General features: G+C 43.7%; 4 protein-coding genes across 7 annotated transcripts; 3 read left to right on the top strand and 1 right to left on the bottom strand.

The window, feature by feature from the left end:
* Positions 1–10,552: 10,552 nt before the first annotated feature.
* LOC115197076 (nuclear receptor subfamily 1 group D member 1) lies at positions 10,553–20,601 on the bottom strand. The gene is made up of 7 exons (XM_029758260.1): positions 20,134–20,601; positions 16,241–16,519; positions 15,865–16,098; positions 15,089–15,744; positions 14,782–14,967; positions 14,437–14,647; positions 10,553–11,552 (listed from the first exon to the last, which is right to left on the bottom strand). Exons 1-7 carry the CDS (start codon positions 20,192–20,194, stop codon positions 11,356–11,358), a joined length of 1,824 nt encoding a protein of 607 aa, XP_029614120.1. The 5' UTR covers positions 20,195–20,601; the 3' UTR covers positions 10,553–11,355.
* A 16,105-nt stretch (positions 20,602–36,706) lies between these two features.
* Positions 36,707–41,346, top strand: LOC115197104 (male-specific lethal 1-like 1). Its single transcript, XM_029758293.1, has 9 exons — positions 36,707–36,802; positions 37,601–38,426; positions 38,828–39,033; positions 39,219–39,484; positions 39,688–39,752; positions 39,852–39,919; positions 40,090–40,214; positions 40,468–40,540; positions 40,658–41,346. The coding sequence occupies exons 2-9, from the start codon at positions 37,749–37,751 to the stop codon at positions 40,746–40,748; spliced, it is 1,572 nt and encodes a 523-aa protein (XP_029614153.1). The 5' UTR covers positions 36,707–36,802; positions 37,601–37,748; the 3' UTR covers positions 40,749–41,346.
* Positions 41,347–41,715: 369 nt separating this feature from the next.
* Positions 41,716–56,957, top strand: LOC115197083 (protein CASC3). 3 transcript variants are annotated; one of them, XM_029758269.1, is made up of 13 exons: positions 41,717–41,934; positions 45,203–45,227; positions 45,342–45,397; positions 46,336–46,533; positions 46,633–46,778; positions 47,829–48,002; positions 48,430–49,322; positions 49,918–49,979; positions 50,098–50,206; positions 51,677–51,793; positions 53,302–53,504; positions 53,725–53,865; positions 54,613–56,957. In XM_029758269.1, exons 1-13 carry the CDS (start codon positions 41,749–41,751, stop codon positions 54,649–54,651), a joined length of 2,349 nt encoding a protein of 782 aa, XP_029614129.1. In that variant the 5' UTR covers positions 41,717–41,748; the 3' UTR covers positions 54,652–56,957. The 3 variants fall into 3 exon arrangements, with proteins under 3 accessions (XP_029614146.1, XP_029614129.1, XP_029614137.1); XM_029758277.1 differs by having other exon boundaries at positions 41,749–41,934; positions 53,725–53,914; XM_029758286.1 differs by lacking the exons at positions 53,725–53,865; positions 54,613–56,957 and adding an exon at positions 52,315–52,399 and having other exon boundaries at positions 41,716–41,934; positions 53,302–53,389.
* Positions 56,958–71,012: 14,055 nt separating this feature from the next.
* On the top strand, positions 71,013–102,216 carry LOC115197113 (rap guanine nucleotide exchange factor-like 1). 2 transcript variants are annotated; one of them, XM_029758305.1, is made up of 15 exons: positions 71,013–72,367; positions 84,844–84,922; positions 87,963–88,113; positions 88,832–88,929; positions 90,731–90,846; positions 91,124–91,291; positions 91,665–91,762; positions 91,984–92,106; positions 92,260–92,438; positions 92,622–92,712; positions 92,972–93,022; positions 93,247–93,334; positions 97,430–97,494; positions 97,655–97,709; positions 100,566–102,216. In XM_029758305.1, exons 1-15 carry the CDS (start codon positions 71,986–71,988, stop codon positions 100,688–100,690), a joined length of 1,869 nt encoding a protein of 622 aa, XP_029614165.1. In that variant the 5' UTR covers positions 71,013–71,985; the 3' UTR covers positions 100,691–102,216. The 2 variants fall into 2 exon arrangements, with proteins under 2 accessions (XP_029614165.1, XP_029614176.1); XM_029758316.1 differs by having other exon boundaries at positions 71,017–72,367; positions 90,734–90,846.
* The last annotated feature ends 11,126 nt before the right edge of the window (positions 102,217–113,342 follow it).

A 113,342-nucleotide genomic window follows, 5' to 3' on the forward strand; every position in this document is an offset into this window, starting at 1 on the left:
TAAAATTAAACCGTCTAGTATTCAGCGAAATAACAATACACAATGTCAAATACAGATAGCCTAGTCAAATAATTAACATCCAATCACATTAACCGTTACTCTCTCGCGGGAATTCCACTAACGGGCCGTATGTAGCTTAACGTAGCTGCTGCTCATTCCGTTTGCTCGAATATTGATAAATGGTTAAAGTAGTAAGGCCCGCGTCCATAGACACATGTCAGCTCTACTGGTAGTACTGCTACTAGTACTGCTACTACCAGCAGTACTACACCTGTACCTGTCGATGACACAGGTTGTTCTGCTTCCACGAGCACATCCAATGCTAGAATCAGTAATTCTACATTTGTTGTTAGCCTAGCTAGCATGGACACTGACAGTTGTGAATCTGATGCAGCCGAAGAGCTACTGCCCCCTTACCCGGGAAAGCACCGAACAACAGACAGGGACGTTGGACCATCGAAGAGCCGCAAATATGAGAACTACATTGATTTGGGGTTCACTTATATTTGGAGTAGTGCCTTTCCTGAACCACAGTGTGTTATGTGTGCAAAAGTACTATCTCACTACTCTATGAAACCTTCACTGTTGACATTTAGAAACAAAACATGCCAATTTGAAAAATCGGCCACGGGAGTTTTTTGAGCGAGAATTAAGACATCTTTCGAGTAGTAAGACATGTATAAAAGCAACAGATACCACTAATAAGAAGGGGCTAGAAGTGTCTCATGTGGTGAGCTACCGAGTGACTAGGACAGGCAAGTCCCATACTATTGTGGAGGACTTCATTCTTCCTGCTGCCGCGGATATGGCTGGGACAATGCTGGGGGAAAAGGTTAAAAAAAAAACTATACAGATAATGCCTTCATCAAACACTGTTTCGCGATGCATCAGTGACATGGCAGGAGATGTTTTGAAACAATTTCTGCTTTGCCTACTAGCCAGTGAATTCTATGCTGGACGAGTCGACAGACGTGGCGGGCCTGGCACAGCTCCTGGTATATGTTCACTATGTTTATGGGGGGTCAATTAAGGAAGACATCCTCTTCTGGAAACCAGGACAACAGGAGAGGATATTTTTTAAGTACTGGACAGCTTTGTGACATCAAATGGACTTTGGTGGTCAAGATGTGTTGGTATCTGTACTGATGGCGCAAAAGCCATGACAGGGAGACATAGTGGAATGGTAACGTGTGTGCAAGCAGTTGCTCCCGACTACACTTGGGTACACTGCAGCATCCATCGAGAGGCTCTTGCTGCCAAAGGAATGCCTGACAGCTTGAAAGAAGTTTTAGACACTACAGTGAAAATGGTTAACTTTGTTAAAGCAAGGCCCCTGAACTCGTGTGTTTTCTGCACTATGCAATGATATGGGCAGCGACCATGTAACGCTTTTACAACATACAGAAGAAGTGCGCTGGTTATCAAGGGGCAAAGTATTGACACATTTTAAAAAATTGAGAGACGAGCTTAAAGTTTTCTTTATGGACCATAATTTTCCCTTGTCTGACCGCTTGCATGATGACGAGTTTTACACACGACTGGCCTATCTGGGTGATGTTTTTTCTCGCCTGAATGATCTGAATCTAGGATTACCGGGACTATCCGCAACTATATTCAATGTGCGGGACACAATTGAGGCTATGGGTAACCCTTGTGTTGTCTTAAGGGTCAAAATGACTCGCCACTATGTTCACCAGCAGAGAACCCCCTAAATTATATTTTTTCAACTTGACTTTTCCTAGTGACCACAACATTAGAAAAAGTGAAACATCGCCTTTGTTCATATTTCCGTGAAAGCTGTTCACCACCAGGGTACAAAGATTGTCTTAGGGTCATTTTTGACCCGGCAGTTATAAAATCATTTACACACACACACACACACAATGAGAAATTGAGATTATTTGTTACACTTATTGAACTCAGACAAAATTTAAACTTTCTTGTGCATGTGCATCATCTCCCCTCCATGACCCCACACATGACTCAAGTTCACAGACAAAATAAAAACGATTTCGGACAAAATAAACATTTCTTGAAAGCGTTGTTTACTAATGGGGAATGCAGTCAGAGGCTGTAAAGGTGCTGCAGATTATATTTCTCTCTTTGCTGAAGCCATGAGTGTGCGTTTCAGTGCCCAACAGGTCGTAGATCTGATTTTTTGTCTTCAGATGTCCAGGATGAGCAAGAGAACAATGATTTAGAAGAGGTGTTATCTGAAGAAGATGGGGAAGAATGCAACCCAAAACATGATGCACCATCTTCAGATGAAGAAATCCGCCAAGCTGAAAGAGACATTTTTGTCAAAGAACAGCAAAATAATATGGTCCTAGTCTCCATTTAACAACCAGGGCAGGATGGCAGCACAAAATGTCCTAAGGATGACCCCAGGGCCCACAAGACATGCAGTTGCCCATGCCCAGGACATCGCCTCAACATTCTACAGTGGGGGGGAAAAGTATTTGATTCCATGCTGATTTTGTACGTTTGCCCACTTACAAAGAAATGATCAGTCTATAATTTTAATAGTAGGTTTATTTGAACGGTGAGAGACAGAATAACAACAATAAAATCCAGAAAATGCATGTCAAAAATGTTATAAAATGATTAGCATTTTAATGAGGGAAATAAGTATTTGACCCCCTCTCAATCAGAAAGATTTCTGTCTCCCAGGTGTCTTTTATACAGGTAACGAGCTGAGATTAGGAGCACACTCTTAAAGGGAGTGCTCCTAACCGGAGTACTCCTAACCGACTGAGACTCTCCAATACAACCCAACATTGCAGAGTTATGTGCATCCTTTCAAGCATACCCTTCTCATTAACCTGTGGTGGGTTATTCTCAATTTTCGATGAGCAAATAAAGTTTTATATGTCAGATGGCTAAATAAAGAGCAAAATTGTTGATTATTATATTATTTGTGCCCTGGCTCTTAAGAGCTCTTTGTCACTTCCCACGAGCCGCGTTGTGACAAAAACTCACTCATTCTTATGTTTAATAAATGTATCGTATAGTGTGTGTGTGGCAGGCTTACCATGATGGCAAAAAACAACATTTGAGAGTGCGCTGACCCTGGTGCTAGAGGGGGTACGCAGCTGGAGGTTGAATGTTTGAAGGGGTACGGGACTTTAAAACATTTGGGAACCACTGCTAATCAATCCGAATCATTTATGACCAAAACATATCGTTCCTGTATCATATCAGAGCCCATGTATCTAGATGCGTATCTAGATACATGGGCTCTCGAATTTACTAGGGAGCTGCACATCCCTAGTAAATATCTCATGACTCTAATGTTGCTCTGTTTTGTCTTCTAGATATATCTGTTGTCTTGTCTATGTATTGTTGTAACGATATTACCACTCGCATGTAAATAAATAAACATTTTCGGTGAACTTTTGTTCATTTGTTTTTCTTAATATTTAGACTTAAAGAAAAGGTGCAATCTACTCTCTATAATCGTAAAAATAAATCAACCATGTTGTGATGAAGAGTGCATCTTTTATTTCTTTATCAAAGTTTATGCTCTTTTAGTCATCAGCACCCCTGTAAGATATCTTGTTTTGTGTCTTTTTTCAGAATTTCACCACTAGAGTGTAGTAACTATGTACCCTGCATAGATCCTGTGTCTGGGCCTCTGTGAATTATGTTGCTCCCTGTAGGCTGGATAGATAATCTATGGGTTGACAGATCGAGCCTGTCTAAGATGGGTCTTCAATGGCTTCCACAAGCAATGTGTTCAATTTCTTTCCACCTGCCTTTGTAACTTAACATATAAGCTGTTTACAAAACTTGCACTCATATTCTTCAAAAGACAGGCCCTTTGTCGGAGCAACTTGGCACTTGAGAGCCTGCTCTCCTTCTCACTTTTCATACTATCACAGTTACCCTCCCTGCTTCATGCTTCGCTCCTCACAAGTGGTGTAAAAATACTTAAGTCGTTTTTTGATGTACTTTACTATTTATCTTTTTCGTCAACTTTTCTTCACCACATTCCTAATGCAAATATTGTACTTTTTGCTCCATACATTTTCCCTGACACCCAAAAGTACTTGTTACATTTTGAATGCTTAGCAGGACAGGAAAATGGTTCAATTCACACACTTATCAAGAGAACATCCCTGGTCATCACTACTGCCTCTGATCTGGTGGACTCACTAAGCACAAATGCTTAATTTGTAAATTATGTCTGTGCTGAAGATAGCCCCTGGCTATCTGTAAATTAAAAAAAACAAGAAAAGGGTGCCGTCTGCCTTGCTTAATATAAGGAATTTGAAATTATTTATACATTTAAGTCATTTTCTATTAAGGTATCTTTACTTTTACTCAAGTATGACAATTGGGTACTTTTTCCAACACTGATCCTCACCAGCTGCATTTCAATTTGCTCCCTGGGATGCAGCAGGCGGGGCCAATGTCGGAGCTGTGAAAAGTTGGTTATGCGGACCGTTTGATCCACTTCTGATCCATGAGGCAGCAGCTTCTGCAGCTATTAGGTTACATTCTCCTCGCTTTGCAGTTGAGGGATAGGATGGTTTGATAATCCTCTTCATAGATCAGATTCCACTCCACTGTGGACACAAGTGAAAGGGATCTTGTTTTTCTGTCTTCAATGTGATACAGTAGTCTCATCAAACAGCATCAGTCCTACTTTGTTTTTGTCCCCTGTAATACCTGTTTCTAATGACTGGGAGCTCCCTAGCTTTCTCTAGGGCAGTTTTACACAGACAATTACTTGTTGTTTATGTTATAGTGCATTCGGAAAGTATTCAGACCACTTGACTTTTTCCACATTTTGTTACGTTACAGCCTTATTCTAAATTGGATAAACAAAAACATCAATCTATACACACAATACCCAATAATGACAAAGCAAATACAGATATCTAGTGCGCACCTTATTTACATAGGTAGTCAGACCATTTGCTATGAGACTCAAAATTAAACTCAGGTACAGTTGAAGTCAGAAGTTTACATGCATGCACCTTAGCCAAATACATTTAAACTCAGTTTTTCACAATTCCTGACATTTAATCAAAGTAAAAATTCCCTGCCTTAGGTCAGTTAGGACCACCACTTTTATTTTAAGAATGTGAAATGTCAGAATAATAGTCGAGAGAATGATTTATTTCAGCTTTATTTCTTTCATCACATTCCCAGTGGGTCATAAGTTTACATACACTCAATTAGTATTTGGTAGCAATGCCTTTAAATTGTTTAACTTGGGTCAAACGTTTCAGGTAGCCTTCCACAAGTTTCCCACAATAAGTTGCGTGAATTTTGGCCCATTCCTCCTGACAGAGCTGGTGTAACTGAGTCAGGTTTGTAGGCCTCCTTGCTCGCACACGCCTTTTCAGTTATGCCTACACATTTTCTATAGGATTGATGTCAGGGCTTTGTGATGGCCACTCCAATATCTTGACTTTGCTGTCCTTAAGCCATTTTTCCACAACTTTGGAAGTATGCTTGGGGTCATTGTCCATTTGGAAGACCCATTTGCGACAAAGCTTTAACTTCCTGACTGATGTCTTGAGATGTTGCTTCAATATATCCACATAATTTTCCATCCTCATGATGCCATCTATTTTGTGAAGTGCACCAGTCCCTCCTGCAGCAAAGCAGGATGCTTCACGGTTGGGATGCTTCACCCCCATGCTTCACGGTTGGGATGGTGTTCTTCGGGTTGCAAGCCTCCCCCTTTTTCCTCCAAACATAATGATGGTCATTATGGCCGAACAGTTCTATTTTTGTTTCATCAGACCAGAGGACATTTCTCCAAAAACTACGATATTTGTCCCCATGTGCAGTTGCAAACCGTAGTCTGGCTTTTATTTGGCGGTTTTAGAGCAGTGGCTTCTTCCTTGCTGAGCAGCCTTTCAGGTTATGTCGATATAGGACTCGTTTTATTGTGGATATAGATACTTTTGTACTTGTTTCCTCCAGCATCTTCACAAGGTCCTTTGCTGTTGTTTTGGGATTGATTTGCACTTTTCGCACGTTCATCTCTAGGAGACAGAACGCGTCTCCTACCTGAGCGGTATGATGGCTGCGTGGTCATATGGTGTTTATACACTGCTCAAAAAAATAAAGGGAACACTATAATAACACATCCTAGATCTGAATTAATGAAATAATCTTATTAAATACTTTTTTCTTTACATAGTTGAATGTGCTGACAACAAAATCACACAAAAATAATCAATGGAAATCCAATTTATCAACCCATGTAGGTCTGGATTTGGAGTCACACTCAAAATTAAAGTGGAAAACCACACTACAGGCTGATCCAACTTTGATGCAATGTCCTTAAAACAAGTCAAAATGAGGCTCAGTAGTGTGTGTGGCCTCCACGTGCCTGTATGACCTCCCTACAACGCCTGGGCATGCTCCTGATGAGGTGGCGGATGGTCTCCTGAGGGATCTCCTCCCAGACCTGGACTAAAGCATCCGCCAACTCCTGGACAGTCTGTGGTGCAACGTGGCTTTGGTGGATGGAGCGAGACATGATGTCCCAGATGTGCTCAATTGGATTCAGGTCTGGGGAACGGGTGGGCCAGTCCATAGCATCAATGCCTTCCTCTTGCAGGAACTGCTGACACACTCCAGCCACATGAGGTCTAGCATTGTCTTGCATTAGGAGGAACCCAGGGCCAACCGCACCAGCATATGGTCTCACAAGGGGTCTGAGGATCTCATCTCGGTACCTAATGGCAGTCAGGCTACCTCTGGCGAGCACATGGAGGGCTGTGCGGCCCCCCAAAGAAATGCCACCCCACACCATGACTGACCCACCGCCAAACCGGTCATGCTGGAGGATGTTGCAGGCAGCAGAACGTTCTCCACTGCATCTCCAGACTCTGTCATGTCTGTCACATGTGCTCAGTGTGAACCTGCTTTCATCTGTTAAGAGAACTTGCCAATCTTGCTGTTCTCTGGCAAATGCCAAACGTCCTGCACGGTGTTGGGCTGTAAGCACAACCCCCACCTGTGGACGTCGGGCCCTCATACCACCCTCATGGAGTCTGTTTTTGACCATTTGAGCAGACACATGCACATTTGTGGCCTGCTGGAGGTAATTTTGCAGGGCTCTGGCAGTGCTCCTCCTGCTCCTCCTTGCACAAAGGCGGAGGTAGCGGTCCTGCTGCTGGGTTGTTGCCCTCCTACGGCCTCCTCCACGTCTCCTGATGTACTGGCCTGTCTCCTGGTAGCGCCTCCATGCTCTGGACACTACGCTGACAGACACAGCAAATCTTCTTGCCACAGCTCGCATTGATGTGCCATCCTGGATGAGCTGCACTACCTGAGCCACTTGTGTGGGTTGTAGACTCCGTCTCATGCTACCACTAGAGTGAAAGCACCGCCAGCATTCAAAAGTGACCAAAACATCAGCCAGGAAGCATAGGAACCGAGAAGTGGTCTGTGGTCACCACCTGCAGAACCACTCCTTTATTGGGGGTGTCTTGCTAATTGCCTATAATTTCCACCTGTTGTCTATTCCATTTGCACAACAGCATGTGAAATGTATTGTCAATCAGTGTTGCTTCCTAAGTGGATTTCACAGAAGTGTAATTGACTTGGAGTTACATTGTGTTGTTTCAGTGTTCCCTTTATTTCTTTGAGCAGTGTACTTGCGTACTATTGTTTGTACAGATGAATGTAGTACCTTCAGGCGTTTGGAAATTGCTCCCAGGGATGAACCAGACTTGTGGAGGTCTACAATTTTGGTTAATTTCTTGGCTTATTTCTTTAGATTTTCCCATGATGTCAAGCAAAGAGGCACTGAGTTTGAAGGTAGGTCTTGAAATACGTCCACAGGTACACCTCCAATTGACTCAAATTATGTCAATTAGCCTATCAGAAGCTTCTAAAGCCATGACATAATTTTCTGGAGCTGTTTAAAGGCACAGTCAACTTAGTGTATGTAAACTTCTGACCCACTGGAATTGTGATACACTGAATTGTAAGTGAAATAATCTGTCTGTAAACAATTGTTGGAAAAACGACTTATGTCATGCACAAAGTAGATGTCCTAACCGACTTGCCAAAACTATAGTTTGTTAACAAGAAATTTGTGGAGTGGTTGAAAAACAAGTTTTAATGACTACAACCTCAATGTATGTAAACTTCTGACTTCAACTGTACTTCCTGTTTCCATTGATCATCCTTGATGTTTCTACAACTTGATTGGAGTACACCTGTGTTAAATTCAGTTGATCTGACATGATTTGGAAAGTCACACACCTGTCTATATAAAGTCACACAGTTGACAGTATATGTCAGAGCAAAAACTAAGCCATGAGGTCGAAGGAATTGTCCGTAGAGCTCTGAGACAGGATTGTGTCGAGGCACAGATCTGGGGAAGGGTACCAAAACGTTTCTGCAGCATTGTAGGTCCCCAAAAACACAGTGGCCTCCATCATTCTTAAATGGAAGAAATTTGGAACCACATACTCTTCCTAGACCTGGCCACCCGGCGAAACTGAGCAAATGGTGGAGAAGGTCCTTGGTCAGGTAGGTGACCAAGAACCCGATGGTCACTCTGACAGAGCTTCAGAGTTCCTCTGTGAAGATGGGAGAGCCTTCCAGAAGGACAACCATCTCTGCAGCACTCCACCAATCAGGCCTTTATTGTAGAGTGGCCAGATTTAAGCCACTCCTCAGTAAAAGGCACATGACAGCCTGCTTGGAGTTAGCCAAAAAAGGCACCTAAAGGACTGTCAGACCATGAGAAAAAATGCTCTGCTCTGATGAAACCAAGATTGAACTCTTTGCCAAGCGTCACGTCTGGAGAAAACATGGCACCATCCCTACAGTGAAGAATGGTGGTGGGAGCATCATGCTGTGGGGATATTTTTCAGCGGCAGGGACTGGGATACTAGTCAGGATCGAGGGAAAGATGAACGGAGCAAAGTACAGAGAGATCCTTGATGAAAACATTCTCCAGAGTGCTCAGGACCTCAGATTGGAGCGAAGGTTAGTTCACCTTACAACAGGACAACGACACTAAGCCCTCAACCAAGACAACGCAGGAGTGGCTTTGGGACAAGTCTCTGAATGTCCTTGAGTGACCCAGCCGGAGCCCGGACTTGAACCCGATCCAACATCTCTGGAGAGACCTGAAAATAGCTGTGCAGCGACGCTCCCCATCCAACCTGACAGAGCTTCAGAGGATCTTCAGAGACGAATGGGAGATACTCCCTAAATACAGGTGTGCCAAGGTTGTAGCGTCATACCCAAGAAGACTTGAGGCTGTAATCGCTGCCAAAGGTGCTTCAACAAAGTACTGAGTAAAGGGTCTGAATACTTATGTAAATGTGATATTTCAGTTTTGGGGGTTTTACACATTTGCAAAAAATCTCTAAAAACCTGTTTTTGCTTTGTCATTATGGGGTATTGTGTGTAGATCGATGAAGAAATAAAACTATTTAATCTATTTTTGAATAAGGCTGTCACAAAAATGTGGAAAAAGTCAAGGGGTCTGACTACCTTCCAAATGCACAAATGCATACAGTAAATTACAAATTGCTCTCATTAATGAAGAACCCTGCATCCATGGAAGTGTTCCTACCCATACATATGTATTACATAATACAGTTTCTAACCTACAATTTGTTTCCAGGACTGTAGTTCATTGACTTTTGCAAACCAAATCATCGTCTTACTTTTTAATTAAAAAAAAAAAGTTTTTCATCCGAGTACTCGTGACGGGTGCCGAAACAAAACAGAAACATGCAGAATATTTTGAGTGTTTTTATTTATGGGTAAGATTTATACCTGTGTGTTCTATGAAAGTAGATTACATTTTGGTTTTCTGAAGAGAACATGCTTTTTGGCCCTACACTGTCACTCAGAGCTGACACTCACATGGTCAGTTTATAAAAAAAATATATATATAATTTAACTAAGCAAGTCAGTTAAGAACAAATTCCTATTTACAATGACGGCCTACCCCGGCGACGCTGGGCCAATTGTGCCCTGCCCTATGGAACTCCCAATCACGGCCGGATATGATACAGCCTGGATTTGAACCAGGGACTGTAGTGACACCTCTTGCTCTGAGAAGCAGTGCCTTAGACCGCTGCGCCACTCAACTGAAGATACCCCACTATCCTTCAATACCTTCAAATAATATTTTTGCAGGAATCTCCTTGCGAATGATTTTGCCGAAGATTGTCTCTCTGAGCTACAGCAATAATCTGTTACTATTGAAGGGGCTATTATTACTGTCAGCATGTTCTTTCAAATAAGTTCATTTCATGGTCAACGTGGACTCAGTTACTCAAACTATAAATGGATTCCATAATTAATGAACTTTCATACATTGTTTTTCATACGCATAAGACCTAATCCAAGAAAATGTGCAGCCTTGGTCATTGGTCAGTATGAACTGTTATTCCCACTTTAGTGTTGTCAGCATCCTAAGTGAGTGTTGTGACATGTGGCTGACTGATACATAGCACAGCCCTCTAAATGCTCGGTGATGTCTCTCCAACCCAGTCCCAGACAGAAGTAGAATAACAAGATTGGTACTACAGAAAAAGATCACACAAAGGAATTCAAGTAAGTATTTTTTTATATGTAATTCCTTCATTCCATAAAATTTTTGGAAATACAAGTCTGGATATTGTTTTTCATACGCATACACTCAAATTGAATTTTATACATTTGTACCCACACATTTATAACTTTGCACCTTAAAGCATTTCATCTTAACAAAAAAATATATATTATACACATTTTTCAAACATTTCAAGTAGGCCTATTGATGTTTGTAGCTAGATATTTACAAATTTGTACAAACTCAGTTTGCAGTATGAATAAAGTATACAACACTGCATATATTTTACTAATTATTTACAGTCATGATAAAACAGAGCAGATGGTTTTAATATGCATCTAGCAGCCTCTTGGAAGGAACCAGGCCTAGCTGGACATGTGGGGTAGAAACGCCCCATGCTGCTTTTGGTTCACCTCAACCGACAAGTGGTCTCTGGCCCCCTCAGACCGGCTGGTGTAGAGGGGGCACTTGTTCTGGGCAGTTTTGAGCTGCGACCACCCCAACCTCCACCCCAAATAATTTATGTAGAGGGCTTTGTTTCCCTCCTCTCCATGGGTCTTTTGGCCTTACCCCTATCAGTTGTCAGTCACTGTCTCTTGGCCATGTTATTGGCTGAAGCACACATCAGTCAACTCGAAGGTGGGCGGGTGTCCCCGAAGGGGGCAAGCGAGCAGGCGAAATCAGATCCCCTGTCACCTCCCCAACTTGTCCCACCCCTTAGCCACCCAACCACCACTGTCTGTGAGGTGGAGATGGGTGACGAGTCCAGACGGGTTTTCTTGTCATCAGCGGTGACATACTTATGCGTCGATGCGGAAGGACAGCAGCTTCTCTGAGTGCATGTTGTTGAGTGTGCGCAGGTCGGGCATCTTGAGCAGCAGCTTGGTGAAGCGGGAGGCGTCACAGGGGTTGCTCTTGCTGACCAAGGCACGCAGCGCTCTGATCAGAGACTCCTGAAGCAGCTCCACTGAGTTTAGGTTCTCGATGCCTGAGCGATCTGAAAGAGGACAGAGAAGAAAGCGAGCACCGTTAGACTACTTTACACTTTAGTACAGACCATTAATATGCCATAATAGTGAGTGATTTTTTAAGTTTCAAGTGTCATCGTCAATGTTCCCCGTCATTTTTTCCGGCACTAAGCAAATTTCAGTTCTGCTGAGCGCAAACTTGAACATTGTGGAAATTCTGTGCAACTTCCAGCGAGTATTTACTGTGAACACTGAGGCTGTACCCACTTTAAGTAACAGTTTCAGACAGTGGTCAAGCAGTCTACTGTGACTATTTGATCATAATGTAGGCCTACCAGATTGGCCTACCATCAAAAACAATGGAAAAATGCTTTCCATAACATTTTAACATGGAAATGGCTGTTCTATAGGGAGGAGATCAGAGAACTGGCAGTGTGGTGCCAGGACAACAACCTCTCCCTCAATGTGAGCAAGACAAAGGAGCTGATCGTGGACTACAGGAAAAGGCAGGCCGAACATCAACAGGGCTGTAGTGGAGCGGATCGAGAGTTTCAAGTTCCTTGGTGTCCACATCACCAACAAACTATCATGGTCCAAACATACCAAGACAGTCGTGAAAAGGGCACAACAAAACCTTTTCCCTCTCAGGAGACTGAAACGATTTGGCATGTGTCCCCAGATCCTCAAAAGGTTCTACAGCTGCACCATTGAAAGCATCCTGACCGGTTGCATCACCGCCTGGTATGGCAACTGCTCGGTATCTGACCGTAAGGCGCTACAGAGGATAGTGTAAACGGCCCAGTACATCACTGGGGCCAAGCTTCCTGCCATCCAGGACCTATATAATAGGCAGTGTCAGAGGAAAGCCCATAAAATTGTCAGAGACTCCAGTCACCCTAGTTATAGACTGTTTTCTCTGCTACCAGCAGTACCAGAGTGCCACGTCTAGGCCCAAAAGGCTCCTCAACAGCTTCTACCCCCAAGCCATAAGACTGCTGAACAATTAATAACATCGTCCATGGACAATTTACTTTGAACCCCCCCTTTGTACACTGCTGCTACTCGCTGTTTATTATCTATGCATAGGCACTTCACCCCCACCTACATGTACAAATTACCTCAACTAACCTGTAACCCCGCACACTGACTCGGTACCGGTGCCCCCTGTATTTCGCCTCGTTATTGTTATTCTTATTGTGTCACTTTTTATTATTACTTTTTATTTTAGTTTACTTGGTAAATATTTTCTTAACTCTTCTTGAACTGCACTGTTGGTTAAGGGCTTGTAAGTAAGCATTTCACGGTAAAGTCAAATTAAATCAAATTTATTTGTCACATACACATGGTTAGCAGATGTTAATGCAAGTGTAGCGAAATGCTTTTGCTTCTAGTTCCGACCATGCAGTAATATCTAACAAGTAATATAACCTAACAATTTCACAATAACTACCTTATACACACAAGTGTAAAGGAATGAATACGAATATGTACATAAAAATATATAAATGAGTGATGGCCGAACGGCATAGGCAAGATGCAGTAGATGTTATAGAGTACAGTATATACATATGAGATGAGTAATGTAGGGTATGAAAACATATAAAGTGGCATTGTTTAAAGTGGCTAGTGATACATTACATCAAGATGCCAAGATGCAGTAGATGGTGTAGAGTACAGTATATACATATGAGATGAGTAATGTAGGTTATGAAAACATTATATGAAGTGGCATTGTTTAAAGTGGCTAGTGATACATTACATCAAGAGGCAAGATGCAGTAGATGGTATAGCGAACAGTATATACATATGAGAGGAGTAATGTAGGGTATGAGAACATTATATAAAGTGGCATTGTTTAAAGTGGCTAGTGATACATTTAATTACATCAAGATGGCAAGATGCAGTAGATGGTATAGCGCACAGTATATACATATGAGTTGAGTAATGTAGGGTATGTAAACATTATATAAAGTGGCTAGTGATAAATTGATTACATCAATTTTTCCATTATTAAAGTGGCTGGAGTTGAGTCAGTATGTTGGCAGCAGCCACTCAATGTTAGTGATGGCTGTTTAACAGTCTGACGGCCTTGAGATAGAAGCTGTTTTTCAGTCTCTCAGTCCCCGCTTTGATGCACCTGTACTGACCTCGCCTTCTGGATGATAGCGGGGTGAACAGGCAGCGGCTCGGGTGGTTGTTGTCCTTGATGATCTTTTTGGCCTTCCTGTGACATCGGGTGGTGTAGGTGTCCTGGAGGGCAGGTAGTTTGCACCCGGTGATGAGTTGTGCAGACCTCACTACCCTCTGGAGAGCCTTCCGGTTATGGGCGGAGCAGCTGCCGTACCAGGCGGTGATACAGCCCGACAGGATGCTCTCGATTGTGCATCTGTAAAAGTTTGTGAGTGCTTTTGGTGACAAGCCGAACTTCTTCAGCCTCCTGAGGTTGAAGAGGCGCTGCTGCGCCTTCTTCACCAGGCAGTCTGTGTGGGTGGACCATTTCAGTTTGTCCGTGATGTGTACGCCGAGGAACTTAAAACTCTCCACCCTCTCCACTACTGTCCCGTCAATGTAGATAGGGGGCTACACTTGTTGTATTCGGTGCATGTGACAAATAAACTTTGGTTTGATTTGATTTGATATTGCGTTAATTCGATCACAATACCCACAGTAAATGGAAACGTTGATAGTGTTAACTAACGGGGAAAACTCCAGAAAGTTGAGTGAAGTTCAATCTCGTGCTTCTCTGCGCGGGCTGTTATTTCTTCTGCAGGGCAGTCCCGGTGGAGCTGCGCACCTGCGTGCAGCTTAGAGTGAACATTGGTCATGGTGATTTACTGGCAGGAGAAGTACAGTACTTTCGGTCTTACTGCTTAGATAGGTTGTTAAAGTAATAAGGCTTCTCGTTGTTCTTACCTGCAGACACTAGCACTACAGCAGTGAAGAGACCCAGCTCCTCGGCCGTGAGCTCCAGGGAGTTGAGTTTCTCGCTGAATTCAAACATGGTGTCTAGCAGGCCTCCCATACCCATGCCCTTCAGGGCCTCCAGGCTGTAGGTGGCACCAGAGATGAAGGTGACAGTCTGCTCCTTCATGTTGAAGAGGGAGGCAAAGCGCACCATTAAGACCTGTAAGACAGAAGAATGGGAAAAGTAAGTGAGTGGTGAGTCATTGTATCTTCTCAAGCTGTGAGTATTTTTGTTAATCCCTGTGTGAAGTTTCTTTGCATATCTGTGTTTGCACACATTTCACGGATGCCTACCTCAAAGGTGCCGGCCTTGAGCAGGGTGACTTGGTCATTCTCAGAGAGTGCACTGAACCCTGGAATGTGCTTGGCGAACTCCACCACCTCACGCACAGCCGGCGTGAAGCTGAGCGAGAAGTCCTCCCAGATCTCCTGGGGGGTCTTGTTGGGTTCGTCTTGGGTGCACATGTTCATTGGACATGCCTGGAGGAGCGAGGAGAACCGTAATCAGCATTTTCCTATATGCTATGACTACCTGCCACTATTATTGACAATCTTTGACATCAAGATCTTTTCTATGTTGCCACTCTGTTCAGTGACTCACCAGCACAATGTCCTTGTGGTTTTTCCATGGGAAGTTCTGCCCCTGGGGAACGCTGCTGGTCTCAATGCCTTGGTGGCTCCCGAACAGGTTGGTGTTGTGGAACTGCTTGCCATTGTTCTGGTGATGTCTGTCAGACATGGCCTGGAAGCCATGGTGCTGGAGGGCCACGTTGTTGTTGTGGTGGTAGATTGTGTTGAGGCCGTTCTGATGGTAGCCAGCAGGGCAGTAGTTGGAGCCCCAGTTGTCCACCTCTCCGTTATGTTGTCTCGTGGACTCGCCCAGCTTGTCGTGGGCGTAGACGAAGGTCTCACGGTGCGCCCGGGCAATGGCCGTTATGGTGCAGTCCACCCCAGGGCTGGGGCACAGGGGTGGAGAGCTGGCCAACAATGGCGGGCTTTGGGTGGATGGTGAGGGCAGAAGGGAAGCAGGAGCTTGTGCTGGAGGACAAGGGGAAGGGGCAAAAGGCAGGGCCTGAGGCTGGGGTGCCACAGTCAGACCCGGGCAGGGAGAGGAGGAAGTGGGAGAAGGGGGAGAATTGTGGGTCAGGCTGGCCAGCTGGAACTCGTTTTGCATGTTGTTCATGTTGTTCATGGCGCTCTGCATCTCTGCGAGCATGCGCTGCTTCTCACGCTTAGGTATTCTGCCAAAGCGAACAGCTGGGGAGAGAGAAAGAGATACGTGGAGTCAACAGTCTTAACAGGGATGAGAGTGTAACAGATCTATTAGACCTTATGTGGCTATATGTGTCATGTTTTAGCCTGTGAAGCTGTACTTACCATCGCGGGACATGCCCACGGACAGACACTTTTTGAAGCGGCATTGCTGGCAGCGGTTGCGGTTAATCCTCATGATGGTGCAGGTCTCGTTCTTCAGGCACTTTTTGTACTGGATGTTCTGCTGGATACTGCGTCGGAAGAATCCCTTGCAGCCCTCACAGGCATGGACACCATAGTGGAAGCCTGAGGCGACGTCTCCACACACTTTACACAGCAGCACCATCCCATTCAGTTCTTTTGCAAACATAAAGAGTAGAACCGACAATGAGTCCAAATTCCAAAAACACTTAAAGCTGCAGTTCCAGCAGTGACAGATAGGTGTGCACAATTTGGATTCATATAAAGGATTGGGGTTCTGGTAATGGGGTCTACTCACTGGTAAGGCTTGCCACGGACTTGCTGGTGGAGCAGCGAGAGATGCTGTTGTCATTACGACCCCTAGGCCTTGGGGACCCTCCGGAACCGGAAGAGGAGTTGCCATCATCACCATTGGAGGAGCTGGAGCTGCCGCTGCCGGAGTAGGCATTGGAGAAGCTCTGGGAACCATTGGGGGAGGGAGGGAAGGAGGCTCCGAAGGAGTTCTCGCTGTACATAGACACCGGGCTGGTGTGATTCGGTGAGCAGCCACTGGAGCCAATGTAGGAGATTACGCCCCCTGGTGGACAAAATAAAAAGCGAGAGGACAACTTGTTAGAATGGATGCATGGTTTAAAAACAGTGAGATCATTTGATTTGTCACATTTGGTGCTTTGTTCTTTGACTCTCTAACCACTGGACATCAGTCAACTGACAGTGAGGGCTGATGGAAACTAAAACAGAGGAGGTAAAGAAGAAGAGGCTTAGAGAGAGGACGCCCACTGGTTAGGATTGATATTGCGCCCATTCATGTTCACTGACAAAAAAACGAGGGGGCAGCTGCAACTTTGTATCATTCTGTACATTCCAAATGTTCCCTTAGCTACCCTGGACAGTTATGCAAGGAAACTGTGGCAATGTTAGGATAACCATAGCAACAGAGTGGCTGGGGAGAGTCCAAGAAGACAAGTGACTGGAAAAGAACATTGCTTTCCAGGAAATGTTAGCAGGAATGGCTGCCCTGACTGGCTTTCCGTTTATTTTTCTAATTCAGAGGTCACCACTCTTATCAAAACAGAAGCCCTGACTACAGAGTACATTTATAGGAAGCCATAAGCAAGATTGTCCTGTGTGGGTTGTGCCACGTGAGCAAGCATCACCTACAGAACATTATTTACATTATGGAAGAAGCTATTGCAGCATGGAAAATGAGCACGTTCTTTTTGGATGCTGCCCAATAGCACAGGCAGTGCTATTGCTGTTGTGCAGTCTCATTGGCCAGACATAGCCACCCACACGAGTGGATTTAGATACTCTTGCGCTCTCTCTCTCTCTCTTTGTTGGAACTTTCCTGACAACTTTCACTTGCCCTACTTCCCTTTCTCTACAACTCTCCCTTTTCACTCTCCTTGAAACTCCCTGTTCTTCTCTCTCCACACCCCCTCCCCTCTGTACTCTATCTTGCTCATAGTCTGTTTCTCGTCTCCCTCTCTCACTTTCATTCTCTTTCTCCCTCCCGCTTGTTCTAATCCAGCTGTCTCGGTTTCTCCCACTGTGAAGGCTAATTCTCACAAGTTCCGTCCAAGGATCACGTTTCGCCACAGCTGGCCACCCACACACCAACTCGTGCCCGGTCGCCGGGGGGTGCCACGCACAAGGCTACCGGGAATGGCTAATCGCTTTTTAAATGCCAAATGGTGTGCCCTGCCTTTTGCCACTTACAGCGTCCCTGCCGAAACCCGAACCTACAAAGCATATGCCCAAGACTTTCTGCACTTCCTGTTGACTCCAATTAACCTGTGCTCTAATACCAGATCAACAGTATTGTGTTGTTGTTAGGAGATAATGTGTTGTTAGGAGATAATGTGTTGTTGTGAGGAGATGATGTGTTGTTGTGAGTCGATAATGTGTTGTTTTAAGGAGTCTTTGATACCTTTGCAATACATTTTATTGGTGTTGTTGAGGCTTCAATTGATGATGTCCTTGAAAACCGTCTTTATGATTTAATTTCCCTGCATTGATGGCAAGCTGCCCACCTACTGTATGTTTGGGTGGGGCCTATTGAAGGATGGGATCATTGTTTTGTGCTTAACAAAACCAAACTCCATACTTCTGTTCTGTGAGCCTGGCACAGGATGAATTCCAATTTCCTGAGTGAGAGAATGTTTGTCTGTCCTGTTCTTTTCTTTTTGAGACATTCCAATCTCAGAATCCAGCCAGCCAGGCAGCCCTGGAGGAGAAACTTAATTCACTGTGGAAAGGAACATAAGGTCTTAAAGGGTGACTGTGTCAGGTGTCACCACAACACGTGTACTTCCTTGTCCTGCATGTTTCTATAGTATTAAGGCTCCTCCCTCTCTCTCCGCCTCATGTTTTCACTCCCTTTTGCTCTGTCTTCCACCTCCTGTCTTTCTATCTCTAAAAAATGTATTACCCACAATAACCAATCAGTGAGTGAAAAATAAGATTGCTTTTGTATCAAAATCAATTACCTGCCATTTAAACCATTTGTACAGTCAATGTGAAATGAATAAAACACATCAATAGATATAACACATCAATAGATATAGCTATGAATATTTAGTGAGTATTATATTAGTCTTAGTGAGTAATATTTAGTCTTAGTGAGTAAACATACATTCAGAGTGAAGTATTTGAAAGAAATATAATAATACATCGAAAGCTATGCATGGGAGAGCCATAGAAGGAAAACAAGCTGGGCTGTATACTTGTGTTGCTCGAGGAGCAGCACTAGAGCAGGCTGCCTGGAGTACATTCTAGTCACGCCCTTACACAACGTGCGCGCTTCCAACTTCAGGTTATTCAACGAGACTGGCAACCTAAAAAAAGAAAAAGACTGGCAACCTGACTGGCTGTGCAATACACGCCCATAGAACACACCAACTGTTTCTAGGACAGCCTCACGTTCCCTCCCGTTTAGCGCTATCCATGGTACCCAATAGACAGCCAATTCCCACAAGATACTCTCATGGAATTTACAATATACTTGCTGAATATAACCGAAAAGCTTGGTATCTACCTATGTTTCCACTTTGCTATGTTGTAGCTGTACAATATCATTTTATGTATTGAAAATGCATTTACTCTGAACCTATATTCAAATGAATGAACCAGTAAATGCTGTATTAGACCTACTATCGCCTTGCCCTAATAATAATATAATAAAGGTAAGCCCAATATTTTGGACATTTTAGATATCGAAGGGGAATATCCCAATCACCCTGCAAGTGTTTGGTTATGCCTGTGTAATTATGTCAGAAACAACACATTATGATGCCTTACATAAATGTTCATGTCCCACTTTTCAATATAACACGTGACTGAATGATGTCCGGATCGAATCGCAATAATTACACCCGCCAGCTATCCAATAGCAGTGCACACATGGCATCCAAGACTGCGTCACCCATGGGACTCTGAAGAGCAATTATGTAATGAGCTTGCTCTCTATACCAATGGAGATTGGTGGAGAACAGTGAATGAAAACAAAACGCACATGGCTAGCTTGGCGGGCCATGTGAATTGGGCAAAAACATGCGCGGATGTCTGCACCAAAGGGATGTCTGTCCACCTGACATGACCTACTTCTCCCCGAACTATTTTAGAGCACTGTGTCTTAACCCATGATGTTCTACCTACCACATGTACACCATTAAACAATGTATAGTATTTTAAATACTTCTTGATACAACATTTCTTCATTTTACTTTTACTGAGGCCAGTAATTCGACCTTGACAATGACGGTTATGTCGAACGGTTGGGGTAAAATCTATAGACTACAGTAATGACAACACACAGTCATCAGTGAATTCAAAATACACACTGTATGAGGAATAGGCCTACTTCAAGTCTCGTCAGTCATGCACTGAGGTTTGGCATGAGGAGAACTGTACAGAGACCCATTGAACTTTACCCCATCTAGTGCATCACAAGGATGATTCCATCAGCCACGTAAATCCCATACAAAAGTGTCTCTACTTAATCGACAGGTGTACAGCAATACAATACAACTCACCATTGATTTACGCATTGCGGACTGATAAACAACAAACTGCAAAGAGCTTCAACAGACTGCCCATAAGCCAGGTAGCCAAAACAATGCGTAAAACACATTTTAGCCCCAAATACGGTATCCATTACACACGCACAACAAAATGATCCTGAATATTTACCTGTATTGTTGTTATTTGTGTCCATTGCTGTTGTTGCCATCCTGAGCTCCAAAACATTCATATAGATATCGGTGAAAATAGAAAACAGTTTAGGAAAGGATAATTTCCCTTCTGGCGAGGTTCTTGGCAAAAAGCAGGTCCTCTATTCTCTGTTATAACGATGTCATTATGTAACTATAATAAAAGCTCTGTTTGAGTTCGAATACTCATTAAAATACTTAGAACCAGGGTTAATAAACTATACCAAAGGATGCATCTGCTATCGAGCAAGTTCCCGCGTAATGTGAATCACTTCTCTGTAAGCACTGCCAGTGAAAAAAATTACGAAAAGCGTCTATGCTGTCACAGGCTCTATCGGTGTAGGTCTGAACCGCAGTTTCCAAGTCGGCCTGGTTTTGCTCAGTCTCCCTCATCCCTAGGAAAGGAACAAGGACGCACTGCATGCATGGCCGCACGGGGCTGAAAACGGGACCATGTGACCCCAGGGGAGTGCCTCGTGCCCCAGTGACACACTTTTGTCTCCGAACACATTAGCTTTTTTTTTTACTGCGCACATGGAGACGGTAACTCCGCCTACGAAAACGCCTACGAAAAACGTGGGAAAATAATATTTTAACGCTGCCATTTTAACTTTCGGGGATAGGACAATATTTAAATATCACCAAATTGCCCAACGCCATGGCACATGTTCCATCCATCATTCAAATTATGTCTAATTTGGGTTTAATTGGACTTGCCATTATATACTGGCTCACAAAGGGCTCCCCTTTGTCATGTCTGGTTGGAATGTGGATGTGACCACAGAAATTCACTTGATACATTGAAAAGATTAGTGCGACCTGTTGTGAAGTGAGGAACATGCCATTTCAAACATCTTAATATCATCAATAACGAGGATTAGCTTTAATTCCGTTTTTCTGGCAGTATTGCAAGCGATGTGAATGGGGTGATGGGGGTATAGAATACAAAAATAAAACTGTCCAAGAACTCTCCAGAATGAATGCAGATAAGTATCATAATACCTTATTTATTACCATTTTATTACCAGTGTTTTTGTAATAGGAAAACTCTGCAGGATCAAAAGGAACATGATATGCCTGCATATCATGCGAACCATTTCTGCCAGACTGTTTACAGCGCCCCACTCTATTCTACGCTGTGCACATTGTCCTCACACCTCCACATTGTGCTGCTGTGGGTACATGTAAAGATCACCTAGCCCCATTCTGCGACTACCCCTGAAAATCGAATCTATTTCCCATTATACGCAGCTAGCACATTTGGATCATTGGAAGTTGTGGGAACGTACGTTTGTGGTTTCCCATTCGTTCTGGGAACGAAACCATAAGTTTGGAATGTTTAGTAACTATTCTGTGAACTGAAGTGAAAATTTTGCCTATTATGGGAACGTTTATTGTTAGGTTGCAGGGAGGTTCTGAGAACGTTTTGCTCTGGTTTCTTGAAAGTTTTTCTGGGAGGTTTTATTAACAGTCTGAGAATGGAAATTATAGAGGTTATTTAGAGAGGTTAACTTGGCTTTCGTAGACCTTAGAAAGGCAGGGTAGGATAGATATAGGTCTGTATCCATTTGGGTCTAGAGCGTCTCCTCATTTGAAGAGGGGGATGACCACGGCAGCTTTCCAATCTTTGGGGATCTCAGACGATACAAAAGAGAGGTTGAACAGGCTAGTAATAGGGGTTGTAACAATTTTGGCGGATAATTTTAGAAGGAGAGGGTCCAGATTGTCTAGCCCGGCTGATTTGTAGGGGTCCAGATTTTGCAGCTCTATCAGAACATCAGCTATCTGGATTTGGGTGAAGGAGAAATGGGGGAGTCTTGGGCAAGTTTCTGTGGGGGGTGCAGGGCTGTTGATCGGGGTAGGGGTAGCCAGGTGAAAAGCATGGCCAGCTGTAGAAAAATGGTTATTGAAATCTCTATTATCGTGGATTTATCGGTGGTAACAGTGTTTCCTAGCCTCAGTGCAGTGGGCAGCTGGGAGGAGGTGCTCTTATTCTCCATGGACTTTACAGTGTCCCAGATTTTTTTGGAGTTTGTGCTACAGGATGCAAATTTCTGTTTGAAAAAGCTAGCCGTTGCTTTCCTAACTGCCTGTGTATATCGGTTCCTAACTTCCCTGAAAAGTTGCATATCGCGGGGGCTATTCGATGCTAATGCAGAAAGCCACAGGATGTTTTTGTGTTGGACAAGGGCAGTCAGGTCTGGAGTGAACCAAGGGCTATATCTGTTCCTGGTACTACATTTTTTGAATGGGGCATGCTTATTTAAGATGGTGAGGAAAGCACTTTTAAAGAATTACCAGGCATCCTCTACTGACGGAATGAGGGCAATATCCTTCCAGGATACCCGGGCCAGGTCGATTAGAAAGGCCTGCTTGCTGAAGTGTTTTAGGGAGCGTTTAACAGTGATGAGGGGTGATCGTTTGACCGCAGACCCATTACGGACGCAGGAAATGAGGCAGTGATCGCTGAGATCCTGGTTGAAAACAGCAGAGGTGTATTTGGAGGGCAAGTTGGTTAGGATGATATCTATGAGGGTGCCCGTGTTTACGGATTTGGGGTTGTACCTGGTTGGTTCATTGATAATTTCTGTAAGATTGACGGCATCAAGCTTAGATTGTAGGATGGCCGGGGTGTATAGCATGTCCCAGTTTAGGTCACCTAACAGCACGAGCTCTGAAGATAGATGGGGGGAAATCAATTCACATATGGTGTCCAGGGCACAGCTGGGGGCAGAAGGTGATCGATAGCATGCGGCAACGGTGAGAGACTTGTTTCTGGAAAGGTGGATTTTTAAAAGTAGAAGCTCAAATTGTTTGGGCACAGACCTGGATAGTAAGACAGAACTCTGCAGGCTATCTCTGCAGTAGATTGCAACTCCGCCCCCTTTGGCAGTTCTATCTTGTCGGAAAATGTTATAGTTAGGGATGGAAATTTCAGGGTTTTTGGTGGTCTTCCTAAGCCAGGATTCAGACACGGCTAGGTCATCCGGGTTGGCAGAGTGTGCTGAAGCAGTGAATAAAAGAAACTTAGGGAGGAGGCTTCTAATGTTAACATGCATGAAACCAAGGCTTTTACGGTTACAGAAGTCAACAAATGAGAGCGCCTGGGGAATGGGAGTGGAGCTAGGCACTGCAGGGCCTGGATTAACCTCTACGTCACCAGAGGGACAGAGGAGGAGTAGGATAAGGGTATGGCTAAAGGCTATAAGAACTGGTTGTCTAGTACGTTCGCAACAGAGAGTAAAAGGAGCAGGTTTCTGGGCACGGTAGAATAGATTCAAGGCATAATATACAGACAAAGGTATGGTAGGATGTGAATACAGTGGAGGTAAACCTATGCATTGAGTGACGATGAGAGAGATATTGTCTCTTGAAACATAATTTAAACCAGGTGAGGTCACCGCATGTGTGGGAGGTGGAACTAAAGGGTTAGCTAAGGCGTATTGAGCAGCGCTAGAGGCTCTACAGTGAAATAAGGCAATAATCACTAACCAAAACAGCAATGGACAAGGCCTATTGACATTAGGGTAGAGGCATGCGTAGCCGAGTGATCATAGGGGTCCAGTGAGTAGCTCGGCGGGCTGGAGACACAGTGATTCAGACAGCTAGCGGGCCGGGGATAGCAAGCTAGCAGAAGGGCCTTAGAGGGATGATGCGACGGAAGAAGTCTGTTGTGGCCCCCTCGTGCTGTTACGTCGGCAGACCAGTCGTGATGGATCGGCAGGGCTCCGTGTGGTAAAAGGGTCCAGGCCAATTGGCAAAATATGTATAGTGGCCAAAGAATTTGTCTAATGGGCCTCTTCAGCTAACAACGGCGGCCTACCCCGGCCAAACCCTAACCCGGATGACGCTGTGCCAATTGTGCGCCACCCAATCATGGCCGGTTGTGATACAGCCTGGAATTGAACCAGGGTCTGTAGTGACACCTCTAGCACTGAGATGCAGTGCCTTAGACCGCTGCGCTAATCAAGAGCCCCCTACGCTGCACCAATGCCCCCAGTTCAGTAAGCGAGGTCCATACCGAAATGGTTTGTCGAGATTGGTGTGGAAGAAGCTGACTAGCCTGTACAGAGCCCTGACCTCAACCCCATCAAACACCTTTGGGATGAATTGGAACGCCGACTGAAAGCCAGCCCTAATCGTCCAACATCAGTGCCCGACCTCACTAATGCTCTTGTGGCTGAATGGAAGCAAGTCCCCAGAGCAATGTTCCAACATGTAGGCTGAATTTAAGGATAGAGTAATTCATTTTTATATGTTGGGCTTAGGTTATATGTTTGCTAAAGAAGTTCCATGATATGCTGTAGGCTAAATGCAAACATTAAAGTGAGAGTGTGAAATATGAAATACTTGTTGCATTCACTGAATTGTTGTCGAAGTAGGCTACTATTTCTACATTTTGTGTCAGGCCCGGTCTGTACTAAATCTTATTGAGAGAGATTACCTACATTTTGAAATAGTCCCTGAATAGTTGTTTGCATTTTTACATTGTTACAGAAGTAAGAATCATTGTCAATCAAATAGCCTACTTTGTGTGGGTTTTGTAATACTTTCTGAATATTGTCCTCTGGTCACATTTTGGATCTATTTTTTTATTTATATGTAAATAATATTTAAGTAGAATATATACTGAACAAAAATATAAACACAACATGCAACAATTTCAAAGATTTTACTGAGTTACAGTTCATAGAAGTAAATCAGTCAACTGAAATAAATTCATTAGGACCTAATCTATGGATTTAACATGACTGGGCAGGGGTGCACTGGGGAGCCAGGTCCAGCCAATCGGAATGAGTTTTTCCCCATAAAAGGGCGTTATTACAAACAGAAATACTCCTCAGCACCCCACTCCTCAGACAATCCCACAGGTGTAGAGGTCCTAGGCTGGCGTGGTTACACGTGGTCTGCGGTTGTGAGGCCGGTTGGATGTACTGCCAAATTCTCTAAAATGACATTACTTATGGTAGAGAAATTAACATTCAATTCTCTGGTAACAGCTCTGGTGGACATTCCTGCAGTCAGCATGCCAATTGCACACTCCCTCAAAATTGTAGACATCTGTGGCATTGTGTTGTGTGACAAAACTGCACATTATAGAGTGGCCTTTTATTGTCCCCAGCACAAGGAGCACCTGTGTAATGATCATACCGTTTAATCAGCTTCTTGATATGCCACACCTGTCAACTGGATGGCTTATCTTAGCAAAGGAGAAATGCTCACTAACAGGAATGTAAACAAATTTGTGCACAGCATTTGAGAGAAATACGTTTCTTGTGCATATGGAAAATGTATTGGATATTTCATTTCAGCTCATGAAACATGAGACCAACACTTTACATGTTGCGTTTATATTTTAGTTCAGTATAATTATACTTGCTACATTTTGAGTGAGTAATTTAGTCAAATATTTTACAATTGAAAGGTTTTTTTGTGTTGAGTGTTAGTTGTTTTTTGATAGAGAGTGTCTTTACACAATGGAAAACAAAATGAGTGTTATTCCTATCAACATGAATGTGGTGTCATATTAAAGAAGAGGTTGTGCTCTTTAAAAGTAAGTTAAGTTGATGTTGTCATTTGTTCTTTGTTTTTGAGCTATGTCTGTCTGCTTGAAATGTGTGAGAAAATTACCTTTATCTTGAAAATTCTCAGTAATCTAGAGCAGCATTCTAGAATTCTATTGCAGTCTAAAGAGTTAAACTTTTCACACAATATTTCAATAAGACTTTTAATAACACATCTATCTTGTTTTGGGTCAACTTTTTTTAGACTCCAAGCACAGACATGGAAAAATATTTGACTTTAAATAGAACCATAAAGAAACCTGGAGGAAACGTTATGCTGAAGTACTGAAATTTCCACAGAAGAATGTTGTTTATTAATGTTGTCTGGACTATTTGAGAACATTCCCAATGTCAAGCCATGTTGAAACTTTTAGAAAAGTTTTGTTAAAGTTATGAAATACCAATCTTTTTTTTTTCATCTTCCTTGAATGTGCTGAGAATGTGCCAAAGCTAAGCAACTATCCTGCACCATTCCCAGAAAGTTGCGGGAAGGTAATAACCATAGGACAACCACGCTCTCACCCAGCTCTAAAAAACACATGGTTCTCAGAACGTTATGTGCTTGCTGGGGACTGTTCTAGAATCTTGAACAAAGGCTGTTACCACCTGCAGAAGCTAGGCTACCTCCACGCATCTAGTAAATGCACTCCACGTGATAGAAGTATTTAAAACCCAAAATGAGGAGGCCTATGCTACCCGCTTTGCTGCTGCTGCTGCATATAGCGCGGGAGAGAAAGTAAGCCGAAAGCGGTTATCATTCCTTTTCAAAGCTAGAATGCATAATTGAAACCATAACAAAGGGTCACCCCCCTGTGTTTTGGTAAAAAGCTGAGCCATGGGCCTGAACAAATGTAACCACTCTCAAATTCATAGACAGAGCTATGGATGCAAGGACATACCAAAATCAGGCCTATAGATTTAACAAATTTTTTGGGGGGTTAAATTTTTACAATTCTTACATTTAAAGCAAGCTTGTATTGTGAGTACGATATTTGAACTAAGTTCATGAGGCATTTATAAGTTACATTCCTCAAGAAATAATGATATAATTAATTTATAAGTACAAAAATGGATGTAGCAACTATATAAGGATTCCAGCTTTAACTACGCTGTACAAGTGTCCGAGAGCTGGGATAAAAATGTAAAAATACAATACAAATATAGGACAAAACACACATCACAACAAGAGAGACACCATAACACTACATAAAGAGAGACCTAAGACAACAACATAGCATGGCAGCAACACATGACAACAACATGGTAGCAATACAACATGGCAGCAGCCCAACATGGCAGAGGCACTAAACATGGTACAAACATTATTGGGCACAGACAACAGCACAAAGGGCAAGAAGGTAGAGACAACAATAAATCACCCGAAGCAGCCACAACTGTCAGTAAGAGTGTCCATGATTGAGTCTTTGAATGAAGAGATGGAGATGAAACTGTCCAGTTTGAAGGCACAGATCACTGTCAGAGAGGAAAGGGCTGTTGAGTAAATAAACAGAACCTATTCTATCCTATTATTTGCCGTATGTGTTTATAATATACAGCCAACCATTTCAGACTGTTCCATAAGCTACAATAGCTGCATCCATGTTTGTACCATGTTTTGTGCTGCTACCATGTTGTGTTGCTACCATGTTGTTGTTATGTTGTGTTGTTATGTTGTGTTGCTACCATGCCATGTTGTCATGTGTTCCTGCCTTGCTATTTTGTTGTCTTTAGGTCTCTCTTTATGTAGTGTTGTGTTGTCCCCACAGGAGGCCTTTTGGTAGGCCGTCGTTGTAACTAAGAATCTGTTCTTAACTGACTTGCCTAGTTAAATAAAGGTTAAATAAAAAATGTATCCAATAGTGTGCGTGGGAACATCATTAGGCTATTAATAATTGGTCAGGCTTATTGAAGCATTCAAAACGGACATTTGGAACAATATTATAGGAGCTATCTTTGCTCACTGTGTACCGTGCAGATGTAACCGATGTGAAATGGCTAGTTAGTTAGCGGTGGTGCGTGCTAATAACGTTTCAATCGGTGACGTCGCTCGCTCTGAGACTGCTTTTGTGGCGCGATGGGTAACGATGCTTCGTGGGTGACTGTTGTTGATGTGTGCAAGGGTCCCTGGTTCGAGCCCGGGTTGGGGCGAAGAGAGGGACGGAACCTACACTGTAACATTGGTGCCGTGACCCGGATCATTGGTTGCTGCGGAAAAGGAGGTCAAAAGGGGGGTGAGTGTAACCGATGTGAAATGGCTAGTTAGTTAGCGGTGGTGCGCGCTAATAGCGTTTCATTCGGTGACGTCACTCGCTCTGAGACCTGAAGTGGTTGTTCCCCTTGCGTTGCAAGGGCCGCGGCTTTTGTGGCGCGATGGGTAACGATGCTTCGTGGGTGACTGTTGTTGATGTGTGCAAGGGTCCTTGGTTCGAGCCCGGGTTGGGGCGAAGAGAGGGATGGAACCTACACTGTAACACAGACAATTAGATAAATCACTTGAGATATGCTACGGTATTGTCTTTACGGGCAACTGGGTTTTCTTGGTTGGCCAGCCTATTATTCGAGTCACAAGCAAGTCTCGAGTCACAAGGTCCTAGTCTCAGTCGATTCCCAAGTAAAACGGGTCGGGTCTCGAGTCAAATCGAAGTTGTGCATTCTAAGAGCAAGTCAAGTCACACTTTTTTTCAAGTCAAGTATTTTTTTTTCTATTTATTGAGGCTACCAGACAGCCCTTTTCATTATTTTGGCTACAACACATTTAAATTATGTAATTGTAAAATATGGACTTTGTAGCAGTTCTAAGGGCGTTAAATCAGCAGAAGACAAGGCAGGTTGAAATGCTAGGGAGTGTAGATTTCAAATCAAATCAAAGTTTATTTGTCACGTGCGCCGAATACAACAGGTGTAGACCTTACAGTGAAATGCTTACTTACAGGCTCAAATCAATAGTGCAAGAAAGGTATTAGGTGAACAATAGGTAGGTAAAGAAATAAAACAACAGTAAAAAGACAGGCTATATACAGTAGCGTGGCTATAAATGTAGCGAGGCCACATACAGACACCGGTTAGTCATGCTAATTGAGGTAGTATGTACATGTAGATATGGTTAAAGTGACTATGCATATATGATAAACAGAGAGTAGCAGTAGCATAAAAGAGGGGTTGGCGGGTGGTGTGTGGGACACAATGCAGATAGCCCGGTTAGCCAATGTGCGGGAGCACTGGTTGGTCGGCCCAATTGAGGTAACATGTACATGAATGTATAGTTAAAGTGACTATGCATATATGATAAACAGAGAGTAGCAGCAGCGTAAAAAGAGGGGTTGGGGGGGGGCACACAATGCAAATAGTCCGGGTAGCCATTTGATTACCTGTTCAGGAGTCTTATGGCTTGGGGGTAAAAACTGTTGAGAAGCCTTTTTGTCCTAGACTTGGCACTCCGGTACCGCTTGCTATGCGGTAGTAGAGAGAACAGTCTATGACTGGGGTGGCTGGGGTCTTTGACAATTTTTGGGGCCTTCCTCTGACACTGCCTGGTGTAGAGGTCCTGGATGGCAGGCAGCTTAGCCCCAGTGATGTACTGGGCCGTACGCACTACCCTCTGTAGTGCCTTGCGGTCAGAGGCCAAGCAATTGCCGTACCAGGCAGTGATGCAACCAGTCAGGAAGCTCTTGATGTTGCAGCTGTAGAACATTTTGAGGATCTCAGGACCCATGCCAAATCTTTTTAGTTTCCTGAGGGGAATAGACTTTGTCGTGCCCTCTTCACGACGATTTATTTACAGGTCTTGGTGATCCCATGTTCAAAGCACCATATCATACAAAATAAACACTGGCAATACCCCAAAATAAATATCCTCTGTATCAGGCAAAACAGGGACACAGGTAGACACAGGTAGAGGGCAAGACTGCACAGCCTCCCCTTGAGAAACCACATCGAATCTGTCAAACAGGTAGCCTACATACAATGCATTCGGAAAGTATTCAGATCCCTTCCCTTTTTCCACATTTTGTTACATTACAGCCTTACTCTAAAATCGATTTTTAAAAAAATACTCATCAATCTACACACAATACCCCATAATGACAAAGTGAAAACAGTTTTTTTTATATTTTAGAAAATAAATAAAATAAAGAAATACCTTTTTTCCGTAAAAATTCAGACCCTTTACTATGAAACTGGAAATTGAGCTCAGGTGCATCCTGTTTCCATTGATCATCCTTGAGTTGTTTGTACAACCTGATTGGAGTCCACCTGTGGTAGATTCAATTGATTGGACATGATTTGGAAAGGCACACACCTATCTATATAAGGTCCCACAGTTGAGCAAAAACCAAGCCATGAGGTCGAAGTAATTGTCCGTAGAGCTCTGAGACAGGATTGTGTCGAGGCACAGCTCTGTGGAAGGGTCCCAAAACATTTCTGCAGCATTGAAGGTCCCCAAGAACACAGTGGAGTCCATCATTCTTAAATGGAAGAAGTTTGGAACAACCAAGACTCTTCCTAGAGCTGGCCGCCAGGCCAAACTGAGCAATCGGGGGAGAAGGGCCTTGGTGAGGGAGGTGACCAAGAACTGAGCAATCGGGGGAGAAGGGCCTTGGTGAGGGAGGTGACCAAGAACTTGATGGTCACTCTGACAGAGCTTCAGAGTTCCTCTGTGGAGACAGGAGAACCTTCCAGAAGGACAACTATCTCTGCAGCACTCCACCAATCAGGCCTTTATGGTAGAGTGGCCAGACCAAAGCCACTCCTCTGTAAAAGGCACATGACAGCCCACTTGGAGTTTGCCAAAAGGCACTTAAGGACTCTCAGATCATGAGAAACATGATTCTCTGGTCTGATGAAACCAAGATTGAACTCTTTGGCCAGAATGCCAAGCATCACGTCTGGAGGAAACCTGGCACCATCCCTACAGTGAAGCATGGTGGTGGCAGCATTATGCTGTGGGGATGTTTTTCAGCTGCAGGGACTGGGAGACTAGTCAGGATAAAGGGAAAGTACAAAGAGATCCTTGATGAAAACCTGCTCCAGAGCACTCAGGACCTCAGACTGGGGGCGAATGTTCACCTTCCAACCGGACAACGATCCTAAGCACACGGCTAAGACAACGCAGGAGTGGATTCGGGACAAGTCTCTGAATGTCTTTGAGTGGCCCAGTCAGAGCCCGGTCTTGAACCCGTTCAAACATCTCTGGAGAGACCTGAAAATAGCTGTGCCGTGAAGCTCCCCATCTAACCTGAAAGAACTTGAGAGGATCTGCAGTGAAGAATGGGAGAAACTCCCCAAATACAGGTGTGCCAAGCTTGTAGTGTCATACCCAAGAAGACTTGAGACTGTAATCGCTGCCAAAGGTGCTTCAACAAAGTACTGAGTAAAGGTTCTGAATAACGATGTAAATGTGCTATTTCAGTTGTTTATTTTTTATAATTTTGGTAAAATTTTAAAAACCTGTTTTTACTTTGTCATTATGAGGTATTGTGTGTAGATTGATGAGGGGAAAAAACAATTTTATCCATTTTAGAACAAGTCTGTAAAGTAACAAAATGTGGAAAAAGTCAACGGGTCTGAATACTTTCTGAATGCACTGTATAGGCACTTAGCCCCTCCCAGGACCACACAATTACCCAATTGGCAAATACAACCAATAAACTGGTTCTACAATGTAAAATGCATATTCCACATCCATTGTAACATTAGTCAGACTTATGATTATTAATGATATTTCATCACCATTCATACATGGAACAATCATTTGATCTTATTCAACTTACTGACTCCAAAGCATGGCGTGCAGGCAACGTAGCCTATTTCTATGTGCACGTGCTACTATTACGTACAACCAGAATGACAAAGAAGTAGGACACAGTCACGGAATTCTGACGTAGCCTGTGAAATATGAGCAAAGGAAACCATACATTGAATTTAAATAAACTGAACTTCTACCTCATGAGTCAATGATGTGTACAATAATGTGCACATGTGCACAATAAACATTGCGCCCACTCCCAGAGGTTAAGTAATTGTTTGATTTGATTTGATGGTAGGCTAAATGTAAATGTATGATATCAAACATGAAACGTGTTGCAATTTAAAGTTACTGGGATGGAATGATGAAACGCTAGCAGTTATTGTAGGATTAGATGAAATATAGATTTACCACATGTGCATTTATTTTACTTGTGAAAGCAACCACAAACATTTAAACAAGCGCTCTCTCTCTCCACTGGCAGGAGTTTGGCAAGTGCAAGTGGAGAGACGCCTATGGTGCGTCTTCCACACAGTAATAATTTTAACAAAAAATTCTAAATGTATCAAATGATCAATTTAAAGCAATTTTGACATACCAAAATACCAGTAGGCCGATGCTAGTAATTGTTGCTTGATGCCCAATCGCTGGTGAGTTTGCAAAGTAAACGGATAATATTCTTGATTCCAAACTATTTCTGAAGCTGCATATTGTATTTATTATGGCAATTCTCTCTCCCTACAATTTGACGTTTGTGCTGGACCTGATCCTATGGCTGTACCAATCAGCAATCTGTTCGCTAGCTCACCTGTCCTGTGTTGATTGACAAAGATGATGCTGCGGCTTCTGTCTCTGGCTGTGTGGAGAGTAATCTATGGACTTTGTGCAACAAAATTAGTGACAAAATGTTACTAAACCTATCCAAATAATTTCAAGTCTGAAGTCAAAGTCAAGTCCCGAATCTTGAGGCTCCATATCAAGTCTCAAGTTATTTTATTTTCTATCCAGTCTCAAGTCATCAAATTTGATCCCCTTGGAGACTGTATATCAGACCCATGATTAAGCCCTACAGAAGTATTGCCAGTACATTATGATTCATTATAAACTGGGTGGTTCGATCCCGGGAATGCTGATTGGCTGACAGCTGGGGTATATCAGACCTTATACCACAGGCATGACCAAACATTTATTTTTACTGCTCTAATTACTTTGGTAACCATTTTATAATAGCAATAAGGCACGGCTAAGGGCTGTGTCCAGGCACACCCCCTCGTGCCTTATTGCTTAATTATACAACGGGTGGGTCTAATCCTGAATGCTGATTGGTTAAAACCGCATTCCAACTGTTGTCTATTCCACAAATTACCACCTGCTAAATCTATTAAGTTAAAATGCCCATTTACTCTGTTCCATCTGACTGCGCAATCCACTGTCTCATCAGCCCAGCCAGGCAATTTATTAATTTGATCTCCACTATAAAAAGCATCTAGCCATTTCTTTTAGACTAGCATTTAGTTTTCAACAGAGGAAATTTGTATAAACCTTGCCGTCTGTCTCTCTGACATTTGCAACATTGTTTCAATGTTCAAATTCTATCTCCAGCTGTCCCCATAGTAGACAGAGAGGCAAGCAGCATTTCTCAGCCAGTCTAAATCATGAATCAGCTGGCATACTTTTTATGGATATACAGTTGAAGCGGAAGTTTACATAAACTTAGGTTGGGGTCATTAAAACTCGTTTTCAACCACTCCACATTTCATGTTAACAAACTATAGTTTTGGCAAGTCGGTTAGGACATCTACTTTGTGCATGACACAAGTAATTTTTCCAACAATTGTTGACAGACAGATTATTTCACTTATAATTCACTTATGATTCAATTCCAGTGGGTCAGAAGTTTACATACACTAAGTTGACTGTGCCTTTAAACAGCTTGGAAAATTCCAGAAAATTATGTCATGGCTTTAGAAGCTTCTGATAGGCTAATTGACATAATTTGAGTCAATTGGAGGTGTACCTGTGGATGTATTTCAAGGCCTACCTTCAAACTCAGTGTCTCTTTGCTTGACATCATGGAAAAATCTAAAGAAATCAGCCAAGACCTCAGAAAAAAAATGTAGACCTCCACAAGTCTGGTTCATCCTTGGGAGCAATTTCCAAATGCCTGAAGGTACCACGTTCATCTTTACAAACAATAGTACGCAAGTATAAACACCATTGGACCACGCAGCCGTAATACCGCTCAGGAAGGAGACGCGTTCTGTCTCCTAGAGACGAACGTACTTTGGTGCAAAAAGTACAAATCAATCCCAGAACAACAGCAAAGGACCTTGTGAAGATGCTGGAGGAAACAGGTACAAAAGTATCTATATCCATAGTAAAACGAGTCCTTTATCAACATAACCTGAAAGGCCGCTCAGCAAGGAAGAAGCCACTGCTCCAAAACTGCCATAAAAAAAGCCAGACTACGCATGGGGACAAAGATCGTACTTTTTGGAGAAATGTCCTCTGGTCTGATGAAACAAAAATAGAACTGTTTGGCCATAATGACCATCGTTATGTTATGAGGAAAAAGGGGGAGGCTTGCAAGCCGAAGAACACCATCCCAACCGTGAAGCACGGGGGTGGCAGTATCATGTTATGGGGGTGCTTTGCTGCAGGAGGGACTGGTGCACTTCACAAAATAGATGGCATCATGAGGATGGAAAATTATGTGGATAAATTGAAGCAACATCTCAAGACATCAGTCAGGAAGTTAACGCTTGGTCGCAAATGGTTCTTCCAAATGGACAATGACCCCAAGCATACTTCCAATGTTGTGTCAAAATGGCTTAAGGACAACAAAGTCAAGGTATTGGAGTGGCCGTCACAAAGCCCTGACATCAATCCTATAGAAAATGTGTAGGCAGAACTGAAAAAGCCTGTGCGAGCAAGGAGGCCTCATTATTTTAATATGTTGGTAATATGATTGAGAGGGGGTCAAATACTTATTTCCCTCATTAAATGCAAATCATTTTATAACATTTTTGACATGTGTTTCCTGGATTTTTCTCATACTGTTCAAATAAACTATAGACTGATCATTTCTTTGTCAGTGGGCAAACGTACAAAATCAGCAGGGGATCAAATACTTTTTTCCCTCACTGTGTATATATATATATATATATATATATATATATATATAATGTGCATATATATAGTCGACTACAATTGGCCAACAGGACTATCATTTATCTCATAGCCTATGTAAAATTAGAAAAAGCCTAATCTAGTTTTGAATTGCCTAAACATTTCATCATCTAAACCGCCACTTTGTATATTGTTGAACTCGAATCCTTTAAAAGTTTCAGTGAAGACGTGACTGAAGTAAAAGTAGGTCACATCGCGAGTCTTGCCGCCTCCCAACCTACTGTTCGCGTGACTCACCGACAGTAAATGGGTGGGCTCAACCATACTGCAGACATTGGGCAACTGTATAGTCAAATGGTGCAAATGTTATGCCTCTCTTCTCTGGTATATCATTAAGCAATAAGGCACGAGTGGTTGTGGTATATGGCCAATATAACACGGCTATGGACTGTTCTTATGCACGACGCATCCCGGAGTGGCCAAGGTGCCTTATTGCTATTTTTAACTGGTTACCAACATAATTAGAGTAGTAAAAATACATGTTTTGTCATACCCATGGTAGTGGTATATGGTCTGGGTGGTACCACGACTGTCAGCCAATCAGCATTCAGGGCTCGAACCACCCAGTTTATAATCAAGCATGTCTCATACTCAAAATACTAAGTAATTAGTCCAGCTCGTAGTGTTTTATGATCATATCCAATGTATTCTTATTTTTCTCTCAAAATAATAGGTACATGTTGTATAGGCCTACGGCGTTTGGACATCAATTTTATTTAAAAATTCACAATACCCTTAGGCAAAATTATTATTAATTTATTCCAATAAAATAACAACATTGTAAGCTATGCCATAATGCACAGTGCATAGAGGAAACCTCTCACACTATCCTCAATTGGATCAGCATCTATATGACATGCAGAAGAAAACATTAAAACCTGGCAGAGCTCATTACCATTATTGAGAAGAATTCCAATAATAATAAAATAACTTAGACTATTTAACTGCCACTCCGTTTTATTATAGTATTTGTAAAACAAATATATATAATCCTTAGGTGCATATTTTGTCGCAGGGTCCCTGTGCGCCATGTGAGCGCTGTAGCACAGTGGACGGCTCTGCCAGCCCGGGAGCGTGAGAGGAGTGTCGACACTAATAAACACTGCAGCGGCTATGCATGGTCACCGGGCCTGTCCACGTGACAGGGGTGCTGTTACGACCAGGCATGGGGGCCGATCCTCTGCTATTTTCGTGGAGAAAATACCACTTTAGAGTGTAGCATCACTCAGTCATAGGCTACATCAATGTAAACACGTATCAGAGGAGAGGTTAGAGAGACATGTGAGGGAAGAAGCGCAATATAATCTTGGGTTTTTATATCTCCATATTATTAGCCTAGGCTATAGCCTATTCGAAAAAAACGAACTAGCGCGAGGCATAACTTTTTTTTATGTTTCTTTGTATTCAAATGTTATTGTTTAAATATTATAGTAGGCTATTGCTTTTTTACGGTTGAAGTTGGCCTGTCCATGCATGCTTATGAAAAACAGTTTACTAAAAACAGGTGTTGCAACTGAATGTTACTTTACAAACAATGATGGGTGGGACTGACACCCGTTTCAGTTAGGAAAGTATGCCCTCTAGTGGTAAAAGAGCGGCATTGATCCACAGTGACACCAACGTAGCAGCCTGTGGTCTCTAGTGTTGAGAGATATTAACTCGTTTATAAGAAAAGTAGTAACATGTAATGGTGTATCTTCAACGAATCTTCAATCAACATAACTCCCTTACAAGATAGGGAATTTGGGAGCCCAGAATTGTCCTCTCCCCAAATGGAGAAGAGCCCAACCTAATATCAAGCAAGCAGATGAAATGCCATAACGCTTTATCCATTACACAGTACTTAAAAAAAAAAAATGCTGGTGACTGAGCCAGTTGCCAATTGGTTGCACCTAATCCGATTGTGAATAGAGAAATAACAATTTCATCATGGTTGCATGATTGTACAAAAAAATATTAACTACAACAAATAGTAACAATCATTAAAATTAGGTAGGAATATGCATTTGTCTTGCCATTTTTATCCTTCAGAAATCCTTTGAGCTCAAGTGCAACCGCTCGCTAATTGACCAATCAGAGGCGAGCGTACGGGGAACGCATGCGCAATATCATTATTTTAAAACGACCTGAGAAGGTGGGCATCAAGGCGAAAGGTGAGTTCCAATGAGTACAGAGAATAGCAAATAGACAGGTGGCCTTTAGTCATAAGGGTAAAGCACAATATGTTATAACGTTCAAGAGAAAAACGTTACTTTGTAAAGCGTTTAAAGTTAAAATGGCGTCAAATGAGACCGGGTTGGTTGAAGGCAAAGTGGCTGTCATTGTTTTGCTCTTTCTTGTGGACCTAAAATGGAGGACTTGGCTAACGTAGCTAGCCATCTAAGCGACTGCAGCTCATCTGTAACGTTAGTTATTATAGGACTGTTTCCCTTGTCACCAAGCAATTGCCAGTCGCTGCATAATGTATTCTCCAATCACCCGTTTTCTTTCAAACACCGGCTAGGTCAGTTATACACATCATTAGGTAACGTTAGCCGACTAAACTCAACTATTTAATGATTGTATTAGGGTAACGTTAGTTAACTACCTCGTCTGCTAGGCATACACGTGTTGTTGAGATGCAAGTCAACTAATCTCCCTGGGTAACTCGATTTTTGTTATTGTGTCAGTTTGTTGGTTCATGTGTCAATATCATACAGATTATTCATGGACGTATAGAAATGTGTGAGGGGAAATTGTAGCTACCAGAGATTGAGAACACTAACGTCACTAGCTAAGTGGCTTTCTGGTTGGGCTATATCTGCTGTAAGAGAAGGTGCTGTGGCCAACTTGGTAAAAGGTGGCTGATTCCTGTCTGTTTCAACATTTGATTTTAGTTAGTTTATACCTGATAACCTTGTGTCTATGTTGAATTAACTGTGACCATCTGACATCCCTCCCTTGTATTTCAGGCTTGCATGGACATCTAGACAGCCCACTGCTGAGGAGAAACGGCATCCACGGTGTGAGATCAAGCTCTTTGTGCCACCAACGCCCCTGTCAGGAGGACATTGGTGGGCGTTGGTTGGCAAGGATTCTGGTTGTAGGTTTGCCACAACAATGACATCCACTGTGTTCACAAGTGGAGGATATAAGCTGGATACAGTAGGGAAGATTGATTTGGTCAAAGCTCCAGTGGGAGGAACACCTGATTCCTTCAGCGGCCTGAGGAGGGAGCCAAGTGAATATGTCATCGGAGTCCCAAATGTGCTGGGCAGTATCCACAACAGCAGCGGCCAGCAGCTTCAGGGGAAAGCAAAGGTGGTGCCAGGACAGGGACAGGTTACCTGCAGGCCTGGATCTGGACAGAACCTTGGGCTTGGGTCAGGGCAAGAGGAGAACTGGGTGAGCTTTGGAGCCCAAACTCCCCAGGGCAAACCGATGGGGGGCGAAGGCACCACACCAGTCAAGAGCAAGACACTACTAGGACAGACAAACAGCAATATGGGCAAGACGGACCTTGGCGTGCACAACACTATCAAACAGCCCCGGGACGATGTAGTGGGTGGCAGGGAGGTCAGAGGGACTGCTACGGCAGCAGTCATGGGGGCACAGTCATCAGAACACAGCCCAGACTGCAAAAGAGGGAATATTAGGAAAGGGCCTGGTCACTCCCCTACACAGACCAGCTGCATACGCCAGATCCTCCTCCTCCAACTGGAACTAATTGAACAACAGCAACAGCAGCTCCAGTCCAAGAGTAAGGAGATAGATGACCTCAAAGCTGAGAAAGAAATGGTATGCTAGCAAACACTCCAAACACAAATGTATAACATTTCAATTGTCAAAACTGGTCAGCATATCTTGTGAAAAATAGAATTTTCCAGAATAACCAGCAGCAGGTATTTTCCCTCCAACCTAGGCCAGCTCCACAATGCCACCAGTGGTATTGTGATGTAATAGCAGTGCAGCACTATTATGACATCATTGTTTCTATGAAGTGTGATGTAATTGAAGTCAACTAAATCAGCCTCAAACACATTCATTATCTTTTTGTTGTACTCTTATGGACTGTACATCTCACAAGTGTTGAAGAGAATAGGCTGTCCTTCAAGACAAACTATTTAAATGCCAAATCATAAGGGGGTATAAACCTCACTTTAGCCCCATTGACGTGGTGTGTTTTTTCACTACTGCAGCTCATGGCGCGGATCGAGCGCATGGCGCGCCGTCTGCAGCTAGGTAAGAAGGATGGGTGTGACCAGCGCCCCACCCACATCCCTAGCCGGCAACAAGTCCAGGCAGCAATGCCAGGGACACCAGAGGGGCAGGGGCTGTCTAAGGGCCGCAGCAGCCATACCCCCCGAACGCTGAATTTTGGCAGAGGAGGCAAGGGCCACAAACGGTAGGGCTCCACATTCAGGTAGAGGTAGCAATGTTTTTTATGATTTTTTTTTAGACTCCATGTTTTGACATACTTCCTAGATGCATACATGGATATATATATATATATATATGTACTGTAGATGCATTTAAAACCCCTTATTGTCCCTCACGCAATTCCTCTAAAGGTTATGTTCTTGCCAATAGGCGTTTCCTCTTCCAGGACCCCAGGGCAGCCAAACGACGTGCCCAAGCCAAGGCTTCCCAGTCTCCACACAACGATGCACTTCTCCCCAAAGAGGAGCCACTGGACGGAGGAGAGTTTTTAGATGGGTCTCCTGGAACCAGCTCGGCTGCCACTGAGGAACTGGACTACCTGTCCACCACAGACATGTACCTGTGTCGCTGGCATGTGCCTCCCCCGTCACCAACTTCGCGAGAGCCTTCACCCAAGAAGGAGGAGCCTGTGGCCAGTGAGTGTTACAAATTATTATGAAATGGTTGTATTGGAACCAGCGCATAGAACAGCGCATAAGAAGGCTGAGACTTGGGCCTAAGTATGTTGGAATAGGCCACATTATTGATTTTTGTTGCTGTATCTTTTGGAAAATGTGTGCTAAACAGGATTTGTAACATTCCATGGGTGGTGGAATGACCTTCTCCCTCTTGTACACAGTTCCCTCATGGAAGGAAAACCTTATGGAGCCCCTAGGAGAGGAGGAGGCATCTGATATCCCTGAGGTGGCTACTTGTCTTGCGCTGTGTGAAGCCCTAGGCTGGTGGAAGCCCAGATTGGACCCCTGGTCAGGAGGTCTAAAGTCAAACTGCTTTCTCTTACAGAATCTGGATGACAATGTCTTCCTGAAGCGCCACTCGAAGCATGAACTGGATGAAAAGAGAAGGAAGAGGTAAGGGAGGGCTGTAGTTTTCTGCTTTGTTTGCGTGTCTGACCAACTCTTGCTATGAGTCGGTCTGTTTCTCTGGCATACCTCTTCTGCCTTTCTCCTTATTTTTGTGTGTCCCTTATTTTGACCTTCTGTCGCTGGGTTCTTCACTCTCCTTCATTCACCTCCCATAGATGGGACATCCAGCGGATCCGTGAGCAGCGGATGTTCCAGCGACTGCAACAGCGCATGAACAAGAGGAAGGGTATCCAAGAGAGTGAGCCAGAAGTGTTCTCCTTCTACCCAGAAGCTGAGGATGGTAAGTCCACCTATACACTGAATTGTTAGATACTACTGCACTGTTGGAGCTAGGAATACAAGCATTTCGCTACACCCGCAATAACATCTGGGAAATATGTGTATGTGATCAATTACATTTTATTTTATTTTTAGATATTGCCAAAAAGAAACTATCCCATAAGGAATGTTTGTTGAGATGAAATGTAGTCAGTAGAATACTGAGCAGGGTCTTGTACTCATTGCTTATGAAAGTGTTCTTTTTCTCTCCTCAGTGGAGTACCTCATGATCACCCCCCACCTTCCAGTGGTGGTGTTTGGCCGACCTCTGCCAAAGCTGTCAAGACAGTGAGTTGAGTCATACGCATTGGTTCTTGAATAACACCAAGCTAAACATCACTTGAATACAATCAGAGTGCTTGCTTCTCAACCTAAACCCCTGCGTTTCTCTATTAACCCTTGAAGGAGCTTTGACCTGCCCTGGCTGGACGAGCGGAGCCGCTGTCGAGTAGAGGTGCCCAAAAAGCAGACCCCCCACCGGACCTGTCGTAAATAAATCTGTCCTTTCCACCTGAGTCCAAGAGAGGAGACACCGGCTGGATTGGTGCCAGGCAGGACTCCTCTGTGTGAACGTCTGCCTTGTTATTTGGGAAAGGAACACACACAGGAGGTGGGGGAATTGCATGCCGCAATCCCCTAAAATCAAAGGATGCACTGTGCCACAGTTTGGACATGGTTGCTGGACTGCAGAACAGATCCTATAGTAGGGCTGGTTTGGAAGGAGATTGAGGGTGGTGTGGACTATCCAGGAAGAGCAGAGATGTTTGTCTCCTCTAGATTCCCACTGGGTTCATTTGAGGACAGTTTTCCTCTTTGCAACTTCACCCCAAAAATTCCCAAGCTAAAGTTTTACAAACTGTTGACGTTGTCATTCACATGCCTCATATTTGAACTGTGCCGAATGGCTCTGACTCCCATCTGTATGTGATTGCTGTTGCATCCTATAGAAATATCTCCTGTTGGAGATAAAAGGGGAAAAAAACATTGGACATTAGGAGAGTGAAATGGTTTGAAAGCGCTTCAGCAGCACTTATGGTTTATGTTTCAAACAAGATGTTGTAATTAAAAAAAAAAAAAATGCTTTATGAACATGACTTGGTTTCTTTTGAATTGTGTCTGTGCCTGATTTGAAAAGTGCAGGATATAAAATGACCTTGAAAGCACTGGAACATAATGGGAATTGGGGAAGAATTAGGTATGAGTGAAAGTGAATCTTTATCACTATCAATAGTCTCTGGTTAATAATTCATATTCATTCAACTCTGAGGAGATTTCAGGAGATTTATAATTTTGTTCACAGATGTCATCATACTGACTTAATCATTTCAAAACTATTCAACAACCAATTAACGAGACTTGCTAATTGAAAAGATAACTTGGCAGAAAGATTGAAATGCCTTGATAAAAAAGATCGAGTAGGCTAGAGCGGAATTGCGTAACAAACATTCACCCACAATTCCTGGCATTCTTCCGGTTTCCTTTATCTGATTCCTAAGATGGCGGATCGGCGACGTCGAAGGAGGCGCGCATCCCAGGACAGCGAGGAGGACGATGAATCTGGTTCGGGATCAGAAAGTGGAAAGTCCCTTTCGCCAACGACAAAGCCCCGAGTACGGGACCCTGAACCAGTAGAGCCACCAGCTGTTCGTGTGGTGCCGAAAAACGATGCTGAATCTGAGTGTGTGAGTCTTACTCTGAGACGGGAAACCGATCAATTAATAGGACTTGATTAGTTGGATAACTAGCTAACTCGGCTAACGTTAGCTTGCTCACTACTAATTCATGGCTGAGTCAACAAGTCAGCCGGCTATGGGAATTGAACGGTGTCGGGCGGATAGTTGTCCAGTGCTTAGGCCAAGTCATATCCCCATGTTTTGAGTTTGCCACGTCCAGCTGATGTTTCTCATAAATCAACAAACTAGCTCATGTTCGGCCCGGAACCGCCTGCAGCGCCAAATCGTAAACTAACGTTAGTCAACACAGTTCGTTTGAGATGGCTAACTTTGTTTTGTAATTTTAGCTTAGAATGTTTACCACGATGGTAACGCGTTACCTAATGGTTATCTATAGGGAAGCGTTTAATTTAGCTAATTAACGTTACTGTACTATCAGTGTTTGTAGTTAAGCTTATAAGTTAGTTAACGTTGGCGTACGTTAGCTGTCAGTAACTTGGCAACTGCTGTACTAGCTAGTAGTAGCTATGCTAATGTTAAATCCAAAGGGAGCTTTGATATTGAGTTATTTCACCATTGACTGTGAAAATGTGACAATTAACGTCGTTAACTAGTTACGATATTTGCCTCCACCAATCACGCCTCATCTAAAGTCATTTTCTTGACCAGTAATCAGTAAAGATCTTGTTTTGAATGGCCACCACTACGCCAAAGCTTGTTGTTATTTATCGAAATCCCTAGTGATGTGAGGAATCCATGTTTGGCACAATGAATGGTTGTTTGATTTGATTTTACTTGGACAGTGCACATTAATCAACGTTTTAGTAAAAGCGCAGGTTTTAGTCAGCCAGCTAATTTTCAACCTCAGTCCCAGGGCAGGTTATTAAAAACAATTACAACAACAATAAAGACAATCAATGAGCAGTGAGCACTTGCAGAGCAACATAGGACAAGCAGCACGCAGACTGAGCAATAGCACAAAAAGCAACAAAATACATAAAAGCAGCAGTGTTTCCACACCTCACAAGCTATAACATGGAAAGGGGCAATATACAACTAAGGTTTATGTTCACAAGTCTGATTGGCCTTTAGCCATGTTTTCATGTTTTGTTGAGGTGCGATAGGTAGTGCAGTTGTGTGTCTGGTGGCAGTGTGTTCCAGACATGGGAAGCTCTCACAGAGAAAGCAGGTTGATTTAAATGTGCTGTTCCTTAAGGGAACTAAAGTCACCTCGTGGCAGACCTTGTGGATCCACTGCCATGGGTTTGGGTTTTCTGTTTAACAAAAGTACTAAGTGGAGCGCAGCCAGACCATTTAAGATCTTGAATACAAGACATGCGTCGGTGTGTTGCACACGATTTTCCCAACTCAGGAGCTCATGCTTTCTGAGGATGTAACAGTGATGATGGCTATTGGGCTTCCTATCAAGCACTTTGAGAGCCTGTTTGTAGAAAGACTGAATAGGTTTTAATGTTGTACAGCAAGCTTGGGCCCAACTAATCAAGTAGTATGTTAAGATGTGTATCATAGATTTGACTTAGTTTTTGCTACCTCCGAGTCAAACAATTTCGTATAAATCGGAAATTAGCTAGGTTGAATTTGTTTTTTTGAGGTACCTTTTTCACCTGCTCTTTACGAGAGGTTGGACTCAAGTATGATGCCATGGTACTTAAAATCGGATACCACCTGACGTAGACATCTGGCTCAGTATCATCAGTTGCCCTCTTTGAAGAACATGCAGACTGTTTTATATATTTTTTTACTTTGAGATGCAAACATGAGCCACTTTGTAACCAGGACCGTTACAGTAGTGAGTTCTTGTGCAGCTTGTTTGCTCTTTGCGTGCACCTATATCACTATAATTCACATACATTTGAACTTCAGACCCAGTACAGACAGAAGACAGGCTGAACAGTACTGATCCTTGTGGCACGCCCACATCATAGCTGAGAGTGGGCGATAGCTCACTGCTCACTCTGACACACTGGGTTCTGCCTTTTCAAAAGTATGAGCTCATCCATCTCAAGGCATCAGGGGAGAAGTTAAAACTTGGGACAGTTGTGATGAGAACCTCATGGTTAACAGTATCAAAATCTTTCCTTAGGTCTAGAAATACAGCCCCAACAACACCCCCTTTGTCCATCTTGGACTTCACATTTTCCAGAAGAAAGCAGTTGGCCCTTTTCTGTGGCGTGTTTTGCTCTGAAGTCAAACTGCATGGAGTGTAATGTGAAGGGGCTGTTGTTGTGGTTGGCAATCAGTTGCTCTGCTACACACTTGTCAGCAACCTTCGACACCACAGGTAGTTTACTAATGGGCCTGTTACTCACTTCAGCAGGGTCACCTGATTTAAAGATGGACGTTATTATGGCCAACTTCCAGACCCTTGGAAACACCCCATGACCAATAGATGTGTTGGTGACCTTAGTAATGGGGCCAATGAGCGACTCAAACTTTTTTTTAAATCAACGTAATTGGTGAAGCAAAGGGAAATTCTAAATTGATCTGGGAGAATCTAAAAAAGTTAACAGGGAAAGACCATAATAACACTGCAAAAAAACGAGACATCTATGTGAATGACAGTCTAACACAGGATGCATTAGAATTAGCAACAGCCTTCAACTTCTACTTTGTTGAGTGTCAAGGTACTGACACAGAACCCCTCCTGGTTTCTTGGGCTCAGCGCTAGTGAAGGACACTCAACCTGTCTTCATCATAAGGGAGGTTTCTGAATCGGAGGTGAACAAGGTGATTAGCTCACTAAAGAACTAAAGCCAAAGATGTGTTTGGGCTGGGCTCTACCTTCCACAAAAACTACAAGAAGCCTTGGCCTGTGATTTCTTTCATCACCTTATTTCTCAACATGGTAAACCTATGTCTGTCATGCTCTCGATCTTTCATTAGTTTCCAAATTTCTCCATCTAGCCAAGGAAGAGTGCTCTTTTGGCCAGGTTTGGATTAGATTTTGTTTAGAAGCCATTTATTGTAGTCAGTCTGGATTGTGGATAGACAAACCTGTCAGCTTCCACATCTGTATATGATGAGATCATTCCAGCTAATTCCCTTAATTTCCTTTTCAAAATAATTTGATTTACTCTGAATGGCCTGGTCATTAAGAGGGTACATTCAAAGTGACACAGATGCCCCCCCCCCCCCCCCCCCCCCCCCTTGCTAAGAGTTGGTATCATGATTGCCAAGTGGTGTGTAGGCTACATACTGTTGCTATTCGTTGTCAGTTCATTCACATTGTTTGACTAGTGTTATCCTTTCTTAACAGGAAAGTGAAGATGGTGTAGGAGAAGGTGAGTAAGTGTTGGTTGATGCAATCCAATGGCCTATGTAGAATGATGCACACATCTGAGGCATTTCCCACTTTGATCACACCGCAGTTAAACAGTTGATGTTTGTTTTTGCAGCTGTCCTTTCTGACTATGAAAGCGCAGATCCTGAGGAGAATGGCTCCCATTCAGAGGTAAGTTGCCACTGCTGAACAGAGTTATGCTGTAGGGTAAAATTTTAATGTAATTTTGTTTTTTTATTTGCATGGCCACTTGGGCAACATAGTATATGACTAACCAGGTTGTTTGAATTTCAGTAATGCAGGCTTCATGAGCCTACCACAAGGTTCCTCATTCTCCCAACAGAATAGCCCAACAAATAGATTGGAAAGATCATGATGTATCTGACTTCCAAAGTATTTGTGAAAATTGTTTTGTGTATCACCATGAAGCGAGAGTCCCTCCAGGATTTTTCTATTCTGCGACTCCATTTTTGTTGTTGCTAAATCAACAATTTCCGGTATATTATGTGAGGGCTTGCAAATTTGACCAATCCTGCACTATTACCTCATAAAACAGTCAAATGATCAAATACAACTGACCGATCACCACACAAAAAAAGAGGGCTCACAATTTCAAACCCACTGCACATTTACTGCATAATATTGTTCAATTAAGCACACATCACAAGCTTTTTCCCACGTCAGCGCATTTTTGTAAGAAATTGGACAAAATCATTGCATATTGCAATGCAAAATGTCGGAATTGCCGCAGCGAAATCCTGGAGGGACTGAAGAGATGAGCAGGTTTCAACCATTGATAAAGGTACCGGTATTTCAGAACACAGACCTTCTGCATTGTAGCAGCCCCTATTTGCAGGATACAGACAAATAAAATAAAAACATTTGCAATTGATGTACTCGTGCACTGCAATGTCCATGATGGTACTGAAATCCTCTTAATGAGGTCTTAACTGTGGTTCTGATGTGAAGTTTAATTTGTCCACTATGCATGGACGGTTTCGACTGCAATAAGTAGGACTCTAAGGATATTTGCATTGTGATCTCTGACAGTATCTTGATAATGATACACATGGAGCAAACTACCTCAAGTCTTGTATTTTCTCTCTCAGGGAGGTGAGGAGGAGGAAGAGGTCCCTCCACCGGCTGCTGGGCCCAAACCCACTCCTGCTTCCGACACCCCTGCTGCGGAGGGGGAGCTGCAGGAAGGAGGGGGAAAGGATGAGGAGGGTGAGAAAGGTACGAGGAAGGAAGTGAAGTGTGAAGACAAAGGCAACCTGGCAGGGGAGCGTCAAAGCGGGGATGGACAGGTAAGATGGGTAATTGAAAAGGAAACGGAGTTGAGGAATCACATACAAATATAGGCCTCTTGGTCAATCATTTTGAGTAATTCTACTCTCTGTGACTAGGAAAGCACAGAAGACTCTGAGAATAAAGGTGCTAAACCAGGCCAGAAGCTGGATGATGACCTGGATCGTAATAACCCAGCCTATATCCCCCGTAAGGGAATGTTCTTTGAACATGACGTCAGAGGAAATGCACAGGAGGAGGAACGGTAAGGGGGGAACGTTTACCCTTTTATCCACTAAATGTTTTTTGTTCAACTGGAACTAGCCAATCGTGACCAACAACCGCACAGAAAGGAGGAATAACTCGTAATAATCAGGGATGCAAACTAGTCGCCTTTTGGTGAATTTCGTCGTTTTGAATCCACAATGGGCGACCTACGTGATTCGTATAGATCCGATGAGAAAAGTTCGGGGATAGGGGCGGAGGCTTTGGATCACTACTGGCTGTAAGCGAACGAGTCATGGGCGTTTGGGGCTATACTGGCTGTATCCAAGGCTCAGCCTATCGTTCCCAAAACAGAATGCAGCACGCAACTGAAGAGAGAAGAGAATCAATTTGCTAGTTACAGCATCAGCGCGCGCTCTGGAAAGACAGCAGAGAGTGGAAAGGCAGCTTGCCAGTTACAGCAGCACGTCCCCTGAATGATAACGAAGAGGTAGGTGAGAAGCCTGACCACTGAGAAGGGGATGAAGCATACTTCATGAGCTGTAACCCGGCGCAATTTCACTTAAGTGACATTAATTTTTGCACACGTAGCCTTGTGCACCTGATTGATGTCATCTATAGTGGCCACTATAATAGGGCAAACAGAATGCCTGTTTGTCATGCGTTCTACTTTAAGTAATTTTTTCCCCCCAAGTGAAATATTTAGATGTGTGGTCACAAGCATTCTATTATAAAGGCTGTCATGGCTAACTGCAATATTAGTGTTTGTTTCTCAAGACTTGAGTGTCATTTGCTGTAAAGTCTAGGCAACCAATAACATTGGATTGCTTTCTTTACATTTTGTTAGCTGAGAGTCGGGTTCACATGAACCACTTTTTTATTTTACACACAGACTGATCATGTTGATCATATTCTTTTGTTTTTTAATTAGTTAAAACCTGCATTTCCCCTTAGCAGGGATTTTTAGCATGTTTCAGTGCAACAACAAAAAAGTGTCACCTTTTTTGGGCCCTTCCCTGAGTAATAGACGGATGTTGTTTCATTGGTAAACCTGTTTATTGATATGTGTGGCTTCTTTCCTGTCCTCCAGGCCTAAGGGTCGTAACAGGAAGCTGTGGAAGGATGAGGGTCGCTGGGAACACGATAGGTTCAGGGAGGAGGAGCAGGCGCCCAAGTCACGTGAGGAGCTGGTTGCAATCTATGGCTATGACATCCGCAACGGAGGTGTCTCCAATGAGAGGTCCTATAGACAGCGCAAGCCCAGGTACTACTAACCCCTCAACTCTATTAACCCAGTGTTCAAATCCCCATGCCCCTGAAAGCCTGTAACACTAACCACCAGTACTGTCTATCGTGCCAATTTATATTAACAGGCACAATGTCATCCCCTTACAATGTCATCTCACAAAAAAAACCACAGTGGTCAACTACAGGGGTGGCAATAATTTTGGCATGAGGGTCACGTTGAGGTAAAAAAAAAAAATGTTAGTGAAGAGCTATTTGCAGGACAGAAAAGGGAAAATTATTTGAAAATATATAGGTCCCCGTTTATAATTTCTACATACTCTCGTTTTAGATGTTAATTTATTTTTTATATAATCAAAACATAATCTGGCCCACGTACCATAGTTTGCCCATTGCTGGTCTACTTGCAGCTTGTCCTCACACTAGCCACCTCTCCCCCCCTGCAGACACAGCACCTCTCCAGTCCGGGACAAGCGCTGGCAGGACGGAGACTGGGAGAGGCCCGTCCATACCTCCTGGCAGCAAGGAGGGAACCCCAACAGCCGTAGCGCCCCCCCAGCCGTGGCCCTGCAGCAGTCTGGTCCTCCCCCCTCAGCAGCCCCCAACACCCAGCGCAACAACAACCCCCCCAGGCCCTCCTCCCACCCCCCACCCCGGGGCTTCCAGGGCAACCGCCCTCCCCAGGCCCAGCACAGGAATGACAGAAACCAGGAGTCCCAACGGCCAGGCCCCAAGGCCCACCCCGCCGAGCCCCTCCAGACCCGGAGTTTACCGCCCATGGACGGGGAACGAGGCCCCAGGGGCCGGGGGAACAGAGGGGCCCATACGGAGCGCAGCCCTTCGGTAGTGGTGGAAGAGGTCCATAGCGAGGAGGATGACGAGCGCAACACAACTACTGTGACAACGTCACAGTCCGTGTACTACAATCGCCACTACAGTGGCAAGGGAGATCGAGAAAGGGACTCTGCGCCACCGCCACGACGACAGGAGCAGCAGCGAGGGGGATCTGCTCCTCCGGCAGACAACCCGGTTACCCGCGATGCCTCCCCGGCTCCAGAGCGCCCCGTGGAGAAGAAGTCGTATTCCCTAGCCAGGAGAACTCGCACCCGGGCCACTGAGCTGGGCAAGCAGGCCTCTCTTGAGGAGCCTGCCTCCACCGTGTCTTCCTCGGCCCTGAAGAGTGAGCCGTGGCAGGGCCCCGGTCAGAGTCAGGGGGATGCTGGGGACAGCAGCCAGGGGACAGTACTCACAGGGTTGGACCAGGACCTGGCCAGACTCAGCCTGGCCGGACAGAACTGGCCCCAGAACCCATCTTCGTATCTCCGCGCTGAGATGAGGGGTGAGCCTTCTCTTTTGTTCTCTCCTTTCTCGCTCGCTCTACCCCTCTTTTTTTTCTTATTGAGTTATGTAGTGACACACACCCTCTGAGCTCCAGCAGCACTGTTACAAGCAGCTCAGTCACCACTGCACCAGCAGCCCAGGTGAAGCTCAGCAGCAGCTCCCTGGTGCAGCACCGGGTTGGTCGGTCAGTCGCTGACCGTTCAGTGTGGCTGGTTGACATAATGAGGCCATTGCAGTCAGTGTGGAGCAATGTGGGCAGACAGTAGTGTGGGAATTGAAGTGTGTCTCTCTCTCTCTCTCTCTTTCTCTCTTTCTCTCTCAAGCCTTGCACGTACTCTGGAGCCTGGGAGGTTTTTATCATGCAATACACTGGAAATAAAATGTACTTTTGGCACCCAAGGTTTTGAAGTGCCTCAAGTACACATTTTGTCAGGACAGAAACCTTAGTTAGAACTACACGTTGGTAGCTGTTTGACATGAAGCTTATGAGATGTAACGTGTTCCTCACTGTGACTAACTAAACAGCAGCAGTTGATCAGTTAGTTGGATTTGTTTTGCTTGCGTGTCGTCAACCCTCCTTCGTCTCGTTGCAGGCATCCCTAACTCTATGCACATGGGTGGAGCACCTCCACAATACAGTAACATAGAAGAGCTGGTGAGTAGGCCTGCTTGTGTTGATTATGTACAAAGATGAGTTTCTGTCGTTTTTATGTTTTTTTACCTGACATTTTGAGTGGTTCGGTTAGCTCTCGTCCCCTTTCTCTCCATCTCAGGGAGCTGGTAACCGGGCAAAGCGGTACTCGTCCCAGCGCCAGAGGCCAAGCCCGGAGCCCGCTCCTCCTATGCACATAGGGGTCATGGAGGGCCACTACTACGAGCCCAGTGAGTCCGTGCCCCACACACACTACCACCAGAAACACACACTAGCCGGTGTCTTTGTCCATAGGCCAAAGAATCAGTAGTAAACTACAACATGTTTTAGCTGCATTTAAAAAGCTGTCTTAAAATGTTTAAACTGTTTTGAGAGGTTAGTTAGAATGTAGGGTACACGGATGTCTGTGGAGCTGTCATAAACACGTAGCTTATTTTGTTATAGTTTAACACATGACTACATGATTGCCACGTCAGATACTTTTGTATATATAGTGTATGTGGACACCTCTTCAAGTTAGTGGATTTGGCTTGTACAGCCACTCCCGTTGCTGACCGGTGTATTACGTCGAGCACACAGCCATGCAATCTCCATAGACAAACATTGTCAGTAGAATGGCCTTACTGAAGAGCTCAGGTACTTTCAACGTGGCACCATCATACGATGCCACCTTTCCAACAAGTCAGTTCGTCAAATTTCTGCCCTGCTAGAGCTTCCCCGGTCAACTGTAAGTGCTGCTGTTGTGATGCGGAAACGTCTAGGAGCAACAACGGCTCAGGCGTGACGCCGTAGGCCACACAAGAATGGGACCGCCGAGTGCTGAAGCGGGTAAAAATTGTCAGTCCTCGGTTGCATCACTCACTACCGAGTTCCAAACTGCCTCTGGAAGCAACGTCAGCACAAGGACTGTTCGTCGGGAGCTTCATGAAAGATCTAAGATCACCATGTGCAATGCAAAGCATCGCCTGGAGTAGCGTAAAGCTCGCCGCCATTGGACCAGTGGAACGCATTGTCTGGAGTAATGTCCAACAGGTGAATCTCGGTTTGGCGGATGCCAGAAGAAAGTTACCTGCCCCAATGCATGGTGCCAACTGTAAAGTTTGGTGGAGGATGAATAATGGTCTGGGGCTGTTTTTCATGATTTAGGCTAGGTCCCTTAGTTCCAGTGAAGGGATAACTTAATGCTACAGCATACAATGACATTCTAGGCTATTCTGTGCTTCCAACTTTGCTGCAATAGTTTGGGGAAGGCCCTTTCCTGTTTCAGCATGACAGTGCCCCCGTGCACAAAGCGAGGTCCATACAGAAATGTTTTTTTCGAGGTCGGTGTGGAAGACCTTGACTTGCCTGCACAGAGCCTTGACCTCAATCCCATCGAACACCTTTGCAATGAATTGGAACGCCGACTGCGAGCCAGGCCTAATCGCCCAACGTCATTGCCCGACTTCACTAATGCTCTTGTGGCTGAATGGAAGCAAGTCCATGCGGCAATGTTCCAACATCCAGTGGTAAGCCTTCCCAGGAGAGTGAAGGCTGTCATAGCAGCAAAGGGGGACCAACTCCATATTAATGCCTATGATTTACGAATGTTTGACAAGCAGGTGTCCATAGTTTTGGTTTGGTCGTGGAGTTGTAGAATAATATATCTGACTGTAGAGCGCAAAGGTGAGTGTAAAATGCTATATTGTCTCTTCCTGCAGTGTCTTACCAAGGACCAATCTATGCCCACGGCGACAGCCCCGCCCCCCTCCCACCCCAGGGCATGCTGGTCCAGCCTGAGATGCACCTCCCCCACCCAGGCCATCCAGGACACCCAGGTTAGTGTCTGTCACCTTGTTGCCAGGGGACCCAGGGAAACCGTGGTGTGGGTAGCAGTTACCCTCAACTAAGAGGATAGCTATGAACTCGGCCTGGAGTCTTCTCTGGCAAAACAAAGTCAATGACAAGCTTTCTTGAACATCGCTTACCTCTGCATAATCACCATGCGAGTGAAGACATGTTCAATTAACTCGGTAATAGTATTGCTTAAATTCTCTTAACTCTCAAATGAATTGTTATTCTTACTGGATTAATGAAGAAAAATAACTTTGGTGCTTCTCAACAAGTGTTTCACGTCATAAAAAGTTGACTCAAGTGCCTCCAGACTAGGGATGTGAAAAATGTACAATTTGTCTTTAACCATATATATATATATATATATATATATATATATATATATATATATATATATATATATATATATATATATATATATATATATTTTTTTTACGATAAGAAAAAAATCATAAAATGACATGTGAATTCACAATGCAGATATGGTTATTCATATGACCGCTAGGGGGAAATGGCGCTCAATCGACCCCAGTCATGGCTGCCAGACGGCGCTCACCTTACTGCTGTCCCCCACCCACTCAGCAATGATGGTAGGCTCTCTCCTGTGTGCGTCTTCATGCTCGGTGGTCAGCACATGGGATTTAATGTCCCGCTTCTCATCAATGTGATGGCTCGTGGCAATGATGGATGACCGCGTGCTCAGACTTCCAACAATCTGTTATTAATGCCACGTGTGGTGTTTTTGAGAGCTCACGCTTTACTTGCAGAGCAATCATTGTACAATTTCTCCTTCCGGGCCTTCACGGTTTTTCTTGTAGTCTGGTTCTAGATATAGCATCAGGGTATTGAAGCCGACATCCTCTACCATTGACAATGGCTGCATATTAACTGCAATCGTTTCTGTAATCAGCGCTGTTATTTTCTCCATCCCTTATCACACTTCTTTTCTTGTGAAGATCCTGTGTCTTTTGTTGGGGTCCTGTGCTGCTGCCAGCAATGTTTCGGGTCTCACGGTGCCTCCCTTTCACATGGTTGAGCATTGTACCTGTACAAAGTTTGCATTTAACTACCTAATTTAACCTCTTCAGTATTGCCATACAGGACTCCGCTGCTGTCGCTTCCCTGTCTCACTGACATTTTCCCAACTGTTAGCAATGATGACGTGCGACGCGCTTTATATTCGTGGCAAATAATTTAGAAATATTCATATCTCCTAACGTTACAGCATTGTTGCGTTAGGTATGTTTATTTCTTTCCCTTTTATGATGCCCGGGGATCTTTTTTACTGGTAGTTGTGTGATAACTAACTGCACTGTTTTTAATTGTGGGGGGGAATAATGTTTTTCGGTTAAGGTTTTTTTTCTCCAAAATTACAATCCAAATTTCATTTTAACGGCCACACTTCTACTCCTGACCAGAAATGCTGGTATGGTGTTGGCTACTGTATGGGTCTGTCTGGTCACACCCATGAACCCCTCCTGTCTCCCCTCAGGTCTACACCCCCACCAGTCGAGCGGCCCCATGCCCAACCCGGCAATCTACGCTGCTCCCCCTGTCTCCATGTCCCCTGGACAGCCCCCTCCACAGCAGCTGTTGGCCCCGCCCTTCTACCCTCCGCCAGGTGTCATGACCTTTGGGAACACCAACTACCCCTACCCGGCAGGAGCCACCCTGCCCCCCATGTACAACCCTCCGGTGAGACCTCTGCCCTCGCTACCATATCTGCATGTTAAATGTTGCTATATATTCTACCCAGTGCAACATTACTGTTGCAATGTTCTGTCAGCTCTGCAAATTCTGTGCAGATTTATAAGGGGTATTCGACTCCACCTTTTAACATTTTAGGAATGTGTAGCACATACTACAAAAATACTGGTATTTAAACTCATGCATAAACCGTGTAACCTCCCCTCAGGCCCAGTCACAGGTGTACGGCCAGTCGCAGGTGTACGGTGGGGTGACGTACTACGACCCGATGCAGCAGCAAGCCCAGCCCAAACCCTCGCCTCCCCGGCGCTCCTCCCAGCCCGTCACCGTCAAACCTCCCCCACCAGAGGTAGGGTACGGCCCGGAGTGAGCCCCAAACCCCAGCGACCCAACAACCGGCAAGTCTTCACTCTCTCACCCACTCGCCCAATCAAACACCAAGACTTAGACCGGCCTCAGTTCTAACTGGATGAGCCGGTGTGAGTAGGACAAAATGGAAGGTTATGTTTTTTTTAAATGTTGGTAATGTTGAAAGTCTGTTTTGTAGAGTTGGGTGGGTGAGGCGTACAGAATAGGTCTATCAGAGTGTAGCTGAAGGTCAAACCATACCATAGCCATAAAGGTGCCTGTGTTCCTCCTTTTATTTATTTTAGCTCCAGTTCAAACGTAGGCTACATGTCTAAATCAAATGGTGTTTTTGCCTTGGACACGTGTGAAGTCAGGCCAGTGGCTCTGAGTCGGAGTAAAGCAGCTGAATGTGTGTTCAGATCTCTGCTCTCCAGTTCGTTCTGACAGACGAGCTCCTCTTATCCCCTAGAGCTCCTCCTAAAAGCCCCAGGCAATAACACTGCCTTCAAACTGATGTCTCTTTTTGAAATGTGAGTGGACACACACTCTGCAGAGGTAACCTGCAAACAAACGAATGCCCAACACCTAGCTCTGTGAAAATCTCAAGACTTTTCTAATGAGCTCAATTGTATTGCTGAACCATGCGTACATGTCTCTCTCGCCTCCCTCTTCCTGCCTAATCCAAAGCTTGCGCGACAGAACAGTTGTGCTGACTTGTCCCGTTTTTGCTATTTTCCCGTCTCTCCAGGACCGGAGTGGGAAGCCCAGTCAGGAGGTCAGATCCTAGCACGACGTTCCGAACGACTACGCCAGTCGGAAGAGAGCGAGGGACAGGGAGACTGGGTCTGCGATAGAGGACCAGCACCACGTGTGGAGCGATGATGATGAATAGAGTTTTTATCTGCTTTGTGTTCAGGTGCACCATTGGTCGGTCGCCCACAATGCTGAAGGGTTTTTGCTGTTTTGGTTCACCTACCAGTGTTTTGCCTCTGAGTGGAGTGCTGTCTTAAAACCCCTATAAAACGTAACCATATAAAACTGTTAAAGAAAGCCCTTGGTAACAACTCCTCTTTAAACATTACTTGACACCAATGATGACATTCGTAGAAATGTGTTCCTTCTAACAATCTGTCGTTAAACTGTAGGTATATTCATGCAAAAAATGTGTTGTAAGTTCGAGCAAATGTTTAGGACTGGGTAAAATGTATTATGGCGAGTTATAACTGGGATAGGTAGTCATTTTATGTGGGCTAGCTAGAGCTGTGTTCATCCCACCCACCAGACAGATTCTACTCCAGTGTTTCCGGGATCGTACTCCATTTCTTTTAGCTAACATTTACACTCCCCTACGTATTTATTTGGACAGTGACGCAAAACTTTAAATGTCTCTACTCCAGCATTTTGGATTTGAGATCAATGTTTCATACGAGGCGGCAGTACAGAATGTCGCCTTTTGTTTAATGTTAAGGTTCTTTTAATAAATATATTTTTTCCTTTTTAGAAATGAAAGCACTGTATCTTGTCCAAACATTTTGAAGATGTCATAAAGATTTGGACAAATTCTCTTGTAGTCCAAAGTTTCTGAACACTATATTAATTTGGATGCTACCATGATTACAGATAATCATTAATGAATCTTGAATTATTATTATTACCAAGTACTACACTTGAATACTTAAATATACAAAGTGAATTTGTCCAAACACTTGACACCTTCAAATGGGGGGACTAGATGCATAATGTGCTTTCATTTTTAAATGTTATAACAGATTTGTATGAAAATTCCTTCACATGAAAGGTGACATTCTTTAGTCATCATATGAAATATTTGAATCTCATCAAAATGCCGGAGTAGAGACAAATAATACAATTTTGCTTCACTGTCCAAATAAATACGTGGAGGAGTGTCTCATTTCATCTCACAGCGGCATCGTAGGTCTTAGTTTTTATTTGATGGTTTCAAGTCTTGTTAACGCACTTTTTAGATGAAGAATAAATCCTATACACAGATGGTGCTAACCTATAGCTAGTACCCTAGAATTCCAACAACTTGTTCTTTTCCATTTCTCTTGATACCTTCCACATTGTACTGTTTTTTTTAACCGTATTACTGTATTACCAGAGAACCATTTAACCTTGCCTGAAACTGATGTACTTGACAGTGCTACTGCTTGGTGATAGCTTTCTAATGTAAGTGTATATAGATAAATGTATATTAAAGCCTGTGGTTTAAATTCGTATAAATACAACCACCTTGTTATCAAATGAATACTGTCACAATGAACAAAAGTCTGCAGGGACGTCCAGTCTGTTTTCTGTATACATGGTTATGGATGGGTAACATTTTTCAAAAAAGGCTCTCAGGCTTTGAAATTTAAATGGTTGTTTGGAAGTTTCCTTTTTATTTCCTCAGAATCCTTTTGTAAAAGTGGAGTGACTGGTGTGACCACTCTGCCACTAAACTGGATCTGATTTGTCTGTTTGCAGAACATACTGCTGATCCAAAATGTTTTTTTTTTTTTCCTAAAGAAAATTCCTTTAACAGCTGCGTTTACACAGGCAGCCCAATTCTGAGCGCTTTCCACTAATTGGTCTTTTGACCAATCGCATCAGATATTTTTCAGATCTGATTGGTCAAAAGACTTTTGAAGAAGAGAAGTCTAAAAGCAGCATAACAAACCTACCATACATGCATGTTATACATACATAGATATGATTGTCAAAATAATTCAGTTGGTGCTGGTGGCTGCAAGCTGTTATAGTAAGTCTGCCTGGAAAAGGGCAAGTTATTGGTGTATCTTTAAATTGGCTTTTTCTTTTCTTAAACTACTGAATCAGTATAAACTGAATTGAGTTGTATTAAAAGTTATTTGTTTAGAAATGGCTGGGAAGAATGTTACTTTAAATGTTTTATTTTCTCTGCCTTAATAAATTGGTTTGAAATGTTTAATTTTAAAGAAAGGTTAAATTCAAAAATTGACTAGACCTGCCAACACTGAGGGCTTGTTTCATAGATATTTGAATATATAAAAATGTTTCTTTGTGGAGCAAATTTTGTTTAGACAGAGGAATATTAAACAAAGTATAGGAAAACGATGATTGTCGTGTGGTTGATTTGAAGTTAATTCAACGGCTACCACTGGATGGCGACATTGTGCCTTCAGACTGACTGCATGGTACTACGTCTCTCATATAGGCCGATTAAACATTTTAATCATTCACAAAACTACCGTATATATTTAAATTTGTCATTTATCAGACTCTCATCCAGAGGTACTTATAGTATCGAGTGTGTACATTTTCATACTGGTCCCCTGTGGGAATCAAACCCAGAACCTTGGCGTTGCACTCACCATGCTCTACCAACAGCCACACGGGACTACCTATCTACGAATTGATGTCCACAATTCTACAAGTCAGAATACTCAATGATGCAATTTGCCCTTTTCAGTTGACCCTCAAATTAACATGACTTGAGTCCAGCCATCACATGAAAATTGAATTTGTTGCATTTCACTGTTTGAATTATAATGGGGCCATTGATGGATGTTAAAATGGCCCATTTATAATGACTGGGGCCTGGACTGAGACTGAAAGATCTCTTGCTGTGGAGCTACAGAGATGAGTGACGGCTTGATGGCAAGAGACATTAACGGGTCAATTTTGATTCTTCGAGTGGAAAATATGGTTTGTGTTTCAAAAACGAGGTGAACACAATTGATTCACATCTGAATAAGAGGACAAGGCATGCTGTGTTTGTGAAGTTAACTATAGCCCTTGTTTGGTTAGCTACATTGTACAGGATAAGCTACAAAGGAAATGCACTTGCCTGCCATCTCTTTGCCACGGCCCCTCTGTCTCTATACCAATCTGGTGCTGACCTTACCAATAGGATGGAATCTCACTTTCTGCCATGTCGTAGCAAATTACAATGTTTCTGTCATGACATCTTCTGGCGAATGTAGGTATACAGAGTACACTTTGAGAATATCCACAGCGGCATTATCTACTCTCTTCATACAAGCGTTGATGAGACTAATGTATCCATTTAAATGTATTTGTAGCGCTTTCCACAGTCATTTGTCACAGACTACCATTTATTACAAAAGCCAGGTGTAAACTCTCGCAGAGCATACTGAAGGTGACATTTGGCATTGAAATGAAACACTCGTGGAAGAAACATTGAGAGGAACCAGACCATATGAAAGATTTCAAGTAAAGCTGAGAGTTAGGCAGCCTACTGGTCTGGTGTAAGAGCAGTTTGGGTGGGAGGAGCTGAGGGAAGCCTAGGGGTACTCACGCTTCTACATCAATAATTGTGTATGAATGAGGTCAAAACTCTGAATATTGCACAGCCAGGGGGCTAAAAGCTGAACTAATTCACACTCCCTAGACCGCTGTGGAGGTTTACTTTGATCTTGGTCCATGGTATAATATATATATTTTAGCTGAAAGTTTGAGTTAAGCCACTGTTAAAATTCAACCATTCTTTCTTTGAAGGTTAGGATTGTGGAGACATTATGACCAAACATTTTTTTTATTGGTAGCCTACCATAACTAATAGGTCTATTTGGGCTACATTCCACCAAAAAAAGGGGTGGTTTGCTTCTTTTGTTCAGTGAACTTTGCTATCGATACACTCATCGATACACTCACAAATATATTGGAGGTAAATTAGAGAGAGGTGAGACTCTCACCTCATTGTTCCAGACTCTCATCACTTTCCATACAGCATTTTCACCATCAACAGTGATGGGGAGTAGTGAACTACATGTAGTTCAACTAGTAATTTAACTACATTTGCAGTAGCTTTGTGGTTCAAATCAATTCAAATCTAGGTAGGTGTTTTCAGTAGTTAATTAGTATTTTGCCGTGTAGAGGTGTAGCTAACTATTGGAACTTCCCATTACTTTTTTGCAAGAAGAAAAGAAAATATATGTGAAATAGGCAAGAATTTCCTTTCATTTTCAGACCTGACAAATTTTTACTTGAAAAAGTTTTTGTTTTTAATAGGCACATTCTGTTAACACCTGACTCCAGAGTGATCAGTTATTCCAATTTTTAGTCTATGACATTTCAGATTTCGATATATTTTTTATTCACAAAGTAGTTTCAAAGAATAACTTTAGTTGGCAGCAGCTAATGGGGCTCCTGATAAACACTAAATACTAAAACTATATTTTTCTTAAGGGAAGTTTTAGTGTAGCTTAACTTCTTTCAGTGTGAAGTAATTAGTAGCTTGGTAAACTATATTTTCAGAGTAGCTTCCCCAACACGGACCACCAATCACCCTCCTTGTGAATATTGATGTGCCTACAGTCAGAAAGAGAGAATTCAGCAGACAGTAACGGTAGAATCAAAGTGATTCTTTCTCTAACACCCAGCCATATTATGAGTCACACAGAAACCTTGTATCGCAGATACTGGACTCTGTTTCAGGTATTCATTCATTAAGGATGTAAGCCTACAGTTTGTACTACTCATCCCCTGCTTTAATAACCATGTTATAAGTGGCCTAATATATTCAGTACATTTGGAACGAAGTCGCTCGGCATTTACATTACAATGCTGTCTCTTTTCCACACCTATGCTGTCCAATAGCATGCTCTGTCTCATGCTTTTTAATGCAGATGACGAGCGACTCATTTCATCGCATGTTGTTCATGGAGGCAGCTGCCATGTGAGGTTTTGGATTGACAGTTCTAAACTGTTGCTTGTGTTCTGGCCCGGGAGGGATCACAGCCATGTTTCTTATGTAAACAGGCTCATGTGAAAAAAAATGAACTGTGCTTGCCATTGATGTTTTGTGCATTTTAATTAGCTTTCCGAAATTGCTTCACGACACCTCCCACACAATCAACGAAGCTGGCCAACATTTTCTCACAAACCCATTTTCAAAAAAATTTCTCCCACTCTTTAATGCAGACCTTCTTCTTCTGCTGGTTGTTACTATGGTATCATGCTCTAATCCTATTCTCTCCCTAACTGTCAATCTTGTTTTCTTCCTGAAACCCCATTCTTTACCCCCCTCTCTTCCCCATTCCCCTCAAACCTCTTACCCCTCACCACTCTCTTCCCCCTACCCCACAAAACCGCTTCCCCCTCACCCCATACTTTCCCTTATTGCCTCAGTATCCACCCCAGCCCCCTTCCTTCCTCTCCTGTCCCTGATGAATGTGTTACATATGGATTCCCCACTCTCCCCTTCGCCTCTCTCCCTCTTTTGTGTCCGGCCCTCTCAACTTGTGTGGGCAGAGTTGAAGTGAATGGCTCTGTTTCGGTTGTATTGTTGTCGGGCTCCTTTGGCCTCCATATGCACCACCACCACCAGACTGGCTTTCGGATGTAGCGTGGCATTATATGTATATATTCTTATTCCATTCCATTACTTAGATTTGTGTGTATTAGGTAGTTGTTGTGGAATTGTTAGATTATATGTTAGATATTGCTGCACTGTCGGAACTAGAAGCACAAGCATTTCGCTACACTCGCAATAACATCTGCTAACCATGTGTATGTGACCAATACGATTTGATTTGATGTGCCTGCTGGGGTTTCACGGATGTGCATACTATGCATGAAACGTGTGTGTGTGTGTGCTGAGGGGAGCAGGAAAGTATTCTATGTCCCCCTCAATACCTGCCAACTCCACTAACATGCAGTGGCACACACGTATTCTTAATTGCCCATCTTTGACAGTCCTGTGTATTTAACGCAGGGTCCCCGGTCCTTGTTTTTGTTCAGCATCGCGGTGCGCGTCGCAGAGCTGGGGCCCGTCCTCCCGCCCCATTGTAACTGTTACAGGCCAAACAAAGCACCCTGCCACCACGACGCAACCCCCTAACCCCCCATCCATGTCTGTGTATGTGTGTGTGTGTGTGTGTGTGTGTGTGTGTGACACGTCATTAAACTCAGGCATGATTCATGGCAGCCTCAGTTGCTCTGTAGTGCTCATCCATAGACAAATGATCTGTCTGTAAGGCTCCGGCTGATGAGTGACGGTCAGGGCAGCACATCACATAAGGCCCAGATACTGCTCTGCTCCCTCACTCCTACATAGACGCATGAAAATGACTCCGGCTATCACACTGTAGTGTACAGGGCCTGCACTCTCTCTCTGGGTCTCTCTCAGTCTGCTACTCTGACTGTCTCTTCTATCTAAATCTGTCTGTCTGTCTCTCTTTCTCTCCCTCCCTGTTTTGTTCTGTTGCGACTCCTCTCACCCCGTCTGGACTCCTGCGCTGGGCGGGGACGGGTCACACACTGGTGTCACCCTGGCTCTAGTGACAGGGTTTTTCTGTTTGACACTTAGGCTGCCATGAATGATTGTGCAAGGGAGTGCAAAGTGTGAGGGTGCTCCTCTCCTCTCTTTCTATCTTCTTTGTTTACCCCTTTCCCAACACAGAAATATTTAAAAAACAAGTCAACTAAGTTTTTACATCTTTCATGAAGCCTTACGGCTGTGTTTAGGTAGGTAGACCATTTGATGACCCTTCTTGAACATCTAAGTCCCGTTTCAGCCAATGTAAGGATGATCTGAAGTTCAGTGTTGTGACACTGAACAGGCCTCAAGATGACTCGCCGACTGCCAATAGCAGTAACCCTATGGCTTGTGAGTATACAGATGTAGGATATTAATTTGATCCCTCTTTTGTTGCTGAGAATTTGCAGGAAATGCAGGAAATGCAAACTTGAACTGTATTCGAGGTTTAAAAAGGCTTCAAAAGTTTGTAATTTCCACTTTAAAATGTCAGACTTCATTTGCCCTGATGAAAAATGTATCAACACTTACAAAAATTTGCCATGAATTATAATTCATATAATAATTAACATTTCCTGTTGCAAGATTATTTTCCTGCTGTAGAAAACTGGCTCAAATTAAGATCCTACACTACCATTTTTGGTTCCAGGTAGAACTCTTTTGGGTTCCATGTAGAACCCTCTGTGTAAAGGGTACTATATGGAACTCAAAAGGGATCTAACTGGAACCAAAAAGGTTCCACTATAGGGACAGCCGAAGAACCCTTTAAGATTCTAGATGAGAATATTTGTATTTATTTAACCTTTATTTAACTAGGCAAGTCAGTTAAGAACAAATTCTTATTTACAACGACGACCTAGGAACAGCGGGTTAACTGCCTTGTTCAGGGGCAGAACAACAGATTTTTACCTTGTCAGCTCGGGGATTTGATCTAGCAACCTTTCGGTTACTGGCTCAACGCGCTAACCACTAGGTTACCTGCTGAAAGATGAGTAATAATGAGAGATGAGTAATACCTCTTGTTAGGCTACTTGAGCAGTATGTGTGAGTTTATTCACTGTTGAAGGACTCTGATTTGGAACTGTCTGAACTGACTCATCTTAGCCGGGCTGAAATCAGGAGATGCAATTCAAAACAGCAGAGCCATAACGATGACACATTCTGTCTGTTCTTGCGACCGAGACAGAACATTTAGCAGGACTCAACTAAATATGCAGCATCAGATAGACGTCTGGAGTGCATGTGTGGGTGGATGTGAAGGGACGGAGGAAAGGGTGGGGTGGGTGTTGAGAATGAGAAGTGAAAGCTCCATATATCAGAGGTGCTTGAAGCGGGGAGTCTGCCTGTTTGAGGAGTTAAGGATAATCTTTTTAGGAGTGGAACAGCCCCAGAGGGCAGACAGCCTCCCTCCTCCCAGATACCCAGAGGAGAGCCAGTGGAGTGTTGGAGGCTCTGATAGAGAGCCAGCTGATCTCCATCCTCAGACACACTCAGGTGACCGGCCTCATTTATCTCTCAGCGGGGCGTGGCTCCCTCCTGGCTTTGTTTGTGTGTGTAGCCCCTGGAGCCCTGAGGGAGCGTGTGTGTGTGTGTGTGTGTATTTCATTGGGGGTAGGGGTCAAAAAAGAGGACGGGGGGGTTGTCCAGATGAGCCATCGCAGATGTGCACCTCCCTCCCTCCGACTATGTCCGTCCATCAGTAGAGCAGAGAGTGGAGTGGAGCGAGTGCTTTAGGCACCCTGGGTCATTTGTCATCTTGGTGGATGACACATTGTAGAGGAGAGGCACAGCACCGCTGAGAATCACATTCAACACAGTCACTGACTGATAGGATTACGCAATCGCCACGGCAACGTCTGTCCCGCTGTTGTTCAGCCACGGTGAATATCAATTCAATATTTTTTCATGTTTTTTTTTTTACTCCTAGAGCTGTCCTAAGGTACAGAGCAAGTGTGCCACTGTAACCTTATGGATTCTAAGCTGATTCCAGTCATTCATAACAAAACAGAATGATATCAATCTTGATCCAATTGAACACAAGTGATATTTTGCTCAGTTTGCTTTTAAATATATTTTTTTTGACCACACAAAACAGACCATCCACACCAAAGGACATTAGGTGGAACTAAAAACCTATAGCTCTGGTAACTGTGTGTCAATAAAAGTCTATATGTGACACCGTGACCTTGCTGACCTCAGCTCCATATAAAACCATTCGCCATTGGAAGGCCAGTGCTCCCATAATAGCTAATCATACTAGAACCTCCATGTGACATTTTCCACCAGTGTGTGGTAAGTGCAAATGAAGGGTTATGACCAGTAACCTCATGGTTGACCCCCGCTCCCTTCCTTCTCCTCTCCCTCCCAGCCTGTTCATTCACCTTTTAGCACCTCTGTGCTTCCCTTAAAAGACATTTGATTGCATAAGCCAGAGTGGAGAAACTGGTTTCCTCCATAGTATGGTGGAAAGCACAAGTGCTAATTTTGGAAGTGCAGGGGATTCCTCAGTGGGAATACCCAGTGCCCACACAGACCAGGCAGTTACAGAGAAAGCAGAAGTGGAGAAGGAGGACGGAGAGAAGGAGCAGAACACCAGGGCCGAGGGGACGGTACCGTAACACGAGAACCATATCCTCATTCAGTAACACGGCAGTCCTTGTGACTCAAGGCAATGCTTGCAATCACTACTACGCAACATAGCTCTGCGTCATAGTTTTGTGGTCAAACCATGTTACCATAGTTACCGAAGGGAGTTATTGTTTGGTGTGAATTATTTTTAATTCAGGGCATTTCTAGAAATAGAGCAGTAAGAAAATGTGTTAAGAAAAGCCACAAAAAAAAGCCACAAAGCCTGAAAGAGGACACGGTCCATCCTTCTCTTTCAAATTAAAGGCTGGACTAGACGTTGAATTGACGTCTGTGCCCAGTGGGCTAATTTCCAACTTGACCCTCCAGAAACTTTGCTGCTGTCAAAAGTCCACTGACTTAGCTAGCAGGTGCAGCTCAAATTGTTATCTGATACCTCAGGAGTGCTTGAAAGAGATATGGCTGCAGTGGATAGTGAGAAAGTTAAAGACACAAATATCATAACAACCCCCCCCCCTAAAATAAATGCGAACCTCCCCTGTTATTGTAATGGTGAGAGTTTAGCATGTCTTGTGGGTATGATATTTGTGCGTCTGTAACTTTCTCACTCAACATTAGTCACGATTCATTGAGGATAATCCAGAATCATGGTAGCATCCACATTAATGTAGAAGTGTTTAGAAACATATTCTATTCTTATGTACAGTTAAAGTGACTCCAAAATCACAATATATTACTTACCATTCATTTCTACTGGGCATAAAGTCATCTGAAACACAAACAAAACAAACAGCAAATGCATCCAACAAATTTGTAAGGACCATTAGCCTGATGTAGTCATTGCGTGCTATGAATATGGGACCAAATACTTAACTTTTTACTACTTTAATACACATATGTGAATTTGTCCCAATACTTTTGGTCCCCTAAAATGGGGGGGGACTATGTACAGAAACTGCTGTAATTTCTAAACAGTTCACCTGATATGGATGAAAATACCCACAAATCAAAGCAGACAGTCTGCATTCTAACCATAGTCATTGTATCATTTCACATCCAAAGTGCTGGAGTACAGAGCTAAAACAACAAAAAAATGTGTCACTGTCCCATTACTTTTGGAGCTCACTGTATATCAAAGTGTTGGAAGTGCAGGGGATTCCTTAGTGGGAATACCCAGTGCCCACACAGACCAGGCAGTTACAGAGAAAGCAGAAGGAGGATGGAGAGAAGAAACAGAAAGCCAGGGCTGAGGGGATGTGGAAGTCACAGGAGGTTGGTGGCACCTGAAATGGGGAGGACGGGTTCATGGTAATGACTAGCGCGAAACAGATGGAATGGTATCAAATACATCAAACACATAGTTTCCATGTGTTTGACGCCATTCCATTCGCTCCGTTCCAGCCATTATTATGAGCCGTCCTCCCCTCAGCAGCCTCCGTGGTGGAAGTACAGTACAGTATCGTGATAACCGTATCCTCATTTAGTAATGACCTTGTGACTGAGGGCAATGCTTGCAATCACTAATACGCAACATAGCTCTGCATCATAGTTTTGTGGTCAAACCTAATTTCCATAGTTACTGACGGGAGTTGTTGTTTGGTGTAAATAGCTTTTCATTCAGGGCATTTCTGGAAATAGAGCAGTAAGAAAATGTATGTGTTATTAAGAAAAGCCTAAAAAAATACTTTAGAGGAACAAAGCCTTAAAGAGGACACAGACCATCTTGCTCTTTTAAATAAAAGACTGGAATTTCAGGATCGAATGCAAAATTCCAAGCTCAGTCAATTCAACGTCTATTCCACGATGGTTCAATGTAATTTCATTGAAATGATGTGGAAACAACGTTGATTCAACCAGTATGTGACCAGTGGAGAGAGAAGAGAGAGCGAGAGTCTGTGTGCGTGTGCGTGTGCGTGTGTGTGTGTGAGTGACTGAGTGAGTGAGTGAGTGAGTGAGGGACTCCACTCCTGTGTCAGTGATGTGGGGCAGAGGGGTTTCCCTGAGATAAGTCACTCACTACACACGTTCCCCATCGACATCCCTCCCCATCGACATCCCTACAGCTCCGGGCCAGACGTTGCTGAGCTTGGCATATTGCCAGCTGTGACGGAAGGCTGTGGTCTCTGTGTGTAAGCGCTCCTGTCACTCACAGACAGGCGCTAGGGAGCTAGTGCCTTGTGTCAATAGAGACAGATAGCGTGGATGAGCTAAAGGAACCAGTGACAAGGATGAGGTCATTCCTCCAGGAGATCAGACAATCAGAACTATTGTCTCAGGGGGCTTGCAAATCCATGCACGATCCCACAGCTAAAAACTCAACTACGTTGTGGTTGGTTGTGTGCGAGGTAGGCTTCACTACTACTGTCAGGCACTGTCTTGTTTGACATTTTATAGAGGGCCACACTGCATGCCGTTCACTACAAAGAAACTCCCTGATAGCAGTTATTAAGATATTTCGACACTGCCTCAATGTCCAGGCAATAGCCTGAATGAGTCAGTACGCAGTAGGTTGAGAGAGAAAAGATGCCCCCAAGTGCATGTTATTGAGAAGAGAAGCCATGCTTTTCAATATCCCCAGGCATGAGCTCTCTTACTCTGACATGTGTTGTATGGCACCTGTGCGCTCGCTGTTTGGAAAGACCTCTTTGCATAGGCACGGTGCCGGATCAGTCAGCCGTGGGTGGCCGGAATCGGATCCCGTATTTACTCTGAAACAAAGAATTGAGTACGCGGCAGCTCAGAGCGAGTATACAGTTTCCTCCTGCAGTCCAGTTGATCAACAGGATGGTGATGAAACCATACGCGACACCTGATGAGGATCCATTTCATCGTGAGTGCCTCGGCTGCTGTTTTCTGTTCAGACCTCACGCTCTGTTGTTATATCATCATAGCTCCACTCATTGGCCTCGTTAAGTTATGTCTTTCTTTGAAGTTCTTTAAGCCTTTTAGAGACCTTGTTTATTTTACATTTAATAAAAAGGTCTGCCCCAAACTGGCATTTTTTATCAACATTTCTTATACAAACATGACTTAATAACTTAAATTTGTTCCATCGAATAGGATACCACAATCAATATCACTCAATTGGTGATTCCAAAAATACATCCTGAATGATTTTCAATCACCAGCCACAAGTACTGGAGTAATGAAGTCACTACTACTATTCAAATGGCCGTAGCTGGTTTAAACAGAGCAAATTAAATTTGAATGAAACTTAACTAAGAAAGGCCTTCTCTGAAATAAGGTCAAATACATTGTGCTTAGATGAATAATTAATCAATCCCTGAGTTATGTCTTTAATGAACTACTAAATCTAATAAGTGAATGGGGATTTTAATAATTGATTAATTGGCTTCCATCCAACCCCTAACTTCTTCACGAATAGTCAGTTAGCCCATGCTCTTTCTTTGATGCTTCAGCCTTTGCAATATGAATTTATTCAATTCTTTAACATAACAGATATGTCCTTCACCATATTTGTTACCATGTCCATTGAACCTCACTGAACTGAAAAATGACAACCCAGTAATCCACACAGCATTATATTAGGTGCCTGCCTTGGAACCATGTGTTCTTCTGTTATTGTCACTGGTTGTGACTGCCACCTGTCCATGTAGACAGCACCCATCCACCCACAATTAACAATGGGCCATTTGAGCAAATAGAGCAAGACGACACCACAACTGACATATAGAACTGTCTTGTTCTACAACTGACTTATAGAACTGTCTTATAGAACTGTCTTGTTCTACAACTGTCTTATAGAACTGTCTTGTTCTACAACTGACTTATAGAACTGTCTTGTTCTACAACTGACTTATAGAACTGTCTTGTTCTACAACTGACTTATAGAACTGTCTTGTTCTACAACTGACATATAGAACTGTCTTGTTCTACAACTGACATTTAGAACTGTCTTGTTCTACAACTGACATATAGAACTGTCTTGTTTAACAACTGACATATAGAACTGTCTTGTTCTTGACCGGTGTGTATAAAGGGTTAACTTGCCACACACGTGTGTTTTCAGCAGGGCTTTAGCCTTTTGGGGACCCTAGGCGAGATTTGGTTTGAAGGCCCCCCTCACCTCGTGGGCAAAACATTTTAGTGGCCCCTCTCTTGACGGCAGAGATAAAAAATGTACTGCAATTCTACACATTTTGCCATGGGGCGGAGTTAAATGTTGCAATTTCATGCAATTCTACTCATTTTGCCATGTGTGGAGAAAGTTTTTCAGTTTAAAAGCTAATTTCGTGAATATAATTTTGTGATATTTTTGGTGCTTTTTTCACAAGTATGTGGTGAATTTTCAAAACTAAGTACAAACTCTATCTTATGTTCAGAATTTTTGATTGTGCCTTCATTGGGGTTTCACACATCGTTCATACGAAATCAAAGTTGTCAGTGAAATACCATGAGAACATTTAGTGTAGTGACCAATACATCCAGTAGTGATTTTAGCAAGTAAACCTTGGTGGGGCAAACCCTCAAAAAACGTTTTAGATGCATGCCAGCAAAGCCACAACACAACACAAAACAATACATTAATTGCATTATAATGATGACAAACAATGCCCACAAACTGTTAAAAACATAGCTGATATGGCTGACTTGCTTAAACAAATGTGGTTTCTACTGACAATTGAGATGTACAAACTATGGCATAAGGGGACGATGACCGGATAAGAAGCAATCCGTAATTTTGATTAAGACATTAATGAGCGAGCTAGGACGGACGTAGTCAATATAACTATTTGTTCAGCACTGTTGAAATGTACAGCGACAGAATTCAGAACATGGGCCGTTCTTACAGTATTCTCCCTGTACACCAAGTCAGAACCATAGGATAAATAAAGGGGGAATATAAGCAGACAATGAAAGCTCTTACAATATTTGATGATTACATTTCTCTAAAACAGGCACCACCAAGTCAGAACAGTAGGCTAAGTTATGAAGGCGAAAGGGACCAAATGATTAGGGTGAGGCACATGGGCTACTAACGGCTTACTACACAACATACACTTAGTATTACTTTGTTAGCTACAGTATAGATATCTCCCTGCCATATTACATAATTTATGCAGCAGCATACAATACTTTTTTGGAGTCACCTTGTTGTGCTGTGCTCACTTGAAAAGGAAGGTGGCGCGGAGGTCCTTCGTGGGCAAATTTTGTCATCAAACTTTGTCATCAAAGTCTGGCATTCTCAGGATGTATGCTGCTTTCAAGACAACTGGGAACTAGGGGGAAAAAAAGTTAGTCACTGATTCCTTCCAAACCACTCATTGCTGAATTAGCGATTTCCAACTAGTTGTGTAATGTTTATGTCCAATAGCAGATGAGCACCGATATGTTTTATCTATACTTTCTCTTCATATGACAAGGATTGGGGCGGCAGCATAGCCTAGTGGTTAGAGCGTTGGACTAGTAACTGAAAGGTTGCAAGTTCAAATCCCCGAGCTGACAAGGTACAAATCTGTCGTTCTGCCTCTGAACAAGGCCGTAAACCCACTGTTCCTAGGCCGTCATTGAAAATAAGAATTTGTTCTTAACTGACTTGCCTAATTAAATAAAGGTTAAAAAAATAATAAATTGAAAGGATTTGCCAGTAGATTGTCAACTTGATTGATGATGCTTGCTAGCTAAGATTTTGAAAGTATGACGTTGACATGATCAGTCCGATCAAAGCTACAGTAGATATGTGATTTGACGTAATTTTATCTGTGGCCAATGACTTTGAGCCTTCTTGGATGGACACTTCTAATGTAACTCTATGGCAGCACCCAAGGGGCTTGATATTTCTAGCTCTCCCCGTAGATTTTGCGGTGATGTATTGTCCACATGAGTGACAGAACACTGAACCAATCACGGCGCAACTAGAGAACGTTACCAACCCCTACGCTCCGTATTTTCTGCTTGCTGCCCCACCAACACAGAAAGCACTGAGCTAGACTGAAACACCTGCATTTTGGAGCTGCCTTCCTCAAGAAAACAAAAAAGAGACCATGCTTGTCTGTGGCTTTATTAACTCAATGCTTTTTAAAATTATTTGTATTTTTTTTTACATTGTTTGCAAACTGATATGTGACATGTATTAATGCAAAAATAACAGCAATCTTTGTTTTTTGCTGAACAGGTGGGGCTATTTAGTCTCCATTTCATAATTTTAACAACCATTTAATCCAATAGCAAAAATACAGGGCAAATATACACTGAGTGAACAAAACATTAGGAACATATTCCTAATATCGAGTTGCACCCCCTTTTGTTCTCAGAACAGCCTCGATTTGTCAGGGCATGGACTCTACAAAGGTGTCGAAAGCGTTCCACAGGGACGCTGGCCCAAGTTGACTCCAATGCTTCCCACAGTGGTGTCAAGTTGACTGGAAGTCCTTTGGGTGGTGGACCATTCTTGATACACACAGGAAACTGTTGAGCGTGAAAATCTCAGCAACGTTGCAGTTCTTGACACACTCAAATGTGTGTGCCTAGCACCTACTACCATATCCGTTCAAAGGCACTTAAATCCTTTGTCTTGTCCATTCACCCTCTGAGTGGCACACATACACAATCCATGCCTCAATTGACAAGGATTTTTTTTTTTTTAAAGATCCTTCTGTAACCCATCTCCTTCCCTTTGTCTACACTAGTTAAAGTGGATTTAACAGGTGACATCAATAAGGGATCATAGCTTTCAACCAGATTCACCTGGTTAGTCTATGTCATGGAAAGAGCAGGTGTTGCTAATGATTTATGCACTCAGTGTAATTTTCCATACAGTATTTGACTAACTTGACATACACCATAAAAAAAATTTTTTTATCCAATGGCAGGTTGTGAGCATGTTGAGAAATATGTCAATCTTAGTTTCATTGTCCTTATACAGTACATAGGACAAATCATCAGAAATAGAAGTATTGTAAAGTAGTTGGCTATTGTCAAAATGTAGCACGGTGTTGTATGCCATTTCTGCTCCATGCGACATTGTACAAGATCACCGTTTCTATGTGACTTGTCAACGGATACCGTTTCACCAGTCTCTCTGCTTGAAACGTACCCCCAGTGCCTGGTTGGTAATTGGGCCATGATTACTACAAGTTTAGATAGCTGCGTGAACTAACTTATCAATCAAAAAAGGCTTAGCTGACATGGGCTAATTGAGTGATTGTCAGTGAATGACATAACTAGAGGAAAACTGCTGATGCACAACCACAGTTCGAAATTGCACCTTGTGTATTCTACTATTCTAACGCTAAACAGTAAGTTAAGACCCCAACTGAGTTCCCCCTTCAAAAAAATGTAAGCGTTTGTTTTTGTTGGTTGGGGCCCCCTAGCGGCCGGGGGCACTAGACAACCACCTTTATCATTTATGCCTAGGGCCGGCCCTGGTTTTCAGTGGGAGTGAGCAGCTGCCATTCAGCAGGCACTGAGGAGTACTGACTGCAACAAACGCGCAACTGTATATGACGGAAGGGAGGGAGGGAGTGAGTGAGCGTGTTAATATAGCAGCGGTCCCATAACAGCACATTCACACTCTTCGAGTGTGTGTGTTTGTCCACACAGAGCTCGAACCACTGCATTCAATAAGCATTCAAACGGAGAAGGGGAGAGGGAAACGCTGGTACTTATCTGAACAAGCTCCCACACATGCTGAGGGGCCAAGGCCATTCCCACTGGCGATATTACTGCAGTAGATTGCTTTGACGCCAGCAGCAAGACATACCCCATGCGGCAGAGACGCGTCGCATTTGTCGCTGGTAAAAAGCTACTGGGGCGCCTATTTACCAACCCCCGCGATTATCCTTATATTTTGTTTCGGTTTATCGCACTGTGCTCTGCTGAGAGTATGTGTATTCGGCACCTTGCGTTCGTCAACCAGTGTATTTTGGCCGCTGCTTGAAACTGACAAACATTGTTCCTTGACGCGCCCGAAACGTCTGTAGAGGAGACGCCAGGGAGCGGTTGTTGTGGAGCAGGTTTGGATATTTAGCGATAAATGCCACTCAGCCAGAACGTGCAGTCGTCTGTGAGCACGCTGTCGCCGACGTCGATAGACTGCTGCTTCGCAAATCGGATTTTTTACACTGATCTTTTAAAATCATGATTTGACAAATGGGTTAATTATTTCCATGTAAGAGCCTACTACGAAGACAGGTCAATAGAAGTACGCATGGATGCTTGTATAATGTAGTCACACAACGATAGTTCCTGCAGAGGTATTCAGTTAATATCAATCACCATCGAAAAAAAGCATTTTTGCGGTATTGCATCAAAATGCCGGCGGGAATGAAGCCCCTGGAAAAGTTTTTGAAGAAACAGACAACGGCGCTCACTCGAGCTGGTGGCTTTGGGGAGAAGGCGACTGGCACTGGCGCTTCTCGGCGGCGAGCCAGCCTGTCTCGGGTGGTTCCGTTTTTCAGGGAGACTTCTCCAGAGAGCGGTCCGGCCAGGGAGGTGTTCAGCCCGGACGCTGAGGAAGCACCGTGCTGGCCCTCGGCCACTGCGGACATTAGGAGCCCGTCACTGTCTAGCGATGAGCAAAGCTCCGAGGCGAGTCTGGACACGAGCTGGACCCCGCTGCCTGCGGACACACCGGACAACCTGGCGCTGGCGCTCCTGGACAGTGTGGCGGGCAAACGATATGGCAACTGCACAGGTAAATGGACCTCGTCAATCAACCGCATTTATACTACACAATGAATCCACCTATTAGCCCGTCAATCATCACACTCAGTGGTTTGACTAATTCCTCAACTGTTTCACACCAAATCATGGTGTCCTTGCGTTTCACTTTTGCAAATTAGCCAAGCAATTCACTTGTCAAAGGAGTGTAGTCTATCCAGGAACCCAAAACTACCATTTGGTCCTTGATTGGGCTATATCCTAGTCTATAGGCCTACATAGGCTATTGAAAATAACTAACTAAGCTTTTGCTTAATTTCTCCTTTTGCTCATAACAATAACAGAAACCCCAAATAATCAGTCAGTGATCCATTCCAGGCTGTAGAATTAGGGATTCGGCGGTGGTTGGTGCCGAAGGGTTCCTTCCCATCATTGCCTTGTTATAGTATCTGATTCAACGGTTACATAAGAACGGCTGTCCTCGTTAAGAAAAAATGAAAGTCTGTTGTTAAAAGGGATGGTCCAGATGTTTCTCACGCCTCAGAAAAGAAGACCTCGCAAATAGAATCATATTTACGTGTTAATGGCACTTAAACCCAAAACGAAACTCTCCCAAAATCTAATGTCGGGTTCAGTTTATTCAACATAACATTTTGACCGAGCTCATTTGCATTTGCCCATTACAGTAGCAGCATGTCTTTCATATGGAAACTGGCTGCTTCATGATCGGTCATGGAGGATCGCGCTAGTCTTCGCACATTGGCTGCTGAGCTTCTGCGCTTATTTATTTATTTCTAAAAAGGAGGTCATGATTCTCATCCTAAAATCCAATGTTTCTGTTGGCAGCTAAAGAGCAGACGATACAATGGGTTTAATAATGTTTTATTCTGGATTGGGCCAACATTATTATCCTAAAGGGTTTGATCCAAAATGATTTTGTATCACAAGGGTTTGTGAGGAGATGAGGATGCAGAATTCAAATAATATTATGTTGAACATTTTGTAAACTAATCCAGAAGACACCATTGCACATTTTAAAGAAGAGTAATATCCGCACCCTACATATTGGTAGCCTTTCTCTCCATATTGCCTGTGAGTATAACAAATAGGAATTAGTATCATTAGCGTCAAAGATACAACCAGAGTGGCTATGCATCTGGTGTGTGTGTGTGTGTGTGTGTGTGTGTGTGTGTGTGTGTGTGTGTGTGTATGTATGTGTATGTGTGTGTGTCATAGATCTATTGACTCTGCCCTTTAGACTCTCCAAATTGAAATTTGGCGGTTGTGACCAATTTTTAAATTAAACCCAGACAGGGTTAGGGAGTAACTGATTAATCAGTTACATGTAATCTGATTACGAAAAATGAACTGTAATCAGTTACGTTGCCAGCAAAAATATGAATCAAATTACAGATACTTTTGTAAAACTAGATGATTACTTATTTGATTACTTTGAAATTCAGAAAGCATATTTGCGGGGAAAAAACATTCCATTCAATTTAGCTTTGAAAAAGGGTTTAAGTTTGTTCCACCTGTCGATTCTGACTCCGTTATCGGTAATTAATCTCTCCTCATTTGTCTTTCAAGCTTCCACCTGGGTTTAAATCTTCCTGATATCCAATAAGGAGGGGACTTGTTGGGCGTCTCAAATAGAACCAAGTTCTACTTTAGCCAATGTGGCCAGTGAGGTTGGCATGTAATGCCTCTAAAGGGAAAAGTAATCTTAAACTGAATCAGATTATGTTGCTGAGTTTCGGTAATCCAAAAATTAGGCTACTGATCACAATTTTGGACAGGTAACGGATTACAACTAGAAAGCAACCTACGCAACGCTGAGCCCAGATATGAGTACGCTGTTATATAGCAGCCGTAAACATATGTATGTGATGGGAGCTGGTGATGGGTTCTTGGAATGGTGCCAGAGAAGATTCCCAAGCAGTTGTTGTTGAAGGCAAGTAGGTTAGTGGTTATGATGTGACGTATGCCTATCCTGTGGGGGATGGTTGGTGGGTGGTACGCTGCATTAGATGACACCCCCGCTGTCAATGTCTACCTTTGAGTGAAGCCTCCAGTATGTCCATTTTTACTATGCAGCTTTGCCATTGCCATACCTCATTGTGAGATATTGTTTTTCTTCTTCTCCACTGCTTATCTCAACAAGTCCTGCAGTAACAGGATTTAACAGAGTTTTCCAAGGTGGATTGCCAAGGCTTCCTGTGTAACATGCAGATTTTGATCCCAGCCAATCCTCGAATTCTGCTCGATTTATCTGTTGTATTGACGCATGATGTGGGTTTCGCACACTGTAACACTAGTTGCCGGGTCTCTCTGGAAAATCCAATAGATTTATGAAGTACGACTGTGATGTGCTGTTCAGGCATTATTACGGGCAACAATGAACCGCTCAATAGAATATGATCAGGAAATGTCTCAGAATGAACACCTGCAATTAACTGTGTGGAGGACTCTTATTGAGACCCACTGTTTAGTGATAATTCACATCAGTTCCTGGTGCTCTGTTGCAGGAGGAATCTGCTCTACCTATGTTATTTTAGTGCATAAGGGTTCAATGCACCTCCAGCAAATTCTCACAGAACTACTCTGCTTGTGGGCAACCATCCCCCGTTATGCATTGTAAAGCCAGTGTACCTCCTGTCCGATGACCCCTTGACCTCGCTGACCTGCTCCCCGGGTCATCCTGTGTGTTTCTGTCAATCTGACTGAGCATGCTCAAATTCCTCTCTCTTGCTCTTGTTTTTTGTTGTTGTCAATTTCCCCCTACTGTATTCTACAGGAAAAGGCATATCTCCACTGCATCGTTCATAAGAAGAGAGATGCAGCATAGTATTGCTAGGGATTGAATTGGCTTTGTATAGCAGCCAATGGTCATGTTTGAGACAGCAGGTGTGATTCCAGAATGCATATCTGATTCCGAATGAATCAAAATGGGAGATTTTATTGATAAATGGGTTAAAGTTAAACCTTATCTATGTATGCTTTTGAGTTTGACAAATACATATACAGAGAACTTGGTTGTCGTACGTCTGAAAGAGGGTTCATGAGAGTTCATCTGGTCCATTCCAAAAGGCCACTATTTTGTTTGACTTTCATTTTTTTTCTCAGACTCATTTTTCTCTTTGACTTAATTCACTCCAGCGAGCTGCGTTGGTGTTATAAACACTCAGGGAACTACAACCCAGATCGCTTTTAAATATGTTTCATCTCCTTTAACCTGTTTCTTGGAGGGCCGAGCTCACTGCTGTTTGGATGGGGATGTTCTAGAATATGTCGAAAATCTGAAAAAGCGTGGCTAATCCAGGATTAGTTAACAACAGCGGACCAGATTGAGCGGACCTGCCCACCCTTACATGTGGAGCAGAAATGAATCTTTGGATTATGGATCTAGGTTGGATCTTGATCCTGGTTTATAGTCTAAATGTTTCGAATTAGGATGTGTGTCTGTTGGATGCAAATGTGTTTATGGTGAAACAATGTCAACAAGGTCCACAATGACCCAAACACTGTATGCTCCCCAACCCCTTGCACCTTATGACTACCTGTCTCGCACACTCCTATCTGACTCTCTACCTGACAGACTTGACTAAACCACACCCTATAACATTATACCACAGTGCTCTCACAGAGATACTATGCACCAGGCTGTCCATGTCAGCAGTCCCAGATCAGTGTAGGGTGAGTGGTGCTCCAAACACCATAAACCCTCTGAGTCACTGCCCTCTGCTTGCGTGTGTGTGTGTGTGTGTGAGAGGGAGAGAGACCGAGCCGCAGGTAAAGGACAGATTAAAAGCATTTTGACAGCCCCTATCTAAAAAGTCCCGTCCTTTTCAAGGTCAACGGCCCTGCTCTTGTGTAACCCTGTTTTTACCTTGTGGTTTCATTTCTCGTCCAATGACACTATTGGTTCGAGGAACAGGCGTGTCGAGGCAAGGGTTAGGCAATTTTTAGGTGTGTACAGTCTCCGAGTTACAGTGGAAGTCGAGATCAAAACAGTCTGTTAATGAAGCCACGTCTAACTCGTGATACGTGTTTCAACTTGGGAAACCACGCGTCTACAGTCCATTCCCACTATTGTCTGACGAAAACAGATGGATAGACTATCCTCGTAATAACAAAGCGGTATACTAGAGTATTGCATGTAAAAGCACGAAACTAAACAAGCATGTCTTCCCTGTGGCTCAGTTTGTAGAGCATGGTGTTTGCAACGCCAGCATGGTGTGTGCAACGCCAGGGTTGTGGGTTCGATTCCCACGGGGGGCCAGTACAAAAAAAAAAATGCATGAAATGTATGCATTCACTACTGTAAGTCGCTCTGGATAAGAGTGTCTGCTAAATGACTTAAATGTAAGTAGAAGAGATTTAGACCAGTCACCCATGGGTACAATAATGGGTTAAAATAGCTATGGTCGATACAGACGAGGGTGTCAGGGCACTGGAGACGCTGCAGCAGTTGCTTACAGTACATTACATTACATGGTTGTTTTGTGTTGCAGAATGACAAGGACTTGGGGGGGGGGGTTTGACGTTGGCTTTGAAACGCGTCCAATGCAGAGGGAACATGTCTTGTATCAAGCTCCACATCAGTTATTCACAAAGCCAAGTGGGATGTTTAAACTAGACTTTGACTTCGCTTGATGCTCTCATTGCTTTACATTCCACATCCAGAGATGCACTCCTCAGGCAGTTGTTCTGAGACTCTGAGGCACGCAGCTGCAAAGTCTTGTGGAACGAAAGGGAGCAGAGGAAAAGGGACAAAGTGCAGAGAGAAAATGTGATTGCATTGGGCTGTGTGGGAGGGTTTCTGATGATTCTTTTATGGAAAGAAAGAGGGATTAAAAGAGAAGTGGCTGCCTAGTGCCCACTCCTTTTGGATGCTTTTACATAAGGAAAGGAGGGATGACTGACCCCCCCCCCTCCTCCTCCTTCCTCTCTACATGCCTGCACTCTCCTCTCCTCTTTAGCCCACGCACCTGGACCACTCTGAGGAGAGGAGAGCACGATGGGGCCCTCCAGGGCTGATTGACTTGCCTTACTTACTGTGTGTGTGTGTGTGTGAATCTTTGTAGGTTTTTTTTGCGTGTGCGTGTGCACTTTGATGCATGTGTTTTAGATTTCTGTACTTTTTTAGCTTGGATGGATGTGTGCATTTATGTGCTTGCATAAGTGTGTACTTGGATGTGTGTGAGAGAGCGGGTTGGAGCTTGTCTATCTGGTGTGCCGGCGTGGAAAAGAGGCTCTCCAGCACAGCACCTGTTCACATGGCAACCAGCACTCGCAGGGAAGCAAGAGAAGGAGGAGGAGGAGTGGGAGGAAGATAAACAGAGGGAATGCAGGAAGGAAGGAGTTGAGTGTTTGAGAACATGAGATTTGGGAGAGAGGGAATAGAGCTTTCTTAAACTATGTGGACAGTGTGCCAGCCAGTGGGAGGAAGAAGGGGACAGAGCGATCGAGCAAAAGACGCTTGATAACCGGCTTCTGTATCATAAGGATGTTCTCATCGAATCATCACTTCTTTATCTACTAGCCTATCCAGGTGGGCTGATGACAAGTAGATCAGTGCAGTGGCTTCTTTCTCTGTTGGCAGTTTGGGTACTAACGAGTGTTGACCATCCAGAGGGAGTCGGGTTGCAGCAGCCTAGCCAGCCGGGTAGTGACTATGACTTACCCTGGTGAACTGCTACGCCACTTGACATCCTTTGATCTGACAGCAGCAGTGGTTATTTTCTCTGCTGTACGATTTGCCACATTAGGCACACACGCTCGCACACAGATGGCCCCGAGCACGCTAGGAGAAACGCCGCTAGCCAGCGGCAGTAATAACAACCCTTCGTCCTCCGTCCCTCCCCCTGTAACGGTAAATAATGACCCAGGAACGGGCCTAATCGCAGGGGATGGTAGACCAATCAACTTAACAGGCTTTGGAATCTGATTTGGGAACAGTTGTATTAGAGAATTGACTAGCATGGAAACTGTCAGGTTACATTTAAGGGACACACACTCAATCCAGGGCCAAGAAGCATACTCTCTCCAGAATGGTCCCCAGCATAAGGGCCAGAGGAAGATGTACATACTACATGTTGATAAACTGAGAGGATTTGGAGAAGGCATGAAGCCACTATGGCAGGTGCATTGTTACTTTAGAGTATCCTCTGACCACACAGTGTGTAGAGCAAAATGTTAGTAGTTCAAACTTTCCAACAAAAGCACTGTGCGGTCGATTTTCTTTCTTTCAGCACCTCGAGGAAACATCAGTGACGAGGAAAGGTGAAAGGCATGTGTTTGCAGTAGCCATCTCCTGAGTTTGGCTGTTAGACGGGCTCAAACAGAGACCCATCAATCCCAACCTTCAGTTCCAACATGGTCTTTAAATGTGTGAATAGCAGACAAAAGGTCACAGCAGCTGCGTTGAAGGGCAAAGACGTGCGCTAAGAAACTAAACTGAGGAAAAACGTCTTAGCCTTTTTCTTTCTTGGTGTAGTCTATTGATTTAAGGGTGTTTCCCATGGCAGCCATGTGTTTGTACATGTGCACTTATTTTATAGCTCTGTCACAGGGGCGTGTACTAGAGAGAGACGCCATGTGGGCGTATCGCTTAGACATCTGGGGCGTGATCCCTAGTGTTGCTTAGTGGGAGTGTCTTGGGAAAATAACAATGTGCATGAAGTGTCCTATTACAGTGGACCTATAATAAACAGTAGAGCAGTGTTTCCAAATCTCTCTATATATATACTATATATATATATTAGTACCAGTCAAAAGTTTGGACACCCACTCATTTCCAGGGTTTTTCTTTTATTTTTACAATTTTCTACATTGTAGAATAATAGTGAAGAATTCAAAACTATGAAATAACACACATGGAATCATGTAGTAACCAAAAAAGGGTTCAACAAATCAAAATATATTTGAGATTCTTCAAAGTTTGCCTTGATGAAATCTTTGCACACTCTTGGCATTCTCTCAACCAGCTTCATGAGGAATGCTTTTCCAACAGTCTTGAAGGAGTTCCCACATATGCTGAGCACTTGTTGGCTGCTTTTCCTTCACTCTGCGGTCCAACTCATCCCATACCATCTCTATTGGGTTGAGGTTGGGTGATTGTGGAGGCCAGGTCATCTGATGCAGCACTTCATCACTCTCCTTCTTGGTCAAATAGCCCTTACACAGCCTGGAGGTGTGTTGGGTCATTGTCCTGTTGAAAAACAACTGATAGTCCCACTAAGCGCAAACCAGATGGGATGGCATATTGCTGCAGAATGATGTGGTAGCCATGCCTGATTCACACAGTCTCCTCTGAACAGTTGATGTTGAGATGTGTCTGTTACTTGAACTCTGTGAAGCATTTATTTGGGCTGCAATTTCTGAGGCTGGTAACGCTAATTAACTTATCCTCTGCAGCAGAGGTAACTCTGGGTCTTCCTTTCCTGTGGTGTTCCTCATGAGAGTCAGTTTCATCATAGCGCTTGATGGTTTTTGCGACTGCACTTGAAGAAACTTTCAAAGTTCACAAGCATTTCGCTACACCCGCAATAACATTGCTAAACACGTGTATGTGACCAATAAAATGTTATTCAACATTTTCTGGATTGACTGACCTTCATGTCTTAAAGTAATGATGGACTGTTGTTTCTTTTTATTTATTTGAACTGTTCTTTTCATAATATGGACTTGGTCTTTTACCAAATAGGGCATTCTGTATACCATCCCTACCTTGTAACAACACAACTGATTGGCTCAAATGCATTAGAAGGAAAGAAATTCCACAAATTTACTTTTACCAAGGCACACCTGTTAATTGAAATGCATTCCAGGTGACTACTTCATGAAGCTGGTTGAGAGAATGCCAAGTGTGCAAAGCTGTCATCAAGGCAACTTTGAAGAATCTAAAATATAATTGTGTATTTCTTAAAACACTTTTTTGGTTACTACATGATCCAATATGTGTTAATTCATGGTTTTGATGTCTTCACTGTTATTCTACAATGTAGACAATTGTAAAAAAAACAACACTGGAATGAGTATGTGGGTCCAAACTTTTGACTGGTACTTCATGTATGTGTCTGATACGTTCCCACAAGTGTGGATAATGCTATGTGACTGGCACAGGCATTTCCTCAAGTTGGATGCCCTTGGATGCATATTTGAGCCTTTCTTCAAGCCCACTGGAGCGAGTGGCCAGACGAGTCTCTCCACTGCCCAAAAATTGAGGGTTGTGGTTGGGGAGGGAATGCCTCAGAGTAGCTCCTGGGTGCAGTTTGAATTAGGTTAACCAGAGAAGAGTGCTGCCGCTCACTATGAACAGCAGGGAACCGATGCTGCGTGTCTGTGTTTGTTTGTCACCATTTGCTTTAGGGTTACTTACCAAATCCAGATTGTCCATGCATATCTGTTTTGTGTGTGTGTTTTCAATTTTTCCTCTGCCATTTCAACGCAGGATTGTGTATGTGTGCGCATGTGTTTTTTTATATTTGCCCTGGTGTTCATTTGCATGTCAATGGCTGTTTGTTTGGAGGTGGAGAATGAGAATTGGCGTGGGGAAGATGGGCAGAGGGCTGGAGATGCACCAGATAAGTGGAACAAGCGCCAACAGGCAGATGCAGAGAGTACACATACAAACTCGCCCACACACACACGCTCTACCTCTCCATCTGAACGCTTCTTGCTGAAACCCAAACACTTAAGAGAGAGCTGAGGGTGTGTGTGCGCATAGTAAGGTAGAGTACAATCAAAAAGAGGTCACCATAGAAACGGGATAAGCATCACAGTTTTATATAACTGCATACCAGACTAGTTCAGTTAGTAGCTAGGGATGGGCTGAAATCTGCTTTTGTCTCTCCAATATTAAATCAAATGTATTTATAAAGCCCTTTTTTACAACAGCAGATGTCACAAAGTGCTATACAGAAACCCAGCCTGAAACCCCAAACGGCAAGCAATGCAGATGTAGAAGCACGGTGGCTATGAAAAACTCTCTAGAAAGGCAGGAACATAGGAAGAAACCTAGAGAGGAACCAGGCTCCGAGGGGTGGCCAGTCCTCTTCTGGCTGTGCCGGGTGGAGATGATAAGAGTACATGGCCATTAAGGACCAGCAGGGTCACAGTGGTTGTAGAGGGTGCAACAGGTCAGCACCTCCGGAGTAAATATCTTGTTTTTGAATCAGTACCACTGGTTCAGATCCAAACCACATGTACAGCTGCTGGTTTGTGAGCGGTCTCCAGACCTCGTGTTATGATTCTAAAACTACTCCCCCTTTGGTATGAGGTGGTCCACAGCTGTGACTTGAACCACAATCTCCTTCCATCTCTCCATCCTGCCATTTTCCACCCCTGAAGGGAGTGTGCACTCCTCCCCTCCCAGCCGTTGTGCTTCCTGCAGGGCCAGAGAGAAAGGGGGATAGGGTGTACTTCAAGGCATGCATGGCCTTCACCCCCCTCCCCCCACCACCTCCCACTACCTCCCACCACAGCCCTCTTTCCGTTTGGATGCATTGTGGGGGCATTGCATGGAGGGAGTTGGGGGGGCATTGCATGGAGGGAGTTGGGGGGGCATTGCATGGAGGGAGTTTTCTTTTTCTCTTTCTGTTTATGCACAGGTGTTTGAATGAGAGAGTCTGTCATCTGTAAATTAGTTGAGTTTATATGTACGCGCATGCATGTGTGGTGTCCATTTTGAAATAATCTACCTCTGCATGAATGCGCAAGCATGCACGTTTATGTGTGCATGTATAACGTGTGCGTGGGGGTGCACATGTTTGAGATTCTGGGCGTGTGTGTTTTGCGTCTGTGTTTATGTGGGAGTTGGATTTGTGCTCCTCTCCCACTCCTGTCATGTGGAGCAGTGTGCTCAATTCTAATCTCAGCCAGAGATTTTTCTGCACTTTAAGCTTCAGCAAAATGCGTGGTGGGAGGAGAGAAGGCGAGTGCGCAGGCTTTGGCGAGAGGGGAAACCGTCTATCCACCCTGTTACGTGCGCCGATTCCATCTTCAGCACATGCTATTTTTCTCTCTGCCGTGGAAGTTGGACACACCGTGTTAAAGAGTTTGACAGAGGAGCAGGGAGATTATCAGTGGCCATCTCTCTCTGTTACCACTGTGTGGATCCAAGAGCCTGTCAAAATGGGTCTTCCCCCTCATCTAGAACATGAATGAACTGAACAGACATCACCAACGAAACAGTGGCAACCTGCCCGAGAGCCCAGCAGCCATGTTGGATGAGTCAAACATGAGTTCTCTTACATTCAGATCTATGCTGGCCTCTTACTATGAGACTTCAGAGTGTAAGCGCCACATGAAACAAACAAGGAATGTGTCCTCTCTATGCTATTTGTTTCTATGGTCTCATCTGCCATACTGCACTTCATAGCTAGCTCTGTAGCGCCCTGCTGTTCCTTTGCAGGTATGGAGTTGAAAGGATGTGCTTATTTTCCTCTGGTCACATACACAGCTCCAGGGGAATAATGATGGGGAAGATGATTGAGACCTACGTCCCTTCACCCCTCTTCCTCACTCACCCACTCACTTCTCTTATTCTCTCTTTCTCGTGCACACTCCTCTCTTTCCTCTGGTTCTCTCTCCTTTGCATCCCATTTGTTTCTCCTCCGCCACCCACGTTCGCACTCTCTCTCGCGCTCTCTCTTTCTTCTCCTCTCTCTCTTTGCTTTGCCTGTCTGTTCCGACTTTCATATTGTTCTGTTTGCTTCCTCTGCTCATCTTTTTGCTGCTCTTCCACTCCCTCTCCCTCCCTCTCTCTCTTTCTGGGCTCAGTCTCACTGCAGCCACTCAACGTGGCATCTCCCAGGCAACTGTGGGGAAACCAGTACTGCCAAGAGGTCGACAAATACGTGGACTCACTCGCTGCAGCACGCAAAGACTACAGACACACAAACTAGCACTTATGAACACACACACACACGCGCGCACACACACAGACACACACGCTAGCATGCACAGTCGAACACACAATACATCATTAAATGTCATCCACACTTGGACACCGACACCATATATTACATTCATTGGAAGAGCATAATTTCCATATGTAGTGGATACTTTAGGCAGTGAGTGGATCAGAAGCCTCTATTACAATCAAGCGCGATGCATAGACTCTAGAAATAGAATCACATGCAGAGAATTGCTTCTGAAATGATTCATTATATCCAATGTCACACAGTATTTGTCTTTCGTTCCTGTTGAAATATGAAGGATTCGGTTAGAATTGCCAGGAGGAAGAGCGGTCTGAACAGGTCTTAATCTAGTAGTGATCGAACAGGGACAGCCTACACCTCCATGCTTTCTACGCTTTATGAATTCAGAGCAGGTATTGCCATTCCACTGTCCCAGCCCCGCTCCAACGTGTGCCAAATTCTGTCACAGGCGCACACACATACACCCTCAGAGGTCAGTGGGTTCCGTTTGTGGCTGTCTCAGTCTGGGATCGAGCATGGGGGGCGGTTTGATTAGCACGGCTAGTGAGTGCTCTCTTAATGATGTACTCTGGGTAATGGAATTTGAGGCGCCACTCTTTTCTGTCGCAGCTTCTAGTAATTTTCATAAAAACCTTTTTTCCCCCTTTTTATTTTTTTAACATATCCCGAACAGAGACATCTGCAGGCCTACATTGTCAACATCCTCACACCCCTAGTGTGTGTGTGTGTGTGTGTGTGTGTGTGTGTGTGTGTGTGTGTGTGTGTGGTGTCTTGTTGATGATCAGTGTGTTAATACCTGTCTGTAAAATACAACACTTTTATCCCATATGTCTGACCCTGTGAGGTTAGGTATCCACTAGCCTGCTTATCCCCATAACACCAGCAGTAAACTAGGGAAAGTCTATCCTGTCACAATCGCATGTCACCGGTAACAATCCCTCCACACTCCGTCTACCGCTGGTCCAAAATAACAACTTCCCCTAACCAGAGAGGAAATGGGCCTCCACTTTCCAATTTCATCCGCCTCATTTGTTGTCATTTGAAATAGTAATAACACAGCACGAGTCATTGAAATCTCATCTGATTTAGTGGGATTGGGGCGACTTTAACCGCAGTCCAGTCGGTCCGCGACTCCTAGTCGGGGTTTATAAATAGAGGCCACCACATTGCCTCCCCTCTGGTGTAGCGCTATAGACTGCAGACTGAATTGGAGCACAGAGGACCAGGTGACGGTTTCACTGAGACAGGATTTATCTTAGCCCAGTGGCAGAAGCCCCCGCGCTGCGCCGGGGCCAGGGATTTAACAGCAGACAAAGGTGACGTTAAGGGATTTCAGACACCCGTTTTTATCTCTGACAAAATAATCAAATTAGAGCTTTTGAGGCATGACCGGTTAAACAAGTACAGTGGAGCTACAGCTGCAACGGCTGTGAAAGCACAGCCATGCATAATTAACATGCTTTTCTCTCTCTCCCACTCTCTTCCTCTTCCAATATTCCCTCTTCATAATCCCTTTCTCTCGCTCTCTTTTCCTGCCTATTTTCTTCTCTCTCTCTCGTTTCCACAGAAACACTCCTGGATGACTTCATGTTGACACACCCCATTTTCCTGGCATCAGACAGGTTCCAGCAGGTTCTACTCCAGCAGTATCCTTTACCTTCCCTTTCCTTCCTGGCCTAGCCTGGGAGCCCCAATGTGTAAACACACACACACACACACACACACCTGCGCACCCTTCCCAGACATCCCCAGGAAGAACTGGGATGCAGGAAGACTCGGGCCGAGCACCCCCCATCTGCCACGCGAGGGTGGCCCACTTCTGGTTTCCTGTCCGAGTGCTCGTTAGCGCCAAGATAATGCTGTTTTGTTCAACGCCGCTACTTCGCTAGGCTAATATAAACAATGGCACTGAACTAGCCTTGACACCTATTTGGACATGGACAACATGTTTTTGTGCTTTAGAAAGGGTCCTTTTTGTCATTTGAAGCGACATGTTAAGTAGCCTAGCATACGATATTCACTGTGTTAAAAGCAAGGGCTGTTTTTCATGGAACATGCAGTGTTCAAATAAAATCTCTTGCAAATTAGCCGATTTAAAAAAAAAAAAAAAAAAAAAAAAAAAAAAAAAATAATAATAATTAAAATCATTCTTTATGAATATTGATATTTCTACAGTATCAAAGCAATATTAGGCTACTCAGTCAGGCCGACGCTCAATTTGAGTAAGATTATCCAGTGCTGTTGCTCGTAACTTGGCAGGAGCACTCGACCAAAGGCTTAAGAACCGAAAACTCCTTAGTAACAACAACTCCACTGGCTCCCGTCTGCACCAAGCCAAGGAACAGTGTTTCTGTTTTGGCACCACCACAGGGGGTTCAGTAAAGTTGAGCAACATTCCCCGACACAGAGCTGGGATTTGGGTCGCAGTAGTAGTGCATTCATTGGCAATGAGCCACACTGCTACTTAACGTCTGCCTAGTGGCTAACTCCGTTTTCCATATTATTACACTACAGTGGACCAATAGATATGATATTAGCCTTCCCTGTGGCTCAGTTGGTAGAGCATGGTGTTTGCAACGCCAGCATGGTGTGTGCAACGCCAGGGTTGTGGGTTCGACTCCCACGGGGGGCCAGTACAAAAAAAAAAAAAAAAAAAAAAATGTATGCATTCACTACTGTAAGTCGCTCTGGATAAGAGCGTCTGCTAAATGACTAAAATGTAAATGTAATGTTCGGCTTCTGCCTATCTACAATGAACATATTTAGAGCAATGATATTATCCTGCCTATTTCTGGCTTTAGAATCTTCCTTTCCCCCCATTACAATAGGTTGCTTTTTTTGAAGGGTGTATGTACTGTAAGTGAAGACATTCATCTTTAGTGATGAGACGGTATGTATTCCACCAGATATTATGTGTCTGTGCGTTTGTGAGTCTGTGTGTAAGGGATAGTGTCGGTCTGTGCGTTTTGTTAAGAGTGTGGACAGACACTACACCCCCCTTTTATCCCAGAACCCCCGTTCAGTGTGTCTGACCTACATTCCCTCACTGAAGACCCTGGCTGTGTGTGTTTTAGAGGCCTGAGCGGCCCTCCAGACGACAATGGGCGTCTCGACGGATACTGCAACACAAAGGCATTCTGGGAAAGACCGTCCGCATGCCTCGCTGCCCTTATTGCAGCTTGTCTGGGCCCTAGTGGGACGCCCCAGTGTGTGTGGGGAGTATGGAGAGGGGTGTTCTTACAAATGATCAATGATCCAGCCTGTTCTCCACTGTACCTCTTAACCCTCTCCTCCTCCCTCCCGCTGTCTCTCTCTCTTCTCTTCTCTTCTCTCCATCCACACCTCTCCCTCAGTCTCCCTGGCCCTAATCAGATCTTTTTTTGTGGAAACGTGTTTGGCTTCCTTCTGGAAATGAAAACAAAAGCTACCTCCAATTCCATTAGGAAAACTGAGAATTCTTCCCTTTACTTCACTCTCCCTGAGCAACTCTTCCCAGCCCCTTCACACACACTCTAAAGACACATACACACTACACTTGTAGTGGCTGAGCGATCAAAGCCCAGAACCCCGGCTATGTTGAAGAGCCCAGTGGGGACCCCTTGCCACTGTGGGGGCTGGGGCCAAACTCCCACACCAGCAATAGAACACAACCCAATTGAACAGAACCGAGAGAATTAGAAACTGGAGTGCAATATAAACCCAGCAGCTGGCCTTAGGGTTAGGTTGCTGTTTCTGGAGCTGGGAGAATTAGGTGAACAGGGGATCATAGATATAGAATTACTAGATCTGGACTGTCATCCATGGCATTGGTAAATACTGTTCAGTGTGTGAGTTTGTAGGTCACAGGCCTGTGGTGGACTTGGATTGTGGTCTGAAATAGAGGAGGGTGTCAGGGATAGTCCCCCTTCAGTTTAGCCATGAACTCAGATGGGTAGTCCCCTTTTTATATTTAGAATAGGATGTCAGGTGTCCCCGTGTGTGTGTGTGTGTGCGCATGCGTGCGCACGTATGACTACTCTTTGGTGGTGAGTCCAACACAGACGCATGATGGCGTACCTCAATCCAAATATCACACTAATTCTGGTGGAAAGACTGTGCTGCACTGTGCAGAGCTCTTCAAACTCTTTACTGCTTTATTTGCTAAGATGCTCTCCTCCTCCTGTTGTGCTGGGAGCTGGAGGAAAGAGGAGAGAGTGTGTGTGTGTGGGCAATGATGGGTGTGTCAGAGCCTTCACCACACGGCTCTCTGCTCTGCTCTGGCTAAGCTGTAATTACTAGTTGCTTGTTTGACTCTGAACACTGCACTGAAATACTGTGTTTTTCCATCTGCGTGTCAGGTGACCATGGTTCTCCAGCTGTTGTGTTTCAGCGAGCTGAGTTGCCTTTCTACAGGATGTTTCTGAGTGTCTGCATGTGTCTGTGTGAGTGGTCATTTTAATGTGTGCCTTCTGTTAGTGTGGTGTGTGTGAAGGTATTCACAACCGATGTTGTGCAACTATGATGTAATTACAAAGAGTATCATCGGTGCTAGTATGACAAATCATTTTGGTGTGTATAGTAAACAAGTACTAGAAAATAGCTTTCTCCAAATGATTCTTCCACGGTCAATATCAATCTCCTAATGACAGCCATCAGTAGATGTTCTCTGTCTGTCTCTGTGGCGTTTCTCCTTGACTCTTGGTTCAGATTTGGTGTTGAGGGGAAGGCAGGGGAGGGCTGGCCCAGCTGGGACGGGGCAGAGAGGAAGCAGGCTGTGCTGAGTGTTGCCTTCCGCTACCTGGACACCTACAGAGAACTGCTGCAGGAAGAGGGCGAGAGGTCCAACAGCTTCCCCAAGGTACTGGTCCAGCACACACATGGAACATGTATGTATGTATGTATGTATGTGTGTTTACACACACACACACACACACACACACACACACACACACACACACACACACACACACACACACGAGTGTGCACAGATGCACCACCCACACACACAATAGCCATCCTGCAGGACGATGGTGTGAGATCTAACGATTTGTAAGTGTTAAACACACACTTTACAAGCGCACACACCTGCTCTTCCATCCAAGCAGCCTGGCATCAAGGCCGTGTGCTGTGGTGTTCTCTCTGGGTGGGAGCTGTGTGGAGTGTTGATTCTGGCAGCAGCCTGTTAGGGCCGCCCAGGTTGTCATAGTGACGGAACTGACTCAGCTGAGCACACCTTGGGAAGTGAGGCTTTTGGGCGCTTCTACCTTTTCCTTCTATATTCACATTAAAAACACATCTCTGTCAGTTTCTTTCACACAGACCCCTTGGCCTCTACCACCGCTCTGTTCTGTCTCCACTGTCGTCTACCTATCTCTCTAGTGTTCTGTCTCGCTTTATTTCTCTCCCTCTCCGTCTCTCCTTTCTTTCTGGAATACTGCAGATGCAGTCTGTCTAGCAGCACATCTTGTGACGAACTGCAACTGCCCACACAGTGCTGGTAGACACAAACGAGCACACACAGACAGAGGCACAAAGTGCACTCCCTCTCTGAATGTAATTTCTCTCCTCTGCTTCAGGAGCTATATCTATGTGCAGTCCAAGAACTCAGTCAGTTCCCTGAGCTCGTGGAAGACGTGCTGAAGCTTCAGCGCTGGACCGAGATCCTCCAATGCCCGTAAGTCACACGTCCATCCCAGCCAGATACACACGCACATGTACACACACCGAGCCCACAGTCTTGCCTTTTAGCACCAGTCTGCTAGGGACAGCTTTTCTGGTGTTCCGGGGCTGTGAAAGGCATTGCAGCTGGATTTTGCTGTGCCACTCCTCTTGGTTTAGTCTGAACGCCTTTTTAATCTCACAAGTTTAACAATCACTGTTAATTAGTGTAATACAGTGCCTTGCAAAAGTATTCATCCCCCTTGGCGTTTCTCCTATTTTGTTGCCTTACAACCTGTAATTTAAATGGATTATTATTTAGATTTCATGTAATTGACATACACAAAATAGTCCAAATTGGTGAAGTGAAATGAAAAAAAAAATGTAAAAACAGTTACAGTGGTGCGTGCTTATGTATTCACCCCCTTTGCTATGAAGCCCCTAAATAAGATCTGGTGCAACCAATTACCTTCAGAAGTCACATAGTAAGTTAAATAAAGTCCACCTGTGTGCAATCTAAGTGCCACATGATCTGTCACATGATCTCAGTATATATACACCTGTTCTGAAAGGCCCCAGAGTCTGCAACACCACTAAGCAAGGGGCACCACCAAGCAAGCGATGCCATGAAGACCAAGGAGCTCTCCAAACAGGTCAGGGACAAAGTTGTGGAGAACTACAGAACTATCCGAAACGCTGAACATCCCACGGAGCACCATTTAAATCCATTATTAAAAAATGGAAAGAATATGGCATCACAACAAACCTGCCAAGACTCAGACTAGGCAAGGAGGGCATTAATCAGAGAGGCAACAAAGAGCCCAAAGGTGACCCTGAAGGAGCTGTAAAGCTCCACAGCTGAGATTGGAGTATCTGTCCATAGGACCACTTTAAGCCGTACACTCCACAGAGCTTTATGGAAGAGTGGCCAGAAAAAAAGCCATTGCTTAAAGAAAGAAATAAACAAATCTGTTTGTCTTCCAGAGATTTGGGATGGTGGTTCACCTTCCAGCAGGACAATGACCCTAAGCATACTGCTAAAGCAACACTCGAGTGGTTTAAGGGGAAACATTTTAAATGTCTTGGAATGGCCTAGTCAAAGCCCAGACCTCATCCAATTGAGAATCTGTTGTATGACTTAGATTGCTGGACACAAGTGGAACCCATCCAACTTGAAGGAGCTGTAGCAGTTTTGCCTTGAAAAATGGGGAAAAATCCCAGTTGCTAGATGTGCCAATCTTATAGAGACATACCCCAAGAGACTTGCAGCTGTAATTGCTGCAAAAGGTGGCCCTACAAAGTATTGACTTTGGGAGGGGTAAATAGTTATGCACGCTCAAGTTTTCAGTTTCTTTCTTGTTTTATTTCTTGTTTGTTTCACAAGAAAAAATATTTAGCATCTTCAAAATTGTAGGCATGTTGTGTAAATGAAATGATACAAACCCCCCCAAAAATCTATTTTAATTCCAGGATGTAAGGCAACAAAATAAAAAAAATGCCAAGGGGGGTGAATACTTTCGCAAGCCACTGTAAGTTGTTTTAATGGCCTTGGTTTCTCCTTTAGCCTCCTAGCTCACACTGGCTTATCTAACACGTTGTGGTGCCTTCCCCTATAAATAGGGCTAGGAGTTTCCCCTGACCTTGTAAGGAAGAACTCTGGCCCCTATTAATTACAATCTACTTACTTGCAGGCGACGGTACATACAGACCTTTTGGATCCATCCCACTGCAGCACACAAGCCGTCACACCCAATTAAAAACTAGCTGCCTTTGAAAGGATGCATAGACTGACAGACCGTCTACTGTGTTTCTCTAAGCAGCTCAGAGGAGGACAAGGAGATTCGGAAGAAGCAGGTCCGTCCTCTTTTCCGCCACTTCCGTCGCATCGATGCCTGTCTGCAGCCCAGAGAGGCCTTCCGGGGCTCAGATGAGAGTGAGTGAGACGCATCATACTGTGACACTTTCTGTATTTTGAAAGTTCTATATCTTTAAAAAATGTAATATCTCACATGCAAAACATTTTGGGACTGTATCAACAGTGGACTAATGAAGAAAAAAAAATACCCAAAGATTGTTTTTGAGTGGTATTTTCCTTTTAAGGTGTTCAGATATAGGCCAACCGATATGAGGGTATGGGACAGATGTTGTACACACTAGAGCCATGTGGGTGAAGTTAAAAAGGCTGTGTGTGTGTGTGTGTGTGCGCGCAGTCTTTTGCAGGGTGTACACGCCGGACCACTCGTACGTGACGATCCGCAGCCGTCTGTCGTGCCGTGTGGGGGAGATCCTGGCGCTAGTCAGGGAGAAGCTGCAGTACAGCGAAGACCAGCCAACCCAACCTGGCAACCTGCTGCTGGTGGCTGTCACCTCCGCCGGGGGTAGGACCACCCACACACACACACAGATACTGTATACTTTAAACCTACGATTACTTCTCGCCATGCCTACTTTTGATTGGCGTTCTGCAGGAAAAAAACACAGCAACACCCAATCAGACAATGCAAGCTTTGACATGATTGTTTGAACAACGATGCTTACATCCACAAAGAGGTTTAGATTTAAATCCACAAATGACTACCCACCACTGCTTGGAGCTAAGCTGCCAAAGTGATTTGACTCTATGGAGATGAAAACAGTTTGTTGATGTTCTGGCGTGCATCTGTGTGCTTTTTGTTATGTGTTGCTGGAATCTTTACTAATCCATTGCGTGTGTGCTGATGTGTGGGCTCATCTGTGTTGTTGTGTTCTCAGAGAAGACCGCTTTCCGGCCTAGCGACGAGGCGGTCTTCACCACCCTGGGAGTCAACACTCACCTGTTTGCCTGCGAGCCCTCCGAGCTGGAGAGCCTGGTGAGTCCTAGAGCACGAGTCAGCACTTAACAATGGAGAGGAATAAAAAGCCCTGGCTGGTGGCCATTTTGGATAGCTCTAAACAACATTGTTTACATTTGAGTCATTATTGTTCTCATAAAGTTATCAAAAACATGCTAACGAGATGAAACAATGAAGATGCTTTAGTCCAAAGCTTCTCTGCTAAGACTTTTTTTTTTTTTTTTTTTTCCTCTCTTTAGCTTCCCTTACCTGAGGAGATCCACTGGTCGCCCGGCGACAGTAAACTCCATGACATGAGTGCTGAGGAGGTAGCCACTCAGCTGGTGGTGTTTGACTGGGAGCTCTTCAGCTGTGTGCATGAGGTCAGTGATTGGTGGAGCTGATAGTACTGGGCGGAACCTCTGCCAAATAATTGCAAAAAAAAATTCTCCATGATAAGGACTTATGCTGTGTGTGGTCTACCTACATTTTTGATGCTGTAGACTTATTGTACGTTTCTTCATTGGTATGTCCAGGTGGAGTTTGTGTGCTATGTGTTCCACGGCGAGCAGGCTCGCTGGCGCCCCCTCAACCTTGAGCTGGTACTGCAGCGATGCAGCGAGGTGCAGCATTGGGTCGCCACCGAGATCCTGCAGTGCCAGTCGCTGCCCAAGAGGGTGCAGCTCCTCCGCAAGTTCATCAAGATCGCAGCTCTGTGAGTTCTGGGTGTGCTGTATTGATGATATGCGTTTTAATGGTGTGTGTGTGTGGCCACAATAATAGTGCCAAGTAGTGTTATTATTTGATCATTCCTAGCAGTGTGTTTTATTGCGTTAGTTTATAGTGAAGTGTGTGTTATTGTCTAGTCTTATCTAACATATGTGTGTATGTGCTCCAGGTGTAAGCAGCAGCAGGACCTGCTGTCCTTCCTAGCTGTTGTTCTGGGGTTGGACAACCCTGCAGTCAGCCGCCTTCGCCTCACCTGGGAGGTAAAACACACACACACCAGAGGCTGCTGAGGGGAGGACAGCAAATAATGGCTGGAACGGAGTAAATAGAATGATGTATTTGATACAATTCCACTCCTGCCATTACCACAGGCCTGTCCTCCCCAATTAAGGTGCCACCAACTCCTATGATACATACCCCTCTATGCAGACTGTGCATGTTGACTTAAGGCTGACACGTCAGCAAACACACTGGCGTAGGGATTTGTTTATAACTCTGGGGACTATTTGTTTGTGGCAGGGCCTACCTGGGAAGTTCAGGAAGCAGTTCCAGCAGTTTGAGAGCATTGCGGTGAGTGGCTGTTCGGGGGTCTCCAAGGGGACAGTTAATGAAGTCCCTATAATATGGGCTTACTGTATATCAGGGTTGGGCTCAGTTCCATTTGTCAGTCAACCATTAGAAAATAGGTCTTCTGACCTCAAAGTAAATGACCCCAAGCCGTATGTGGCTACGGGTTAATTTATAAAGGCACATTTAGTGAAGGGTGAGTGAGTGAAGGTGTTGTTGTTTTTCAGGATCCATCCAGGAACCACAAGTCGTACAGAGACCTGATGGGCAGCCTCAGGCCCCCTCTCATCCCCTTTACACCGCTGCTGCTCAAAGGTGAGACAGACATACACACATACTGTACACTATACACACAGCAAGTAAATTCACACAAACACTGTGTAGCTCTCTCTCTCCACTACCCAAATGCATATGTTCATCGCCACAAAAATACATCTTTACTAATACAAAACACACCCTCTCACACACCCCATCCACACAGGCTGCCATTGGCTCAAACCACAGACTACATAAGTGACGCCGGGCCGCTACTCAGGGTCTCTCTCTGGCCATGGACACACACACAAACCACAGCTGAGGAAACGCTACACTGTGTGTGTGTGTGTGTGTGTGTGGTGCTGAAAACAGGGGCACAAACCTCTACAACCCCCCTCAAACACACACACACACACACACTACCCCCAAGATGTTGTCCAGATGTGAGCTCATAACATCTCTGACACACACACACACACACACACAATGCTGATTAGAAGGCAGCCTTTCAGCCCCGCCTTGCTAATTAACACCCATAGTTAATCTCTCCATCTCCCTCAACCCTAGCCTGGCTACCAGTCTCTTTAGCTAACATTCCACTCCTTGCTACTCCTTGTCATTTGGAATGGCAGTGGAATGTTAGCTGAAGAGAATGGTGCTCAGGCTACCTCCATCTTGCACACACACAAAGCTCAGCATGCTGTCTCCCTGCTGGGCAACGCAAGTATGTGACGATCATACTCGTTTCATGTAACATCTACATGTAACATATTTCTACATCCTCTTGAGGAGTGAATAAAGACTGCTGTGCATTCAGTCATCCACTTACATATACAGACATACAAAGACATCCAGCATATTCACACCACACAAACACACACACACACACACACACACACACACACGCAACACGAACACAGGCTTGAGGCACACGAGGCACTTCATAACCTACCGCTCCAACTTCACAACAGAAGTCCCTCATTATCTAAGAAAAGCACGTTTTCTCTCTCCTTCTCTCTTTCATTTCCTTTCTCTCCCACGCACACCCTTTTAACTCAGCATGGGGGACCCTGTCTATCAACATAACCAGGTGGCATTAATTTCTCTGCTTCGAGAACACACACCTCCACAGGTGATCAGCTCCATAATGAGCTCTACCCCCTCCCCTCCTTCCTCCTTCCACCCTGACCTCCCTCCCTCCACCGTTGCCATGTACCCTGCTTTGAGTGTCAACTCCTTTCTCTCTCTCTCCTCTCTCTCTCCTCTCTCTCTCTCCTCTCCTCTCCTCTCCTCTCCTCTTCTCTTCTCTCTCATCAAATCATAGCAAGGGATATTTCATCTTTTTTAGATTAACAAAGTATTGGATCTGTTCAGGAATTTGATCAACAAAATATCACTCCCATTATTATATAGGCTAGCTGTATTCATCACTGTGATAATAGATTGGTTATGTACTTACATCATTCTACACCATAGTACTGCGTGTGCAATTTCCTTAATGTGTAGTATATTACACTTAAGTGTGTGCTTGTTTCGTGCTCGCTCTCTCTTTGTCTCTCTCTCTCTCTCTCCGTCATTTCTCCTTCCCCCTTGAGTATAAAAGCTCCTTGTTATACCACTTGTCAATGTCACTTAGACACCACAAACATGTCTGGAATGTTTTATATTTGAATGCTGTGTATACCAGGCTCCAATATCATGTCAAGCTAAGAATAACACCAGCTCCTAGTTCCCTATACAGGGCTGCCCCAAGCTCTCAAGTCTCTTCCTTTTTGAAGATCAATTCAATCTGTGTAGTATTTTATGCATCTGTTTTCCTCCAATGGTCCAATAGAATCACAGAATGGTTTTGGGTACTGTAATAGAATAATGTGGCTCTGTTGGTAGAGCATGGCGCCAGGGTTGTGGGTTTGATTCCCACGGGGGACCAACATATATATATATTTTTTTTACACTATCCACTCACTCAAAGTAAGTCGCTTTGGAGAAGAGCGTCTGCTAAATGACTAAAATCTTCATGTGAAATAATAATGAGGCTTTTATCCAAAGTGACTTAGTCGTGTATGCGTACATTTTTTACGTTTGGGTAGTCCCGGGAATCGTACCCGCTATCCATGCTCTACCAACTGAGCTACAGAGGACCATAAACTTAAACAAGACAAACGTACAAGACGATGTACATACTGTAAAAAAACAACTCCTATGGCTACCAGGTCGACTCCTTTCACAGCTAGATGCTTCCACTTTTTCATAATAAGACCATAGAGAATGATAAAGGACTCAGTTGGTAAACAAACTGAAATGGTGCATACTGCCACCTAGAGTGTGTTGTTTGAACAGGTATAAAGCCAAGGTTGGCGATTTACTGCCACCTGCAGTTATGGAATGTTTGCGCACAAGTATAATTCATTGGCTGATCTCGCCTGATGACCTGGATAGAATGATGTGATCCTTCCTTAAAGGGATAATTCACCCAAATTAAGAAATAACACATTGGTTTATTTAGCTTGTAAGCAGTCTATGGACAAGGTACAGCAATCCATGAACTATCCCTTTAACCCATAGGAAGTCCCACCCAGTTGACTACAAAAGGCTGAAAGTCCTCAATGGCACTGCCCATGCTAAAACAGGCTTTTGGGCACTAGAGTACTCTCATTCTCTATGGGTAGGACACAACTGCTGGCTAGCAGCTTAACAACCATACTGCGTAAGCATTGCTATATGTATTGCTGAATGTTTCTTAATGGTGCAACACATAGGATTTGAAAAAAAATTCTGCATCAGAAAATGTCCATAATATGTCTGAAGTAATAGTGGAATGATTGTTTTTTTACAGTAGAACTTACCCACCAGTGTTGTGATTGGCTGTGATATTCGTCTATTGATTTCTCCCGTATGAGCGGCATCTGTTGTCAAAATGGGAAAGCTGATTTTGGCTGTGTTATCTAGTGGAAACCAGGTCTAGTGGAAACCAGGTCTAGTGGAAACCAGGTCGAGTGGCCATGTAGAAATGGCTCCTTCATGTCCTGATTACTAATATTCTACACTGTTCGCTCAATTTCAGTTTGAGAAAACAAGCACTGAATACTGTAGCGAATCATTGTACTAAATCGCTGTGAAATATATTTTCAAATATAAAAAAATAGTTTTTACAGCTGTTTGGACCAAAAGTAAAAGACTAAAGCTCAATTGGAAGAGTGAGAGATTTTGTTTTGAATGCAGCCTATTGCTGTTGCAATTCCCCTAGCTTCCACACGGGGGAGAAATTCTAGGTGTAGCACCTTTTTTAAATGCTAGTACAACCTCATATCCTTCTCTGTGATATTTCACTCTGACCTGGGTGGCAAGGTGACGCATTTTCAAAATGTTATTGGACGTTATGTTATAGCAGGAGTGTATTATTGTGCTGAGAGGGCTTCCTGGTACCACGCTCGCTGGTTCGGAACGATAGCCTTTGGCCCTTCATCTCTGTGGTTAAATAACTAACAGTTCAAGCAGGTCGTGTGTATGTTGAAGAGTAAGATGCATCTGCTCTCTGTGTGTGGGTGGGGGAGTGAGGGAGGGAGGAAGATGCATATGCTTGCTGTGTGTGTGTGTGATAGAGAGTTGGTTGGCAAAGTGCATCTGCTCTGTGTGTGTGTTTTTTAAATATGCTTGTCGGTTCGGAAGAGAAGGTGTGCCTGCTGTCCAGTGTGCAGCTCATAAAGCTCAGCTCCTAGCATGTTTAGTCCAGGGGTGAAAAAGGTCACATTAGCGTATCGCCTCACCTCCCTCCCTCCCTCCACCACACGCGCAAACACCCTCCCTCCCCCAGGTCTAGTGCCATCAGCAGCATTCAGAACATTCTTCCTGACTGGGCGTAGCGTCTCGATTAAACATGCCCCCCTTTTACCCAGAACCCGCAAATTCCAGTTCCTATTAAGGGATCACGGATTGGGACTCTTTGGCTTGTCTCTCTCTCTCTCGGTCCTACCTGTCCTCCGTCTATGGGCTAAAGCACCGGCAGACAAGGGCAGCTGCTGGGGCAGGTGTCGACAAGCCATTACTTAACTGTTCCCTGCCTTCACTGTGTGTTTACCTTTCTCTCTCTCTCTTTCTTTTCGTTTTCTCTCTCTCTCTCTCTTTTTCCCTCTTTCTTCTCTCGCTCTCTCTCAGATCTGACCTTCCTCCACGAGAGCTGTAAGTCGTTTCATGGGGAGCTTGTCAATTTTGAGAAGATGGTGAGTGTACGTTCAGCCATTGACAGAATAGCCAAAGAAATACATGTCTTTTCTATTCGGCGCAATCAGCGTGATTCCCTGGTCAACCAGTTACCCCCCTCTGATTTCCCTGACTACTGTCTTACTACACATTACTACACGCGTCTCCTCTCTCTTCCAGCATAAAGTTGCAGAGATGGTGAGGAGCATCAGACGATACAGGAGCTCCCAACTAGGTAAGCATTAGTGGCCACAGGCACACCTGTCTGTTAAGAATAGTCTTGAAGGAGCCGAGCTCCACCCTGCCATCTGTTTAGAACAGCACAGGCCTCGGGGCCGTTCAATCACACAACCGCCATTCACTACCACTACACACACACACACACACACACAGGCATTCTCAACACATAATGATATTACAGTCTGACAAACCGCCTTGCTAACCACTCCATTATGTTGAGTTAAACACTTTAACATTATCATTCATTACATAGCCTAGTTTGCATAAACACCCACTAACATGAAATCGCCACACAGAGTACAGCTCAAAACACTGCGATATGGCTATCACACAGCCTAGCATGTTAAATGTTCAATATCATTTATTATCACGTAGCGTCACATGCTAAACACTCGCTAATGTTGCTATCACACAGCCTAGCATGTTAAATGTTCAATATCATTATTATCACGTAGCGTCACATGCTAAACACTCGCTAATGTTGGTATCGCATAGTCTAGCATGCGTAACACTCAATAATATCACTATCGTTGTTACATAACATATCTCATAGCCTGGTCCACTAATTTTAAGAGCCAGCATCCCCAAGAGTCAGTGTAATTAATTTGTATCGTGCTAGTGCGCTACTCAGAAACATTTGAGCAATCCGTGCCTTAACGCTCATTAGTTTGAGTAAAGCGCGACGCTGTTCGCCACGCTAAGATCATTGATGTTTCGCACAAATCCAGCTAACGCTGCTACACAATCAACACACACAAGATTGCTGACATAATATAAGACACTACGCAAAGACACTCGATAACCCAGTAGAACGTTGGCTTTCGCCACCCTCTTATTTCTGTATATTTATTGACATGGGGCATAAAGATAGGTTTCACAGCACATGAACAACTTGGCTTACCTACATGCAACACAACATATAGAGGTTTATACCAGCTGAAGATTCTTCACATGTACAAGCATACTATATGTAGAAAGATACAATGAATATTCCTCATGATAACGCTACTGAGACAGTGCACTTGCTAATGACAAACACCACACAATGTTAAACATCACTCAAATAATGTAAAGTACAGTACCTTATGTTATTTTAGTGGTGTTTAACATTGTGTGGTGTTTCATGTTATTTTACTGCTACATTGATATTGATTAAAGCATTGTTGGGTTTGGAGCTTAAAAGAAAGGCATTTCACTGTACTTGTGTACATGCCATTAAAACTTGCAACATGAGACCAGAGCCAAGCCTCACTGCTTCACATCATACCATGACCTTAATCATTGCATAAGCCAGGGCTGGGTTAATGGTTTTGTTTTTTGTATTTTACTTTAGATCTAGTTACTTCTGTCTGTTAGATGACAAGTTAATTCACCTGGCTGCCAAGACTTAAGCTCCTTTGTGATATATAAAGAACACAAACAAGACTTGACGTAACTGTGGTGGGTAGAACCTGAAGTTGAACAGCTTCTACCTGAAAGTGGCAAAATAGGGTTTATTTTCATTCTGGGTTTCTCAAAATGGGGTTTATTTTCACTCTGAAATATTCCATAGTCTTCATTCGGGATACTCACACCAGTTGCAGGAAGTGCTGAAACCCATTTTAGAGCTGTATTATGTGGTACACAGTGCTATAATGAATCTGTGCTTAGATGCATACATCCTAGAGGGCTTAGATATGGCTGTACATTGTCTGAGATTACCACTGTACCCTAATGGACTGAATGGAATGTATCACAAAGTGCCTCATTGAATGACCGCAGGGGTCTCTCTTGAATTACCCCCTCATTTCAATCCCTCTATTTTTCATCATCTCTTTCTCCCCATCTCTTTTTTTTTTTCACCTGAGTGACTTTGACGATGGTCATCTCATTCCATTAAGTATAGGTTACTTCTGCTTAGCGAGCTAGAGCACACATTTAACCCTGTGTTCTCCCGACAGGTATAGGCTACATTCAGGCATACACCACATTCACAAACCCATTGACCCCCCCCCCCCCCCCCCCCCCCACACAAAGGGAACAGCTTCAAAATGGCCCTTTGGGGCTCAGTAGTAAATGGCCTTCTAAACCTATAGATTGCTGCTGCTGTTGTGATGGTGGCACAGAATAGGATAATGATGCATCCAAGCAGGATTTGCTGCACCCAGAATGGGAAAGGACAAGTTGATAGCCTGCCTGACAAAGTGTTTTGCTGTTGGTTAGAACTGAATCAAACCAGTTTCTTTGCCTGCTGCATTGTGTGGGCTCGTTGTGAGCAGATGCTGCTGCGATCCTCTAGTTGGGTCAAGTGGAAGTAGTGGGGTATCTGCCGCCGCCCGGTGGTGAGATCAGGACATTGCACGCCACAGCAGCTTCTCTGGGGGTTACACTACCATTTCGCGCAGGGATCATCAACTAGATTCAGGAGCGGGACGATTTTATTTTATTTTTATTATTTTTGAGCAGATGGTCGGGGGGTGGGAATATAATTACATATAAAATGTAGACTGCAAATTGACCAATGTTTGACTAAAACATAATAATTTCAAACCTTTCCTATTTTTGAATACGATCACGTGCCTCTCTTATGCGCGTGAATACTTGGGAACGGTTTCAAAACATTTAAATAACTTGGAGCTTATTTCCTGGTGTTTTTAGACTTATGTCCAAAAATAATAATAATAATACAAAACAATTCAAACATTTGTGCTAAAAACTTGGTGGGGGGGGCAAATAAAACCACCTGCAGGCCAAATTTGACCTGCATTATGTCAGTTGAGGGACCCCGATCTAGGGGGTGAAATATGATTACTGCTTAAATTATTTTGTTGGGGATATGTTTAACTAATGAACTGACCTCTCTCTCTCGTAGCTTTGGATGCAGAGCCTTCCCCCTCTCACCTCCAGACCAAGGCCTACATTCGCCAGCTGCAGGTCATCGACAATCAGAACCTGCTCTTTGAAATGTCCTGCAAGCTGGAGCCCAAAGACATGTGAGAGAGAGTGCGAATGAGTGGGAGAGGGACGAGAAAGAGGGAGATCGCCCCCATACTCACCCTACCCCCCCCCTTCTCCACTGCAACTCTGCCCTCTATGGCCTCAACTCTGATTGGATGAATCAGCTAGCCATTTTTGTAACTTTGCTATGCTCTGTGTTTTCCTGGCTTCCTCCCACACCCTTCCCGGTCTGCTTGTCACGAGCCACCGCTGATTTTGTGTACAATACTCAGACTGCTGGAAACGGCTGAGAAAAATGACTGGAACTCTTTTCTTTGAAGCCTTGTGCGTGTGACTTTGAGCATGTTGATGTATGAGGAGGGCAGGAGGTTTCAGGACTGACTTGAGTAGCAGATTGGACAGCCATTTTGTGTAGAAGATGAGGATGAATGAATAGTAGACTTTTGTTAGATTTGTTTTTGTTTCCCCAACACCAAGTCATGCTTCTCCAGTTTGCACTGCCACCAAACCCCCTTCCCCAACTGGACCTTTCTGAACTTACCCAAACCAGGATGGTTAGCCCAAATGGGGAAAGGCCGGCTTTGTTTTACTAGACCAGTTGAACTGAAGTCTCTTTGAAATTAGACCCCCAGACAGACTGTATTCCTGCTATTGTCCCACCTTTTCTCTGTGAACTACTCAGATGTGAGACAATCTAACCCCGTGACCTCTAACCTAACTCTTGACCCCTCCCCTCCAGCCAACATGGGCAATTACCACCGACAGCTCAGTGGCAGCCCTCAACGAGTCAGCGACAGTTGGATAATAGAAAATATACTCCTATACTAGTTTATACTAGTACTTCTGGGCTAAAATAAACCCAGAGTTTATACCTCTGAACAAAAGCTTCCACCGTGTTACAAGATGTGGTGTTCTGGGTGATGGTGGAATGAAAAGTCTCTGAACTGCAGGCTTATTGGCTCCCCACATCAAAGATCTCTCTCATTGGCTGAGTCAGTTGTTGATTGACAGCTCTTGATAATCCCACCCTTTGGGGGGGGGGGGGTTCAGATTGAGGCCTCAGGTTCACCATCACAAGACAAACCCTTCTTTATGTACAGTACAGATGATGGCAGCCAACATATTTGTATCAACCAAGCACTTTTGCCTGACCTCAGGGTACATTTCAATGAGGATAAATACAGCATGAGAATTGTTTGTGATTGTATAAAATGTTCAGTATAGTTCAGTATCATTTTTATCCCAATTTAACAAAGCCATTGTCACATAACTCTCAACAAACGAACCAAGGCCCGTTTTATTCTATAGTCATGGTACCATCATCATGGCCACTTGTACTGCACCATAGTTTCTAATATGCTGATTGATGAATTTTCTCGTTGAAAATGAATGGAGTTGAACAACTGGACTCAGTGACGTTGACAACACTTGTTTGCCTGCAACTCTCTCAGGATCCCTGGGTCACGACCTTCGCGGAGGGCTGCCTGGCAATGCCTGTACGATAAAGCTGTAATGTAAATATTCTATGTGTAAATAGCTAAATAATATGGAGACTCTATTTTATGTAAGATGCAAGGAGATTATTTTATTTGTTTTGTAAATCTGAGAACGGGTGTAAATGGAGACAGAAATGGAGTCTGCTACTGTAGTTGAGGTGAATTGATGAATTGTACAGCATATTTCTTCTGTTTTTTTTGTTTTCTTAAGTGAGACTGGGTGGGCTGGGCTGGGGTGGGGAGGGGGGGGGGATCTTGACTCGCGTGGGGTTTTGTTTTTGTACAGAAGTCAGTGTTTACAGTCATCTCTCCTGAAACTCAGATGTGTCATTAGACGTGGCCCAAGGTTCTATCAAACCCACCCTTAACCCCTAGGCAATGTGTAGATCAGGAGTAATTGGATAGGTGGTAATGTAGTAATACCTCCACTTTGCCCTGCGATGGGCTCAATGGAATTTTCACTACATTATTTTGCATACACTTATCACCTGTTTAGGAGGTTGGGGCTGAGGGTTGGGAGTCGATCTGTTCTTTTTAACCATGGGGAGGCCCTTCACTCTGGCCTCAGTTACTACGCACCTAAATAAAGCCTCTTCTGATGACACCTGTGTGCTGTTTGGTTTATTCTGTCATTTATCCTTGGCTACTGCCTCTTTCTCAATTTACGCTTAAAACATACAGCATTGGCTCACAGAACAGCCACACATACAAGAGCAGGGTTTTAGAAAAGCTAATATTAGCCAATTCAAATGTATCAGTTACTCCAACTAATTTAAGTAACTTAATTGAGTTAATCATGGATGGATTTGGACATGAAGACAGAAAATGCTAATATAGGTAGCATTAACTTGCATTGGATTTGTGCCACATATGCTAAAAAGTTAGCATTTGATGCAGTGGCTGGGTAAACAAAACCAAAGCATGGTCACACCTTGTCCATAAACTGCTTACAGGGTAAGTAAACCAATATGACAGAGGGCTTTTAATTTTGTGCAGATATGGGATATACATTTGAAAATGTATTATACATTTTGTCCTATCATGATGGAACGGTCCCAGACCATATACCCTAGACACCCACCTGAGCGACCCATACACTGAGAAGTCCTTATGTGTTTTATAGGCCTACAGCAAGAAGCCTATATGCAGCCAAGGCAGAAAGATAGATGCAGTCAGAGACCCACTAAAGAAGCACCGCCCCCTCAAGATTCTGAGCCTGCCTGACAGGGTTGGTCTTACAAAGCCAAAGCCCCCGGGTGGGTGAGCGTAACATAAAATACATTTCTCACAGCTGCTAATGAGAACCTTGATGACCTTGTACCTAGCCGGTGGGAATTCCGGTGGGGTGCCCCCACCCAGGTAGTGGCAGTGCTGGCAACACTAGCTGCAGTAACCCATGAGGAGGGGTCGCACTTGGACAATCAGAGAGGGGGCAAATTATTGTGGCCCTGGTGGCACAAAATAATCAAAGGTCTGACTGCATAGAGATGCTCGTGGAAATGGTCACAATGGGGGACCAGCGTGTGTGTTTCAGGGTAAGGGGGTGTAACAATTTCATTTTATTTGAATTTGTCACATACACGTGTTTAGCAGATGTTATTGCGGGTGTAGCGGAAAGCTTGTGCTTCTAGTTCTGACAGTGCAGCAATATCTAACGGGTAATATCTAACAATTTCACAACATACCTAATACACACATCTAAGTAAAGGAATGGAATTAAGAATATATAAATATATGGATGGGCAATGTCAGAGCGGCATAGACTGAGATACAGTAGATATTAAGAATACAGTATATACATATGAGATGAGTAATGCAAGATATGTAAACATTATTAAAGTGACATTAAGGTGACTAGTGTTCCATTTATTAAAGTGGCTAATGATTTCAAGTCTGTGTATGTAGGCTGCAGCCTCTCTGTGCTAGTGATGGCTATTTAACAGTCTGATGGCCTTGAGATATAAGCTGTTTTTCAGTTTCTCGGTCCCAGCTTTGATGCACCTGTACTGACCTCGCCTTCTGGATGATAGCGGGGTGAACAGGCAGTGGCTCAAGTGGTTGTTGTCCTTGATGATCTTTTTGGCCTTCCTGTGACATCGGGTGCTGTAGGTGTACTGGAGGGCAGGTGGTTTGCCCTTGGTGATGCGTTGTAAAGACCGCACCACCCTCTGGAGAGCCCTACGGTTGTGGGCGGTGTAGTTGCCGTACCAGGCTGTGATACAGCCCAACAGGATGCTCTCAGTTGTGCATCTATAAAGGTTTATGAGGGTTTTAGGTGACAAGCCACATTTATTATTGAGGTTGAAGAGGCTCTGTTGCACCTTCTTCACCACACTGTCTGAGTAGGTGGTCCATTTCAGTTTGTTGGTGATGTTTACACCGAGGAACTTAACTTCCCAGCTTCTCCACTGGTGTCCCGTCGATGTGGATTGGGGGGTGCTCCCTCTGCTGTTTCCTGAAGTCCACGATCATCTCCTTTGTTTTGTTGACATTGAGTGAGAGGTTATTTTCCTGACACCTCACTCCTAGAGTCCTCATCTCCTCCCTGTAGGCTGTCTCGTCGTTGTTGGTAATCAAGCCTACTACTGTTGTCTTCTGCAAACTTGATGATTGAGTTGGAGGCGTGCATGGTCAAGCAGTCATGGGTGAACAGGGAGTACAGGAGGGGGCTGAGCACGCACCCTTGTGTGGCCCCACCTGGGGGTGACCCGTCAGGAAGTCCAGGACCCAATTGCACAGGGCAGGGTTCAGACCCAGGGCCTCGAGCTTAATGATGAGTTTGGAGGGTACTATAGTGTTGAACGCTGAGCTATAGTCAATGAACAGCATTCTTAAATAGGTATTCATCTTGTCCAGATGGGATCGGGCAGCGTGCAGTGTGATGGCGATTGCATCGTCTGTGGATCTATTTTGGCGGTAAGCAAATTGGAGTGGGTTTAGGGCAGGCCTGGACAATTATTTTCCATGGAGGGCCACATTCAAATATATATTTGCCATCGCAGGCCAGAATCATATTACAGGATTATACATCTGTATGACCGTGTTGACAGATATATCTACTGTAAATCACATCCAGATATGCTACTTAACTTTTTTAACATTCCCCGAAATAAACCACATCCATGTTCACCTTTTGGTGGGTATTTTCATTATTAAACATGCAATGAACTACACGGAGGAAAAGTACACGGTGCATTCAGCACCACGGACAGAAATCTTGTTAGCGGGTATGCACAAAAACACAAGAAAGAGAAAGAGCTCAACATTACATTTAAACTACTCAATCAGTGTAAGTCTCTGATGGGTATTGACTGGAGCAGTGAAGTCAGGTATAGTTTCTGACGTCGCTATGCGCAGGATTGCTGATAGGTGAGAGTCAGTAAGAGATGATCTGTGCTTTGACTTGCTATATTTCATCACTGACAAAAATGTCTGTTCACATACATAGGTTGACCCAAACAATACAAATGTCTTCTGAGCATGACTCCTAATCTTTGGAAAGTTTTGTTCATCGAGAGATGCATAGAACCTCGTCAGTAACGTTGTTTTGAATAGTTCTCCAGTCACTGCATCAGACTGAAGATCGATAAACTCAAGTTGCAGGTCAGTGGGAGCGTTATCCACATTGAAGGTGAAAGGAAGGGAAACCAACAACATGTCACTTTCCAACATTTTGAAATCCTCAAAAACGACGAAAGCACGCAGCAGTGATGTATACTTCTCCCGCTGGTCATCTGATAGGGAACAGACTGGTAGTATCGGAAGGTGGGTGAGATTGTTGGCTTCTACTTGGCGGGTCAGGAGGAGTAATTTGACAAGGCTATACATTTGATGTACAAAAAGGCCAAAAAAACACCCTACATTCATTGTCTACTTTCCTTTTCTTTGAAAAACAAAGCTACTATTTGTAACTGTGACGTGTGTGTCAGCCTGTCAGTCACTGTCTGTCCGAGTGCAGTTTGTATTTATACGTGCCTACAAAATAAAGTTAAATCATTACACGAAGGCGAGTATTCATTGGGCTTTTAATTTGAATAACAAATACGTTTTTCAAAACTTTACTATCGCAAATTCTTCATGTGATCTGAGCATGATTCCGCGGGCGGTATTGAATCAGGTCGCGGGCCGCATACCGGACCGGTGTTGTGCCGAAAATCTCTCCACTGCCAGAATCCCCCCGCTTTCCCGTGAACGCACTCAATTATTCGTTGCTGCGTGCTTGCTAGTTGAGATTTCTGATCACGTTAGGCTGTGTTTAATTTGATTTCTATTTCGGTTTGATCGCGGGGGAGGCACTAGTAATGTCTGCAGTTTTAGGTCTGGCTATTTGTTTCAAGTGTATTAGTCTATAAATAAATATATTTTCCAAACTTCGTCATTCTATCTTGGGACTGCAAGGCCTGGCACACATCAGAATCACTTTGCTAGCTCATGTTGACCAGTAGTGTGTGCCACAGAAAGTATTTGACTCTAGCCACAAAATTAAGAAAATTATAAGGGCGGGGTGTTTGGTAGGCAAGAAAATCCCCCCCCCTCTAATTTTCTTAATTTTGTGGCTAGAGTCAAATACTTTCTGTGGCACACATCAGAGTCAAACACTTTCTATAGAACAAACTTCACATCAGGATAGGCAACCAAAATTAATAATGTATGTATGTGTGTTATATTAAACATAGAGGGAGTAAAATGTAGGCAAGCAATAAACATTTCAGAACAACTACTAGTCGAATAAGACATGGGAGAGATGACGGATTTTGTCAGGGGGGAGATTTTCGGCACAATACCGGCCTTTGCCCAGGCCTGGTCTAGGGTGACAGGAAAGGTGGAGGTGATATGATCCTTGACTAGTCTCTCAAAGCACTTCATGATGACAGAAGTGAGTGCTACGGGGATTATCTGTAGACCCTGCCACATATGTCTCGTAGTACTCACTCCAGCGTAAGTACTACAGTCGATTTGCTGATAGAATTTTGGAAGCCTTTTCCTCAAATTGGCTTTGTTAAAATCCCGACTACAATAAATGCAGCCTCAGGATATATGGTTTCCAGTTTGCATAAAGTCCAGTGAAGTGCCTTGATGGCCGTCTTGATTTCCACTTGTGGGGGGGATGTACGCGGCTGTGACGATAACCGAAGAGAATTCTCTTGGGAGATAATACGCACTGTATTTGATTGTGAGGTATTCTAGTTTGGGTGAACAAAATGACTTGAGTTCCTGTACACAATGTTATTACAATTATCCCATGAGTCGTTAATCATGAAACATACACCCCCGCCCTTCTTCCCGGAGAGATGTTTACTCCTGTCGGCGCGATGGACTGAGAATCCAGATGGCTGGACCGACACCGACAGTATATCCCGAGAGAGCCATGTTTCCGTGAAACAGAGTATGTTACAATCCCTGATGTCTCTCTGGAAAGAAACCCTTGCCCTGATCTCATCAACCTTGTTATCTGAGCGCCATCATCTAGGACTAGACATTGGTTAATCAAATCTCCCCATTCTTGCTCAATTTTGCATGCCTCTCAAACAGCTACAACTGTTTATGCATTCACACATCAAGTCCTTTCTTGAGTTGCACTCGGGGATGGAACAACTGTTGAACATCTGAGCTTGTGGTTGTTTGTGGGAAAGGGGGATACCTAGTCAGTTGTACGACTAAATGAATTCAACTGAAATATGAATTCCGCATTTAACCCAACCCCTCTGAACCAGAGAAGTGCGGGGTGCTGCCCTAATCGATATCCATGTTTTCTGCACATGTGGAACAGTGGGTTAACTGCCTGTTCAGGGGCAGAATGACAGATTTTTACCTTGTCATCTTGGGGATTCAAGCCAGCACTCAACGCTCCTACGCGCTTTTCTTTTGTTTTGTATTTTTGTTTGTGTGTGTGCGTGCGTGTGTGTTAAGGACAATATAGGATGAATCACAATAATTGCTTGTAATGGCAATCCTGGTTATAGGTAACAATATTACACATATTATTCATTAATTGTGGAAATAAATTAAAATATACAATATTTTTATATATATATACAGTGCCAGTCAAAAGTTTTGACACACCTACTCATTCAAGGGTTTTTCTTTATTTTTAATTTTTTCTACATTGTCGAATAAGTAACAGTGAAGACAAAACTATGAATTAACACATATGGAATTATGTAGTAACCAAAGAAGTGTTAAAAAAACAGAATATATTTTATATTTCAGATTCTTCAAAGTAGCCACCCTTGATGACAGCTTTGCACTCTTGGCATTCTCTCAACCAGCTTCACCTGGAATGCTTTTCCAACATTCTTGACGTTGTTCTCACATATGCTGTGCACTTGTTGGCTGCTTTTCCTTCACTTGGCGGTCCAAGTCATCCCAAACCATCTCAATTGGGTTGAAGTCGGGTGATGGTGGAGGCCAGGTCAGCTGACGCAGCACTCCATCACTCTTCTTCTTGGTCAAATAGCCCTTACATAGCCTGGAGGTGTATTGGGCCATTGTCCTGTTGAAAAACAAATGATAGTCCCAGTACGCGTAAACCAGATGGGATGGCGTATTGCTGCTGAATGCTGTGGTACCCTGGTTAAGTGTGCCTTGAATTCTAAATAAATACAGTGTCACCAGCAAAGCACCCCCACACCATCAAACCTCCTCCTCCATGCTTCACGATGGGAACCACACATGCGGAGATCATCTAAAGGGCAGATTTCCACTGGTCTAATATCCATTGCTCATGTTTCTTGGCCCAAGCAAGTCTCTTCTTCTTATTGGTGTCCTTTAGTAGTGTTTTCTTTGCAGCAATTCAGCCATGAAGGCCTGATTCACGCAGTCGCCTCTGAACAGTTGATGTTGAGATGTGTCTGTTACTTGAACTCTGTGAAGGATTAGGGCTCCGAAGTGGCGCAGTGGTCTAAGACACTGCATCTCAGCACTAGAGGCGTCACTACAGACAACCTGGTTCAAATCAAGACTGTATCACAACCGGCTGTGATTGGGAGTCTCATAGGATGGTGCCCAGTGTTGTCTGAGTTTGGCTGGTGTAGGCTGTCATTGTAAATAAGAATTTGTTCTTAACTGACTTGCCTAGTTAAGTAAAATACATTTTTTTTAAGTATTGATTTGGAATGAAATGTCTGAGGCAAGAAGGCCAGCATCCCGGAGTTGCCTCTTCGCTGTTGACGTTGAAACTGGTGTTTTGCAGGTACTAATGAAGCTGCCAGTTATGGGCTTGTGAGGCATCTGTTTCTCAAACTAGACACTCTAATGTACTTGTCCTCTTGCTTATTTGTGCACTGGGGCCTCCCACTCATCTTTCTATTCTGGCTAGATTCTGGTTAGATACAGTTTGCGCTGTTCTGTGACGGGAGTAGTACACAGCGTTGTACGAGATCTTCAGCTTCTTGGTAGTTTCTCACATGGAATAGCCTTCATTTCTCAGAACAAGAATAGACTGACGAGTTTCAGAAGAAAGTGCTTTGTTTCTGGCCATTTTGAGCCTGTAATCGAATCCACAAATGCTGATGCTCCAGATAGTCAACAAGCCTAAAGGCCAGTTTTATTGCTTCTTTAATCAGAACGACAGTTTTCAGCGGTGCTAACATAATTGCAAAAGGGATTTCTAATGATCAATTAGCCTTTTAAAATGATAAACTTGGATTAGCTAACACAACGTGCCATTAGAACACGGAAGTGATGGTTGCTGATAATGGGCCTCTGTACACCTATGTAGATATTCCATTTAAAAAAAATCAGGGGCGAAATATACTTCTCCTATGGGCAAAGAAACTCAAAAGGGGTGATGATATTAACAATTTTGATCCGAATGTGCAAATTGTCCAAACAGATCTATAAGATAGATTGATTCTTATGCTATTTTGTATTGGACCATAAACATATTTGTCTCATTAATCTATAAGGTCCAAATAATGATGATCAATGCTTCTTTGAAAATATACAATAATTGATGAAGCCTAAAAGTAATAGTTATTATGGTGGGAGATTATAATACGGTTTTATATACCTCAATGGACCGTAAAGGAAATCACACTACAAACTATCACCATCATGCACTTAAGGAAATCACGAATATATTGGAACTAGTGGATATACAGACCCTAAATACCCTGACCTAGTGAGATATTCATGGCGGAGGCTCAATCAAGCTAGTCATCTTGACTACTTTTTTTATGTCATTCTCGCTGGCACCAGAAGTTTAGAAAGTATTGATAGGGGACAGAATGCGGTCGGACCATCAAATGATTGGCATATACATTACTTTTACAGAATTTCCACGTGGGAGAATATATTGAAAACTGACTTTTTCCCAACATAATATAGGTACAGCAGATCCCCTTATTGTATGAGACACTTTTAAATGTGCCTTTGGAGGAAATGCAATTCAATACTCATCTTTAAAACAAAAGCAATTTAGGTCAAAGGAACAAAGGAAATAGAAGGACCAACAGTACAGATAGATAGCAATAAAAACTGTACCATAGAGAAACAGAATAAGTTAGAGGGAAAACAAAAAGAAATGGAGGAACTTATTCAAGAAAGATCAAGTGTAATATATTATAAAAATACAGCGAATTGGATGGAATATGGGGAAAAATGTACCAATTATTTTTTTTTATCTTCAACATAGAAATGCTACCAAAAATAATTTACTGAAACTTGTTACAAAATGGAGCCAGCCATGATTCACCATACCATATTTTGAAACAGGAAGCAAAGTACTTTTAAGCATACGTTTTCATTTCAGTCTCCTCCATCTCCACTAACCAAAGTTAATTGTATGGATTTTTTTCTTTCTATTAATGTAAAATTAACATCTGTACAGAAAGAATCATGTGAAGGCCAAATTACAAACAAATTACAAACTTTTTGATGCAATTAAAGCCTTTAAGTCTGGGAAAACTCCAGGGATGGATGGCATACCTTTTTCGATGTACTCAGAGGACCTTTATTAGCATGTTTTAACCACTCCTATAAAAATGGTAGATTATCAGATACTTAACAAGGTGGTCTGATTTCATTACTACTTAAACAGGACCCAAGAGATAAATATAAAGATGCAGTCCATTTAAAAAAATTAGAGACCCCTTACACTTCAGTGTTGTGATGCAAAAATTCTGGCAAAATCCATATAATTAAAAAGATATTGTCAGATATTATTAATCCTAATCAGACAGGTTTTTTTTTTTTACATGGACGATAGATTGGAGATAATATAAGTAATATAAGTACTGGACACTACAATGGGTTAAAGTTATGTACAGTACCAGTCAAAAGTTTGGACACACCTACTCATTCCAGTGTTTCTATTTATTATTACTATTTTCTACATTGTAGAATAAGAGTGAAAACATCAAAACTATGAAATAACACACATGGAATCATGTAGTAACTAAAAAAGTATTACATCAAAATAGATTTTATATGAGATTCTTCAAAGTAGCCACCCTTTACCAAAGTGTGCAAAGCTTTCTCTCAACCATTGCATTTCAATTAACAGGTGTGAATTTCTTTCCTTATTAATGCGTTTGAGCTAATCGTTGTGTTGTGACAAGGTAGGGGTGGTATACAGAAGAAAGCCCTATTTGGTAAAAGACAAAGAGCATATTATGGCAAGAACAGCTCAAATAAGCAAAGACAAATGACAGTCCATCATGACTTTAAAACATGAAGATCAGTCAATGCGGAACATTTCAAGAACTTTTTTTATTCAAGTGCAGTCGCAAAAACCATCAAGCGCTATGATGAAACTGGCTCTCATGAGGACCACCACAGGAAAGGAAGACCCAATTATTAATTACCGTAATTTCGGACTATTGAGCGCACCTGAATATAAGCTGCACCCACTGAATAAAAAAATAATATTATTTTGAACATAAATAAGCCACACATGTCTATAAGCCGCAGGTGCCTACCGGTACATTGAAACAAATGAACTTTACACAGGCTTTAACGAAACACGGCTTGTAACAAAAATAAATAGGCTTTAACGAAACACGGCTTGTAACAAAAAATAAAAAATTAGCAGTAAGCTTTAGTTGTCTTTTTGCACTGAGTCAATTACTCACGCTGCTGTTTCCAACGTCTTATCATCGACTCATTAAGACCAAGCTCCCGTGCAGCAGCTCTATTTCCTTTTCCAACAGCCAGATCAATCGCCTTCAACTTGAAAGCTGCATCATATTCATTTCTCTGTGTCTTTGCCATGATGAGGGTGACAAAATGACTACCGTAATCAGAATGATGGGAAGTTTGAGAGCGCTCGATTTAATCTAAACAGTAAACAAAAAAGTTATTTGACCTTAACCCGTTCGGCAATTTCATTGGTCTAATGAAAGCTTCATGCCGCCAAAAAACTGAACACGTCACAGAATGTGTTTTTTTTTTTGAAAAAAAAATTGAAAGCGGGAAAAATCCATATATTAGCCGCGTCATTGTTTAAGTCGCGAGGTTCAAAGTGTGGGAAAGAAGTTGCGGCTTATAGTCCGGAAATTACGGTATACAAAATTCTTGCAACCAATGGGATGTTAAATACAGAGCATTAGGAAAGTATTCACTTGACTTTTTCCACATTTTGTTTCGTTACAGCCTTATAAATCATTTATTTAATCAATATGAAAATAAGGCTTTAACCTAACAAAATGTGGGGGAAAAAATCAAGGGGTCTGAATACTTTCTGAATGCACTGTATATGAGGGATACAACCATCCCAGCTCTGCAGATTTAGCTGCAGAGACAGAATCATTCGATCATTTGTTTTGGTACTGTCCATATTGTGACGGCCCTGAATGTTTCTGAACCGTCTCAGTGCTTCTCCTTGAAATAGAGCGCTTCCCCTTTAATTCTTAATTAATTAGTGCTTCTTCCAATAGAGTGCTTCCCCTTTAATTCCCAATTAAATAGCCAGCATCAGCTGCGCAAAAGTGGAGTTGTGATGGAAACATGAATGAGGATGTGTTCGACCCTCAGTTCTGAAGCCTCTCTCTTCCGTTTGTTGTGTTGATGTAAAAGTGTGCTTTGTGTAGCCTAATAGAAAATCTACCCAGGATCGGATCCACTCTTTGCATCTGTGGACTACACCTCTCCGTTGGTTTTCGTGGCCTTTCTCCGCTGGAGATCTGTCGGCGGATTGGCTTCTCTGACTGACCGACTGACTACAACCTTTTTTGTATACGGTATTTCATTTGTTT

The sequence above is a fragment of the Salmo trutta genome, chromosome 1, assembly GCF_901001165.1.
Source record: "Salmo trutta chromosome 1, fSalTru1.1, whole genome shotgun sequence".
NCBI classification, from domain to species: Eukaryota; Metazoa; Chordata; class Actinopteri; order Salmoniformes; family Salmonidae; genus Salmo; species Salmo trutta.

Excerpts from the sequence above, each read along its gene's own strand:
- LOC115197104 (XM_029758293.1), top strand. The coding sequence starts at position 37,749 with ATGACATCCACTGTGTTCACAAGTGGAGGATATAAGCTGGATACAGTA. Across the intron at positions 39,485-39,687 it reads GAAGGAGGAGCCTGTGGCCA|TTCCCTCATGGAAGGAAAAC; the intron begins GTGAGTGTTACA and ends TCTTGTACACAG. Across the intron at positions 39,920-40,089 it reads GATGAAAAGAGAAGGAAGAG|ATGGGACATCCAGCGGATCC; the intron begins GTAAGGGAGGGC and ends CACCTCCCATAG.
- LOC115197076 (XM_029758260.1), bottom strand. The coding sequence starts at position 20,194 with ATGAATGTTTTGGAGCTCAGGATGGCAACAACAGCAATGGACACAAAT. Across the intron at positions 16,520-20,133 it reads CACAAATAACAACAATACAG|GGGGCGTAATCTCCTACATT; the intron begins GTAAATATTCAG and ends TTTGTCCACCAG. Across the intron at positions 14,648-14,781 it reads TCAAGGCCGGCACCTTTGAG|GTCTTAATGGTGCGCTTTGC; the intron begins GTAGGCATCCGT and ends TCTGTCTTACAG.
- LOC115197083 (XM_029758269.1), top strand. The coding sequence starts at position 41,749 with ATGGCGGATCGGCGACGTCGAAGGAGGCGCGCATCCCAGGACAGCGAG. Across the intron at positions 46,534-46,632 it reads GTCAAAGCGGGGATGGACAG|GAAAGCACAGAAGACTCTGA; the intron begins GTAAGATGGGTA and ends CTCTGTGACTAG. Across the intron at positions 51,794-53,301 it reads AGGCCATCCAGGACACCCAG|GTCTACACCCCCACCAGTCG; the intron begins GTTAGTGTCTGT and ends GTCTCCCCTCAG.
- LOC115197113 (XM_029758305.1), top strand. The coding sequence starts at position 71,986 with ATGCCGGCGGGAATGAAGCCCCTGGAAAAGTTTTTGAAGAAACAGACA. Across the intron at positions 93,023-93,246 it reads AGCAGTTTGAGAGCATTGCG|GATCCATCCAGGAACCACAA; the intron begins GTGAGTGGCTGT and ends GTTGTTTTTCAG. Across the intron at positions 97,495-97,654 it reads TTGTCAATTTTGAGAAGATG|CATAAAGTTGCAGAGATGGT; the intron begins GTGAGTGTACGT and ends TCTCTCTTCCAG.